Genomic DNA, 121,896 nt, shown 5'->3' with positions numbered 1-121,896 from the left:
TATTCAGCAATAATGAGCAAGAAACTAAGAGGAGATCAGGTGCTGAGCATAATCATATAACAGCTTATAGAACATGCGAATGCCTATCTCAGGAGGGACCAGCAAATCAGACCCTTCAGTTGAGCCTTCTCATTTTACAGAGAAGAAAACTCTGGAAAAATTAAATGACAGGCCACCTAGCTGGGTGTGGCAGAGCTCGCATTAAAATCTGCTTTTTTGTTTATTTGTGGTTTGTGCAGGAAGTCCTGCCAATATTCTCCTTCAACAGCACTGGTCTGTTTACTTTCTTTTTAGATCATTGTTTTCATTGTTCTTTTCCCTCACCTTCCAGTTTCTGTCCTCAAGGTTCCAACATCCCTTTGGGCTTGGCTACACAAAAAGCTGTCTAAAAGAATGCGGTCACCCCTGTCAAGGATGTCAGAGCCCAACTCAGAACACAAAACCGAAAACAGCACAGCAACACATGAACTTTTGCCACTTTTGTATTTTATTGTGGAACTGAGTTTTTTTTTTCTTTTTTTTTCCTTTACATCAAATATCCTCAATGGAAGAGGGGATATTGCACACAAATATCATAAAAGCACTACATATTACTTTCACTGGAAACTAATTTTCTACATTAGATATGACTGGATAGGATAGAAGTGATGCAGGATTATAAGACATAATACCATACACAGCTGCAGACTGACACAAACACCATTCAGAACAAGAGAGAGGAGTGTGAAGTGCTTCTCAGCCCAGCTCAGGACCACTCCTTTCCGGGGCTGGAAAGTGAAGGGCTGCGTGCAGCGTGGAAAGCGTGACTCCCAATGGCTGGCTGCAGGGTGTTCTCCGAAGGGCAGCCCGGTCAGCCCGGTCCGAGCCTCTTCTCCACGTCTCCCGCCTTGGGGAGCTCCAAACAAGTGCAGAGAAGCTGTTTATTGTTTTTTCCCTTCCTTTTCAGGTTTTGATGCTGCCTTTTAAATTAACTTCATAAAGTCACAGATTTTTTTAAAATAGTAGTTTTAATACCAGGTGAATAACCTAATTGCTTTCAAAGAAATGCTCATCTCTAGGCTGCTTTTGGTGTGTTGTTCAGTTGGTTAAAAGATAAAAGCTTACAGTTCCTTTCAAATGGAAACAGGATCTTTTCTCCTACATCTGAAGCACAAAAAAAATAAAAGTTATCCTAACGCACAATATCGTTACTGAGCAGGAACCTCCTGTGACAGGTGACTAAAGAGAGGCAAGAAAAGCAATTCCAGAATTGTAGAGCAGCTCCTCAGAGCTGAAATTTGGTAACAGAGGGAAAATGGCAGGTGGAAAAATTTTCATTAGCAAATGATTAAGTCTTAATAAATGAATATTGAAAAGCTCCTAAACTTCATAAGCTATTGGAGACACTTAAAACATTCATATACACTGGGGAAACCATTCACTATGATATGTAACGTTAAGAAAAAAATTTTTTTCCTTTTGAACTCCATGGAAAAATTGTGTTTAAAGAGGGAGGGGTCAGTCGTATCCAGTCCCACCACAAGACTGAGAAAGCATGCACAGGGGTTGGGGTTTTGAGAAAGGGGATAGAATTGGTTAAAATTGAAAATGGAGGATCGTCTCTAACATTTAGTCTCTGTAGAATTTTGCTTAAGAATACTACCAAAAAGGTCATGATCATGAGTGCTATCACAATAGAATCCATCATTTAAACAGAATGGAAATTCCTTCCACTCAAATATTCAATCTATACAAACGGATTAAGTAATCGGTATGAACAAAGCTCCTAGAAGTCTGTGTCGATTTTTAGGTCTCACCATGAAGGTACATGGGACTTTTTGATGGCTGTTACTAAACTAATTGTGTATTTATGGAACTAGCAAAATTAGGTTAGTCACACAGGTAGGAAAGATGTCTAGAAAGACAGGAGCAACCTGTAATGCAAATATTGGTTTTCCTGGTATACTCAGGCTCTGTGGCCATCATAGAGAACAATGAATGGAGGATGGTACTGATAGATTTCATAGGAAAAAGAGCCAGCTGACCAACGACAGTTTTTTGTATTTTTCTCATTAAATTCCATAGCAGGGGTGGGGGTAAAGAGTGGGTAGAGAGGTTATAACTGAAAACTGGCTATAATTCTCCTAAAGCATTTGCAGTTTTTGAAGCAAAGTAATATACATGTTAAACAACTTTAATTTGGGAAACTGGAAAGCAACTCCATCTTCTATCAAAGAAAAATCAACCAGAGGTCTGGATTTGGCAAGAAGATTAGAAAATGTTTCTCTTCCCAGGCATTATGTGAACCAACTCAATAACTAACCATTACAGAATTAACTTGAGTAATTTTATGAGCTTCTCATAAAAGAAGTTTTAGGAAGATGAGTTTATACCCAAAGAAACCCATTTTTGTCATATTGACTCTTCCATCTTTGTACCCTTAGCGTGTTATTTTTAAAGACATAAAAGAAATGGGGTAATAAATAAAAACTGTATTCCTAGAGAAGCCTAACAAAAATAGAATATTAATTTTCTTAAAAAAATTAAACATTTGGAAAATGTAATTCACAGCATTAAGTAGACTGCACAGGTCCTCAGTGAAGGGACCCTGAAGAAGCATTGTTTAAACCCTCATAGTAGTTAGCAGTGCAAAACATACACTTAACAGACAAAAAATAAACTAAAATGTTAATTTTGAAATAAATAACTAACACAGAAAATAAAATGAGGTCATTGTTCACTACTCTGTAGATCTTAAGAGTCTGCAGGAAACGTGACATGACAGAGCACAGCACAGTTGTCACTGAGAAGTTTGCCACATCTGAACACTGGGTGCATGGAGCTGCAACTTGAAACTCGACGTCAGTTTTAATCATGATCTGGCTTCCCAGGTTCATGGTTCAACGATGACAGCGATGGACAGTATGTCTGAACTCTACATGATGAACGCAGGAGTTGGGAATTCATTTGTTGTCAATCTATTACTTATTTTTTTTTTTCCAAAAAAAGAAAATCCCACGTGCTAGGGTTCTTTTGAACTTGGCTCTTTTACCTCATGGTTGAAGATCTTGAAAGAAGTATGTAGGGTACCACTGGAGATGTACTAGTAAAGGCCCTGAAATTAGCCTACCATGCTGTTCTCTCCCACTCTCCAAGAGCCCATGTTCATATTTTTATGTATGGGAATCAGAGGGTGGGAGGTATCATTCTTCCTGGTAGTTATGGGTTTTTAATAAATATTATTACTGCAATATCAGACTTCAATCTTGCCAGAACTTCAAAAAATTATTCAATTTTTTGTCTTATGAAACACTTAAAAAAAAAGACTATCACTTGAAATTTTTCTTTGTGTTTTCCTGTAAATTAAAACATTAGTTAAAAAGTTCATCTATGAAAAGTTCTCACATAGCTAAAAAAAAATTCTGTACACTTGTTCCCATAATTATGTTGAAATTAATGGAAAATTTAAAAAGCCAATGTAAGACAAAGGAAGGTAAATACTGTACACTTGCTGAGAACCTCTTCCACCATAAGATTCACTGTTTTCCCAGTTCTGATCATAGAAGCCTTTTCAGTCTTAAACTTGCAGTAGTAAAGAAGCTAAGAAAGGTGCAACTTGTTTGGCTGAGGGGTCACAGGTGCACTGGTGTGGTGTTCAGCACACACGGCTCAGCATCAAACTGTTGGACCAATCAGATCAGCCTCTAGTACCCCCCACGTGCACACACACGTGCTCCTTCAACTGGAGTATCTATAATCCTACACGGATGTTTTATAAACTTGCTGTCTCACATTAAAAAATAAGTGCATCAAGTATCTTTGTACATTCAAGTCACTTCCTAAGGCAAAATGTCTACCATATGTACTCCCAACTGCTTTGGTATTTGCTTCAGTTAATTGGGGTGGACTTGGGTGTTGACGCATGCAGGTTAATTGACGCAGTGTGGACTAAGTGGGTGGACAAATGCTGGGAGCATGCCTTAGATCAATCTACTCATGTGTTTAAAGAGTCTGAGAGTTCTGAATGGGGCTCAAACCACTTGTGTGTGCAGTCTACACTCACTACAGCATGTCAGTGTGCAGCCTTCAAACTGAAGGAGCTTAATTAAGGCGTGAAAAACCTCACATGCCCTCCTTACAAGTTTTGTTCTTTTTGTATTCCTCTAGCCAGCTTGCTTTAGAAAACCGATGACCCAGACTGACAAAAATGGAAAACTTTGCCCAGTGTAGACTACAGAATACCTACTGCCTGAGGAAATGCAGACCTAATTGTTGGTTTTCTTCTCTTTAGCCCACCCTGCTCTCTCTTTTCCTCTCTGGGTATCTCACCAGAAACTCTCCACTACATTCCCTTTTCTTGCATTCTTTTTCTTTCTCATTCTTCCTCTCTCTCTCTCTCTTTCTCTCCTGCATTCTCTTTGTGCGCTCACTCCCTCACTCCCTCTCTCCCTCCCTCCCTCCCTCCCTCTCTCTCTCTCTAAGACAAATGCCTCTACCTAGCAGAAGTCAGTTGGGTTCGCTAGTGCATGGTTTCCAAATGTTCAGCAGAGATGAACTGGGGTAGGTAATTTTGTAGTAACTTGAACCCTATTGTGGGAATACTGTTACTTCCCTTAGCAATCAGCAAAAACTGAGAGATATTAGTGACTTGCGTCACCATGACACAGGATAGCATTTGGCAGGTAATTGTTCGGCGACTTAATTAGATGAATTGATGTTTTAGAAAAGGTAGTTTCAAATTGAAGAATTTCTGGAAACAAAGTTCAGATCCTGTGGTGTGGCTGGCCTTGGTTTTTACAGTTCTATCTTGCATGCAGGGAAAGATTCATCTTGCATAACCACCGTGCTGCTGCTTGCTAAAACCATGATGTTGAGGTCTTGCTGCTTCTCATGGGTCTCCTGGTACCATTCCCTCATCACTTCCGAGTCATGCGTTGGGATCAGAGTTACCTGCCATAAGAGAGAAAATAGCTGTTTAAGGACAGAGACAGAAACCAGATGGAAAAATAGAACAAAATCAAGGTAGTAGACCACCAGAAAAGGGGGAATGAAAGAAAAGTTTTCTATTTTCCTCAAGAAATGCAAAGTATTTTTCAACTTACATTTTCTAGGAACCATAATAAAGCTGCGAAAAAAAAAAAAGCTATTTTTTTCTGAGGGGGTGTGGTAGACTGGAACAAAATGCAACTAGTGCTTATCAATTAGTTCATCTAAATTCACTGTTGGTTTTTCAATCCTTTAGTGTTAAGTGCTTTGGTTAAGGCTGTTTCTTGTATTTGCTTTAACAATACCAGTAAATTTTGTATAAGACATGGTGCATAGTTAGTCAAAGAAGTTTTAGTTATTATTGTAGCTCAAAGTCCTCAGAAACCCACCCATTGTGGGTAACTAACATTTTTCTGAGAACAAAGATTTGTATCTTTGCCTGTGTGATTGGGGATAAGGGAGCAAGGTGGGTAGTAAATGACCTAATTTAAAATTTAATATTTCAATATAAAAAAGTTTTAAAAATTTTAATATTCCTTAGGAGACCACTGGGTGCTTCACGTTCGCTTTCTTTTTCCTTTATTTATTTATTTTTTTGTGGTAGTGGGGACTGAACCCAAGTGTACTCTACCATTGAGCTAAATTCCAGTCCTTTTTTTTTTTTTTTCCTCCTGAGACAGGGTCTGACTAAGTTGCTGGTCTCAAACTTGTGATCCTCCTGCCTTGTCCTCCTTAGTTGCTGAGATTATAGGCATATGAAATCTAATGTGCCTGGTTACATTAGATTTCATATGATTAAATAAGTAATTCTACTTAATAAAATGAAAAACACAGTTTCTAAGTGATTCTGTGGAAAACCACAAGTAAAACTTAGATAAACAAAGCTCACAATTATATTGACAGGGTGTTTCATGGCCAGACAGTGGGTCTTAGAGTTGGGCATATTCTTTAGTGGGCAATACTCCAACTATGGAATTTCACCTGGACAGTTGATTTTCTAAAATTTAACTTTGGTCCATCCATAAAAAATAAAGGATTGAATACAATTCTTCAGCAGCTCTCCCACGGAAATATGACCACTTTGATTCACATACACAATACTCATATATTGGAGGGAGGGCAACTAACCTTTAATACATTTTGTAGATAAATACATTATGCCTTAGGTAATGTGGCTTTCCTCCAAGGCAATGGTTGTTAGTGGCATCAAGAATACTACTTTAGGGGCTGAAGCTGAAGCTCAGTGCTAGAGCACCTGCCTAGCAAGTGCGAGGCACTGGGTTGGATCCTCAGCACCACATAAAAATAAATAAAGGTATTGTGTCCATCTACAGCTAAAATATATATGTCTAAAAAAGGAATACTACTTTAGACAGAACACAGGGATGTCCCCGCTCACCACTTCTATCCAACATAGTCCTTGAATCTCTAGCCACAGCAATTAGGCAAAAGAATGAAATAAAAGGGATACAAATGGGAAAAGAAGAGTTGAAACTAGCTTTGCTTGCCAATGACATAATTGCATATTTAGAAGACCCAAAAAAACTCCACCAAAAAACTTCTAGAACTCATAAATGAATTCAGCAAAGTAACAGGATACCAAATTTACACTCATAAATCAACTACATTTCTGTACACCAACAATAAATCAGCTAAAAGAGAAATTAGGAAAACCATTCCATTCACAATAGCCTCAAAAAAAAAAAAAAAAAAAAGAAAGAAAAAAATAAGAAAACTTGGAAAAGACCTCTACAATAAAAAGTACAGAACAATAAAGAAAGAAATTGAAGAAGACCTTAGAAGATGGAAAGATCTCCCATGTTCCTGGATAAGCAAAATTAATACTGTCAAAATGGCCATGCTACCAAAAGCACAATGCAGATTCAATGCAATTCCCATCAAAATTCCAATGACATTTTTCATGGAAATAGAAAAAGTGATTATAAAATTCATTTGGAAAAATAAGAGGACCAGAAGAGCCAAAGCAATGCACAGCAAGAAGAGTGAATCAGGAGGTATCAAAATACCTAAAATTATATTATAGAGCTCTTGTAACAAAAGTACAGAAAGAAGATACAGAGACAAAACCACAAAAATATAGTTACCTCATATTAGACAAAGGCACCAGTAACATACATTGTAGAAAAAATAGCCTCTTCAACAAATGGTGCTGGGAAAACTTGAAATCCATATGTAGCAGAATGAAATTTAATCCCTATCTCTTTCTCTGCACAAAACTCAGCTCAAAGTGGATCAAGGACTTGGATTTGGGGCCAGAAATCTTGCACATACTAGAAGAAAAGGTAGCCCTAACCCTCCAACGTATCAGCTCAGGAACTAACTTCCTTAATAAGACACCTTGAGAGCAAGAAGTAAAATCAATAATCAATAAATGGTCTGGACGTGGTGGAACACGATTGTAATTCCAGCGGCTGGGAAGGCTGAGGCAGGACAATCACAAGTTCAAAGCCAGCCTCAGCAAAATCAAGGCACTAAGCAACTCAGTGAGACCCCGTCTGTAAAATAAAATACAGGGCTGGGGATAGAGCTCAATGGTAGAGTGCTAAAGCCTTAAGGCCCTGGGCTCAATCCCCAGCACCAAAAAATAAAAAAATAAAAATAAAAAAATAATAATAATAATTAATAATTAATTAATTAAATACAAAATAGGCCTGGGGATGTGACTCAGTGGCCGAGTGCCCCTGACTTCAATCCCTGGTACCCAAAAACATAAATCATCATCATCATCATCATCATTAATAAATGAGATGGCATCAAACTAAAAAGCTTCTTCACATTAAGGAAAACAAGGGCATGAAGAGAGAGCCTACAGAATGGGAGAAAAATCTTTGCCACCTGCACCTCAGATACAGCATTAACCTCCAGGATATATAGAGAACTCAAAAAACTTAACACCAAAATAAAAATAACAACAATAATAACCCAATCAATAAATGGGCAAAGGAACTGAAAAGACACTTCACAGAAGAAACATAAAGGGTCGACAAATATATGAAAAAAGGTTCAGCATCTCTAGCAAGTAGAGAAAAACAAATTAAAACTATACTGAGATTCCATCTCACTCCAGTCAGAAAGGCAACTATCAAGAATACAAACAACAATAAATGTTGGCAAGGATGTGGGGAAAAAGGTACACTCATGCATTACTGGTGGAACTGAAAATCGGTGCAACTGCTCTGGAAAGCAGTGTGGAGATTCCTCAGACAACTTGGAATGGAACAACCATTTGACCCAGTTATACCACTCCTCAGTTTATACCCAAAGGACTAAAAATCAGCATACTACAGTGACATAGCCACATCAATGTTTACAGCAGCTCAATTCACAACAGCTAACCCAATGGAATCAACCCAGCTGCTCTTCAATAGATGAATGAATAAAGAAAATGTGGTATATATACACAATGGAGTATACTTAAACCATAAAGAAGAATGACTTTATGAAATTTGCCTGCAAATGGATGGATCTGGAAACTATTATGCTAAATGAAGTAAGCCAGTCCAAAAATCCAAAGGTCCAGTGTTTTCTCTGATATGTGAAAGCTAACCCACAATGGGGCGGGGCAGTGAGGACAAGAATAGAAGTGCAGTAGATTAGACAACAGGAATGAATGGAAGGGGGGATGGGCAAAGAAGAGACAGTGGAATGAATCTGATATGATTTTCCCACCTATACACATATGAAAACAACACAGTGAATCCCACCAGCATGTACATCCAGGAGAATGGGATTCTAACTAGAATAAGACATATACCATGCTTATATAATTATGTCAAAATGGATTCTGCTGTCATGTATAACTAAAAAGAACCAATTAAAAAAATGAGTACTACTTTAGACCATCTTATGTGAATTAAACTGACTTTGTCCTCAGGATATTTCATGGGTGACAGTTTCAGGAGGCACCTCGTACAGATCCGCAACCACAAAGGTGCCTTCTTAAACATGGCTCCCTCCCTCTGCCTCTGGATCTGGCTCAAATGCAGTGCAGACACGGTCCTGGGGCCCTTACCTGCATGTTGCTGCCCCACTGAGCCTTCCCTTCCAACAAGGCATCCAGGACAGCCCGGCTGGGCTCCTCAGCAGCAGGGTCATTCCCACTCACCACATAGTAGGATGACCTCACTCTCTTGAAAAATTCAACATCAACATTCTTACTGTTGCTGTGGTTGGGAATATAGCACAGGTCCAAGTACACCGGGAGGCCTGGAGGCACAGCTGAGGACTTGGCTGTCTTGGTGGCTCCTGGTCCTTTGGTAAACAAAGACAAAGCAAGGGTCACAGTAACATAAAGAGACCTGTCTGTCCAATATACCTTCCCCATTCATCCCTAAGCAGGCCCTCTGGGACAGGCAGAGAGGCGAAAGCATTCCCACCTCCCCAGTAATGGGTACAGGACATCTAACACTAGCAATCTGAGAAAATACTCCATGGTCATTTATCACCTCAATAGGAGAAATGAAGAATGGGATGTTTGCCGTTTGTGGATAACCATTAGAAGTAAGAAGTTTCAAGGCCTTTGCAAAAAATAGAACTAGATAGCAACACCCTCCTAAAGGAGCTACTAATATCATCTAAATCTGAGAAGTGATCTAAGAAGCACTTTAAAAGTCAAAAAGAAGCATCTGCATTTGGCAAACCATAGTTAAGTGATTGATCAATTGGGGTGGTACTAAGGATTGAATCCAGGGGCACTCTACCAATGAGCTACATCCCCAGCCCTTCTTATTTTGAGACTAGATCTCACTAAGTAGCTGAAGCTGCCCTTATGCTTGAGATGCTCCTGCCCAGCCTTCTGAGATGCTGGGATTACAGAAGTGTGCCATTGCACCCAGCCACAGTTAACTGATCTTAGCAATTCACTTTAGGGTATCATTTGATAGCAGTTGTGCCCATAGCCAAATAGTATGCCCTAACATTTGTCCTAGTAAGTAGTTAGATCTTAACCCCATATGCTATCCAGAGCCCTCCTCACCATTCATAACCCAGGGAAACATTGTATCCTCTTCTTACCTCAGTGCTGGACACCAACCTTTGGCAAAGGAAGGTCCAGAAAGACTAGGCTTTTGCTAACCAATCAGGACAAACCAGACTGGGAAAAGGGACATCCTGTAGCCAAAATTTCCAGCCTAACCCAGAAAGGCCTGGGTAAAGTAATAGTTCATATTAACCCCAAATTTTCCTCTTTAGTCATCAGGCTTGCTAACTTGTTCCAGTTTGAAGGTTTAAAGTTTTTGAACTAGTAAAACTAACACTCTAAGGAAATGGTTCATCACCCTCACCGCATAATTTGAGTCACCTTGGATGCTTACTGATGTCAAGGCCTTATCCTCCAGTCTGACTTAACTAGGCTCAGGCTGGGGTCTGGGCTCCACGATCTTTTAAAAGCACCCCAGGGCTCTCTAACATGAAGGCTGAGACCACTGTCTAAACCTGCTTTCCTTTCTTCATGGCATGTGTAAGCACTTTCATCTCAGAGTTTGAAAAGTTCCAATGAATTCCATCAACTGCCCAGTTTTACTTTTAATGGGGCAATGGAGTAGCAAGAATAAGCCAAATTAGTGTTTGGGGTAAACAAGCTCGTTTTATAAATACATTCACAGGTCATTTTAGTGAATCCGAGTCAAAAGCTTATCCATTTGGGGACCTCCTAAAGCATCCTGACTTGTAATAGAAGTTTATGAGTTTTTATTCTAATAATTAAATATGTTTGCGATTTTACCTTTAACACTAAACTGCTACCATCGAAACCAAGTTAATATTGCTTATAGAAGCACAAACTGGAAATCACCAAAAGTCCACCCAAATTTGTTTTTAAAATCAGTTAAATGGGCAACTTTGCCTTTTTAGCAATCTAAAAGCATCTTCAAAGTAAATGAAAATTAACTCCTCTTTATTACTTTGGCTTTAAATCATCTCTATAAATGTTCAAGAAAGTTTTTTTTTTGTTTTGTTTTGTTTTGTTTTTTTTCTTAAATCAATTCTGTAGGCTAGGGTATACATGTTTGGGCAATCTGGTATCAAATTTCAGCTGGTTTTTATTAACCTGAAGGGATTTCATGCTTTCTGCTTAGTGCAGGTCATCAGCTCTTTCAGACCAAAGGGTTAATTATCTGGTGGCTGTACACTTATACTAAGCATGAACAAATTCAGCTTATTTTTTCTGTGTACATGAAAAGACCAAATCTCACGAGAAGTGAGTTTTAAAATTGATGCTTCACAAAAAGTAAAATCTACAGCTGTAACTAAGATATCATAAAATGCATGGAATTTAAGAGTCCTAAAGGGTCATTTCCCTGATATTCCCTAATAAATCAAGGAAATGTTATTCAAATTATTTTCTGCTTCATGGTTTTGGGTCAATTTATATTCCTTTGTGAATGGTGATATAAAATTCCCAGATAATTATGTAAAAGCTAAAAAAAAGAAAAAAAAAAAAAAAAAAAGCATTAGTGCAAATCCCTGTAAATGCTTTGAAGCAACAAGATGAAGTAGTGCTGCCAGAGTCCAGTTTCATCAAAATCCCAAATCACTGATATGAAATGGATAAATCTGGGAATCAGAGGCAAATCAGGAAAGATCAGAATTCAGGGATATCAACTGGAATCATTACACCGTGTGTTAGCTGATAATAAGAAAACAGAACATTTCATTCAATGGGAATGTATCTCTAATAGGGATGTATCGTATCTCCAGACTGGTGATTTTTTTTTTTTAATTAAAAAAAAAATGACAATTTTAAGTTTTTATGATTTTATTTTTAAAACCCTTATTTAAAAAATAGGGGGCTGGGGTTGTAGCTCAGTGGTGGAGCACTTGCCTAACATATGTGAGGCACTGGGATTGATTCTCAGCACCACATATTAAAAAATAAAATAAAGCTCCATCAACAACTAAAAAAATTTTTTTAAATAAATAAAAATAAAAATAAAAAATAGGACTCTAAAATCCTGGGCCTTGACATGTCATTTGGGTTTGGCATGGAACCTCTGGTTCTCTCTAGGCCTTTGAGAGCTTCTGGCCTATGTCACCTTGGCAGGCACATCCGAAGCCAGTCTTCCAGAGCAGTTTGGAGGTTGAGAACAGGAATGCAGTTGCTGTATTCCAGAATGGTGCAAAGCCAGGAATCCCACTGTGCACATCAGAGCTACTCTGAGCCATAGGCAGAGCTACCCCCAAGCCTAAGGCCACACTGGGCTCAGACATAGACCTTTAGCAGGAGAGGGTAGTAGAGGGAAGTAAAACTTCCATTTGTGCTCCCCTGTCCTCTCAGCACAAAGTCAAAGAGGGAACTATGAAGGCTCAACATAAAAGAAAAGCATGGCCTCTCCACGGATGCCTGGTGCCATGGACCTACCTGCAGTGGCGGTCTTTGCCGATTTGGATGCAGAAGCGTTGGCGGCATTCTTGGTCTCCTTGTCCTTCTCTTCCCCACGCACAGCTTTGACCTCAGGAGTGCTCGTGGTTTTTGTTGCTTTTTCCACAGATTCTTTCTTCTTAGGAGAAGCCACTCTGGACACCTTATCTGAGGTATCTTTCAAGGCCCCTGGTTTTGGTGAAGCTGCTGAGGGCTTGGACTTCCCGTCCCCCTTTTTGACAGGTGAAGAAGACTTGGTCTTTGTCCCTGGCTTCTTGGTCTTGGTCTTCTCTTTCAGGTCCTTCTTCAGAGCTTTGCCCAGGTTCTGCTCAATGGCCAAGGCCTCTGGGTCGACCATGGACACATCAGGGTGGCGTGGAGAAGGGCTTCGGTCCTGCATGGGGGCCGGAGGTGGGTCCATGTGTTTGTATGTGACAGTTTTGTCTGTGGGGATGGTTTCTGATTCATCTTCAGAGTCGATGTTTGCATCGGCTGTGATGGAGGGGCACTCTTCCGTTTCTGGGGGCACATCAGAGTCGGTCTGGGATGGGGCTGACTCACTGACTGAGGTAGGCGGGGTCTCATCACACTGTCGCCCCTGCTGCTTTCCTCCTGGTGGTGGTGGGGCTCCCCCTGACTGAGTGAGGGGTTTCTCAGATTCTTCGGTGGGCTCTTCGCTGGCAAACCACTCCAGAGGGTTGGGATTAATGAAGGAGGGTGAAAGCTCTGTCTTGGGATGCTTGTACTCACAGGAGGACACGAGGCATAAATCAACATCCTGGCGGGCCTCCGAGGGGGACTTCTTCTCTTCAGAGTAGCATTGGTCTGAAGTCTCATAGGAATAGGTAGATGTCTGGGGGGTTTTAGTAATTTTCTCCATTGTCTCATAACAGTATGTGGAAGTATCAGGGCTCCTTGTTGTTTTTGTAGACGTCTCGTAGGAGTAACTTTCAGATTCAGGGAAGCTGGTAATCTTCTCAGTGGTCTCATAAGAGTAGCTGGCATCCCCAAGTGTGTGGCCACCATCCTCAGAGTCGTCATAGCCATTGCTGATGTCATCCAGGAGCCTTCGAGCCCTCTCGGTCTTTTCATAGCTGTAACCACTCACTTCAGGGGTCCTCGTGGTCTTCTCACTTATCTCGTAAGAGTACCCACCCTCTTCAGGGGTCCGTGTGGTCTTCTCAGTAATTTCACAGGCGTAGCCACCATCTTCAGGGGTCTTGGTGGTCTTCTCAATGGTCTCATAGGAGTAGCCACCATCACATGGGGATTTTATGGTTCTCTCCGTCTTCTCATAGTAATAGCTGCCCACATCTGGGGTCCTGCTGGTTTTCTCACAAGATTCATAGTCATAATCTTCTTCATCTGGGGACCTGGTGGTTTTCTCAGACTTTTGATAGACATAGCTAAAGTCACCAGGTGTCTTTCCTCCATTGTCCTTCTCCATGCCAGATGTGGTCAAATCTCTATTCAAGGCTAGATGATGTTGCATCGTATCGAATAACATTGAGGCACGGAAGCCATAGGGCTCTGCAGATGCTGCATCTATTGGTGGAGATGAGGAGGAATGGCAAGCTGCTGCGTTCTCTTTGACTGCAGAGGTAGAATCTGAAAAACCAGGTGAATACAAAGGAGAGGACTCTCGTGGGGTGAGTGGAGAGATATCAGATTTTGGAGAGAGTTTCTCTCCTTCCAGACTTTGTTCTTTCTCAGAGGTGAGTGAGGCATATAAGGACATCTCCCTGGGAGGAGCAACATCGGATAGAGTTTCTTCTTGAAGAGGAGAAGCTATCTGAGATGGGGTATGAGCAGAAGAGGTGGATGGGGAGGCCTCCACCTGAGACACAGAGATGAGCTCGGAGAGATCATTATCTTGGGTGTAGGATGGCTCCTCCGTTGGTGGTATCTTATGTGATAAACTGGAGTCCTGCAAGTCGGAAGGACTATAGTCCACTTCAGTTGGCCCATTTTCAGTGATGTGGAGCATACTTGCACCCACAGCAGGGTGATCTGGAGACTGTCGACTAAAGTCCATAGCAAGGGAGTGCTCAGGAGATTCTTGGCCAAATTCAATAGACATTGAGGATTGTTCAGATCGGTGATCTTGAACTGGTGTCCTGGATTTGGCCGTCTTAGGGGAGAAATCTGGAGGAGAAATTGACATTGGTCTTGGGCATTCTTCTTTAGATGGAGACATTTCTGTCTCCTGGAAAGTGGTAGGCGTTTGCACAACAGACACTGAAAGGGAGTCATCTACTTCTGTGGAATGCGGGGAGCCAACTTCGGCATGCAGAGAAGGAGACACATCATCTGTTGTTGGTTCCGGAAATGAACTCGTAGCCACAGAGGCAGTGGAGACTGAGGCCACACCTTCCATGTGAGAGTATGTGTCTTCTGCTACACCCTCATCAACAGGAGTGGCTGACTTGTCTGAGACTGTGCCTTCAGAAATTGACATCTTGGTATCTTCTTTAAAGGATCCAAACTGACTGACATCTATTTGTGTTGGAGAGACATCTCCTCCCAATTTCCTTTCATCCAAAGCCAGTGCTGGTTGAGAACTCATGGCTTCGACATCATCAGTTTTCTTTTCTGGAACAAAGTCTTCCTTGATCGGTGTAAAGTCTGTACTTTTTACTTCCTGTTTGTCTTGGTAAAGACCAGTGGAAGTCATTTCAGAAACTGGACTTATTTGGTTTGCCAAGTCTTGTTTTCCATTCTTTCCTTCAAAGGGGCTTTCGGTGCATCTGCCAGGAGCCTTGACGTCAGCACTTAGAAAACTTTCATATGCAGACTCGGATCCAATCAGGGGAGGGCTGCGTAAAGGAGACAGAACTTTTTCCATAGGAGACTCTGAGTCAGGCACGGGTTCATCCATGGGGCTTATGGAAGCCCTCTCACTCTCATCTTTGGCATCACTGAATTCAAAACTCACTGGAACTGCTGCTGGTTTTTCAGTGACCTCTGTCGGGAGGTGACTAGCTTTCTCTTCAGTGGGAGATTGGTAGTAAGGTGTGTGGCCAGCACTGCCAGTCACAGACTGAGATGGAGACACCACTTCCAGAGTCTTCTCCTCAGGACTAGCACAATGTTCTTCAACTACTTCTTGGGTCACCTCAGGAGACACTGGGACCACTTCTGCTTCTGTGGAGACTTTAATCTCATTGGGCGTCAGAGAGAAGTTCACACTCCGTTCACCCAGGGGTGTCTTCTCTATGGGTGATGGCGGAGATGGACTCAAGGATGGGCTCTTGGCTGGGCTAAGCTTCTCATATGAAACAGTGGAGGTGGTATCTCTGATCTCCAGCATGGCACTGCCTTTCACTTCTTTCTCTTCTGAGTAGTAAGCATCACGTAGAGCAGATTTGCTGAATTTGTCTTCCTCCATGGATGAGGGTGGGGATATGGTGGAGGCTGAAGCATTATAATCCTTGCCCTCAGTGGCATCGGTTTTTGACCCATCAGATAATCCATTGAATGGTGTAACAGTAGTTTTGGAGTATTCTTGAGAATACAGTGAAGACTCGTATTTGGTGATGTTTATGAATTCCTGAGATGGGGACTCTGTCTCTTCATTGTTGGTCTCGTCACTCATCACATCGCGAGGAGTAGACATCTCATCCATTGGGGTGGGCTCACTAGATATCTCAATGGTAGACTGAGTGTAGCCAGAGGTGGCAGTGAACTCCTCAGGCTGGTCTTCTCGATTCTCCTCATCAGAGGCAGTGGCCTCACTCTCTGAGCCTCCAGGTAGAGTCTCGTCATGAATTGAAGATGCAGGTTCTCGGCCAGGAGACTGGGCTCCCGGTTGCTTGGTTGATGTGGTAAGGAATCCGTACTGATCCTCAGCACCACCGGCCTCCGCAGCCTTGTCGACCACGGCCATCACATAATCCTCAGCTTCAATTTTTTCAGGCTCATATTCTTCTCTGGCATCCTCTGCTTTGTCCTCCTCTTCAGCCTCCTCCTCCTCAGATTGCTCCACTTCTCCTTTCTCAACTGCCTCGTCCATGTCTTCTTCTGCCCGGTCATCCCCACTGGCCACAGACTCCCTCTTCTCCTTGATGTGCACGTCTGCCTCTGCCTTTGCACTTTCCTCATCCTCAATGGGGCTGTGCTTGGAGGTGCTCATGCACACATTTTCTTCACCGTCTTCTTCTGGCTCCTCAGCCTCCTCAGTTTCTGCCTTCTCTTCATAGTCTCCAGTCTCTGAGGACTCCTCGAAACCAGCTCCTTCATCTTCAAATTTCTCAATGTCATCCACCCCCTGTTTCTCGACGGGCTCCAGCTCTTCAGGAGTTTGCTCACATTCACCCTCCCCTTCAGTGGTGGTGATCCCCTCATCAGGAGACTCCGCAGAACCTTTGATGACTTCTGTCTCTTTCTGGATGACGTAGGCTTCAACTGGCTCAGTTTCCTTCAGTTTCTCTTCGTCTTCGATTAGTTCCAGCTGAGGCTTGATGTCCTTTGCTACATCAATCTCCTCAGCCTTCAGCTCTTCAAAGTCCTTGGTCAGATCCTCAGGGGAGGACATAAGAGACCTCTCAGCCTCGAGTTCTTTGGCAGGGCCAGTGGCTGCAATTCCAGCCGCTGCCACTGCGGCTGCCGTGGTGGCCACGGTGCTGACAGCTGCAGCCGCAGCCTCTGCAGTCTTGCCTTCCTTCTTAACGACTTTAATTTTCCCCTTCTCCTTTGGCTTCCCTGCAACAACAGCCTCCTTCTTAACCGACTCTTCCTTCTTGGGTACTTTTGGTTTTAAAGTAGCTGGTTTTTTCACATCCGATAGAGGAGTAGATGGTTTCTTTGAGTCCTTAGGGAGCTTCTTAATTTCTTTTTTGGGTTCCTTTTCCTCCTTTTTAATTTCCTTCTTTTCGTCCTTCTTCACTTCCTTCTTGGCTTCCTTGAGTGGTGTTTCTTTCTTAACCTCTTTCTTGGGTTCTTTTTTCTCTTCTTTCTTGACTTCTTTTTTGACTTCCTTTTTTACCTCTTCTTTTTTGGGTTTTTCCTCCTTCTTGATAGGTGTTTTCTCCTCCTTTTTAGCCACTTCCTTCTTGGGCTTTTCCTTCTCCTCCTTCTTCTCTTCAGGTTTTGCCTTGATTTCTTTTTTCACTGTCTTCTCTTTGGCAGTCTTGGGCTTGACGTCTGTGGCTTGCTTCTCAGTCACCTCGGCTTTGGCTGGAGGCTGCTCCTCTTTGCTGGGTGCCTCCTTTTCTGTCACGGGAGGTTTGGTCTCTGTTTTCACTGGCTTGTCTTTTTTCACTATTACCTTTTCTTTGCTTTCAACTTTGGGTGGCTTTTCCACCTGATTAGTTTTTGTGACCTCAGGAGTTTCTTCTTTTGACTCCTTTCGCACTGATTTGGTGGCCAGTGGTTTGGCAGCTGGCTTCAGACTCTCTCGGCTATCAGCCCTCTGTTTCAGTTTTACTTGTTTCACGGTAGGGGTGGGCACCTGGCCAGTGAGATCCTTTTGGGTGGCCAGTGGCTGCTTCAGGAAATCTAAATGTTTGAGCTTTTCTAGCCCTTCCAGAATGTTGTACTGGGTGCTGTTTCCAGGAAACAGAACTCGAATGATTTTTTCAGCAGGGTTTGCTGGATGCCACACGATCAAAGATGAGACTGAAGTCAAGTAGGAAATTGGAATATCTACTTCTTGACCATTGGGCAGGATTAGTTCAGCTTTGTCTTTGTTGGTGCCAGTCCATTGCTGCATAAAATACTGCATTTCCTTGCTGCTCTTGACTGGGTTAAGCACATACATCTCAAGTTTCCCTACTCCCATTTTTTGGAAAAGAATGACAGGATCAATGGTATTGCCTACACTTCTAAAGAGAGGCTCTGGTTTCATGGACAATTTGTTTAAGTACTGGAGAGTGAAGCAAGCTTCTTCTATGCTTCTCTTCATCTTGATGTTAGGCTCTGGGTTTTTCAGATTTTCAGGGACGTTGAGAAATACAACCCCTAAGTCAGGGGAGATGAGGTTTTTCATCCAGTCACTGTTGGTGGTGGAGCCCTGGGACTGCTCTTCCTCCAGCTCTGCGATCTTCCGCTGCAGCATGCTGTTGATTCCAGGCAAATTGTCGTCCCCAATGTGGGTGAGCAGGATGGAGTCCACTCGGTCCAAGTGTCGGATGAGCTTCCAGAAGCAGGATTTTCTTTCGGATCCTCCATTGATGAGCATATTGAATCCGTTCACTGCAAACAGGGCAGAATCACCCCTCCCTCCCGGAAAAATGTAACAGCAGGGCTTGGAGAGCTTTAGAAATCCACCCGACGTGGGAGGTTCCAGAATGTCAAAGGGAGACGGGACTTCCACGGATTCTGAGAGGTACTCGGTAAACTCAGAAAGTCCTTCCATTTCTGGCAATATAGAAGCTGAGTTGAGTTTGATATTGATGAAGTCTTGAAGATTGTGTCTGTCAAGATTGGAGTTCTTCCAGTCCCCCTCTTCGGGACAGAACAGGGTCAAGCTGGCTTTGTTGGCAGGATGGGTGGTGCTCAGTAACTCCCCAATCTGGGTTTAAAAAAGGAGGGAAAAATGAAAGAAAAGGTGTAAGTGGCTGTCATTGCCAACCCGTCACTTCCATCTATTGCTAGGAATCATAGGATCATTGACTGCACGTAGGACCTGCTTCAGAGACGCACTCGGGTAGCAATGCTACTTAAATGCGGACACATTTACATCTGGGAGGTGAACAGCCTGTCTGGAGCCCCCCACTCCTTCTTTTTGCCATCATCAGCACCCCGCCTCCGACACCTCCCCACCAATCCTCCCACGTGTCTTTGTGCAGTAGGAGAACTTCAGAACTCTGTTTCAGTTTCAAAGCCAGTGACCATCTGGGTGATCAGTGCTTCCGCCACAGCAATTACAGAATACTTTGACTATTTCCCCTGGGTATCGCCATACAAAGATGCCCTTTAAAAAAACATGAAACTGTCATGGGTGTGTGTGGGGACAATGTAAGTCATTTCACCACTGACCTAAGACCTTTTCTTTTAATCTGCTGGGCAAAAAAAAAGCCCTGATGGACACATCAAAAGGAATTCAAGTAACAGTACACTTCTTATCATCTCATTTTAGAATTTGGTAGGCATAAAAGAAAAAAAATTGGTGGGTTTTTCCCTCTGGGACACAAGAAGTTGCAGACTGCTCATTACTACAAAAAACTTCCTGGTTTCTGGCTTCAGTGCACACTACTTAAAACATGAGTGGTACACCCAGCAGATCCTCTGTAAATACAAATGCTTTTATTGAAGCCATAATGATTAAATCGGTTGGATAATTATGCAAGTCAGTGGCCGAATTCATTCTCCATGAGCTTAAGTTTAAACCCAAGGTGAGGCCCGGTATCTCTCCCTGCTTCCACTCTTTTTCAGGGCAAACTGGCATTGAGTGGCTAAGATCACATTTGACTCAAAGGCTTTTCAACACACTGTTTAGTACTTCCCAAGGATGGGAATGTGGAAAAACAAATCAGGATCAAAATGGTAACTGTGGTTTAATGAAAGCACTATTTTCCTTCTCACTCCATATTAAGGCCATATGTTTCATGGTCTTAGCTTAGCAAATAACAAGGGGGGATCATGCCATAAATTCCAGACTTCTTTCCATTTCAGCAAACCTCATAAATCAGCTCAGAGTTTCAACTGACAAGTGCTCTGTGGCTTGGGTAGCAAACAATTAAGGGGCAAAGCAAAGGTTTTATTTCATGCAGGCATCCCAGGCCAGTGGGTCTGAACTCTTACCGCCTAGCTTTCGTTTCCTCTGGTTCATAACCTTCTGCGTATTAACATTCTGAGACTACCAGAGTGTGTGTGGTATGAGCATGTGTAAGGGTAATTTAGAGTCTGAATTCTCCTATATTCAATTGTAAAAAATAGTCATTTTTGTCTTGTTAGCCTATTAATCTTAAGCATCTTAGTGAAGAATCACAAAATAGCCAAATAACAAAACTGCTATTTTCCTCTAACCTAATTTCACAATCCTCTACAAAAGGAGAATTGACTCCTATTTTGGAAGCTAAGAAAACTGAAAAAGCATATGACAATTGTCTTTGGGGAAAAATCTTTGCTCAAATTATTTGCTGACCAAAGCAAACACAAGTACCAGTTATGGTTTCTTGTCCAATAATTAGCATAGATTCTCATCATCATCACTATAGTACCAGGTAGATTCTCTCAGTTCTAACATTCACACAGAGCACACTCAAGCTATTCATGTTTTATAGTACATTTTAGGAGACAAATTCGGGATAACTCAAACTGCTGAATCTTTAATCATGAACTTTTGAAATTTCACCCAAGCTAAGAAGTATGGCAGCTGAGGACATATGTGTAGGGGTTGTTCAATCACTAGTTATTTTTATGTGAAATGTGTAATCACCAACTTCAAAGAGAAAGAAAAAAGACTTGAGGAATACCTCCCTACTTTCCATCTTTTTGCCTCTATCCAGAGAGGTGAATGAAGTGCAGGAAATGACCCAAAACAAAAACAAGATTGCACAGAATTCTGAGGAGGTCAGAGGGCAGGAAGACAGCCCAGAGGGATGGACGAAGAGAAAACCAGGAAGTACAAGGCCAAGCTGGATTTAGTCAGCTCTGCTGGACAAGTTCCTTTCTTTCAGACAAGTTTTTAGTCCCACTAGAAAAACAGCATGAGGGAATGACAGGCAAGAACGCAGAGACAAGGACTGGACAAAGTCAGTCACGGACGGGTGGTATGGGACAGGCAAGAAGAGGAGGAGCCACTTCATCCTTGAACTGTTCCACAGAAATGAGGCTCCTGTTTTCTCCCTCCGCCCGAATCCAGACCTATGGGCCCACAGGCACCCTAGAGAGCTCAGGCCCCTGGCAGGCTCCGCCCATGCTTACTCAACAGTGAGTAAGATGAGATCCCTAAGGAGAAGCCAACAATGGTGTTCCGGCTCTGACTGGTTCTTAGACTTGGAAATGGAGGCTTCTTCTAAACAAATTGGAAAACGCATCTGTGGTTGTCATCGTCTTCTTCTTGTTCTTGTTCTCTCTCTCTCTCTTTTTGGTTTGGTGCTGGGAATTGAACACAGAGCCTCACTCATGCTAAAAATGTGCTCACCCACTGGGCTGTGCCCCAGCCCATCCTTGGTGTCTTTGTCTCTCAGTTATAAGTTAACTAATATCTTAATTATCCTTGAATCCCTAGTACGTGGCCAGACTCAGTAGATTCCATTGAATTGCACTGAAAATAGCCAATTCCACGCCTGCCATTTTCCTGGAGTGGGCCCTGGGAAGAGACACGAGCCTGCTGATACTTGTCAAACACACTAACTACTCCTCTGGTCCTTAGAAAGATGGATGGCAGACATGACTGGGAGAAACATTTCTTTGGAGCAAACATAATCTTTTCTGTTAATTATTTTTCCTGATCAAATGCAGGCATACTGGTGGAGGAAGGAAGATAAAGGAAATAAATGGCTTTACTGAAGATGATATTAATGAAACAAGATTTTAATTTTTAAACCGTGGCCTTCTAACTACAGCTCCTTTTTTGATTAGGTTACTCAGCTGAGGAGGAAATACCACAGACAGCGAATCTCTGGGCTTTAGCAAAATGTTTAACAGGATCTCTGAAGTTGTGATGGCAGAATTAGGTGGATTTACAGCAGCCATAGAAATAGTGCTACTTAGTGTCAACCTGGAGGACTGTGATCGGCTGCCTCAAGACTCATTTCTGTCCTGCTGCGGATTCACTTGGGAAAGAATAGGAAGACATGCTTAGGGAATTTGTGGAGGGCATGAAAATGAGAGGCATAGCACAAATGCGGGGTGACAGAATTAAAGTACTTAAGGAAGCTCTTGATGATGATGGCTAAGTCAACTCTAACAGGGTGGCATTCTAAAGGGATAAACGTAAGGTTCAATAGACCAGCAGGGCAAGGTACAGGGATTGGGAGATGTGGCTTAGCAACAATATCCATGGGGGAAAACTCAGGGATTTTAGTGACAGTCATGGATTTATCATGAAGCTAAAGAAGCTTAAATGTCAAGGCCCCTCACTGGCGTGGTCCCTACTAAATTTTTGCACTTAATTGTGGATTAATAATTGTGTTTTCTTTCTCTTTCTTTTGGGTGGCACGAAGTGGCTCCGGCTGGCTCCAAAGTCCCGGGCTCAAGGGTCCCTCCTGCCTCAGCCTCCCAGCAGCTAGAACTTCAGGCATGGGCCACTATGCCTGGCTGTTTTCTTCTTCTTAACAGGAGCCCCCAAATCATACGAACTGCAGAACTCCTCAAAGTCTGCACCCTTTCCAGGGGACCTTCAATCACATGTGGTGACCGTCTAAAGTCATTTTTGGACTTGCTTAATAGAAGATTGTATTGGAAACAATAAAAGTCAGTGACTTTTATAGTTCTAATCTGGTCAAATGACTCCTGGGAAATGGTGTCCAGTTTAAGTCATGACATTTTTCAGAAACTAGACCAGAAATAACATAAGACAAGTCTTCCTTGCTGGCTTCATCTCCTTGGCCTCAACCTCTACATGCTAGACCTGGGTCCCTTTCTCTTGATACATGTCCCTCTCTAGATCATGGCATCTATCTTCTGGGTATTGAATACCTCTGGGCTTTAGATGCACCAGCAGATTACAAATCAATATCTCCAGCCCCATTCCAGTTCCCCAGCTCTGGACTCACATCCAACATTCTGACGAACTTCAAGATATTAAAACACAACCAGGACTGAACTCTTGAACTTCCTCCATAGCACCCTATCTGCCTTTCCTGACAGAGGAACAGGTTTGAAGGACAGTGACCAGGGAACACAAGGAACTTCTAATATTTTACAAAGATGATTAATCTTTGGGGGAAAGGGTAAATTGAGTGTTGTTTAGGGGTATCTAAAACACTGTGTGGTAAAAGGATTGCATTCCTTTCTCAAAGACATAAAAAGACAAAATAAGGAAACACTTTCAACAGAGAGGCAAGAAAATGCCCCCAGGAGACAATGACTCGCTACCCTGGATTTCAAGGAGGGGTGAGTTAGCCAGATGGCTGCTTTGTATAAGAGCTGGTTTTGTACTTGACCTCTAGTGATTAAGACTCCCAAAACTCAGAGCTCAAAGTACATAATTCTACTTCTTAGTCCCTTTATATATAGCTATTTTTGTTTGAAGGAAAAAAAGTATCATTTTTGATTTTCTAAAATTGTGTTTCTGGTTTCTCTGGAATTGACTAGCACTTTTCAAGGATTGGATTAAAGGAACAGAGTTGGACACGGTGTGACCTTTGGTGCTTTTGTTACTGAGTCATTCTGTACTAAACCCTTTTCCTAAGGCAACAAAAGGCAATCATGGCTCAGAAGACTGACCTGTACCCAGGGGCATTCTAACACTGAGCTACATCAATTTTATTTTGAGACAAAGTCTCACTAAGTTGCTGAGACCGGCCTTGAACTTGTGATCCTCCTGCTCAGCCTACCAAGTAGCTGGGTTTACAGGCGTGCGTCCCACCCCAGTGTCATAGTGAATTTCAACTTAATTTGGCTGTGGTGTTCTTTCTTCAATGCTCATGGTGTAAAAGGGATCAAGGTTGAGAGGCGGGGGTTGGGGCAGGAGGGAGGAAGTGAATTCTACACAATCATCTTCCTTTTTCCCAACTTTCCCTGCCACCCAACACCACTGACTAGTCTGTTGGAGAAAAATCTAGAGAACCTTTGCCATTTGGGTTGACCATTACTTTCTCCAAAGTATCAGGGAGGGATTGTGAGGGTAACAGGCGGGAACATGACATGGTGTCTGGCCTTAATGACACCTGCCTGGGTATAAGAAGATATGTGCCCTTCAGAACAATCCTTAGGATTATAAGCCTTGGGAAGCTGCCCTTCCACAGAACTCTCGTTCTTCAGGTAAGGTTGTTCCTTTTTCTTCTGTAATCATTGGTAAAAATCTGACACATGCCTAACCCAAAGCGCTAAAGCTCCACTTCCACGGTCTATAAAGATGACTTAAATGGAAAGATTCTTAACAGTATTTTTTATTTTAAAAGGCAGGTATTATTTGGGGTCCAGGTGGATGAAACATGATATCTCCTTATGTAAAATTCTGGTAATGATCAACCCTTTTCCTTTGTTTGGTTTTATGTCAAAAAAAAGCAAACCAATGAGTAGAAACCAACCACAGAAATGCACAGGAAGGCAGCAAGGTGCGCGTGTGCAGAGGAAGGAGCCAAGGGTTCCGCAGGGCTAGCTGCCACCACTGGACCACCTCCAGGCCTCTTCAGCTCTCCGGCCTCCCGGGGACAAGACCCTGATAATGTGTATGGCCTCTGAGCTATCAGTCATGTGCCCAGCTGCCCCCGGTACAACATGAACTTGAGGATACAATCTTGCAAAAGAGTCTGCCCTTAAGGGTGATCACACATCAACTTCAGAGCAATAGATAGAGAGAGACTTGTAGCTGTAGATCTGGAATGTCAATGCCGTTCAGTGACGATTTACTGGGCCTTTACTATGTGTGGGAGCGATGGAGACCAGAACGGACGAGGCATGGGGCCTGACTCCATGACAGCCTTGGAGGAAGACAGATCACAAGCTCTGGAGAAAGAGCCAAAGCACTGGGCAGGGTGCTATGTGCCTGTAATCCCAGTGATACAGGAGGCTGCGGCAGGAGGGTTGCAAGTTCGAGACCAGTCTCAGCAACTTAGCGAGACCCTGTCTCAAAATAAAAAAATAAAAGGACTAGTGGAATAGCTAAGTGGTAAAGTGCCCCCTGGGTTCAATCCCCAGAATCCAAAAATAAAAGGAAAGAATGAAATAAAGAGCCCATTTTCTATTTTGAAGTGGCAAAGAGAGACCAGCTGCAAGAGCCCTGAAGGCTTTGAGGAAGGAGCCATTTGTGGGCTGGGGGGCCGTTTCTCGCTTTGGGGAGCCAGTGCCCTGTGCTTCCCACAGGGCACACCTGTGCAGATGCAGATGGCACCACACCTTCAGAGAGCTGGGGCTTCGAGCCGTTCAGGGCACTGTTCATTTTTCCATTCGTCTCTTGGCCCCGGTGGGTGGAGAGTGAAACTCATTTTGTCATCTGACTGGTGTTTTCACAGAGGTAAACTAAATGCAGCTGGGCAGTTTGCTTCCAGCTCTTGTGGGTAAGGAAAAGTACACACAGACCTTTCTGAGAAGCATCAGGCAAAGGAAGAGTAAATGCAGAAAGACACCTGGCCCTTCACGGCACACGTGAGATGGAGAAGCTGCCACCTCAGGAAGACAGCTTTAAATGGTCCTGGCACCTCCGCTGTCAGCACATCCCCAACCTGTCCCTTTAGAAATCTGCTATCAGATCTGCCCCAGTGATGGCCCTGAATTGTATCTGGAACCAGTATGAACAAATATGCTAAGTGAAAAAGGTCTATTATTTTGGAAAATTTCCTAGCCGGGACAAATTCTCAAGTAGAAATATAAACAAATTCAAATCTTTCATCTGATTTCACTCAATACTATAACTTCCTATAGTTTTCAAGATAGACTTGAGTAAGATTGACTTGTGAGAAATATTAATGATCCAGCTCCAGTTTAGCTACTACAACCATCTTTTGGGGTTGGGGGTGTCACAGACCTGCCTCATTTTTCTACATACCTTCTCTTTGGGAGCCCTCTCTCTTGTGTGGACTATTTATACAGCCCAAGTTCAAACACTGGGACCAGGCATTAATAGGAAGAGAAATCAAAAATAATTAGGCCAGGAAAAACAGGCACGAGTATTGAAAGAGATCAAAGCAGCGACATTCTACCAAATGCTAAAGAGATCTTTGAAGTATTCTTTCAGAAAACAGGAAACCTGAATTTTCTCTTGGGCTCGGTCATTTTAAGTGTCTCCATCACTTCTACCATCTGTAAACTGTGTCCCCCTGTCCCCAACTCCATCCCCACAGCTACCTGGGTCTCCAGTACATCAAGAGTGATTCCAAATAATGACAGATGAGGGCTCTAGATTCTTTTCATAAAAAAAACATAAGAATAAAGCATTTGGGACCACACAGTTTTGCTTATTTCAAAGTAGCTGTAAGATTTCTTCTTCCTTTCTGTTATCTCCCCAGTGCTTTCAAAGAAGAGCCTGCCGCTAAATGACTATCAAACAATCAGACGTTTAGACGTCCCTGAAAAGGAAACTACCTCTTGATCGGTGAAAATCTCTATGAAGTTCTGGAAGGAGAAAGAGCCAGACTGGAGAATGAGCTCTCCGGTATTCTCGAAGCACTGCCCCGTCAGCACGAGCAGCTTGTGTCGGGCGGCGTCCGTGATCATCAGGCGCACCTGCAATAGAACACAGGGAGCCAGCCATGAGCCGTGGGCAGCACTGCCCTCCGCCTCCAGGACAGGGCCTCTGGGGCACATGAAATTCCTTACCAACAAAAGGTGTTCAGTCCCTGAGAGTCTACCTTCTTCCCCGGGGGCTGGGGCAGGCAGGGCTGAACACAGCCCTGGCTGTAGGAACATTGGGAACTAAATGAACGCAGCCATTATCAGCCTGCCCATAAACGCCATTTTCAAAGTTTTGCCACAATCAGGACAGTAGTGGTGGCTGACTTTCTCCCCTCATTTCCTCCTCGTTTTCAAGGCAGTCTTCACAGCTGGCGAGCATTTGTTCCACAGCTGTTGGCGAGTGTCTGCTAGCAGCAGGCGGTCTGTGAGACCAGGAGAGTCTTGCCAATAGCCCACAGGCTGAGTCACCACGTACAGCCCAGGTCCCTCAACTGCCCCCTCAGGACCGCCAGGCTTCCAGCCAGGGTCCCCAGCCAGCCCCGCCCACTGAGGATTCCTTCCCTCTCCTTCCTAGAGCAAGCACGCAGCTCCAAATGCAGTCCCTGGTGGGATCAGCAAGGTGCAGGGCACTGAGCATAAAAGAAAGGCTGCCCCCTCAACAGCAACCTTTGAAATTGAATTGCAAATGGTTTGCACTAAGGAACTCGCTGTGAACTTATGTGGCAGGACGCCAGCTGCCCTTCAGCAAAAGCACCAGTCTCAGCACCAAGATATTCATTCTGGGTCCAATTCGTGAATGTTTGACACATACTACGTGCCAGGCGTCATGCAAGGCACTGAGGTCAGGAGGCAAAAGTAAACAGACCACGACCCCTGGCCCAAGAACCCCACATCTCATCATGGAAAAACACATGTACGCAAGCAATCGTCTCAGTCCCATTTGCTCTGCGGGCAAGCCTGGATTCCTTTTTAAAAAATCCTTATTTTTCCTTTTCCATTCTTCACAGCTATTCTAGGCAGTCTTCCTGAACACAGATTGATCCTCCAGTTTTTTCAAGTTGTAATTACTCTCCGATTCAATTAGTCACGTAGAGGTTGCTATTCCCCTCACTTTCTTCAACCTTGTGCCTTAATGGATTGTCAGAGGTTTTGTTAAACTGAAACAGGGAGAAGAGAGTCAGAATAGGCTGTACCATCAGGGTGAAAATGTGGAAGCAACTCAAATATGTAGCAATTGAAGAATGGATAAACAAGTATGCTATATCCACACAGTGGAACATTATATAGCCATCAAAAGGACAACATGGCTGAACCTTGAAACAAACATGCTAAGTAAAATAAGCCAGATAAAAAGGGCACAGGTTATATGAAATATCCGAAACAAGCAAATCTGTAGACATAAAATAGGTTAGGCATTGCCAGAGCAAAGGGGAATAGAGAGTGACTGCCAATGGGCCTGGGTTTGGGGAATGGTGGGCTTGATCTGGAATGAGTGGTGATGATTGTACAACTTTGCAAATATGCCAAAAATCACTGGATTTCACACTTTAAAAAGATAGCATATGAATTCTTTCTCAATGAAAACAATGCAATAAAATCAGAGATGCTCAAAGCATGGGCAGAAGATACTGCAAATAATGGATGCTTTAAAGTCTTTGACTGCTTTAAAATTCAGGAAACAACTCAGTTTCCAAAGTGAAAACTCTAATAAAGGAAGTAGGAGATGGAGTTACCTCAGATCCTGAGCCTGGGTGACTGGGATTGGTGGCTCCAGCCTAGTTCTCTGTCACAGCAGGCTCTGAAATCCCACTACCCTAACGGTACTTTCATATGTTGGTAAAAGTAAGAGCCAACATGTTTCAGTCATCACAAGCCATACTCTGTTCTAAGTACTCTGAAGTACAACATTTTGAATGCTCCAAGTAGGGATCGTTAAGATCTCCTTTTCCCTGTTCAGGGGACAAACTGAGACAAAGATAGTAAGTAAGCCACCCAAGGCCACCACCAGCTAGTAGGTGGCAGAGCTGGGAGTGTGAACCTAGGTGGTCTCCATGTTCCTGACCACGGCGCTGGCCTGCCTTTCGGCAGCCAAAGGGCTGTCGGGAGCTTGCAGCAGGCTTGCATCTGAGATGTTGTTCGCCAAGTCAGGTTCCCGGAAGCCTTGGCCTGAGGACTTGAAGTCTATTTCCTCTGCTATATCCCCTCCAGACTCCACCCCCCAGCACACACCCTGCACGGGCCCCACATCCCACACTCACTCCCTGGCCTGGACCAGGTGAGACAGCTCCAGCTAGCACCTCCCACTGTGTCCTTACTGGGAGGCACAGTCTGAGGTGGTCCTGATACAGAGACCCAGCCACAGACTGTGGGTTAAGGAAACCCCTGGACCCAGGATTCTCCTCCTCTCATGACCCTGTCTGGCCCCCTCCTGTCCAGCCCCTGTACTCGGCTGGTGTCTTTCCAGTGCGCGACCCCGCCCGAGCCCCCGCGGAGCTGAATGCCTACCTCAGTGCTGACCGCTTCATCGGAAGGGTTGATCAGGACCACTGTTTCTAAAACGTCACTTCGGTGATGAAGTATCTTTTGTCCTGCAGGCACAAAAACACACAAAGAGCAGATCTTTAGCTTCCGCCTGCCCGCCTCAGGGAAGAACTTCTACCTCCGAGTGGCACAGGGCACCCAGTTTCTCTGCACTATCTGGGGAAACACAATCAGGGTTCCCGATGAAGAGGGTGCCCACAGCAGGCTCCGCCCCGAGCGGGGTCCCCGGGCCGGCAGTTCCGCGACCCCTCGCTCTCCCCAGTTTTCATGGTAGATCGCCAGGCAGCCCCGGCGCTCTAATGGCGGTTTTCATCTGAGACAAGGCGGGGATGCCAGCAAAACTCAACGGGGCTCTTGACATCTCTTTTCTCATGGTAATTGGGGATGTTTCTCCCTATCAGCCTTTCTTCTGGTGAGAACTGTGCTGAGATTAATTAGGAGCCTCATTGTGAAATGAATGACATCCAGAAACCCGGACTAACAATTAGCCCCACCACCAGAATGGCCGTCTGAGGCAGGCTTGCCGTCTGCTGGGGTATTCGTTAATTAATTCGCTTGGTCATAGAAGGGTGCAGAGACTGGGCAAACGAAAAGGGGAGAGCAACCTTCCCTGCTGGACAGGGTGTTCAAATGGCCCCATCAAGACAAGCGAGGCTGATGAAGAATCAAGGTGTGGTCTAGGGAGGACTGAAGCCCTGCAGGGCCCAGCGCTGCACGCCTGCCTGCCCACGGCTCACAGGGTCATCTCATGGCCGAACAGCCCTCCAGTCGGAGCGGACTGTGGGCTTCCACGGCCTGAGACCCATAGCCACTCCTTGGCAACCAGATGAAAGCTGTCAGGCAGTGTGCAGCCAGAGCTGGTCATGTGTGCTCTGCCAGCTGAGAGGTGACAGAGGAGAGGGGTGTCCCTCAGAAAGTGGGAGGGAGACACGTGGTTGCAGGATAGACAAGAACACATCAGCTGCTTGGAAGCACAAGGAAGCCTGGGCAAGGAGGAAATGGAATGGACTGAGGGAGATGACACCAACAGAGAGAGACACAGAGGGGAAAAGGACCAAAAGCAACTGTTTTCCAGACAAACGGCTTAGCTGTTCTTCAAAGAGCTAAAATGGAATTATCTACAACCCAGTCATTCCATTGCTAGTGGAATAGAGCAGGGACTGAAATGGGTACTTAGGTGCCAATGTTAATTACAGCATTATTCACAACAGCCAAAAGGTGAAAGACCCAGATGCCCGCCTCTAGCTGACTGGGTAATGCGGCACGCATACACAACAGAATACCCGCTCCTCAGACGAAAGGGTGAAGTGCTGATAAGTCCACGACATGGACGCACCTAGAAAACATGATGCTAAAAGAAATAAGCCAGACCCAACAGGACACAGACGTGATTCTGCTCATACGAAATATCTAGAAGTGGCAAATTCACAGAGTAGATGAGAGGTTACCAGGGGCCAGGGGAGGGAGCAAGAGGGATTATGGGTACACTTTCTGCTTGGGGTAATGGAAATGTTTTGAAAATAGAGGTGATAGTTGTTAGTTGTTCAACCTTGTGAATGTAATTAACACCACTGGACTGTACATTTAAAAATAGTTAAAATGGCAAATTTTGTTTTATTTCTATCTTATTGCAACTTTAAAAACAATTAAATATCAAAAACCATGGAGTAGTATACTTGACATGGGTGAAGGGTATGTTATGCAAATCACATCTCAGTGAAGTGGTCAGAAGAGAAAGCCAGCAGCCAAGGTACATGGCTATGGTTTTCCCCTTTGTATCTTCGAGGACCAAGAGTCCTACAGATTCTGTACATGTTGACATTCTCAGCATTGCATTATCAAGCTCTTCCTCCTCCAACATCACACTTTCCTTAACAGCTAGTATTTACCAGTAAGCCCCACACTGAACAGCCCAAAACTAAGCCACCATGGTGTCCAGCACTGTTCTAAGACTTCATAGATACAACCTCACTTATGGCTTAGGTACCATGGTAACCCCTGTTACTGAAGGCAACAAGTCTGCAGAAGAAAATTAGGTAGCCCAACCTCACCCGAAGAGTGAGTGAGCAGTCAAGCCGCAAAGGCCCCCAGGTTTCCTAGGGCTCTTCCACGTCACTGCTCTGTGGGGCTAGTTAATGGGACTAGATTTGGAAAAACAGAAAAGACACAGACATCAAATGCCAAAGAAGAGCTAGGGAAAAGGCCAAAAGAATAAAAGGAATAAAATCAGAGATGTACTTAAAGAAGAAAAAAAAGCCTGAAAATTTTAGGAGAAGAATACTGGTCAACAAACTCAACAAAACGAACAAGCAAAAAACTACCTACATAAACGTAAGTAGTATACGGTAAAAGGATGCAATGCCTTACTCCAAACACCTAAAAACGAAAAAAACTTCAAATTGGGACAGTGATATACAGTTTGAGTAGGCGCAGAACTGAGGCTTACAAAAAACAAAACAAAACAAAAACCTAAAACATGGAAAAGCAAGTCCCTTTATTTGTGAGTGTTGAATTCTGTAATTCATTGGAAATAGCTTTTAGCTTTTGGGTTGTTTATGTTTTTGACAAATATGTGCATTTAAAGCTTAAGCCAAAGAAAAGCAAACTAAATAATAAGGAAATGATAAAAAGAAAATCAGCACAACACACAGATCCATCCTCTATCAAGCGGCCTCTGAGTCCTTCCTTGACACAAAGATTTCAGGATTTTTAAAACCTGGAAGTTGGGCCAAAATTAAGCTAGAGCATGAGACCAAAGAGAAGCAAACAGTCACCTCCTTTTTTGTACTTTTGACATGAGCATCTGAAGCATCCGGCAGCACGATGCTGGGGTCTAGCCATTGTCCCTGACTACATTCTGTAGGAATTCACAAAAGTGAATGAGCGAGGTTCACAGAAGGAGCTCCCTTCCCAAGAGACAGTAATGGAATCAGAGCACCTTTCTTTCCTAATGATCCTACACACGGCCGCCAGCCCAGCTCACCGCAGCTGGTACAGCCACGCTCCTGCCCACACTGCACATCCCACCCAGGTCCAGGGGCGACCTGCTGCCATGTGTCCCTGGCAGGGGCTTCTTACCATCCTCCTTCAGGTCCCCTCCTCCTTGGCTTCATCAATTGCAAACAAACAAATGCCATGTGACAGCGGCCATTCACCTCCACTCCTCCCAAGCCAGACCAGTTCCCCCAGGAATTCAGCTAAGCATGTTCTTCTCCTCCATCTTTGGAAATACTGGGAGGAATGACCAGCGAGGCACAAGCACCAAGACGCAATGGCTGCTCCTTCGACAAAAGCCTTTTTATAGGATTGATTAGAATGAAGGAGGGAACTTAAAAAAGGGAGAGAGAAGTTGTACGCTCTTGTCACGGCTGGACTGCTGGCCAGATTCTCCTCCAGGACAATGTAAACAGGGGCCGAGCCTCCGGGGCATCTGACAAAGCCACAGCCGGGTAGAGGGTCCTGCGGGCGCCCCCACCCCCGCATCCCCTGGGTACCAGCTCTCCCACAGCAGGCGGCTGTCAGGCGGCTGGGACGCTCACAAAGTTGCATATTTGGGGAATGTTTCACACTGGGAAGTGGGCCAGGCATTCTGTAGGAGAGGCCACTACCCTTGCCTGTAAATGTCTCATTCAGTTGCTTCAGAAAAGTAGTTGCCAGGAAAGAAAGATGACACGGTTCTAGCCTCTCTCCCCACCATTCCAGTCTGCCCTCCCAGTGACAGCTCACAGGGCAACCGTTAGGCAGCCCTGAGTCGGTGGGAGGGGAGCGAGGGAATGTCACTCACTGCTCGCATCAGAAAAAGTGTCCTCTGGGGGCTTCCCCACAAAACTCTGTGTGATTATGAGGTCTGACCTGGTGGCATGGGGGCAGCCGAGGTGGCGTTGTGTGACAAAAAGGGTCTGCTCCACCTCTGAATAGAGAGGATGGTCTGAGGACCCCTTGATGCAGCAGGGGACTTGCAGACGATGAGACTTTTGTCAGCTCTTCCAAGAACTGTGTTTGGAACTCGAAAAGAAGCCTGTATTTTTCAGTTATTGCTGGAATTTCTCCCCTTCGTTTGGAAAATCTGATCAGTTGAACCTATGTGTCTTCTTAAAGTTAGACCGCTTTGTCATTTCTGTTTTACTATATGGTGGTGATTTTGAAATCTCTTAAAGCAAAATGTTATTTTCTATGTATACAAGTTTCTAGGATGCTTACAGGGTCTCTTCTCCCTAGAGCTGGAGATCCATCTAAACTTGTGCTCATGAGCACACACAAAACATAAGCTCTCTCCTCAGTTTCAGAAGCTGACTGGCTGAATTCAGAGACGCCCACTGCTGGGAACAGCCACACACTACCTCCACCACTGAAAGTTCAGATCCTTCTCTCACATGGCTGATGCTTTTCTCCCGCACTGGCCCCAGAACATAGCTGGGAGGTTGTAGCATTTCTGCTGGAATCAGAGCAACCCCTAGCACTCAGGCCTGGCAGGCAGCTGCTAATGCAGTAACCTGGCTCTTCTGCAGGAGAGCAGGGTGACCAGGGCAGCCAGGCAGCTCCCAGCTACCCCCAGGGCAAACACTGGAGGGAAACCATAACCAGTGTCGATAAAACCTTTCAAATGGTCTCCAAGAGGGTGATAAACTATACTTGAGAATGAATATTTAAGATCTTTTCCATTAGGAAGGAAGGACTGTATAGAGGGAAAAGAGGGGTGGGAGGGGTGGAGGGAAGGGAAAAAAAATAACAGAATGAATCAAACAACATTACCCTATGTAAATTTATGATTACACAAATGGTATGCCTTGACTCCATGTACAAATACAGAAACAACATGTATCCCATTTGTTTACAATAAAAAAAAATGCAGACCATAATATGTTGTGCTATAAAGTGAGAAGTAAAATTAACTCAGTTTTCTTAAAAACAAACAAACAAAAAAAGATCTTTTCCATTAATGACCACAAGCTCAAATTTTATTTCAGGAAACTTTGTTTCCCTGAACAATTAACACTCTGCAAGCATAATCTAGAAAAGGTAATTGAAGAATAAAGAAAATGTTCAATTTCCATTCTGCATGGAATGGAGAAGACAAGGAGGGTCCTGGATCACGGATAACCGGGACCGAGGGTGAGAGTGGGTGAGGGACTCCGGCAGGGAGGAAAGCCCTCTCTCCCCATCTCTGCTCCTGGCTTCCTTGGCTCCTTGCCAGGTGAACCAGAGTGGGTTCTTTTAAGAAAAGGCATTTGACATTGTGATTCGACACCCGAAGAACACCCTCCCACCACCACCACCAATGTGAAGACACAGACATCTTAGAGAAGGTTCAAGAAGAGTCTAGGGCTAGAAAGGAAAATGTGAGGGATGAGGGAGGCCTGGGATGACTGGGCTAAAGGAAAGGCCTAGCAGATGAAGAAAGGTCACAGGCAGACAATGTCTTGATGTTAAATCAAGGAGAACGGAGGGCGAGGACCCAGGATTTGGAGAGAAATCCCTCACCTCAAACCGTGCGCACAAAACACTCCCCAGGTAAAATTTAGCTAAATGGATATAAGCAAGAAAGAAAAGGTGCTCTGTGGAGGAACCAAAATCACCCACAGGTAATCTCCACAGCAGCTTTTGATTTGAATCATATCCAGGTCTCTTCTGCAGGAACTCGCAAAACATGTAAAGCAAATGTGTGGTCAGGATGAAGGGAAAGGAAGCCAGTGTGGAAGAATTTAACACGGTGCAGAGCAGTCCCAGCACAGCAGGAAGTGTCTAGCTCCCTTCTCAGAGGGAGGGGAGGGACAGCATGTGAAGTGGCACAGGCAGCACAAAGCCCTGCTCAAGAGCCTGTGGTGGTTCTCCTGAGCAACTCCATCCTACCTTGGCATTTCTGAGCAAAAAAGACAGGGAGAGAGAGAGAGAGAGAGAGAGAGAGAGAGAGAGAGAGAGAGAGAGAGAGAGAGAGAGAGAGAGAGATGTGAACACAAGTTACCTGGTAACCGAGTTTATGAGAAGCCACAATTAGCAGATCTCTTTCCCGGGTGCCCCAGGTTGGGCTCAGGGGAAGAATCCAGGAGAGGGGCTGAGGCAACCTGGCTTAACAGAAGCCTCCTTCTTGTTCCTGAACTGAGAAATCACCTCAGTCCTGGGGGACAAAATGACTGTGAGGAAGGAAAGACAACTAAGTCCCTTCACCCCTGCCGTGGAGGCACTTGGGTAAAAAACAAAGGTGCTGAGAGGCTTAGTATCTCCTGATTACCCAGATCCCCAAAACCTGGTGTCAGCAAGAAAAACAAGAAGCCAACTGATTCCAGGAAGTTACACAGAATCCCTCTCTGGGGAAGAAACATTAACCCTGGAGGGGGTCTGATAGCTCAGGACCCTCAACATGTCAAATCAACTTGTTAGTCTTTTCCCATTTTTCTGCCCTTCAGCTTAGCCTGAAGCTTGGAGAAGAACGGTTTCTAGACTGGTATCTCAGAGGCCACAGGGACCTGGAGCAAAAGCCGGCACAAGTATCACCTGTCGAGCATACTGGTTTTACGGTCATGTACACAGAGGAGCACCTTCAAGGTGCCAGGTGCCACCCTGTTGTGTTTACAGACTAAACACAACTAAACATGAACCTGATACACAGATGCAATTAGTGACAACATCTAACCCTTTGATCATCAGAGAGCCCATCTGAAGAACACAACAACAAAACTTCACACATAAACAGTGCTTTAGGGTTCCTAAGCACTATTCCTTTACATTGGGCTTTGTTTATAACTTATAACATCCCCATGAAGTGTTGGGTGCAAATATTACTCTCCCCTCCTTATGGATTGCAGACCTGAGGTCTAATGACTTGCTCAGTGTGAAAGAGCAAGGCTGGGACTCATGTCACATTCCACTCACAGCTGCTCATGGCCCTGACACTATCCCTTTTTCCTTCTTTTACTGACCCACTCCTGTGCAAAGTAATGCTTTTCAAGTTATGATGCCAAGATTGCCCTTTGTAAGAGGTTAACCTTCAGGCTGGGTCAGTTATGGTCAGGAGTGTCGCTCTACTGCTGGGAGAACACCCCACCCACTCCCTCACGGGTACCCTGGCCTCCCACGCAACCCCTAAGGCCAATTCCTCCTTTGTTTCTGCTGAACAATCAGCCAAGTTCTCTCCCACCTCCCCTGATACTCCTGGAAATGGCATTTCTTTTCTGTTGAAAATGAAATTTTTGTTTCTGTATGTGTTTCATCTCTGATGTGTGTTCCCGAATGTCACATCACTCTTCAAATTTTGCACATTTGCTTTATTAAAAAGAGAGTTAAAAAAATCAAATCTCACTGTAAACAAGTTCAAGATACTTTGTAAATAATCTTTTTCAATATAAATAAGTTGATCATTGCTTGGGAGCAAGAAAACTTGTTTCTCTCACCTTTAACATCTTTCGTGTTATAGAGAATTTTAGTGATTATTTGATTTGAATCTATCCCTAATTTTCTCTATATTTCCTGGACCTTGTTCCGTTAACTATTTGCTTTTTTGTTGCCATTGGCTGGGGGGGTCTGCCAGTACTTCCACCCCACCTTCGCTTGGGTCTGCTTTGTCATCTCGCTTGGTCTCCCCAGCCTTTGTCTGCCTGAATAAACAAATCACCAGAGCCCTGGGACTTCCTTGGTTCTTCCTGGTTCCACATTTTTCACAGTAGGCGGAAGCCATCCCAGCCTTCCGGTTCCAGGTAGGCAGGTGTTGCTAGGACTTGTGGAGAGAGCTTGGTTGGCAGTTGGCAACCTCTCATGTACTAACTGCACACACCAGGAGCAGAACTTGTGAGGACAATGTGTCCCCGATTCTTTTTGCACTTCACCCACTTTCTAAATTCTCTGCTTCAGTGGTTTTCTCCTACCTCGTCTCATTCCCCTAGGTTTTCCTTTTGCTTTTTTCTTCTTCCTTTGTTTTTTTTTAAGACTCAAGGCAAAGGGATGAGAATATAGACTATCAAGTGAAAAGAGAGTAGAAAGAAAGAAGTAGAAATAAATAACCTAGGTGATGTTGATGGAAGTCGGCCTCCCTGGAGGACACCTAAGAGGAACCAGCAATGTCCACTGTGGGCAGGAACTGAGGTCAACAAGTCAGCCTGAAGGTTATGTCTTCAACAATGTACAGATGCCACAGATTAAAAGAAACCTAGTGCAGAGTGCACCAGGGGAACCAAGGCCAGGTTGTAAAACCGACAGACCAGCTTGTATCTCGTACCTCACCACTTACTCTGTGCTCTCCCTCTGTGTCTGCCCAGAGACATGGATCCTTCCAAGTCTCTGAACTGATTTCCTGGGGCTGAGATGAGATGGATCTGCTCTGTTCTCTAAAGAAAACCACTTCAGACAAAGGAAAATACTCACACTCCTCATGCACAAGAAATTATTCCCTTTTTCTGCCTTTAAGACGCAGAGTCCAGCAGCCAGGAAGGAAGCGTCCTCCCCATGAGCCTCATGAGAACCTATTGCTCTTATGGTGTAAAGAATCAGAGACTCCTCACCTCTCAGCATGGGACGACCTGAAGGAGCCCTGGGGACAATGTCCTCCTCTCACTCTCCCTCTCATTTTACAGAAGAGGAAGCTTCAGACACAGCAGTGTCCAGTCATGGGTGGTAGACTTGTATTTGTACAACTGCCAAAGGCATTTCCTATGTATATTGTAGACAGTTCTATTTGGAAGTGGGTGGCAAAATACTAATGCAACCTTTCATCTGTGATGCATTTTATGGTTTGTAAAATTATTTATTTGCACATTACTTCATTTGGGCATTACAAAGGTCAATGATTAGAATTCTTTCCTTATACAGATGGGGAATCAAAGCCAACAGGGAAGGCTGTTGAAGAAGAGTTAGCTGTCTTTTTTGTGGGGGAGAAGTACGAGGGATTGAACTCGGGCACTCGACCACTGTGCCACATCCCTAGCCCTGTTTTGTATTTTATCTTAGAGACAGGGTCTCACTGAATTGCTTAGCACCTCACTTTTGCTGAGGCCAGCTTTGAACCTGTGATCCTCCTGCCTCAGCCTCCTGAGCCACTGAGATTACAGGTGTGCTCCACCACTGTGTCCCACGAGCTAGCTGTCTTTATCAGAGACAGAATGAGCTGTTGAACTAGGTTAAAGTCCAGCTGATCTGACTCCTGATCCCTACTTCTTTCTTTGCCTCTCACTGTTTCTCAGAATATTTCAGGAATTTAATGATTCTAAACCTTGCTTTTTAAAAAAGATTTATCTGAGATGCATTTCCCTTGGAATATTATAGAATAATCCCAGTATTTGGAATATAGATTTGGGAATAAATTTTATTTTGAGGGACACCTGCCACATCCCAGGTGCTTTGCCAAGTAATAGATTATCAATATCAGTTACTTTTTAACTTGAATACAGCACTTTCACATGGTTGACAATTAGACCTGACTTTCTTGTGAATAGGTTTCAGAGAATGTTTTCAAAATCTTTTTAAAAACTTGTGTTTTCTAAAATCCCTGTGTTACTGGGGATTGAACCTAGGGCTTTGTGCATGCTAGGCAAGCGCTCTATCATTGAGCTACATCCCCAGCGCTTTTTAATTTTTATTTTCAGACAGTATCTTCCTGTTTTGCCCAGGTTACCCTGGAATGTGATCCTCCTGCCTCTGTCTCCCAGGTAGCTGGGATCATAAGTGTGCACCACCATGCTCTCATGATATTCTCAAAATCTTAATGGTCTTCTCCAGTCTTTATAAGGCATGTTGTATTTTCTTTCTGTTAATTTGTTAGTTACTTATAAGGGACAAAGTTTTCTGGAGTTTAATTCAGGCAAATCAGTGCCACTTTCATAAACTGAACACTGAGATTAACAAATAAAAGGGATATGTCCCTATCCTGAAGGAGTACAGTTTGATGGGGAGACTCAGTGTTTTGACAGTTTCTAATTCAGGAAAACGTTAAGTCTGAAATAGTGTCTGAGACACAGAAGTAGTTCAATCAATATTTGATAAAGGAATGAATAATAAAAATGGCTATGATATATCGAATACCTGCCCTAGGTCAAGCACTAAGTTCTTTATGTCTGTTATTTATTTCATTTAATCTGGACAATAACCCTAGGAGGATGACACTCCTGTTTCACAGACAGGAAAACGAGGTAGAGTTATACAGCCACAACAGCCTAAGGGTCTGCATAGTAAGTCATGAGACCAGGATGGGATCTGGGTAGTTTGGTGTAGGACATGCTGCATTTGAGGTCCCTGTGGGATAGCCAGGTGGCTCTGTCCAGTAAGCTGGCAGAAATGTGGATCTGATGCTTAGGCAAGGGACACAGTAAGTATACTTTTAGTGGACACTCTTGGTAAACACTGTAAGAGCCTCCTGCTGCAGTCCTCGGAAATGTCTGTATTCAAAGGATGGGCAAAGGCAGGTTGAAAGTGATGGAGAAAAATTATGGACGATGTAATGGTCCCTGCCTTCTACTCACCTTCACTCCCACCCCAGGTGACCTACAAGCATAGTGCTATTCTGACCCTTGAACTAAATCACCTGCTATGGTTTGGACCCAAAAGCTCAGGTGTTGAAAGCATGGCCCCCAGTGCAGGGAGGTTCAGAGGTCAGGCTCTTAGGCAATGATTGAATCACCAAGGTTCTGACCACCTCAATGGATTAATCCACTTTTGGATTAAGCTGAATGGACACAGGGAGGTGGCACCTAGTTGGAGGAAGTGTCCTGGAAGGGTTTGTCTTTCCCCTGGTACCTCCCTCCTTCTCTCTGCCTCTGAGTTGCCACAAGCTGAGCAGATTTCTCCCACCATGCCTTTCTGCCACGATGTTCTGCCTCACTCAGGCTCAGAGGTATGGAGCTGGCTGACCATGAACTCAAACCTCTGAAACCATGAGCCAAAAAAAACTTTCCTCTTCAAAGGTTTTTTTTCTTTTGCTCTTAATTTTTATTTTGAAAGACCAGAGGACTTATATATATTAACATATATAGCCAGTACTCTATATTTTTGCTCCTCAAAAACAGAAATACTCTGGTGCCTCCAATAATTTTGTCAGGTATTTTGGTCAAAGCAATGAAAAACTTACTAATATATCACCTCTGCATAGAGGAGAATTGAGGCAGAATATCTCGAAGACATTAAATAATTCAATCAGAACTTATTCCTGGTTTTCAAAGTCAATCCCAAACACTTTTGGTTTGACCTCTGTATATACAGCTGTGATGCATTACATAGACTCTGGACATGACTTTATTTTCTGTCAGATACATTGGACACTGTCTGGTGGAGGAGCAAGACTATAGCCTGGTGGGTTTCAGAATCAAATATTTCACACAGTCATCTAAGAAGCTCCATAGAAATGCAGATTCTCATGCCCACCTCAGACTTTCTGATTCAGGGGTGAAGCCTGGGACTCTGCATTTCTGCAATCTCCCAGTGATTCTGTTTCCCTTCTTTGAGCAAAAAAGACAATATGATGATGAATACGCTATTGATTGATTATATAAAAAGTGACCTCATTTAAAATCATCCTCATGTTGTTTTATGTATTACTACCCTAATGTCCAAATGGACTGTGAGAATTATTTCCCTTGGGAGCAAATGTGATCATTAAAGACTCAACCAACTCTTCTAGTAAGTATTGATTCCTAGGTTCATTTGACAGGTTTATCTGACATTTAATTTGCCATCAAACTCCTGCCGTTGATCAAACCCAGGCAAAGAGTTGACCTTTTGCCCTCATCTGTTCTTATCAAAACCAAATCATCGTGCTATTATTCACCCTCAAAGCCAGTTACCTTTAAAACGAAAACTGAATTAATCTTCTTTTTTTGGTATTTGACCATCAAAAAGGAAAAAATTTAAAAACCACAAGTGGCTGACATAACATATTAAATCTAGAATCTGACAATTACCTATCCCTAGGCAGCCTTTAGCCCTATGTCAGGGAAAGTGGTATGCGATGATTTTCTTTTCCTAGTAAAGTCTGGAGGGGACAAAGCTCCTGGCGGTGGGAGCACCAGGCTGGACACAGCAACCAGCTCGTGATCTACCAGGAAGGGACTTCTTAGGGTCAGCATCCTGATCTAGAAGGATGAGGCTCAAGAGGCCTGAGACCTCGTCCTGGCTGACATGGTGCCTCGGCTGCCATCATCTGTAACAAGTAACGCACAGGTAAATCCTCAGGTCCTAAGCTCTGGTCAGAATGAATAAATCTGGTTATCTCTCCAAAATATTTCACATAAAACCTCAGCCCAACCCAAGGGGCCTGTGATTCTTGTAGTTGTTTAAACTGAGTTTATTTATACAATGCATCATTCAAACGGTGAGGTGCAGGTGGCTAACTTGCCCGTGGGGGCTGACTCTGCACCTGGATGTTTCCACCTGTGCGATGCCCGTGTTGTTTGGTCATGGCTGGATGCTTGGTTGCCCAGAAAAGGACACCTGGTTCTTGCTGACCTTGGGCCTTCCCTCTCCCGGCCTGAAGTGTGGTTCTCAGCACACCAGAGGCAGAGTCCCCATTCCTTTCAACTCTTACTCTTCGCGTGCCCTAGCTGGGAACCACAATGAGCCTCCGTGGAGCCTGCTTCTCAACTTCCCTCTGCTGAGTTTGAGCGAATCCCAGGTGACCTCCTTCCATTTTTAAATGCCTTTTCTTTAAACCCAAAGCCCAAGGTCTTTAAAGGTCTCTATGTGTAGGCTCCATCTTTACTGTGCTGATCTCACAAATACACTCAGAAAAACCACCATATTTGCTCATGTGTTTTCCTCCTTACTCTCTTCTTTTTTCTTATTCTAAGCAGAGAAGAACATACATGCTCTGTATGTTATCCTGGGCAGCGGCAGAAGGGTGGCATTTTTGAAGTCTTGATGTGAAGACATGAACAGAAAGACGTGGGTGGATATTCTAGCCCAATTGACTAAATGTTATTATTATTATTATTATTATTATTTGCAACGTTCTATATTTATTTATTTTATTATTACATATTTACTTCATGTTAAAGAAGACAATGCCACGAAGACTTGACAAGTTAAATTGCTCCCACCACATCTTCAGAGGCTGCCACTGAGGATATTGAGCCCCCGCAAATTGGGCAGTTCCAGCTCCTCTCAGAGGGCACAAAGGCAGGGAAATTTTAATAGAACTTTCTCCAACTAAACCCTTTAGCTCAAATCAACTTAATCCAACCCTACATTTCAGCAGTGAAATATTTATTAAAAGGGTAAAGAGGAGGACTGCATGAACTAATGAAGTATTCTCTTAGGAACATTGTAAACAGATTGACCTTCTGGCTGCCCTTCACACCATTGTTTTTGGAGGGGATAAGAAGATAAAGAATCCAACTTGCTGCTGACCCAGGCCTGTGAGGAGTCATCATACTTTGATGGGTAGGATGTAGGCCTTTGGATTTCAAATCAGTTACTAAGTTTTTTCCTTTTACCTAATAGTATTTCATTTCAGTAAGCCATATTAATAAAAGCTTACATGAAATAAACCAGTAATTTAAAAAGCTTGATATATTAATCAGTTCATGCCAATTGATCATGGCAAACCTTTTTTTCCCCCCCAGCAGGATAGTTTGTTTGAAGATTATTTTAATTAAAGGGTGTTGTTTGATGAAACCATTCACTCCACTATAAAACAAGGCATCATACCTACTTCAATCTCATCCTTTCCTTAAGAGTTCAGCTCACATTTGATTTCTTCTGGGGCTCTCTCCCTGTGCACTTCAATTCGCAGAGTTTTCTCTTTCTCCAAAACTCTGACAGTAATTAACTCTCTATCACATAACTCAATAAGAGGAAGTGCCTAAAGACTTATATGAGTTATTGCTTTCAAAGAAATTACAAGACATTAGTGAACAAAATGCTTTCACATCGTTTCATGTACAAGATCTCACTTGAGCTTCCTGTGAAGTTAGCAGTTTCTACGAAAATCTCAGAGTCTAGATCAGAGCCTTCCGTGCACAGGTGTTCAGGTGATGATAGTGTTTTGCAAAACAGGACAGCTCGAAGAGTGGATAGCCACGTTCCACACAAGCATCCAGTTCCTTTTTTAAAAATAATTTCTTTAGCTGTAGATGGACACAATACCTTCACTTTATTATTTATTTACTTTTATGTGGTGCTGAGGATCAAACCCAGTGCCTCACACGTGCTAGCCAAGCGCTCTACCACTAAGCTACAACCCCAGTCTCCATCCATTCTGTTTCGGTGCGGGATTTACCATAGTAATGGAGACTGAAATGCAGCCTTAAGAAGTGAGCTGATCAGGCGGTCTAACTGCAGGATGTGAAAAATATACTCTCGTCATCCTCAGCAGAAAGCTCACTGTTCTACTTACAGAATTAAAAAGGAAATGCTGCCCAGCACTTTAAATGTGATTAAGGCTCCCAAATGTCCAAAAGTATCAGCAGTTGTTTGTGTTTGTCTGGTTTCCTCACAAGCACATTACATTTTGCATCTCATTATTCAGTCATTCCCTAAAATCCCTTAAGCAATTTCAATTAGGCATCATAAGGAAGATAATTTTTTTCCCCTGTGGTACTGGGGATTGAACCCAGGTTTTGATGCATGCTAGACAAGTGTTCTACCACTGAGTTTCATCCCCAGCCTTTAAATTTTTATTTTTTTATTTTTTATTGAGACAGTCTTACTAAGTTCCTCAGGCTCTCCTTGAACTTTCCATCCTCCTGCCTCAGCCTCCCAGGTAGCTGGGATTACAGGTGTGCACCATTGCCATCATACCCAGCTCCATTCTTACTTTATATTAAACTATAAGATCTTCACAGGGTCACTGTCAGTGGGGTGCCACAGCATGTCCTCAAACCACAAGTTCTGCTGAAGGTTCAATTCTTACTTATTTTTTTACTTACGTTAAAGTTTCATGCCATTGCCCCTTTCTGGGAGACTACAGCTGAATGAATCCATCTGCAGATTTAGGAAAACGATGTAGGAAACAAAAGGAGGAAGTTTGGGTCATATAGTTAATGACTGCCTGCTTAACAAGAAGAGATTTGTTTAGGATGCAATTCAATCAAACCTTGGCCAAGGGGCATTTTCAAGGCATTGATGTATTTTTTTCCCCCTTTGGTTCCAGGGATTGAACCCAGGGGCCTTCAACCACTGAGCCACAACCCCAGCCCCTTTTATTTTCTATTTTGAAACAGGGTCTTGCTAAGTTGCTTAAGGCCTCACTAAGTTGCTAAGGACGGCCTCAAACCTGTGATCCTCCTGCCTCAGCTTCCTGATTTGCTGGTGTTACAGGCATGCACCACCACGCCAGACAAAGGTATTCTTAATCAACAAGGTGACACTCACGAGAAACAAACTCAAAACCCTTGAGGCAAAAGTCATTTAGACAGGGAGTCAAGTAAGTTCTATTTTCTTCTATCTTTTATTAAGAAAGATGAAATTGAACTTCAGAATGGATTCAGATAGGGAGGAAAATAAACTGGGGACTTTGCATAAAACTGCTTTCTACACTCCTTTCTCACATACCTGCTATTGGTTAGTTTTGTGTATTCATATGCTTGGAATATATGCAGTTATCCATATTATGCTAATCAAAATTCTCCTAATGCAGTGTTTTTTATACTTTCATAAATAAAATAGCACAAAGTGGGAGTTCATTTTGTCCCTGTATAAATGCTGACAGGTAGAATGGCTCTGGAGAACAGACTTCACATGTCCTCTGCCAGAGCTCCAGGTATAAAGGACAGAAAGATCATCCAACTCCTATCCACCTTCCTGTTTGTTCTAGAGAAGCTGAAAATTCATTCCAAAGAAACCAGATGGTAAGACTGAGCACCCAGAGGCTGTAGAGGGCGCTACTTCTGAGTGTAAACTCAGATGTCTGGAAGAGGCAGATTCAAAACCAAAGGTTGGAAAGGCAGTTTTCAAGCAAGCTTGAGGCCCTCCCTAGCTTGGGGACTTGGCAAAGCTGCAGGAGTGGGATGGAGACAGGGGCCAAATGCAGACACATGGCCTGGTCTGTTTGCTGAGATTCCACAGTCCAGCCTGAAGAGAACCTGACCTTGTCCTGACTCCAGCTCCATAAAGGACAAAAGGACCCAAAACCATGGAAATTGCAACCTGTGTCCTGGGCTGAGTTTGAGGTCAGGAATCTTTCCTAAAAAGGATCGAGTACACTCTGCTTTGTTCCTAACTATAAGACTGGTATGCAAAGGCCAGAGGCTGCAGCACAATGGTCATGATGCAGGGGCTACCCTAGTGCACTAGAATGTTCCTGGCACTCTTCCTAATACTGTTTTGGGAGTCTTCTCCCCAAGGCTATCCTACGTGGAGAGTCAGAAAACAGTGGGCTTACCACAGTTCAGATAGTTATTCTGCAAACTGCATTACTAAAAAAAGGGATTATTCTTCATCCTGCCTCCATGAAACCCGGTGGGATCTGCCCGTTAAGGAATGAGTGGTTTTGGATGAACAGGTTCCAGGACCTGCATGATACTGTCCCTCTTTGGAAGCACTACTCAGGATCAGGCTCTGGAAGCACGTTCCTAATGGAAATGGGAGCACAATAGCAGCCCCAGCTGTTCTTTCTCTCAAAGCTTCTCAAGGTATCAGGGTGTGGCTCCCTGGTGGAGGAGCAGCACACCTAGTTTGCAGGAAGCCCTGGGTTTGATCCCTAGCAGGAGAAAAGGAGGTTAAGGATCTGCTATCAGATGACCAGGACTTGGGACAAATTAATCAGAAGAGGCTTTTATTATATAAAACAAGAGTTCCCCAACATTGACACTTGGTTATGTATTTAGTGTCTTCTGTGTTCTAAAGGTTTAGCCACAGAAAAGTTTCGTAGGAATTTTTAAGTATCTTAGAAAAAGCTTACATTCATGCTACTTTTTTTTCCTTACAATTCTTTTTTTTTTTTTGGGGGGGGGGTGCTGGGGATGGAACCCAGGGTCTTATGCTTACAAGGCAAGCACTCTACTGGGTGAGCTATCTCCCCAGCCCTCTTACAATTCTTAAAGGACATAAGCTGATGCTTTAATGTGTGATCTATATTGTTTGGGGAAACATCTGCATCGTCTTTCTGTCACATTCAATTGAAGTCATTTTTTTTCAACTTCATATGTATAAAATTATTTGACAGGATAAATTACATTATTCTTCTTAAATTGAAAGAAAAATTCATGGACTATTGGGGGAAGATACAAAATCAACAAGGATTTGAAATACTTCAACTCAAGATTTTTATGCCAATGATAAAGTGTATTTCTCTTCTCTGAGTCACTTTTTTTTTTCAGTGTAAAATGTCTATGTATTTTAGCTTTATTAACAAATCATTCATTTAATATCTTGCTTTGTTTTTATTTGATTTAAAGAATGACAGTGTCCAAAGATATCTAAGGGAACCCTAGAGGTACATGGTTTGACACACCAAAAAATATCCTGAGTCTTCCCTATGAATGGATAATTATTTATTTATTTTTGGTACCAAGGATTGAACTCAGGGGTGCTTAACCAGTGAGCCACATCACCAGCCCTTTTTTATATTTTGTTTAGAGACAGGGTCTCACTAAGTTGCTTAGGATCTTGTTAAGTTGCTGAAATTGGCTTTGAACTCAAGATCCTCCTGCCTCAGCCTCCCAAGCTGCTAGGATTACAGGTGTGCACCACCACGCCTGGCTAGATAATTATTTTAAATGGTTCATCTGTTTACCCTCCCCAGTGTGTAGCTGAGTCCTGCAGGCAACTGAGAAGGGTCCTGTGCAGAAATGTAGTAGAGAAGCAGCTCACACTTTTCTTATTAATATTTGCTAAAAGCTATGATAACTACTTTGGAATCTCAACCTGCTAACTGTAATCTTTTGGTGGGTAGACTTTTTTTGCCTCTACTTTTTAAAAAATCCAATGAACAAATCTCAAACAATGGGACAGATGCTGTGAAAAGCAGCATCACACATGGAAAATCATCCCCTTCTGCTCACTTATTTTCCATAAGACTTCCACGGAACAGAGAGGTGCTGAAATAGCAGAATGCTCAGCCATTTTGTAAATCTAAATCTGGATCTCCTGTTTCCCTTTGTTCCTTCTCTCTTTTTTGTAATGTCTACATTTTGGCATTTCTGCATTGCCTGTTTGGTTTTAGAACTTTCAACTGAGCATTTCCTGGGGACAATAACCACCACCAAAAATAAATAAGTAAATACATAAATAAATAAAGAAGAAAGGAAAAGGAAACATAGCAATTAGCATATATTATGCGGCTGCACCAAATTCGTATACTCACAAACACGTCTGCATGCCAGACCAGTCAGCCCTGTTTTGTCTTCTTTTCTGGACTACCCCGCCCTGCTCCCAGCCTGCCATTTGCCAACTGGAGATGCCCGCCCCTTCTCTTCCTCTGCTTTCAGTTTTCCCAGCCACTGCAGGGCCCACTCAGCTTTACTTGCTCAAGTACTTAATGAGTTTTTAATTCAGTTTTGACTCTGGAACCTGGCCAGCTGCTGCTGCCTGGGGCTTGCATTTCCCTTTAGACATGTCAGAGAGTAGTCATAAAGACAAGTTGTGTCACTCTGGCCTTTCTAGGGGAGGATCCCCGTTATCACAAAGCTTTGCTGGCTGCAGACAATAAGAGTGCTGGAGAGGGAAAACAGGGAGACACCTTTGTAGTGCCCAGAGGCAAGTGCTTTGAACTTTCTAGGGAGTGAACACAGCTCTGGATACCAGGAGGCCTTCTGTCCACCAGGGAATGGGAGAATTACAGTACACGGAATATTCTTTCAGCACTTTACAGATTGTCTTCACATAGCAGCAACCTGGAACACCCCTCTCCACCATGATCCCTGTGGCCAGTTCTCTGCTCCCAGATGTTGAAAAAGGATCTGCATGCTGCAGTTATCTCCCTGAACTGGTGTAGATCATGAAACACTCAGTGATCCTTGGGGAAGCTCGGTATAAGCCACAAAAACTATTGCTCTGGAAGAAAATGTTGAGAAAGCTCTCTGAGGCTTAATGTGCTGGTATATACCTCGTAAATGATGCAGTTTTTCCTGCGTTTGCCAAGCCATAGCTAAGATATTACCTTCTAGAATTTCAGAGGCTGGGACTGCAGCCAGAAGACCTGGGTCTTCTTGCTAGCTTTGTGACTTGGGGCAAATGAGTCTGAGCCCTGTCTATGAAATAGTGGTAACAACAATGCCTGCCTCTGACAGTGGTTGGGAGAGTAGAAGGTGCCGGGATAGCAGAGCTGTTGACATGTTTGCTATTACATGATTTCTCTCTCCTAGACTATCTCCTAGTCCTACAATTAGACTTTGCAATCACCACTGTCATAGGACTTTGGCAATCACCATCACCACATCTCCCAATGTGGGCATTTTCTACTGGACTGGAGCCATACATTAGCTGAGTTTTAAAAAATTTAACAGCAATGCATACTTTGATATATAATGCATATGTTTATGGGTTACCTGGCATTGATTTTCCATCAAGGGTAGTAATATTATCCTGTTCCATGAATGGTTCAGTGAACTGATAATCATTACATCCAATTCTTTTGTTGAGTGGAAGAGAAAATTGAGCCCCAGAAATCATGTGACTTGCTCCAGACCTGTCCTGGCCTTGCCCAGCAACCGAACTGTTCTTCTACTGGACCACACACAGTCACCGCATCTTATGCCATAAGCAATATCTCTATTCTATCAGTATTTTTAACCATGATGCATGATTTTTCTTTTTAGTTGTAGATGAACACACGATATCTTTATTTATTTATTTGTTTTTATGTGGTGCTGAGGATTGAACCCAGTGCTTCACATGTGCTAAGCAAGTACTCTAGCACTGAGCTACAGCTCTAGCCATAATGCATGACTTTTTAAACCCCAATTTATTTCATATGCTGGATCTATGGACTTGAGCTAATTTGCATGACTTAATATTCTTTCATTCATTCATTCATTCGACAAACATATATTAATGACTTCCCATATGCCAGGTCCAAGGGATACAGTGGACTTAATTTATAGTTGGGGCAGAAAAACAAAAACCAATAAGAAAAATGTCATTTGGTGATTGGCAGAGAAGACAGATTGGTGACTATTTTTTGACAAAGGGGCCAAGGAAGATTACAAAGCTCTCTGTTATCAATTACCTAACAAAATTACATTTTATTTCAAAGAGTAGGCTTTGGTAGATCCTGTATTTTGGTGTAAGCCTATCAAAGTTCTCAGTGTTCAAAAACCAGTAAGGTAGTGTATGGTCTATGATATAATGTCCAATTGCTAAAATATGAACCCAGTTGGAAAAAACAAACAAACAAACAAAAAAAAACCTTTCCTAACAAAGAGATAAAGGAAGAAAGGAAGGAAGGAAAGATTTCCAGGAAAATATTAATAAGTGAATATTGCCCAAATGGCAAAAGTCCTAACAAATAAACAAATCATTTGGCTGAAATATCCCTACCAGCAAAAACACTCGGGGAAGCAATGAGTGACAGCACCACTGTCTAAGAGCATGCACCTACCCTGGATCAGTGGAACAACAGAGCCCTGAGGAGGCATAGAGAGCTACAGATGAGGTCTCACCCACCTCAGAATGGAAGTCTCTATTTAATTACTACAGGCAACTGTGCTGGCTCCCTGGCTACTCCGCATGTGGCTCCACAACCCTTTGCTGCAGTCTTGTCAGGGATGGGTTCTAGGACTCAGGCAAGAAAGATGGCACCAGCAAAGAGATGAGGTGATAGCACCGCCAAATGGTTTCCATCCTGGCCATCATCAGCCATGAGAGACTCAGAGAACATTAGTATCATCCAACAAAAACAAAACAACACTGCTCTCAACTCAAGACACCCAGAAGATTCTAACCTGTGAAAAAGTGAATTCCAAACCACAGAAATGACACCCTTGTCTTAGCCTAGATTATCATCTCCCCTTACCTGAATCGTGATAGCCTCCTACCTGCTCCTTGTCTCCAGGTTATGTACCTGTCCAATTCATTCTACAAACCACAGCCAGAAATTGCTTTTTTTTTTTTTAATGTATGAATTTACTTATATAAGAGTTCTGAAACCAGACTTCATGGGTTCAAACTCCCGCGTCACCATTTACTGGCTAAATTATCTCAAGGCAAGCTACTTCTCCATCACTCTATCTCCTTGTTATGGTTTATATATGTGATGTCCCCCAAAAGTGCGTGTGTGAAATGATGCAAGAAAAATTTAGAGGTGAAATGACTAGGTTATGAAACCCTTAGCCTAATCAGTGCAGGAATCTACCTGAATGGATGAACTGGTAACTGTAAGCAGGTAGGGTATAGCTGGAGGACGTAGGTCACTGAGACCCTGCCTATGGGGTATATATTTTGTCCCAATGAGCAGTGCTCTCTCTCTTTCTTGGTGCCATGTCCTGAGCTATTTCCCTTTGCCACACCCTTCTGCCACGATGTTCTGCCTCACCTTGGCCCAGAGCAAGGGAGCTAGCCATCTACAGAAACAGTGAGTTCCAAAATAAACATTTCCTCCTCTAAAATTGTTCTGATCAGGTCTTTTGGTCACAGCAGCAAAAAGCTGACTAAAACACTCCTTGGCTGTATAGCAGGACACCTCACAGCGTAATGTGCAAGTATCAGAACAGTAGTAAATGAGGGTCAGAGGTATGGTAAGTGCCAGGTATGTTAACGACCAGGCTCCATCATGGTCCTCCACATCGACCTGCCACTCTCCTCCTTACAAGCACTTCAGCTGCCCCCAGTGTCTTCAAGATAAATCTAAGCTCCTTAACACATCTGGAGGCTACTCGCAATCTGGCCCACACTTCCGACTTCAGACTTCATATACTTCCTGAAGTTGCTCTGTCCCACGTGGTCTTTCTGGATCTTTGCACATGCTAATCTCTGTCTAGAACACTCATCTCCTATTTACTTGCCTGCTTCCTACTATCCTCTAGTTTTTGTAGAGAGATGGGCCCTTCTGGAGTCTCCCCTGAAGTCCTGTGCCCTGGAGCACTTGGTGCCCACTCCCACACTCACAAACACCACACCGTGTTTCTCTGCGTGGTCGGGGCTGAGGTCTGCTCTGATGTTGGAAATTGGGGGTCAAGATGGCATCTGTCCATTCTTACAGAGAAATGCTTGGCATTTATTTATTATTCATCAGTGGGGATAACTGTGAGGGAAAGCCTTCTTGAAAATGCAGTTTGATGTTTCAAAAAGAGTACAATAACAGTAATTAAATAAATGGACGTGGAATAGTTGAAAAGAGGCTTTATCAATGAGGCAGATAGGTACAGAGATTGAATTAGACTACAAGTTATATTTGGCTTTTTAAAATAGCCCATCCCTCATGGGCTATGATTCTGCCTATTCACAAATACCTGAGGACAAGTTATTAAAGATAGGTAACTAGTCATCAATAAATTACTATATTTTACTTCAAATGTGGATATTTAAGTCCGTTGACAATGTGTCTTATAGTCCAGGCACACTGCCATAATGAATGGGACCGGACTTCTGATAAGCAAGCAAAGACCCCCTGTGGAAGACAGATATAAAACCAGGAGCTGCTGGTGGGTCCACCAGCAGCTTCAGAATGGCGGTCCTGGTCCTGGCTACTACTGGAAGCACAAGGGTGCTTGTTACAATACCACACAGTACTGGGCCTGATCTCAAACTGCTGATTGAGAACCTCTCAGGGCAGAGCAGAAGCCGGAGGTACGAAGCCCAGCGTGATGACTATGGTCACTAAGCAAGTTGGGAGCCTCTATTCTAGAGAGCACTCTTGCAGAGTAGATGGCTGACCTCCCTAAAAGCTTCTCCTGGGCCTCTCTCAATTTTGAGTTTCAAATATTTCCCTAATCAAATTAAGGGTGAGTTACCAGTGACCATAGTAACTATACATACAAATAACTACACAGAAGCGACACACTCTGGGAGACACGTCTTCTGGGATGGAGAGATGTGGTCCAATTAGCTATCCTGCAGCCTGTAATGAGGGGCTATGGAAATATGAATTTGGATGAATTTATTACTAACTTCTCATTTATAAAGATATTAGGGATCAGAAGGCTAAGCAACTTGTCCAAAGTCATACAACAAAAAAATGGCAGAGAGAGGGGACCTGAGAGCTCTGTGATGGGGACACTTCCTCCCACACCTGCCCTCTATCACATGGCAAATGGAAGCTCTCCATCAAGTGGTATTATCCCAACGGGCATAAAAGGCTCTTTGAGTCTTACCTAGAAACAGCTCAGATTCCTAATTGGAAGCCACGGATGGACTTCAAGAGAAGCACAACTCTTGGATTACAGATCTGTGTCAATGATGGCAAAGACATGGAATCTCATCTCATCCATGTGGCTAAAACTGTTGGGCTAGAGTGGGTTGCACAGCCTTCTTCTTTTGAAAAAGGAATAGACTAGAAAATACAACTGCCTTATTTACAAAACTACTTTAAGTGGCAGCAGGGAATTCTCAATATGGAAAAGCAAGTCCTTTTTTTGCTCTCTGTTTTGCTTCCACAGTCTTCAGAGATTCCTTGTAGCAGATGCTAAATGATGGATGAAATGAAGACCCTCACACACTGTGTAGGAAGGTTTCAAGCCAGGTGGAGGTCACTCCTAAGCAACCGTCACTGTGAGGTAATGAATATTCAATTCATGTGCATTATTAAAACTTAAAGGGCTCGAGATGGAAGGGAAACACTTTTTAATAATGCTGGCTTTATATTTACTAAGTCCCCACGGTGCTGGGTCCCCTCACAGTGCACATCAACGGCAAACATCCTGGGATCTGCTGAGGTGAGAGAATCTAAGCAAGGAAGAAAAACTTATGTGAACATCCTTCTATTTCTTTAGAAATATTTCATAAGCATGAACATAAAGTGATACACGTAACTATAGGAAATAGATAGGAAGCTGTTTGTAAGAAGCTGTTTCCTTTTGGCTTTGGGTTAACTTGTTTAGCATGTTTTTCTTTTTCTTTATTTTATGGTACCAGGGATTGAACCAGAGATTCTTAAACACTGAGCCACATTTCCAGCCCTTTTTATTTTTAATTTTGAGACACGGTCTTGCTAAGTTACTTAGGGCCTCACTAAGTTGCTGAGGCTGGCTTTAAACTTGTGATCCTCCTGGTTCATTCTCCTGAGCTGCTGGGATTACAGGCATGTGCCACCATACCCAGCTGTCTTTCTTTTTCTTAAAACCATTTTATTTTCTTCTCTCCTTGAAGGAGTTTGAGCAAAAGGGAGAAAAAGAAGATGCCTTTGCAATCCTTTCATGGCCCTTGTACCAAAGATTTTTCAAGTTCTTGAAAATAGCCCAGAGGGATGAAAAGGTCAGTACATTGTCTTATTAACAAAGACTGTTACAGGGAAAAAAGACTTGTGCCACAATTTTGTTTCTTCCCTTTCTGCTCTGCTCAGATCCTCATCTTGTCAATCACACCAGCTTTTCTAAGGGGCATGCCTTATCCTTGATCACACAATGCTAGTTCTCGGGCATCACTGCAGTGGTACCTGGCATCCCGTGATGTACCACGGTGCAGTCTCAGTCACAAAGGCCTTTTTTCACATTCTGGCAATGACAACTTAGTACCAGTTCATCATAAAGCCCTTGAATTGGCTGTCAGTTCTGTTTTTTTCCCAATACCTATCTTTCAGCAACACATCCACAGAGCCTAAGCGTGTAAAAATCCCTTAGGATAGAAAAGAAGGGCAGAGGAAGTTGTGAACATCACCACGATTCTTCACTAACTGGGACTTTTTCTGTCCATGTGTCTGCAGGAATCCTGGCTGGAGGGGGTAAGACATCTTTTTAGTACAAAATAATCTCAGAGAGAGAGAAGTGTTTTTAGATGTTCATTCCTTCATGGCAACTCTGGTTCTAGACCCAGTAAGCATTCATAAGAGCCATAACAGCTGCCATTTATGAACAGTTTATTGTGTGTTCTTTGTGTATGACATCATTAACTCTGATTTTCAACAAGAGCTGTATGATGAACTTCATTGTATTCATGGAGAAACTGGGGTGCGGAGAAATGACGTGATGGATCCAAAGTCATATGGCGGTGGGTCCACAGCTGGATTCCAACCCAGGCACATCTAACATGGTCTCTTCTTGGTCTCTAGCACCACTGGGTCAAACTTAGTGAGTAACTCAGGACTGCACTCTTCTCAGTCCCCTGGCTTGGGGTTTTTGAAGGTGTATGTCCCAGAACCTTAGGGAGAAGTGACAGGGTCTCCCCAGGACAATTGTGTTGCTTAGATCCCGGGGCATACTCAGCAGTTGTGTCATGTAGATAGGTGTGGCCTAGAATTGAGCAACCACATGGTACTGGGGTCTTTCTGACCTGTGAAAATCCCCCAACTTCTCTGAGCCTAAAACTATTTCCAACCATCCATCCAGGTAACACTTTGAGGCCCAGGAGCAAAAAGCAGTCCCTTCTGCCCATGGCTAGTCTTCCTTCTAGAAGATCTTCAGATAAAAAAGTTCCATGAGAGTCTTTTTCAAATCACTCTAAGGGTTTCTGACCCCTAGTGAAGGGGTGGGAATCCTACTGTTTGCCCTACTCTCAACTTTGTGAGGATTAAGGGATTTCCTCAAGTCTTTTAGTGTTATCTACATACACTTCTCAAGGGACAGAACCAGCCCTGTTACTAGACATCAAACTCAAATGGTACAGAATAAAATGATTACATCTTGAAGCTACTAAATTGATATCAAAAGAAGGCATGATGGAAAAATCACCAGAACATTTATGAGACCTTCCTATCTAAAGGGAATGCAGAAAATACGGCCTATTTCTCAACAGTGTAATCAGCAAGGCTATTCCCAGCCTACTCTCATTTCCGAGACAATAGTCATGGTTGTTTAAATAACTTCAGCTATTTCTAGCTGGCAAAATAAGTATAGGCTCACAGAAAAATATAACTTGTAGTAAAAGACTTAATACTATTATTGCTCTTGATTAAAGATGTTATTCACTTTTAGGAGTCCTTTCAAATAGCTGGGAAATAGCTGGAGGAAGATTTTTGGTTTGGGGAGGATTTCTTTAGCTTCCAACATAGCACAGAAAACCACCCTTTGTTCTCTGTCCCTAATCCACAATAACATCTTCCCTCCTGCTTCCCGATTCTCATTTGTGCTTGAAGTGAAAATGGAAATACAAATGGGGGAAGAAGATTAATAGCTGAAACTTCATTCCTTGCTCAGTTCAAAAACACATTTTTAGTTTCCTCTGTAAAAACGAAAACAGTCATTAGCACTCTGGCTGCAGAGGACCCTGGAGAAAGACAAGGAGCTAGTCGGGCGTAACTATGATGGAGCCCCATCTTCTACCAGGTGAAAAACACTATTTCCTGTGGATAGAGGCTGCATATGACACCCCCAGTCCACACATTCCCATTTCAGGTTAAAATGACAATGACTAAGACCTGAATCTCTCATGTGCTCAATCATGGAAAACTGTTCCCCTTAAAATATGACTCAGACTCTAATGTAAATTTAATATGAAACTCTAGTTCTTAGGGACTCCTGAAATCCCTGTTGAATCTTCACGTATGTTCCTTTATTTCTATCATTCGATGCCTTGAAGGCTTTCTGTAAGATCCATCAATGCTAACTTTTCAGGACCATAAAGAGAATAGAAGGCACTTCTTTCTCTAGGGTATAAGTTAAATCACTGGTATAATGGTGTTTATCAACAATACAACACCAGATGGTCAACTTACACAGATCATTGTATATACACAGCCAAGCGAAAAGATGGCCCAGAGTTAATTACGTGCCAGTGTCCAGAAGGAAGCCCCAAGTGATACTCTTCATTGCACTAACAAGCCCACTCTGCCTTCTCAGAAGCTTCCAGACACTGGAAATTTTATCCAAAAAGATTTCAAAGAATCTACAAAAAACTCCTAAGGTATAAACCCAGATGTAGGCATAACTGAGTAATAATGTTTTTACTAATTCCTAAACCTTCTTCAAAGAAAGATCACCTCTCTATAATCTTCCATTAAGAACTCACTTGTTTTCCAGTAGTGAAAGGATGTTTTTGTTTTGTTTTATTTTGTTTTTGTAACAGGGATTAAACCCAGGGGTACTCTACCACTGAGCCACATCCCCAACCTTTCTTATTTTGAGGCAAAGTCTCACCAAATTACTGGGGCTGCCTTTGAAGTTATGATCCTTCTGCCTCCACCTCCTGAGCTGCTGGAATCACAGATGTGCACCACCACACCCAGTATGAAAGAGGCTTTGGAGAAGGCAAGACTGGGTTCAAATCCCAGAGTTGCAACTTGCTGGCTATGACCTTGCATTTAATCTTTCCAGCCCACAGCTCCCTCAGTGGGAATAACATCACCATACTTCACAGGGCTTTGGTGAGAATCAAGTGAGTCTCCAAGTCCAGCACATGGATGCTCAACAAAGGACTGTGGCTGCAATCACTATGGTAACTGGAACTGGTCATATTGCCCAGACCTTAACTTGCTGCTTCAATAAACCCTTTCGAAACCAAATTATATATAAGTACATAGAAACCTCTTTGGACCCATATTCCCTCTCCCACTCCCAGAGGTGTATGGTTGTCTCTAGCATGTCCATTCAAATATTTTCCAACACTTATACTCCAAAACTGCTTCACCAGGCAGCCCTAGAACAAACGGGCACGTTTTTTATCACCTCAGTCTTACCTGTAGCCTTCCTTATTCATTTCCACTGAAGACGAGTTTTGGGTCTCATGAGGAAATCACAAGTCCAAGCCATCACCACTTGGCCCATGGACACACTGGTCGTCCTCTCTGAGTTATTCGTCTGAAAATCATGTAACTCAAATGTCACCCCAAAACTCCCTCATCCAGCCAATTTGAAGCTCCCTGTGTATTACTTGCTGCTATCTTTAAAGGGATCCAGTCCCTTTGCTTTCTTTTCCCCAGCTGTTTTAACCATCTAAATAGTTGTGTGAATCCAGGACAAGATTTAAGCCTCATTTAGTTTTACATCTTTTAGTCTCCCAGTACCCCTTACTAGTTCATCTGATTACAAGGACCATCATAAAATTCAGAGGAGAAAGAGTAATAAAAGCTAGCAGTCAGTAACTGCTTTCAATGCCCAAAGCATCATTAAAAGTGCTTTGTATATGGTATTTCCTTTACCACCGTCATTTCCCATAGTCCGGAAGCAATTACTGGAAGGTTTGGGACTTGGCTTTCATAGCAAGGATCTATTAGGGGATGGCCAGAAATCTTATCAGGCAAGTATGGGCTAGTCATTTTTCTCCACTTTCAGGGTCTTAGATCAATAATTCCTTTTATGTTCTGCCCACTTGCCCCTGTCCCCTGTTATCATGTGGAAGCCCTTGGCTGGCTGTCCCTGGCAACCCCCCTCCCATCTTGTCCTAGGCTCCACTGAGTGCACCCACAGCTGCAGCTGTTGACCTGTGTTTTGCTGCTATTTGCATCTCAAATAAGTTAATAAAAGCAACAGGACTAAATAATAAATTAGGATTTATGTTTAAAACAGCAATGACAAAGGCCTTTGATTAACACACTGTACAACAAAAAAGCAACTCAGTAATACCACTGCTGGCACTCCATGCACATACGGGCCTCTAAGTTGACTGTCTTGCAATTTTTACAAACGTTACCTTCTCTGTGGAAATGAAGTGAAAAACAACACCTTTGGGTAGGAAAAGTAGTTTTAAGACAGAGATAAAGGAAATGTGCTGATTTGCATATAGTTACAAGTAAATTCAGTCAATCATTCATCCACCTGTTTAACACACAGTTATTAAGTACTGACTAACTGCTGGACACTAAGTCACTAGCCAATTGGGCTGATGTGGAGGCTGACTCATAATCCATTGCCCTCAACAAATAAATCTACAATGACTGGGTAGGGAAAGCCTAAAGTCTGGTCCATGATCTGCTTCCTCTCAGTTTTGATTTATGACTCACAAGGTCTCCCTGGGTCTCAGCATTCTTATCTGTAAAATGGGTACAGCATATGGGGTGGGAGTTTGGACTGACTGCTTTTAAGAGTCCCTTTCTGGTAACTCTGGGGTGCTGTGGTATTGCTCTGTGTTCCCATGTATGTCAGAGAAAATGCTGCACCCACATTGTATACAGAAATGCAAGGCAATGTATGCCAAAACCAGAAGAAACATGTTGGAGTTCCTAAATCTTACCAGATCCTGGACTCCTGGTAGGCAAATGGGAATAACGATTTTTACCTACAGCATTGCTCTGGAGATTTAAATGAGGTGACATATGTGAACTGCATTGGAAAGCTCTGTATGAATGTGAGTTATCACTAACATCCCTGAAATTTAACAGTCATTTCAAGGATCAGATGTTGATAGTTCATCCTTCTACTGTCCCCTAGTATCTCTATCATAGTTCATGCTTTCATTGCTCAGTTATACACAATAGCTCTTATTACGTGGCCATGCAATTTCATTTCTGGGTCACCTTGCTTTAAGAGAAAATGATTTTGAAATGTCCTGCCTTCATCTATTGCCTTCTGGAAGCAAATGCTTCATTTAGTCATATAAAATTCTGTTTTCATCCTAAACTGAATATTTGGTACATCAGGATGTGATGCTTGAGAGTAGGGAGTAGTTGGTATGGAAATCCAGGGCTGCCCCTGCCAGGCTGGGGCTCCCCCAAGGGGTGGCCAGTGGGATGGCAGATGCAGGAAGATACACCAGGGTTGGAGAAGCAGGGGAGGGAAAAGCAGGGGACGCAGGGCTGGAGGGCAAGCCCAAGTGCCTGATGCGTGTTCAAAATGAAAACCTTTCACCTGCCTCTTGACCTCTTTCCATCACATTTTCTACCAAAAGACTATTCAAAAGCAGGGGGAACTACCAACAAATGAAGTGACTTACATTGCCAGTTTACTGAGAGATTTTCATTTAATCCATCACATATTTTTGTTGTTAGTATAACCACCAGAAACTTTCAAGGACAGGAACACACAAAGCCACAGCCTCTGTTTTTATGCCAACACACTCTCACCAAATCTCATTCTCAACCACAGCTCAAGAGCCACCAAAGGCTCCCCAGTTCCCCCAGGAATAAATCCAAGCTCTTCAGCCCAGAACTTAAGCCCTTTCACCAGCCAGTTCTTGGCTCCTAGGAGGAGCAAATTGGAAAAACATGGGACTACAATTTTTGAAGATATTAACAACTTAGTCTGTGAGGCCAGATTTTGTATATAATATATTTAGAAAATAATGTATGCGACTATTTGAATGCTAAGCCTGTGAAGGGACACACTACGTAAGGACATTGAAAGGATGCACCTTCAATTCACTAGAATGTTCAGCCTTCCTTCAGCAGGTAATACTCTGCTCATAAAAATATCTAATCCCTGGTCAACCTGGAGTCTAAGATAATCTAGGCTTTGAGCACCCTGATGACCTTCAAAAATTTGCAGTGCTTGTGTATGATGGTTAATTTTAAGTGTCAATTTGACTGGATTAAGGACCACCTAGCCATCTGGATGTGTCTGTGAGGGTGTTTCCTGAGGAGACTGGTGTGTGAGCCGGTGAACTAAGTGGGGAAGATTGGCTCCCAGTGAGAGTGGGTACCATTCAATTAGTTGGGGGCGGGGGGCTTAGGACAAAAAGACAAAGCAAAGGCAAATTTGTTCTTCCTCTCTTGGAGCTGGGACACTGTCCTCCTCCTGCCCAACGGACATCAGAACTCTAGGCTCTCTAATTTTTGAACTCTAGGACCTGTATGGGTGGCGCCTCAGGGTCTCAGAACTGAGAGTCACAAAACTGGTTTCCCTGGTTCTAAGCCTTTGGACTTGGACTGAGCCACACCACCAGCAGTCCAGGGCCTCCACTTTGTGGACAGCCTTTGACTGGACTTGCCGGCCTCCATGATGGTGTGAGACAATCCACCTATTAAACCCCCTCACAAACCACTGGCGTATATATGACCATTCCTGTTGGTTCTGTCTTCCAGGGGAACCCTTGCTAACACAATCTGGATTTCTCAGGGCAAATGCTCCCCAGATGAAGGATCCCTAGTTGAGAAGACACTCTCAAGAAACAGCAATTAGCAGGAATCGTCAGGATGCCGTTCACAGTGTGAAGAACTCATAAAAGGAATAAGTGAGAAAGCTCAGTCTTGACTGGAATCCCCAGAAGTAGTGGATCCAGAGAAAGAGGCCCCAGGGAGTGAGAGGCAGCTTCTAAACCTGGTCTCAGAATGGCACGATTGCCAGGCCTGGAGACCTTGATCTACCACACCTCACCATCTGGTCGGGGGCCGTGTTTGTTTACCCAGGAAAGCCCTGGTTGGGGAAGTTCACCAGCTCAGCGGGGGAGCGTGCTGGGCACGGGTGAAGGATAAACCTCAGTCCTCCAACATATCTCTCTGACTCTCGCCTGCCTGTGGCCATCTGTATTGACCAAATTAACTAAAAGTTGTCAAACCTTCCTTTGTGTTGTGTAGACATTACCTCTGTGTCTGTTTACAAATAGATGAAGTTGTTAACAGCACACTGGAAAGGGACCAAAGACACTCAACTGGTCCAAAAATATGTCAGCCTTACACTTGGAGAGAAGTCCCTCAGCCTGGGTGGCATTACACATGGGCACTGGTGGGTCCATCCAATTCCTACCCTAAATCCTCTGGTCTTGAACACAGTTTGCATAGTATTTCTAGAAATCTGATCCTGTCGACTGCATCTTCATGTGACAGAAACATGACAGTGTGCTGGGAATAGAAGAAAGTGATAAAGTAATTAATCTCCCCGTGAAATTATGAGCAAAATAACAGAAGTAATAGTAATTCTATAATTCTAAAATTATTTTGTTTTGTTTTGGCTTTTGTTCAATATATGAGAGATTCACAGGTAATGTTAATCAACTACAAGGGCCAACCTGTGGATTTTAGTCAGAAAAGGTGTTTCTTCTTTTTAAGCTTTTTAAAAAAAAAATTATTTATTTTTTTAATTGAGAAATTAGGTTTTGAAGGTCATCTTGTCAATCCAAGGAGTTTTTTTTTTTTTTTTTTTTTTTTACTTTAAATGGACATGGTAAAATCAACAGCACAGGGCTTTGGAAGGGAGTCTGAGCAGCTCACAGCCCAAAGATCCCAAGCTGTCATTTCCATTCTCATTTGTTATTCAAAGCCCAGTGGTCTCTAAATAAAGAAAAAGGGATCCCCTCTTTCTCCTTGACTGAAGTCCAATAGAAGGGAACTCAGAGAATAAAAAGAGAGAAAGAGACAACCCGACTCATGCAAGGTTTATATTCTAAGCACCCACCTCTCACTCACCCACCACCAGCAGCTGCACCCCACTGGACTGTGTGTGGTCCCACCAGGCCTCCACTCCTCCCAAGGCCACTATAAATAACCACCACACCAACTCGGCGCCAGTTCCACAGGCCTCCGATTTGCTTTTGAGTGAGATTATCATGGAAGATGGGTGCTCACAGAAATGGCAAACACCACTGCCTCCAACAAACAGTTCCAGAACCTGGCCTATTAACGACCTCATACCTTTTGGTGATTAACTTCAGCAAGCGATTCTTGTCAAGGCAAACGTGGTCCCTGCGTATCTGTGGAACAGTTTCCAGCAAGGCAGACGACATAGGCTTGGCACGGCCACACTCCCTCCAGGCGACTCTCGTGTGAGAACTCTGGCCACAGCCAGCAACCCAGCCTGTTGCCCGGTAACAGAGCCCAGCTAGCATGTTGCCTCATGTTTGTAAATGGAAGGAAAGAAAGACAAATCTGTGCAAAGGAGATTCAGCAACACAGACCTGAGCAAACACGAGGTAGCTCAGCAAAGGCTTGGCTATCGTTGGCCAGAATTCACAGAACCAGACGCCAAATACATCCACAGTACAATTTCCGTACTGCATTTTGTTTTCTTACAGTCACTCCCGGGACGCTAGACAAGCTTTCTATCCAGACTTCGGTGGCCTTGGTTTCCTTGCAGTTCCCCTGGTGGGGCCATGTTATTGCTTCCTGCTCCAGCAGATCAGCAAGGGAGGGAGGCCCAGGATCCATGCCGTGGCCATGCTACCTTCAAAAGCTTAGCCGGTGATGATCTCCTTACTCCAAACAGCATTTCCAAACCAGTTTTTTAAAAACTGTTTGATGTATAATAAATGCTATAAAGATAGCATGAGACTTAATTTTACAATTACTCCTTTGCAGACCTGCTGTTGGTCAACATAATGCTCAGGGTGGGAAGGAAGCAACAGGCCAAGGGCCCGGGGATTTGTAGAACAAGGAATCCTACTTCAAGAGGGAAGAGGCCAACTCCTTCACTGTGTCTCTCTCTTCACTCCAGGAGGAAAAACATCTAGTTTTTATATACAAAATAGATCCACAGATAGGATAATTAGCATATGTACACTGACCTGCTTTGTAACTTTAAAATAAACCACCATCTAAATGCTATGTGGGATCCTGCAAAGTAAGGAGAAATTTGAATGAAATCTGAACTTCTGTTAACAGCATTCTACTAATGTTAATTTCTTGGTTTTTGATAAAGAGTAACATAGTTGGGTCAATTGTTAACAATGAGGGAAGGAGGGTGAAAGGCACACAAGAACTCTCTGTACTGTCTTTGCAACTGTTAAATAAATTCAAATTTATTTTTTAAAATGTGTTGTTGTTTTTAAAGAATCACCCTGGCCGGGCCTGTAATCCCAGCAGTTTGGGAGGCAGAGGCAGGAGGATCGCAAGTTCAAGGTCAGTCTCAGCAACTTAGTGAAGCCCTAAGCAACTTAGCAAGACCCTGTTTCAAAATAAAACATAAAAAGGGCTGGGGATGTGGCTCAGTGGTTAAACACCCCTGGGTTCAATTTGGAGAACAACGACAACAAAAAAATCCCACTAAGGATTTTCCTCCCTATGGTGAATTCAAGTACTTACATCAATATTTAGGAAGCAAATCTAAACTTACACAGAGGAGTTAGCTTTGAGGAATTGACTTAAGTTCCTGTTTGAGGTGCACTGTCCCCCTTCCTCCCTTTTTGATACAGGATACATCTGGAGGCAAAAAAAAAAAAAAAGAAAAAGAAAAAGAAAAGCCAGCCAGCCTTCCCTTTCACTCTGTCCCCTGCCTCCAGTCCACTGCATCTTCTGTTCCAAACTATCATCCCAGTGTCACCATGGTTCTGAATAAAGGTAAGAGGAGGCCAGAGGCATCCCCACTGAGCAAACGGATTCTGTCCAGGGGGCTTCCTGTAGACCATTTGGAAGATCAAGTGCTCTAATGTTAGGAGGCTGGACCAGAGTCTCACTTAAGAGCTAACAATCCTCTCCATCAAACCAACAAATCACCAAACACTTCCTGTAAAATGCAGGGCTCATCAGCCAGAAGCTGAAAATACACTGCCAAAACAAATGTCTATTTTGAAAAGGGGGAATCAGACTTTGCTTACCACCCGCTTCAAGATTCCAATGGGCTAAAATAGTATATTTTCCCAAGGGTGTATAAATTATTTGGTTAGAAACAGGATATTTCATTGCAAGTTAGCTGAAAGGAGCAGTGATGCTTAAGATCTCAGAAGGGGTTGACTACATTCTCAACCCTGTAGCTTTCCGAAGACTAGAAAGAGCAGGAATCTGCATTGGAATTCCCATGAGAATATTCCATCAAATCAAAACAAAAACAAAATTCTTTAATGACCATTGACTTTGAGTCTGGCACTGGGATGGACGCTGGTGGATACAGTGGCGAATGAGACACAGACTTGACCTCCATGGGGGCGAGGTGTTAAGCAAATAATCACATAGATAGTAGCAAGAGGGTGTGTGAGAATGCATAACAGGAGCCTCATGTCAAGACAGGGTCCTGGGGGAAAGCAGCAATTCTACACTAAATCTAAACAGGGGAAGGACCTCAGAAGTTCAAGGAGAAAGGCCGGCCTGGACAGTTCTAGATGCTCCAGCTGGGAGATAACAGAGGCTGCCACCTCCTGGCTCCCGAGCCCTGGGCAGCTGCTCCTCTGAAGCACCTTTGTGCACAGTCCAGCTCGTGACCTGGGCTATTCTGAAGAAGATTATGGAGCAAGGAGGCTTCTCCTCAATCACGACAAACATCACTCTACTACTGAGGGAAAAGACATAGGACACGCAGAGAGGAGACATGGAGGACAAAACATGCGTGGCCCTGATTCGAAGTCCACATTCATATGGATTAAAAGGCCAGATTTAAAAGTCACCTTTACATATTTTGATCACAAACAGCACTATTAAATCCATTGTTAGATTTTATCCACAGACACACCAATGTACTGTTTAAATTCACCAAAAAAAAAAAAAAAAAAAAAAAAAAAAAAAAAAATCAAAAACAAAGAAGAAAAAAAAATCAGTTCCCTCCATCCTGGTAATGGTTAACCTGTCTGGTAAAGGTCAACATGCTGGTAAATGACTCCCATTCTGGTAATGGTCAACATGTTCAGTTACTAACTAAAAACACCCTGTTAGATAATGTCCCTCTACTATTGACCTTGCATGTATAAACATGCTCAGGTAAGGTGTCACGAAGGCATTCCTCTCTAAAGCTGGCACTCCACTCCGCCTCTCAAAGTATATACTTCTTTCTTTCTCTCAATAAAATCAATCTGGTCTCACTGTAATCCGTCCTTAGATTCCTTTCTGTGACGATGTCAAGGACCCTCACAGCCCCAATGGAGGTCCACCTCCCTTTTGCGGGACCCCCTCAGGACCCTCCTCCCAGTGACACCACACCACACTATACTATATGATTCCTTGCCTCTCCTGTTTCCCTTCCCCACCTCAACATCGGATGAGAGTAAGACTCATCTCATAAACTTGTTCCAAATGCAGATCTCCAGATCCTGCCCAGAAATACGGAGACTCAGGTATCTTTATATTCATAACAGGCATCCCTGTCTTTGCCAACTGATGCTGACAAATGGGTTAGTTGGTCTTTCTGCAACTAATTTAAAAAGAAGAATATTCAAAAGTGCCAAGATAACACTGAGGACAGGTGACTTTTCCTTCAAGTGCTTAAAGCAAAGACTTCCCTGTGTGTGTGCCTCTTTTTTAGGTCTCCACTGGTCTCCATTAACAGAAGGACTAAGGGTCTGTCTCCTGAGTCCTCAGAAGACAGGAAGGAGAGAGAACTCTCAGGAGCCCTATGTAGCCTCAGAGTACAATGGAAAATTCCAAGGAATAAAGTTTTATAAGAGACTTAACTACGGGGGATGTTTTTTGGTTCCATAAGAGCATTGCAAAAGAAATGTTTTATGAAATTAATATTTTATGAAATAATTTCTATTTTAAAAATCTTCAGAGTCCTCATAACAACCATAATGTATATTTAATTAATATGGATCCTTTGTTACACACTGGGTAACACCTTTATAACCAACTGGTTTTATATTTAGGGAAACTTACCATTCCCTTAATTTGGGTGATTTTCCTTTCTCTGTAACCAAAAGAAGTTTTGGAAATCACTGTCCTGAACTCTGCAGAGACTCCTTTGAATTCTCACGTTAATTTTTCATTTGAGTCTGGTAAAAGGCTTTGTTTTCCAGTCTATAAATCTGTCAGGGAAGACAGTAAACTGGATCCTCCACTGGGGCATTTTGTAGTCAGCAGATTTCCCAGGCAACAGCCACCAACTCCAGTCCATCGAATAGTCACCAATTTTCTCCCTTGACATATCTTCCAAGTCCTCCCCTCCCAGCTGGCCATCGGACCACACCACTGCTTTTCTGTCTGCAGCAGGAGGAGAGGATGGGCAGTCCCTGGGAGGACCCCTGACTACTGGCCAATCAATCACCCAGTGGGGTGTGCGCAGTCAGGAATGTCCTCTAAAGGCTTTGCTCTGGGCTTTCTGGCACCAGGCAGCTCTACCAGTGGCCTGCCTTTCTTTCCCAATCACTACCCTCTTTCATTTTATGATTACAGTAAAGGACTCATTCAGTAACTCATATTACCTGGAACATAGACCGCTCCAGAGCAGGCAATGAAACCCAGATATTCTTCCATATGTTGGCCCTATGACAAAGCCAGACCTTCCTAATGTATCTTGATCAAGAATAATGCCAGCAATTTGGTTCTGGGCTTTCCTTTTAGTTTTAAAGAAGATTTTTTTTAAAAAATGTATTCTTCCATCAGCCACTGAGGAGAGTGTGCTCTAGAACATCCCACTGACAACCAGTTTCTGCTTTTGAAAAAGATTTTAGCTGCCCTAGAAAGGGGCCATTACTGCATGTCAAAACCAAGTACCTCCTGTGCTTGGCATCCATTCAGACCTACAAGGTCCTCAGTAGTTCTGCCTTAGAATATAGAAGTTAAAGAACTTCCCAGGAATACCTGAGCATCTTTAGAATGGAGCAAAAGACTCTGGAGTGAGACGGCCACAGGGTCTGAACCCCATCTCCACCACTCAGTGTTGGACTCTCATATTCTGTATCTCATACTCTGGGCCTCAGGATCCTCATGGTAAGTAGGGAAATCCTCTTGGCAGCTTGGTGAGGATTACATTAGTTCCATGTAAGGTGTTTAGAATGGCACCTGGCACATGGTGAGCACTCAGTAACTGTTAGCTATGCTCCTTATGAGCCTTCATCAAGAATAAAGATCAAGCAGATTGGCTGCACAGAGGAAAGGGGAATGAACCCAGACTGAAAAGCCACCAAGTCCATCAAAAATTATAAGACAAGTCCTCTTCCCTAGAACATGATTCCCTCACAGAAATCCCTGGAAAGGTGGCCTGCCTGAAATTATTTTTAGATTTAATGAAGAAAGCTATTAGTCCAAATTAGATGAGCTGGGTGACTGTGAGATCCAGCCCTGGGGCATTGTTCACATTCTCGATTCCCGTCTCATGCTGGGCTGAAATAAATTGATTTAAATCAGTTAATGAAAAATTCAGTCTCCCTCCTTGCAAATGGCATCACCAAGCTTCCTAAATAGCTCAACTGAATGGACTACTTTCTTGTAAAAGAGGAAGAAGAGTATGAATTTAACTTATGTAGCTTTCACCAAATCACTCCCAATGAGTTCACTGCTCCACCCATCTTGATCCAACTTCAGTGTTCTGTAAAGATTCCCCTCACTGTCCACATCTCGGGTCTTCCATGACTCCTGAATGAAACTTAATGGATTTGACTGGTGGTTCATTGCTGGACCCATGTGGAATAACATATTATGCTTCATGCATAATAAATAAATGACATTTTTAAACAAATAGGGATGAGTATAAACTAAAGAGCAAGACCCTCTACAGGACCACTAGGCATCTCATAATTAGCGAGTGATTTAGGACAACTCAATTTCCTACCATCATTGCTATGGGCCTTTAGGAAATGCACCAGCACTTCACTCCTTCTTGGAGGAAATGCTTGGAGTCTGAATGGAATATTGTCAGGTGAAATGAGGCCACTTCTGAGTTGTGCAACATTTCTCTTCAAAATCTTGCTGATCATGCAAACACTGAATAATTATACTGATTTGTGCATTATACTCCATCAGAATGACAAAGCATTAGCACTGGCACTCTGCTAATGAAAAACAGCAAGCTTTTAAGACCACCATCCATCAAGAGAGAAAAAGAACTCATTCAGAGTCATGACAGGTGCATGACAATGGAAACAGGGTATTTTTTTTTTTAAGTATGTGAGCTGCTGCCAAAGATTAAAATCCTTCTGTGTTTAATATCATTCTCTTTCTTTGTGTTCCTCTGAGGTTTGGTCTTTTCTTTTGACAGAGAAATACAAAAGTTGATGCAAGAGATCCCAGATCCCCAAGAAGACCTTTCTATAATTTCATACGGGGTTAGTGAACATTCCCCACTGGGGTTTCTGTCACTTTCTTTAGAGACCAATGTCTTCCCCTGTTGTCCAGGGGGCAAATCTGTACAAATGTAGTTCTCAAAAACACTAACAAACTGAACTGAGAAGGGAGTTTGTGCCAGACGGTGCCCCCAACAGCTGTACAGAGAGTGATTTTCACCAAAACAGAGTGTGATTCACAGGCAGCACCAGAGCTGGCCAGGCACGGGCCCTCCTGAAGCTCACACAAGCAGCAACAGTCTCCAGCAGCTCAGATGGCCAAGAGAAAAGGGATCTGTGTCTTGGGGGTAAGAAGGAATGCATTCTAGCACTTCTAGCTGTGACCCAGACCACTTCTCAGAAGCATTACTGGGCTCATTTTTCCCCTTAGCACCCTACAATTCTCCATCTGAAAGACCCAAGCATAACACTTGGTATGTCACAAGTTCTTTATCCAGTAGACTCAACTGCAAGAAATTCAGCTTAGAATCTGGTAAAATAAAACAAAACAAAAGAGTGGGAGAGGGGAGAGAAACCTTGGAATAAGCAAATTAGATACCACGAAGTCAAAGCACTTAAAGCTCTGGGACGTGAGGCCAGTGGGACCCCTTTCAGGTCTTATCGCCAAGAATCAAGTCTCTCTTCTCTTTCCTTCTTCTTTAGTTGGTGAGCTCAAGTACTGAGTTTGGTGATCTGTAGCAGACCCAAGAGAAGAGAAGAGAGGAGTACTGAATTGAATAGCATTCCCCCAAATTCATATCCATCTGTACCCTCAGAATGGGAACTCATTTGGAAATGGGGTCTTTATAGCTGTCATTAGTTAAAATGAGGTCACATAGGATTAGGATGAGCCCTTATAAGGTGCATCCTCATAAGAAAACACAGGTAGAACATGCCATGTGACCTCAGAGGCAGATGTGGAGTGATACTTCTACAATCTAAGGGATGCTGAGGGTAGCCTGCAGTCACCAGAGTCTGGGAGAGAGGCATGGAACAGCTTCTCCCCTCCACCACCCACGAGTCACCAGCCTTGCCAACATCTTGCTCTCGGACTTCTGGCCTCCAGAACTGTGACAGAAGAAACTTCTGTCACTGTCACCTACCCAGTTTGTTCCAATTTATTTTGGCAGCTTGGGGAAATTTAGAAACAAGTACATTGATAGTAACTTAGAAGAAACTCCGGACAACATGATAGCAAGTGGGGAGACCAGGAGGGATGTTTTTCTAAGAGACAAACGAATTTTTAAAAACCAGTTTGGATGACTCTGTGGCAAACCAGTAACCTCTCTGAGAAGACACGGAGGCACAGTGACACAACCCAGTTGTGGACCATTTCATAATGGTGACCTTGAGTTGGTTACTAAAAGGCTGGATTCTGTTCAGGCTGTTCAAACAAGGCCTCGCTGTACTGCCTTGCCCCACAGCCCTAAAAAGGAAATGTATTTGTTTGCTGCTTGGATTGCACTAAACATTCTCTTTTATATTTGGCATCTCAACATGGTGGTGTATTCTTTGGTTACTAAATTCTTAGGACTAAAATCTCACATTTTCTTTTCTGGGAATCCCAATCAAACCAGACCACTTATTTATGGTATGTGTAAAGGTTTTTCTACACTTACCCAATATTTCTGTCTTTCTATTATAACTGCATACAAACACACACACACACACACCCCTAAAGAACATAACACAAAGAAGAATAATTTACTAGAACTCCAACACACTGACAGCTAAACAATCAAACTTTTCACTATGGATTTCAAACAAGAACCCGAATATCTTATTTATGGCAGATGAACTATGAAGTTGGGCTTAGAATAAATACATCTTGTCCCCAAATCACTCACAAACTCTATGCCTCAAGTCCCTGTCTCATCTATTAAGAAACAAAAGAAAAACGACAGATGAAAATGCTTAACTATGAACTTCAGCCCATATAAAAATGATCCGTGGGAGTTCTACTTTATTCTTTGATTCTTCTGTATCATGTGCTAAGGTCAGTTTACCTTTTTTTTCTTCGTTTGATTTTAATTGAAACTTATGCTAGGGAATTTCTCTTGTTCCAATAGGGAGCTTTTTTCCCCTACAGTCAGCACAGAACTGCATTCCATGGGGGGCCTAAGATCACTTCCCATGACTTGTCTTATAAGGATCACCCTCTGGCCAGGAGTGATGGCTCACATCTGTAATCCCAGTCTCAGGAGGCTGAGGCAGGAGGATGGTGAGTTCAACTCAGTAAGACCCTGTCTCTAAATAAAATACAAAACAGGGTTGGGGAGGTGGCTCAGCGGTTAAGTGCCCCTGGGTTCAATCCCCAGTACCAAAAGACCAAAATCACCCTCTGCCCAGCAGATGAGGTGGGAGAGTGGGGTTGCAGGGTGGGCACAGGAAGGGTGGGCCAGTTCTTGAGCACACACCCACTGCTGCCACTGGCTCCTCCAGGCAGTCAAGCTGGGCACTGTGCCAAGGTGGGGAGGGCCACCAGACTGACGCTGGGTCAGACTCCACAGGTCTCTTTTGCTTTGCCCTGTCAGCATTTTAGGATTTAGGGCTGGGGGCTGAGTTCCAGAAATAATAAAAACCACTCATTTGCAGAAACACGTGACAGAGCTTTCCAGCTTCACAGCCTCTCTGCAGAGCTGCTGGGCAGTCTGTCAGCCAGGGGCGCTTGGTCCAAAGGCGCAAGATGCAGGGCCAGGTCAGCCAGAAGCGCTGGGACAGTGGATTTGCTGTTGCCCCCACCTTAATCCAGATTTAGGGTGGAAATGATTCAAAGGAGCATTTTCTTTTTAACCAAGCCTCTTGGTAACATGATATCATTGCCTTCGGCTTTTCTTCCTTTTCTCCCTTTCTTTCTTTTTTTAAACCATGATCCTCTTACAAACCAAACATAAAATCGGCTCAGAACCTCTCCATATATAGCATTTCCACACAGAATGACTCTAAGTGCTGTTTCTTGGGCTAATGGAGAAAATCCTTCTAGGGCACTGTCAAGTTTTCTTAGTTGCGCAACGTGGGGACCCAAGCGGGTAGTTCCCACTGTACAGGCCTCAACCTTTCAGAGTCCCTGGCCAGCCAAGAGCAGGAAGGGTCCCCCTCTGCCTCCTGGGCAATGTGTTCATGATTTCAGGAGACCCACTGGGCCCTAAAACTGGGCAGGTCTGCTGGTAAAATGCCTGGGACAAAGGCTCTGAATTCAGGTCTTTTCATCTTTCATCTGATTCTCACTGGGCACAAGTCCATTGAGGATTAGATGAGAAAACCTGCCGAAGTTCTGGTCAAGTACCTCCAACCCCTTACATCCGGGAGCACTGGTGACCGCTGCCTGGCCCTACGGGCTCTGCTCAGGGGGATACCGCTCTGCCGCGGTGACTCTGAGTAAGGACAGAAGATAGGGGGAAAATAGGAGGAAAGAGGAAAGAAGTGGCAGAGCGGAAGAGTGAAGTGTGAGAAGGGACTGTGGTGAGGTGACTTGGTCCAGGGAGGGAGTGAAGCAATATGTGGGTGCAGGATGCTGCAGAAAAAAACAGTCGGGGATATGGGAGGATGGTGGGCACCTGCAGGCACTGAGGAGTCCAGATGCAACACATGAAGTGGACACCGCACCCCCGCCCACCCAGGAGCGCTGCCTTGAGCAGTTGTACTGTCTGGTCATCCTTTCATTCAAATCGACTCATACACTGAGACTGGGACCGGCATGAAAAAGGAAATACCTAGATGGACCCCAGAAACAAAACCAAGCCCCCTTAGATCTTGGTTCTTTTATTTGTTTTCCATGTTGTCTAAAGTCGATGGTAATTTCATTCGCCTGCATCTGTAATGTGATTGCTTCCATAAGCACAGCTTCAGAGACTTTATTCTTTGAAAATATCAGATATAGATACATCTTGCTCTCCATCTTTTTTTCTTTTGCAGTCCTGGGGACTGAACTGAGGGACTCACGCATGCCAGGCAAGATCTCTGTCATGGAGGCACACTTTCACCTCTCACATCTCCTCTTTTAAAATGTTTTTCTTATGTTCTGTTTGTCTTTGTTTCTTTTGCAATGAGCATAACAGAGAAAGCTGTTTCTGTTTCTCAGTGAAGAAATCTGTAAGTGATATTTAGTAGTTCCCAAGATAGACAATAGCTTTTCTCTCCATTTGAGGTACCTCTTCCAAAGCTCTAAGTCACTATTTTTTATTAAAATGAGAGTTGCAATTTTTAGCGTGGCACGAAATCAAATTGGTCAGTCCAAATCAGTATATTTTCATAAAAATGGACTACATAAATGTCATCATCTGTTGCAGATAGGAAGCATAGATATTGTTTTCTTAATATTTTATTCCCATTTTATGTAAGCATGGCTTACCATACATTTTCTATAACTGAGGTCAAGGTAAAAAATTTACAAAACATACAGTACATGCAATGTATCTCTAAATATAAGTTTGTCTCTAAGGTTAAAAAATAAAATCCCCTGAACTGAGACCCTCTTATGGACCTGGTATAAAGGACAAAGATCTGCTGCCTCTAAAGTCTAAATTTTAAAACCACCTCTACCATTAACGGGATGAAAATTAGCCTGATGATAATTACAAACTTTAATTTTACATAAGAAAAAAATATTGTTAACATCTACCTCAGGTTTGTTCAAATTCTTGACATATTTCTGCTTTCATTTTGTGATCCCCAAGATAGAACTAAACTGCCTTTCTCACCCTCCACTGCAGTCCTTTCCAAGGTAATTTATTATCCAAAAATGACAGGGACCAGATGACTTCAGACACATTGGAGCCAAGGGTGTGAGCCAGAAGGAGCCTCCATCTGCCTCGACATTGGCCAGACACCCCCAGACTCACACCTCACCTTACGGGGCTAGAAAGTGTATCACAGTGCCAAACTCCAAAAAAGAATAAACATCCAGCACTGGAAGAAAACCCAGAATTCTGAGAGTTTGGTGACTTGCCCAAGGTCAGGTACAAAATGTAACAGGAGAGCAGCCAGAACAAGAACCCAGGTTTCACGACACAGGCCCAACAGGATGTACTTTGACACAGGTTCAATATGGAGGCATCCACTGACCCCAAGGCTACCAGTGCTGGGACACTTGGATGAGTACATGTTTTTCTCTTAGGGCTGTTTCATGTATCTACTCCAAACTCCTTAACTCAGACTGACATCCGTGGCTTCTCGTGCCATGTCATTACTGAGCTACATACCAGTTTGAGGTTTCTGAGGTTAGTATTCATAAGAGCTTTCCAACCTGTGACTCAAATGAGCTCTATGTTCTCCAGATATAGAATTTACTATTCAATCTCATTTCAATGAGAAATACAAAAGTGATAGTGATTCATGTCTCAAATGCTAGATTTATCATTTTTAAAAATGCTTAAACTTCTCCATGGCTGTAAAATAATATGTTCCCACAACACAAAAAGAAAAAGCACAGAGAATGATAAAGATAAAAATCAGTGTAATAACCCATATTAAAATTTGGGTGTATTTTGTCTATGAAAATGCAAAAAATTCTTTAGGCATTAAATTGTGATCACACTGAAAAATGCCTTCGTGTACTACCCCCTTGCAGTTTTTACTCAACATTATACATCAGTGAAGATTCCACTAATATATGATTTATAACGTGGTCTGAATATTGCAGCCTAATGATTGTCATTAATTACCCCATTCACTATTATTGAGAACTTCAGGGTTTATTTGCTAGTTTCTCACATAAATAATTAATGTGGCTGGAAGTATCTTTTTACATAAGTTTTTGTGCATATCTCTGCTTGTTTGCACAAAATAAATTCTTGGTAAGGAATGACTGAGTCAAAATGTATAAGTGTTTTTAAGGTTCTTGATAGATATAGAAAAGTTCCATTTCAGAAAGAGTGTTCTTATCCAAATAGAAAAACAGGAAGGTGACTATCTTGACCTCTTTGCCAATGATGAGTAGTACCATTTTTTAAAGTCTCACAATTTATAGGTAAAAATTTACATCTTCTTGTATTCACTCATATTCTCTAATCACAGAGTCTGCACATTTTTCACACACTTATTAGCTATTTTGCATGTGGTGTGTCTACCATTCTCCTTTGTATGTGTAAAACAAATGTTCCTATACCCTCCCTTTTTCTACTAAAAAGTTAAGATTTTACTTATTTATTTGTAAAAACTCTTTACATAATGAGGGTCTAAAACTTTGAATGTTACATTTGGGACAAATGTTTTGGGAATCGCTTAACTGTACAACAATTTAAATTCATAAGATATATTGGTTTTTACATTGCCACCAATATAGCAATAAGTCATGCCACCTGCTGGTAAAAAACAGAACAGTTGGCCATTCTTCATGTTTCCAACATAAGACTACATACTGATACTTTTTCCATGTTGATTATTTTTAAATGTTAGAAACAAAGGATAAACAGTTTGACTGGAGTTATTTGTGACATTTCATACACATGGATTAGGAAATTTTGATCACATTTAAATATTTTTAAGGTTACTTTACCACCTAATTGGAAAAAGAAAGAAAGCTTTGACTCATATTAGACATTATTAAGGAAAAGCAAAGTTCAGTTCTGAATCATATCAAACCACTTTGGTGCCAATTTTGGACATAGATACATATAACTTGTTTTAAGGACTTACAATAATTGAAAATTCAAATTTAAGCTGGGAGTGGTTCACATGTCTATAATCCCAGTTATGCTGGAGGCTAAAGCAAGAGGATCACAGGTTTGAGGCCAGGCTGGGCACTTACCAGTGTCTCAAAATAGCATTTATAAAAAGGGTTGGGAATGTAGCTCAGAGGTAGAGAGAACATGGCCCTGGATTTAATTCTTAGCACTAGGAAGAAGGAGGAGAAAAGAGAAAGAAAGAAAGAGAGAGAGAGAGAGAGAGAGAGAGAGAGAGAGAGAGAGAGAGAGAGAGAGAGAGAGAGAGAGAGAGAAAGAAGAGAGAGATATGCAAGGAAGGAAGGAAGAAATCCAAATGTAATAATCAGATAAATGCAGAGATGTGCCCTTATAACTTAACTTTACAAAAGGTATTTTCAGACAGATCTCCAAACCAGAGCTTTTCCTAAACAGACCACTTAAAATCAACACTTGCTTGATTTGGTCAGGCAAGTTAGGGAAAGTTGCTGCCACTTAATTCTGGATGAAGATAAGTCTTACCAGTTTAAGATCTTATGATTTTCATTAAATTCCACTGCAAAATATGATTTAATTTGTGATCCACATAAAGCAATAGATATGGAGCATGTTTTTTGCTTATATACCACACCCTTGGAAGCTTATCTAGAAAAAAACAATACACTCAAAGTTTCTTCAGAAACTGAGGCTCTCAAGATGATCAACTAACTATAGCACATAGCCAATGGGTCATTGATTTTATTCATATACTTAGAGGTCAACAATCAACTACCAGATCTACTATCACACAGTCTGACATCCCTAGGAAGATAAAAATGGAATAGTTGCTTTAATGATAAGAAGCCATCCTTATGAATGCACTGAACTGATTTTTTGGTACTATGAATTATTACTCAGCTCCTGAGAGTGTTGATAGACAAAAATGCAAACCACGTCAACAACCCAGCCAACTTGGAGCCGTAAGCATAGCCCTCAGGAGCAGTGACGGGCACATGAGCCTTTGGGTGAAAGAAGATGCAGAAATCTGAATCTATTTGAAATGACCAGAGGTAAAACACTTAAAATCAAGCTTTTGTGTGTGTGCGTGGTGCTGGGAATGGAATGCAAGGCCATGTGCAGGCTGGGTAAGCTCTCTGTCCCTAAATCAAGTGCATAAATTTTAATAATAAAATAAAATTTTGGAATTATTTTTTTGAAAAAAAATTTTCATTATTATTTCAACACTCATTTTAGCAATCTCTAGATAAGATTTGCCCTACAGGTTGTCTTGACTCAATAGACAAAATATGTAAGTTTGCAGGTGATAATCAGAGGAGAACGCAAAACAACTGGAAGACATACCCTAATTGGAGGGGAAGGAACCAGCTGTCCAATAATTGAGTAAAGGGATCAAACACTGGGATTTACAGCAGGATCTGACAGAGAGAAGGAGTAAAATGATTAAGAAAAGCAACTGAGAATGTCTTCCTTCTCCTGCCATCTAGGCTGGGAGGTCTTGGGGGAAGGCAAGGCAGATTTTAAATTATCCCAGAAAACCAAACCTACAGGTGAGTATAGGCTGTGGCTGACAGCACTGTGTGGAGAACCTGGAAGGGACATAACTGAGGCACTGGGAAGGTGACCTAACTAACTGCCCCTTAAGTCACCAGGAAGAGAGCTTCTGGCAACTTCCAGACAGCAATTTCAGCTTCCAAAAGCAACTGCCGACTTCCTGTTGGCAACGACCTTCCTGAGTGCTACATGTGCCTTGTGGTAACTTGTGCTAAGAAAGCGTTCCTGTATTTCAAATAATCTAAGCAGGACCAGGGTTGGAGGTGGAGGAAACAATGGCAATATTTCATAAATTCAAAAGAAAGACTCAGGAGACACTCAGGTGAGAGTGTTACAGATGACAGGTGCAGTACCTGGCTTTTCACTTAGTAGGTAGGGCCTTGGCACATTCCACTCATGGGCAAAGGACAGGTGATTCAGATGGTCTAGTCCTTTCCAGAACCCTCAAACAGACCTCGGCACATTCCAGTGTCCTTCCAACCAAACAACCAAACTGACCTTGCAGTTGTGCTATACCTCAGTGTGATTCAGAATCTTATTCCCAAAAGATCATTCTCTCGACAACATCAACTAGGTAACCAATCCTGAAAAGTCAAGTGAGGAAAGAGAAATGACGTAGCGCTTCCTTTCGAGGCAAAACAAGAATGAAAGTGGAAAGGTCCCAGGCAATCTGAATGCAAAATCACCACCTGGCAGAAGGGCCTGATTTTGACTGGATTCATTCTCACAGGGCAGTTCAGGTCAAAAGAAACTAAGAAAATTCTGGTATCCACGTAGACAGAACTGAGAAACATTGTAAGAGTTTGTAAGATCTCTCAAGAAAAATCTGTGGGGATTTTTTTCTTTTCCAAAGCTTTGGGAAAATTAAAGAAGGTTAAAATTCCAAAGCCTCTCTAATCCAGGTGGCCTTCAACCTCATGGTTCCTAGGTCATGCCACAGGGAGGGTATCCAGCGTGGCCAGAGTTGTTCTCTTTTGACTCTGCACACCACCAACAAAAGGAGAGGGAAAGAAGTTTCCATTTTTTACAGTAATAGGCTCATGTCAGAACACCAGCCTGTTTTCTGAGAGGAAATGAATTTTTTTAAAAAAAATTTTTGTTGTTAGTTGTAGATGGACACAATACCTTTATTTTATTTATGTGGTGCTGAGGATCCAATGCAGTGAGTGACTCAGGCATGCAAGGCAAGTGCTCTACCACTGAGCTACAACCCCAGCCAGGAAATTTTGAAGGTGAAAAACAACTGCTGATAGGTACCAGACACAACCCAAAGAGGTGTGGGTATATTGCTGGTTAACTCCCCTGAACAGATGTGCAAACCGAGGCTCAGAACAACCCAGTAAACTGCCCAAGGTCACACAGCTAAGTAAAAGCCAGAGCCGGTATTTGAACCCAACTTTCCCGACTCATCATTGTGAGATTGCTTTCCCAAGCCTGACAATGATTTCCTTCCCATGTTTACTTTTGTTGGAGGAGTTGGAGATGACTGATAAACTCAGCTCAGGGCTCAAAGCATCTGTGCCATCGGGCTTCCACCTCAGTCCCGATTTATTTCTTTTCACATGGGAAGGGAACTAAGCTTTACCCTGAGAAGTAACAAATGACACTGGATGACACACTCCATCAATGCCATCCTGAGAAAGTGGAACATTTCAGAGGCCTGATGGGACCAGTCGCCCGAGATCCCTTTCTACCCAGCAGTGGCCCAGTCTCTGCCTTCATTTTTTAGGGACATTTTCTGCAGCAGAGCTCGGGTCATTGTGAGCTTTGCGAAGAATGATATTCTGCCTTTGTAAGAAAAGGAGGCACTTTCCCAGGCATGCTTTGTGTCCCAGACGCTTTCACTAATTGACAGAGTGGCGCTACAGAGCACATCTCCATTCACGCAGCAGGCAAAGTCTGCTTCTACATTTTCAAGTTTTATTTGCTTTTTTTTTTCTTTTTAAAATTTTCTTCTATGAAGTAAGACAAGAGTTCCTGTTAACAAAAATGAAGTACAACCAAGTTCTTCTTCATGAAAATGAAAATGTCAGTGGGACCTCTTTCCTCATGCTAATCCCCTGTTTGACATGCAATGACATCATTCCGCGGGGGAGGGGGGAGTTGATCGGAATGTCTGCTGTAATTATAGGCCTTGATATTCAGGGAGGGGAGATGGCTGTGCAGTGCAGGCAAGCTCTTCCCACTGGGCCTTCCTTGGCAATACAATGGGACCCACTAATGTGGTGCTGGAGTCTTGCTGTGACAATACTAAAAGGAGCAGAAATCAAAGGACTGCATTGGGGAGAGATTCCTGCTTGATTTTTGGAGGCAAACTTGTCTCCCCAAGTGACCATTTACATAAAACTGCATTTTTTTCATTCAACTAAATCAAACTGTGTTGTCAGAAAAGACAACACGTGCGCACACACACACACACACACACACACACACACACAAAGATCTTGCTCGTAAAAACTAAAGTTAAAAAAAAAAGAAAGCTGTAATTCAGCATGTTTTCCTACAGCAGCCAACATGAGAGTGAATGCAGAGCTTCTTTCTTGGGAGCTGGAGATTGCAGGAAGGGAATTTCTACAAGACCGGAAAGGATGATTTAAATATGTTTTTTAAGTGTGAAAGGTCCTACTCAGATAAAGAGAAATGAACATATTTGGCTCAATCTTTCGAGTATAGAAATCTGATAATGCCTTAAAAGAAACCACAAGCCCAAATTATCGTTGAATATACTGTAGATTTTATGGAGTGGCAATGATACAGTTGATTCGAATATTCATGAGTCAAGATGAATCAGCTTTCCTGGCTCTGCTAACATTTCTTATTCATTTCCTTGAATGAATTGTTAAAAGCATTAATCATTTATGAAGACATTCTTTTTTTAATTAATTTTTTATTCTAATTAGCTGCACATGACAGTAGAATGCACATTTTTAAAAATAATTTTCCTCTGAAAATCTAAAAAGCATATTTAATAAACTATTGGCTTATAATATAAAAATATCTGCACATTACTTAGAATAAGGGTACTGGGCTATGTGCCACAGAACCAATGAATCTTACAAGAGAATTGATTTTGTTTTCGCATAAATGATATGTGTAATATCCTCTTTTTGCGGGGGAGAATGGGGTACCAGGGATTGAACTCAGGGGCACTTGGCCACTGAGTCACATCCCCAGCCCTATTTTGTATTTTTTTTAGAGACAGGGTCTCACTGAGTTGCTTAGGGTCTCGCTTTTGCTGAGGCTGGCTTTGAACTTGTGATCCTCCTGCAGAGGAAGAACTGTACCAAGCTATCGAAACACACATATTTAAATGCATGCTTCACCTCAGGAAAAAGTAAATATATTAATAATAGGTAATATGTATACAGCACCTAATATGTTCCACTCGCCGTTTCTATACTTCATGTGTTCTGAATGTTCACCAATCCTCTATAAGACAGGAAATGGGGACGGAGAACTCAAGCATGAGGTGGAGCTTGTATTTGAACCTGAGCCCTCTAGCTCCTGAGCTCCCACCCTGAACCATCTCACTGGATTTAGAGAAGGTTGGAAAGGTTGGCTTCACTCCCTAACATCTACCCCTGGTTCTACGATGCAAGACAGGAAAAGGGGGAGCACTTCAGGGGAAGTGGAGGTCTCCTCCCCGCTGCTCTCTGCCCCTCCTCGCTCTTGACCTTCAGAACCCAATGGAGCCGGGGTGGAGGAAAATGCTGTCCTGTATGACAACCTGAGCTGCATGGCTCTCCAGAAAAGCACCTGTAAGCAGAAGCAGCATTCAGAGGAGCCTGCAGAGGGCTACATCCTGGCAAGCTCATCACGTTTGATTTACATTTGTCTAAGGAAGAACTGCAGGTTCCGTCTAATTGTCCATCCAGGGCAGCAGCTCGGACGGTGCAGAGGGACCATGCATTCCCAGGCCAGCATCCCACTCCAGATGAATGCCTGCCAGTCCATGGAAACAGGGCTGCAGACCTGGATCTGATGTCTAGTTTCTAGTTATAAGAAGGTGAAGATGCTGGCACCCAAGTGGGACAGTGGGACTCACTAACTCCCTACAGCCCTGTCTGTCCACAAATGCTGGACCTGGACAGAAATCTCACTATAAGAGAAGAAAATAAACAGAACTTAAAATGCACCTTTTGAAAAGATTCTGCAGCACAAGAATAAATGGAGCACTGGCTTGAGAGTTGGTAGAAAAACATATCTCAAAAACTGACTTTCTAAAGGGAATAAGACAAAATTTTAGAAAATGATACTCGTGTCCACAACAGTTGGCAGACATTTTCTCTATAAAACTGCAGAGGACGATGAAAACAGAGTGGGTTAAAATACAGGCAGAGATGAAAATGGAAGCTACCAGGGGAATGGACAAAAGAATTCAAGGAAAGACAATGCATATCCAAGAGCAGAATTTAAATCTGCATCAGAGACAGTACTGGACAGAATAAATCCTGCAGAATACTGGCTCAGTGATGCACACAGCAAATTGGAAATATTCTCCAAGAACACAGAAGAAGACTGGAAGAAAGAATGAGACCCAGAAGGACAGAGAAGAACAGTTCTATTTTTAGAATTAATAATGAGAACTAGAGGAAGAGTAACAATGAAAAAAAGAAACTTTGCTATCTGAAAAAAGTCTGCAGACTGAGTAGAGCAGTCAGTGGTTCCTGAAGAACCACGACCTTATGTCTGTGGTTCTTCCTGTGTATAGGGAGTAGTCTGTGCAGGGTCAGCATCTGCCAACAGACAGGGTTGGAGGGACTCCTTAGCAAGTCTCACTGTCCCTCCCAGGGGGCCGGAATTTTCACTTTCATAACTAGAACCTGGACATCAGACCAGGTGCATGTACCTCTCTCGCTCCTCACATCCATGGTCCTCCAGGAGTTCATCTGGGGTGGGTGCTGGCCTGGGAAGACATGGTCTGTTTTCACTATCAGAGCATTTCAGAAAAAAAAAAAAAAAAGAAAAGAAAAGAAAAATGCCTGTAGCTTGACATTTCTTTGCAACATAGTTTAATTTCAGATAGAGTCAGATTAGCAAGATTTGAGCAAAGCCTCCTGAAAAATGTTACTCTGCACCTGAGTTATTAACATCTTCAACTAAAAAGCTACATTTATGGAACAAGAAATCTGTTCTTCATTAGATTTCATGGCAAAGTTGGGTTTTATTTTTTCCTAGAAGGAGCACTGGTTCCAAACAAGATGCAAGCTATCCGTTTCAGTCATATTCTCCAGTTTACAAAATACGTATTTCTACATGCAAAAGCTGGAATTTTAGATATTTCATCAATTATGGCCAAAAGATGGGAAAAAGAAAAGGACATGTCAGAATGTAAATGGCAAATGAAAACTGATCAGAGTGTAATGTACAGAACTGAAAGCAGGAGACATAAGGCATGTTGCAACCCAACCTGTGATTTCTGATCTCCAGAAATTTTGGCCACTTCCCTTCTCTATCATCAGAATTTTTGCACCCCAGCACTTGTAATACCCCACCCCCCCCCCCCCCCTTTTTTGGTAGTACTGGGAATTTAACTCACACATGCTAGGAGTAAAGCTAGAGCAAGCCCTCTACACTGAACTATATCCCCACCCCAAATCCCATGTTTGTAAAAAACCAATGATTACTTTGAGACTTCCATTTTATTTCAATCACCAGTGCTGGTGATTGAACACAGCACCTTGCTCATGCCAGGCAAGCACTCTAACACTGAGCAACATCCGCCAATTTTACTTTCTTGAGCCACAGAGGAGTTGTGGAATTCTTATAAGAATGTTGATATTTATATAGAAATATTTTAAAATAATTCCTATTTCATTGTTCATATTTCCCAAGAAATGTGCTATTTTAACTCACATTGATCCATGTGAAGCTCAGTAATAAAAGCTTTACCCCAGAAGCTCTAAAACTAGGCCAAACTGCTAACATTATATTTAAAAAGAAACATAAATACAGTACCCAATGTCTTAAATATAACATAAAAATAAATTTGTGTTACAGATTTTATTGCAAAAGCTCTCTCTTTCCCCTTCACCAGATCCATTTCCTCTTAGCACCCTATTCCCTTTCCTCCCACTTTGCTGTTTGTGATACATATTTGTGTGACTGTGGGATTAATGTCTGTCTTCTCACCTTGATTCAGAGCTCCACAGGAGACTGGGTAGAGCCTGTGTCTGATTTATTTATTTTACTTATTGTTATTAACCTCAGCATTTGCCACTGTACCAGATCCCATGAGACAAATAATATATAGTGCTGGAATGAACAGATCAAGTATACATGTTTCCAAACTCAATTCAGCCAAGCAAGTTACTGTGTCCTAAAAATGCCAAAGGACTTTAAACAACACATATTAGCTTTGCATATTAACTATGTTTATCAATTTTGCATGTAAAATATTTTTTAAAATATTTGAATGACTTCCAAATGGGTTAATATTATTACATCAGAGAATATTAAATATAAAAGGAACCTTAGAAATAATCAAGTTCCGAAGTGCTGAAGTTCATAAATGCTAAGTAATTTGCCCACAATAGCTCAAATCTACTTAGCAGCAGAACTGGGATTAGAGCTCAAATTTTCTGCCCCTCCAACCTCACCTCCTAAGGGCTCTGTCCATTGCTCTCAAGAGACTGGCTCTTTACCAGAGCTCCTTGCCAAGTCTCTGAAAGTAATTGATAGTTTGAAAATACACACTTTCCTACACCTTAATGTTTAAAGGAAATCTATAACAAAGAAATTGCTTGCAATATAAATAATGACTGCAAATTGTCAGATTTCTTACTCAGTTTATTTTTCAAGCCTAAGAGCTAATTATAGTTTCTCAAGCCCGTGACACCTCATCATTCACTGTCATTCCCTACTAAGCCTGTGTTTCAGGCATTAACCTAAGACTCTTTATCAAGGGACGTTACCCAGAGGCCTCCTTATTTCCCTGGTTAGAAGATAACTGCATTCCTGCTTTCTTATGAGTCAGTTACAACTGGGGAAAAGTCATTTCTGAAAGATAGAATCCAGAAAGAGTTTTAAAACTACCCATATGATTATTTTTCTCATTCAAAGTATATTTCTGTTTATTTGGGTTTTCTTTTCTTCTATTTTAATTGGAAGTGAGATTTCTCCTCCTTCCTTTGTTCCCTTCCTCCCTCTCTCCTTCTTTTGTTCCTTCATTTCTTTCTTTCTTTCTTTCTTCCTCTTTCTTTGTAAGTACCTTCACTCTTACCAAGCATAGGAAGTCCATTGCTGGCTAAAGGATTCCAGCAATAGAAATTTCTATCTGATGATGGAATCATATTTCTAGATGACCCCTAGAGTGAGTTAATTTGCCAAATTATTTCGTTTATATTTAAATGGTGGATGTTATTCCGAAGGCTCCAAATTATTCCAAATAATCTGTTCTATGTATAAAATGATAAAAACAAAAATAAGCTGGAGTATAATAATAACTAATACATAGTGTAATGCTTCTTTTAAAAGCAAATACTGATCAGCTGACACGTTGGCTGTCCTTAAAATAACCACAAATCAACATTATTTGTAGAAAAGGTGGCTGTGATTGGAGAGTGGGGAGGACACACAGGGAAAATCCAGGAGGGAAACAGATGGCCTTGGAACGGGGAAAGTGCATGAGTGACATGGGTGAGAATACGCTGGACGTCTGAGGCTGCTGACGCCATACTGTGGTGCAGGAAACACATAAAGTAAAAGGACTGTGCTCCACAGCAAGGATAAAAAGATTAGTAAATCTATAACTCTGCACCACAGGTGTTTATTATCAAGAACGATGTGCTTTACAAAAGTGGATGCAGTGTTTCTATGTGACTGGCAGCACAAGAGGCTTCTCTAGACCAGCATGACCAACGTTGTCAGTCATGCGTTGTGCTATAACACTGGGATACACATGATGCCACCAGCCTATAGGAATTTTTCACCTCCCTAATAATGATCTGGAACCCCTGTGGTGTCACTGAAATATTATGTGGCACATAACTGTAATACAAAACACAAGCACAATTAAACATAAGCACGTACCCACAATTAAGTTTGGATGTAAATGACTACATAATTTACCTCTATAACTTTGTCTATTCCTGGGATCTAAAGATATTTTGGACAATCTTTAAGCATAGGTAATAAACCTTTAAAAATAACTTCACTTATTTCTTTACCACTTTGTTGGTTCCACCTCCCTTTCGGGTATTAACTTTACCACTGGGCTACATCCCCAGTCCTTTATATTTTTTATTTTGTGACAGGGTCTTGCTAAATTGCTGAGGGTCTCACTAAGTTGCTGAGACTGGCCTCAAACTTGTGATCCTGCCTCTGTCTCCCAAGTTGCCAGGATTACAGGAATATACCACTGTGCCATGTTTTCCTTGGGTTTTGTTTATTAGCTTATTAGGATGGAGAAGACAATTACCGAGTTAAAACATGTTTTCATAGGCAAGGGATATAGGAAATAGGAAAGAAAACTGATTGGGCCTTAGTAATGGACGCACCTATTTTATGAATATAAGTTCAATGTAAATAAATGTAGTCAACCTCATACTTATTTTGCAAACTTGGAGATTTTTTTTTCAAGTTATTTAAAAGATTGCTGTGGTCTCTTTCTCTATACTCCCCTTTTCTCTACAGCAGTTTTGAGTTAATTTGCAATATCTAGAACTAGTGGCTTTTTTAGCACTAGAACATTCAGGGATAGTGGTTGTTCTATATCAAAATACCGAATCTAGGGGGCCATCTGTTGGCTACCTCAACATGAAAGGTTTGCTCACAAATGATTCAGGAATAGGAACTTGCAACTCATCAGCACAGCCTCAGGCTGACAGTGTGATAACCATTAGGGTTCATGAGGACCCTGAGGAACAGGGAAAAGACCTTCCTCCGGAACCATACATGGATAAATGCACTATTCTGAGCATGGGTTCCAAGTAGGTAGCAAATGTTCTCTCTCTTCTTGAATGAGAACACCTCTCTTGGTCTATGCTTCAAATAAATTCCACATTTCCTTAAAGAGTATATTATCTCTTTTTAAAAAAATATTCTTTGAAAATATCACTGTATTGGGAAGGAGAAGGAACAATGGATTTCTAAATTCATATTTTCCATAAATCATTGGAGTATATCTTGGCTTAATGCAGAAATCGAGTTTAGGAATTCTAAGTTAATTCTAAATAAATGTGAAGTCTTAATATAAAAGAAATGACTATACCACTGGAACCTAGAATTTGGAGAAATAATAATCCCATAAGGAATTATTGACAACTCTCTATTAACTAGAATCTTTGATTCACTAGTCACCCCACTTTCCATCTACAGAATATTATCATTAATGGTATTACTGATACATTAATGGTAATACATTAATGGTAATACATTAATGGTATTAGAATACTCTGAGTTTTTCTGTAAATACATAATGTCACATCCAGGTTTTAATGAGTAAATTAAACATGTTTTACAAAACATGATCAAATTAGAGATTGAAGTCATTACCTTAAAGATATTAGATACCAATAGCAAATCATAAGATGCATTACCATGAAAGTCACTTTTCCTTCTGGATCATCATGGCTTTCTGATAATGATTACCTGCATGCAAGTTGTACACCATCAGTAATAATTTGATTTGAGCATGGCTTCCCAAGGGCATTCATATCTGCGTGTACTGACTTGTTAAATTACCTTGTGCTAATTGATGGTTCACATGACAAGATATGCATAGTTGATCATGCTTATTAAAATGCAGGCTAGTCTCAATTATCTATAACAAACAATGTTCCTGAGACTTTTAACACATTCAACCTACAGATAATCCCCAAGCCTCTTGAGATTCAAACCTTCAGTCTCCTTCCAAAGACCTGTGAGTAATCAGGGCTCAAAACAGCACCAAACAGTAATATGCAAGTTCTCATTTTAATGGGAAAGAAAAATGAAGCTATTTCCTCTTTGGCATTGTATAGATAAAACACCCATGAATTTGACTTTTGAAATTCTTTCCATGCAGGTGTTTGGCATAGTCCTAACAGGATTAAGTTTTGTCTTGTTTGGGTTGCCTACAAGGTAAAGACAGATGGAAAAAGTCAAGGGCCAAGACTTCCAAAACTGGGAAATCATAAGGCTGTGCATCTTCCCCTAAAATTGGCAATCCTAGTAGATGGGACAGGCAGGTTTTCTAAACAAAATTCTTTCATTAGTATTTTAAAAACTGGATCTAAAAATCATCTTAAGCTAAGTAGAGTAGGACAAGCTTCTTTCTACATTTCGGTGATGAGGCAATTTGGTAAAAATTCACAGAATCCTGGAACAAAACCTGGAAGGGACTCTGCGAGTTCATGCACATACACTTCATGCCTCTACAAAAATGAGATGGAATATGCCAAGGCTCCAAACTTATTTCACCCTGGAGTTCTTTTCCACTGGCCATTTTAATGTTTTGCAGAACTGATGGCTGGGAGAACAAATTTTAAGGTGCTTTGATCTAGTCTAATCCCTTTATTTTTCAGAAAAGGAAAGGGCTGATAGCAACTTTTCAGGGAGCCACATGAGTGACTCGAGTGTGGCCAAGAGATGCTGCACAGGTCAGACTTCCAGGACTGTGCAAGAGAGAGGGTCCTGGGAAGTGCTTACATCTGTCTCCACAGCCCCCTTCCCCTGACACAGGCACAGCTAAACTGGATGCTCTCCACAGTGTCCATTCTAGCCGTGGAACAGTGAACCGATGATTTCATGTTTATTTCCACAAAACCTTGAACGTTCACAATCTCTTTGGAGCCTGCCAACAGACAAGAGTCCAGTACTGAGAGATGAAGGCAATCTTGAAATTAAGCATACACATCCAGTTTAGTGGTTTTGTTCTCACTTGCTTTCAAAGGAGGTGAATCCTTAAAATATCAATTCAACCTTTTCATCATTGAATTAAAATGTAGCTTCACACTAGGGAATGCTTTAATTCAGTTTGGATTAAAAATTTCCCTAGTCACAAAGAGAATTCAATACATTAGAATCTGTTGTATTGATGCCACAATTTGAATAGATAATATATTTCAGTGCATGTGTTTATGCATTTTTTTTTTAAATATCTTCAACACAGAGAACTTAGAAGGATACCCTTGCAAAACTCTCATTTGGCACATGTCACATAGTGACTTTGTTGTCTTATTTACACACTCAATTGTGAGCAACTCTCAGTCCAGGATTTACTTATAAGTCTCCTTATGGCCTGCAGATCTAGGACTAAAACTGTGCCTTGAGGGATAACATAAATATTTAATGACAGATTGGTTGATAATAGGGCACATTTTAAAAAGATAGAGCATATAATGTGAAAATATTATTTCCTTTCCAATGAATTAGGATATGATAAGGTATTCTGTCTCTCATGTATGCGTGTACACACACACACTACACTGAACTACAAGGCACTTGAGCACCTTGCGAGCCCCTGGGACTTCACACTGGCACTTCTTCTTTTCTCTCCCTCTCTCTCTCTCTCTTTTTTTTTTTTTTTTTTTTTTTTGGTGCTAGGGATTGAACCCAGAGGTGCTTTACCACTAAGCTACCTCCCTAGCACCTGCACCATTTTTTTTTTTTTTTAAATTTTGAGACGGGGCCTTGCTAAGTTGCTTAGGGCTGCTGGCTTTGAACTCACGATCCTCTTGCCTTAGCCTCCCGAGCTGCTGGGACTGCAGGTATGTGCCACTGTGCCCAGCAGATCACTTTTTTATTGAAATATACCACCCCAAACTCTTAGTATTTGAGTTGAGAAATTGTTTGAAATTCTAGATGAAAGAGCAGCCCACATCATCTCTAACTGTCATCTAGTGCAACTCAAAGGGGAAGAATCCGATGAAGTAGTTTTCATGCGTCTCTCAAATGTTGAAACTTCCAGGTGACAATTTTAAAAGACAGAGGAACAACTGCTCAAAATGGCTAAGGGGCTCTGCACCAAGAACATTCACCTGGGCTGCAGAATGTACTCCATCTTTGATTTTATTGTTCTCCAGATATGACATTTCTGCTGACTGACATTTCAGGAGCCAAAAGGCAGCATCCACCTGGAGCAGTGTCCTTGGGGCAGGGGATCCACAGAAATGAATTTCTTACTCGGGGAACTGCTGTTCCTCCCTCACACCAGTGATGTGTGTTGCTGAAAGGAATCTGTGAATTTTGACCAAATGCTCAATGGTGGCTTATTTACTCGCAGCTGAAAACTGGTTTTATTAAGAAACAAAGGGCCAGCGTGATCAGCTTAACAGTAAAGTGCTGGTGTAAGGAACTTCCCTCTATGACAACAAAGGTAGTCCTTAGGATGTATTTGATCTTAGCCCCTCAGGAACACAGGCAGCAACTACCAGGCTTGACTGGATCTAAAATGGGGTGTGGTACAACATAGTTGTTGAGTGCTCACTTTTAATGACATACTTTTATTCTCGGATCACTAAGACTCCCTTGCTGCATTTTCTATGAACATTCACTTCGCCAGTCCTAACTACAGGCATCCTTTAACGGAGGTTGGAGGAGTTGATTTGAATAAGGTTGTTTTTGTCTTGTACTTCTGCTAATTTCCCCAGCCCCTGTGGTCCGTTTTCAAGCACGTTTCCTCAGGACCACTTCTTACTTTCTCACATGCCTCTAGGATCAAGGACATCTGACTTCACATGCAACAGGACTTACTGCAGCCACAGAAACAAAAGAGGTAAGCCCTGAAGTATGATGTTTGGGGACACTGGATGGTTGCCTCGGTAGCGCGTTTAATTAGTCCTGGGTAGCGGGGGCGGGGGGCGCTGGTACCTGGGTAACCTTTGTCACTGTGGCTACATCCCCAGTTGAACAATCAAAATGCAACGCTCATTATGATTTCCATTCTCACTCTTTGTCTTCTTTAGGAATTTGAGTAGGTCTCTGTCTCTCTCTTTCTCTTACACACACATACAAAGTTTGTAAATTAAGGAGCTACTGTCTTTGTTAAACAGCATAGTGTTTTTTAAAGCTGTGAGTGACTTTTCCCAACTAAAGTATGAACAGTGGGGATACTGGCCTTATTTTTCCATCTGTCCCTTTATAATTTCTTGCCTATCAATGAATGCCCAACAGTATTATGTAGTCTATCAGTTTTTGCTCTGTTCCTCATCTTCCACTATAATTTACAGCATGTTACCACAAATGCTGAAAATGCCTCAGAAAGAAGATGCAAACAGAAGCAGCAAAACATAAAGGGCCTGTGGTCGCCCAATAGCTTGCTTTAAAAACCCGCTAATGAAAACCATGGCGCTTTGGTCTCTGGAAAGGAAGACAAAAGCGCTGACATTCCACGTGGGACACCGTCCTTGCTCAGCAGTGTCAGCAGCTGCTCTGGAAGGCACTTAGCTGGTTTTAATGGAGGGGTTATTGACATTCCCTAAAATGGCTTCTGAGCCCAGGCAGCCAATTTCCTGCTCCCTTCCTGCCCATGCCTGCCTGTGTCTAGTGGTTCCACAGTGCCCATTAGGAACCGCTTGAGAGCCATTACAGTCAGCAGACTAAAACATCCTTTATATTCTGGAAAAAAAAAAAAAAAAAAAGTGAGATGAATGGGTATTTCTAGGGTGGTCTGAATGAGCCATCATTAACTACCCTGAGGAATGTAGGTGCCTGAACATAGCAATGAAGCAGTTTTATTCCTTTTTGGTGGCCACACCTGGAAAAAAAGCATCACACGTGTGATGATGTGGATATAAAGAAATCCCTCAAATTTGAAAGCTGAGCAAGGTGTAAACCTCACAGGAATCATGCCTTGTGCTGTGGACACTACAAAACCCTGGCTCTGCTCCTTGGAAGGTCTGGTTCTTTGACAATTTCAAAGGGAGCAAGCAGTTGCCTGCAAAGTCTGAATGGGAGCACTGGGGCGAGAGCAGGGAGTGGAGGGGCTGCGATCACTCTGCCCGCCCTGCAGTGGGGCCAGGAAGGCTTAGGGCAGGGGGCAATTTGGAGAAAGACTAGGGATTTGCATTTAATGAATCTCCTTCCTAGGCAGGCGGTATTGACCTAAATGGATATTAAATAGAGGTCTGGTTACTTCAACAAAATCAAGGCTTTCTATTTGTTCCTTTCTTCTAATTCCATAATTCCTCCTATCATTTCATATGATAATGCAATAAGAAAAAATGAGCCAGCCGTGTGGACTTGGGGGCAGGTACCTAGCCCTAAGTTGTGCACCTGTGACAGAGAAAACATGAGGATAAAGGATCTGCTTTTCCTTCAAAATTGCAGGTTCCCTTTGTGTTAAGTCGGCCAACGAAATGCAACTGGAACATATATCCGTGTGCTTTATTGCTTAAAGGTTGGAAGCAGGGCTGAAAATGCATCTATCACTCCCTGTCACAGAGCAGCCCATGTATCCTAGGCACATACAATTGAGACATAATTCTACACAATGACAGACTAACTACACAAGTCCAGATAGAGAAAGATGACTAAAAATATTCTAAGACCCTTTTCTAAGAGCAGTTTAGTATTTTCTTATTGCTCTACTGGCAAATACTAGCTGTAAAACATTTCCTCGTTAATGTCAAAGGGAGGAGAGGATCCGCATAACTGAAATTCAAAGGGTTGATTTTAATTCTCCATCAAAAACCAATCTCCAGGCAGGTTATTTTTAGCAGTCACTCAGCACAAATCTAAAGATGCTCAGCTGCGGTTTGTTTATCTTCCATGGAAAAGGCATGAGTTCTTAAACAAAACCACCCCTATCCACATTACAAAATCAGTCACATCATAGGAAGGATTTTGTGAATGTGATCTAGGAGTCATAAAAGTAGTGGAAATATGCCAAATTCTTACTATTTATTCAGCTAAGAAAGTACACGACAAGAAACCTCAGTTTCTTCTAACTGGCTAAATCTATGGTTACTTGTTGATTGGAAAGAGTGGAAGAGAAAACTAAGTGGTCCAAGGAAGTGGAAGAAGTTACCCTGGATGGACCACCTCGGTGAGGAAGCAGGCTGGGACTCCCCTAGCATCTCAGCATCCTTACCTGTGCACCGACAGGACCATTTGGCGAATGTTCTACAGCCCTGCTGTGCTCCTGCTGAACCAGAGCTCCAAAGTGATGCCTCCTTTTTAACTCCTATGCCCAAAGGACCTTACTAAACTCAGTCACAAAATGCCACCGCAATCTTCACAGACCAGCCGCTTCACACCCTCTGATAATTCTGAAGGTAACTGTTTCTCTGAGAAACATCTTTAATACAAATTAAAAATTATTACCATTATTATCAGCCAAATATCTAAATACAGTATTTCCCATAGACACTAATATCATCATCTTTATACAAATTAAGCATTATTATCATTATTACCAGCCAAATATTTAAAATCCATATTTCCCATAGACAATAATAATCACCATCTTTAATACAAATTAACATTATTACCTGCTAAATAACTAAATCCAGTATTTCCCAAAGACAATAATAATCACATCTCCGAGTCAAATAGATTTTTAACAAGGGAGAGAATATGAATACTAGTGAATGTCTGTCATGTGACAAGCCTGTTGTAAGATTTATACACACATGTATTTGATCCTCATGAAAACTCTACGCTGTAGGAGTGATGATTTCCATTTACAGATAAGAAAATCAAGGCACAGGATGTTAAGTCACTGTTCAAGACTATCCAGCGACTTAAATGGCAGAGCTGGGATCCAACATGGAGTTTGGCTCTAGAATCTGGATTCTTAATTGTTACATTATGTTGCAGGTGAGCAACTGTGTTATAAAAATTTCAAAACTATTTTAATAAGCAGACACAGTGGCAAAATGAGGGAAAAAAGAAAAATGAAACATTTTAAGTCTGGTGTCCCTTGTCCTGGGAATGTTTTTCACTTGTTCTGAAATGGTGCCATCTACCACAGATAGTCACGGGGCACTTCCTATAGCCCCAGGAGAGATCCTCTCCTAATACTGTATGAAGCTATGTCTAATATTAAATTTGGAAAGAAGCAAGAGGAATGGAAAATGAATGAAATTCTATACTGCCAGGTAAACCTATGCTTCCCATGGTCTTACTTTTTTTGGTGAGACTTAAAATAAATGATTTAGATCCAGCATGATTAAGGTACAAAATTTCTAGACTATAATACCTTAATAAAAACTTTGTGATAGTATTTGAATTCACAAGAATAAGGAAATATAAGATTTTGCTCTATTTTGAAAAACCTAAACTGCCAACCTATCTCTTGAGCGAAAGACTGGAGAACTCTTGAAAGAATTTCATCTTTTCTCTCAAGGTGACTATGCTTGCCTACACCAGCTCCCTCCCATGTTGTGTGGCCAGGAAGGCTTGCAACAGGTACCTTAGCAGGAAGTGCCCGGGGCACGTGGCAGGTGTGGCTGAGTGATCTTTCGCGAGTTAATGCTGCAGCACACTCAGGACAGTAAAATGGACCTAATGACTAACCACTCCAAGAACTGCAGTCACCAGAGTTGGACAGGGCTGAATGATCCTAGTACTAAGGTTCTGGGGAATGGGGACACTCCACTCCCCATTTGTACAATGCCATCCCCATCTCATATGGAGAAAGCACTTATATTCCAGGTTCCTGCCCAAAGGGTATTTATCCAAGATGATTAAACCAATTAGAGTGGTCTTGAATGAGATGGTAAATCCTAAAGAAAGAACCTTAATGAAGCTCAAAACCACAGAACAAAGGATAAACTAGTACAAAGGAATGAACCTAACTGTGCCATTTGCAGGGTCTCTTCGCTGCAATTTGAGGTGTAACAACAACCTGATCCCTAATCAACTATGCCAGGGAAGGCAATGAACATTTTACTGTAACTCTGCTAATTGGGGAGGGGGGGCGGGAATCTCTCAAAGCCAGTGAAGGAGGGAAAGAAGAAGAAAGGAAAAAACAAAAAAACAAAACAACCCTGTGAAGCCCAAACTGGATGGCACAAGGTGCTAGATTTGATGCTGAGCTGCCTGTGGTTGTTAATACCTCCTTCTCATGACATCAACGTCATCAAGGTAATGAATGTGTTTGCTTTGCCTGTCACTGCTCCTCACCCACCTCACTCTCCATAGTGCCTGACACCATGTAGGTACCATTTCATTATTTTTAAACCAATTGAATGAGTGACCTGTTATTTTTTAATCATTTGTTTTGTTCCTTGCCTCAAAGTCAACTTAGAGTCTTAAAACTCTAAATGCAAAATTCATCTAACTCCACTTTCGGGAACCTGCGGTACATGAGTTTACTTTTACAGAATTTCAAGTGAAAAGGGAAGAGAACACTAGACTTGGAGTCACTAAGAAATACACCTCAAATTTCTCCAGTTTGTTCAGGAAAAGCTATAGGTTTCCTTGGCCCAATCCAAGGAGCATCCTGTAATCTCTATTTACCTCAATTTTGTGTTCTTGTCTTCTGGTATCTCCTTATTCTAAAACACACCTGAAACTGAATCTGACATGTAAGTATCATGTACAGGTTGTACATCCAAGGATTTGGGAGCATTTTGGATTAGGAATGTGCAACTGGTAAAAATCTGTGCAAATGTTTCCAAAATCCCCAAGTTCCAAAATCTAAGACCTTCAATCTCAAGCATTTTGAATAAGGAATAGTCAACATGTGGAACAGTCTTAATAAGAAATCTTCATGTTTCTCACATATGAGCATCACTACAATAGCTCCATTATAGAGATTTAAGTTCCAAGAGAAGGCTGAGGCCCGCCTAGGCTTGAGATGGAAAATTGTTACACCAATCCTTTCTGCAGTTGGCAAAAATGGTAAGGATGCTGTGTATGTAAAGGCCAGTTTCTAAACACGGCATCAAGCACAGCACTTAACAGAAGTAGGTAGGTAACTAGTTCTTACTACAAGTTATAAAAGGAGAGGAGAAAAGAAAAGGGTAGGCTGAAGTAATGGTTTGAAGGGACTTGATCTCTTTGGTCCACAGGAGTAATATTACCTAGATCTTTGGTCTAAAAATGGTTACATTTTCAGTAATCTTACAAATTTTCATTTTGCAATACATAGTTGTCTTTCTTATAAGGTCCATCCAAATATGAATGAACACAATGAGATGTTTACAAAACATGATATGTTTACAAAAAGGAAAAAAGTCCCATAGTCATAGCAAGAAAACAGAACAACCTACAGAAAAGGATAAAGACTTGACTTTTACGTGTTGAAATAATATACTTGTTAGTAAAGGGCACTTATCTTAATTTTGTGAGATGGTTTGAAAAGTTATGGAGATTTTGCAAGACAAAAATAACAAGAGAAACAATCTTATACTGTACCTTTTCTACAGCAAATCATATCCTACCTGATAAATCTCTAGATCATTCCTTCCCTCAATCCTGATGCAAAGTTACTTAAGAACTGATTTTTCACAGAGCTTTGAAGCAAGTTTAACTTTCACTGAAAAAAATTTCCCCGTTTTTCTTAATAGATTCATTCAATTCCATGCTTGAATGCTACAAGTATGATTCGTGAAGGCACTGACATTTCATAAAAGTTGTTTCAAATCTCAAATGCACATTACAATAGAATATAATTTAATCACCCACAAAAGACTGAACCTCATTCCTGATGTTACAGCAATACCAATAAAATTAGTAATCGTAGAGCAAAAACATGTAGTCAGAAAAGTGTTTTCTTTACTCTTATCTTACATAAGATTCAAATGACTGTCAAAAAAAAAAAAAAAAAACCAAGCACAATATAGTTTCAATAGCATAGCTTTTGGGAAACACATCCTGGGCTTGAAGTTCTTATGGGCCAGAAATTGTTTCATAATCCCCAATTATGGTCACAACTCACAAGAGGAAGAAGAGATGAGAATTCAGCATGAATCTATCACCAGCCCCAGAGAGGCAGGAACCTTCACGGATGACACATGTTTGTGTCCTTACCTTCAATTATTCTGTAGTATTCTTTTTTCATCTCTAAAAGAAAGGCTATTTTAACAGCAGTTTGGAATATGAAACTCTTCTACCCACAATAAGAAAAGTAGATGATAATGCAAAGGGGATAGTACAGAGAAAGATGAAATGATGGATGATGTATATTTCACTTTGAAATGCAGTAGATGTCTCCTTTTCCTTTCAAGAGGAGGAAGTTGTGGGATTCTTGGAGCATACAATTTGAATTCATAATTTCATTTGAGTAAAATTAACATTTAAGTAGTTTGCAATCACTTGTGCTTAGAGTATAAAGATAGTTTTAAAAAATTATCCTAGAACTTAAATATCTAAGAATTGATGAATAATCCACACAGTTATAACTTAGAGTTGACTTTCTTAAACTGTGGCTGCTGGCTAACTTAGTTGATAATAACAAATACAAAGAATCACGTAGCAGTAAAACAATACCTTTTCCCTTGATATCAATCCAGAGCCCCACACAAAGCTTTCCAGCCAGTGGCCTGTTTCCTTGTCCTTTCAAATTCTAGGCTAACACCAAACAGAAGCCTCACCTGGGACTTCAGGAGAGAATCTTGCAGAGTGTCGAGATACAAAAAGTTTGAGTTCTTGGTCCAAGTTGCATTCAATCAGGTTTGTGTCCCATGATCGGATCCCTAAGGAGGAAAAGGAAGAGTTGACAGACTTCCAGTTAGTCATTTCACAGTGGTTTGGAAAACATCACTGCAACATTTCTCAGGCTTTATGGGAGAATGTAGAGCCCTTTTCTGAAGAGCTTGGTGACTAGCAGTGGATGGCCACAAAGTGGGAAAGCCAGGGAGGTCTCTCCACCAGGCCACAAGGGAGGGATAACCAGCAGTGGGGACTGAACTTCTGCCCCTCATAAAACATAAATGCAGCTTTGCTGGAAGAGTCAAAGAAAACAGCTATTAGGGAAATGACAGGCTCTCCTCCAGGGAGGGAAGAGAAAGGGCAGGAAGAGAGCTAGTTTGTTGGTAGCTAAGAGGCCCCTGGACTGTCTCTAGCTTTCTCATGGTTTACCTTTTTTTTTTTTTTTTTTTTGCGGTGCTGGGGATTGAACTCAGGGCCTTGTGCTTGAGAGGCAAGCACTCTACTGACTGAGCTATCTCCCCAGCCCTCTCATGGTTTACTTTTAAGTACAAGAAAATATAGAAAGTGGGAGGGGAAGGCATGAGGGGGCTGCCTGAGGAAGCCTAGGCCTTTGTCTTTGAAATGATGTTCTTTGTTAGTATGCATGTATGATTTTTTTTTTTTTTTTTTTTGTTACCAGGGATTGAACCCAGGGGTGCTTAACCACTAAGCCACATCCCTGGTCCTTTTTATATTTTGTTGAGAGACAGAGTCTCACCAAGTTGCTGAGACTGGCTTTGAACTTGACATCCTCCTGCTTTAGCTTCCCTAGCCACTGGGGGGGTTGCAGGTGCGCACCACCACACCCAGCTGATTTCTTTCTTGTACCCATCTCATGTTTTACCTAGATTTCTCAACCCCTAGATACCAATCCAAAATTTGCATGATCTTTGATAAGCAGGCTGGATCTCAAAACTTGGCCCATGTGTCCTCTCAGGCATTACCTGCCCAGCTAGGCAAGCGGCACATTCATTCACAATTGTTAGTTGTATTAAAGTGTTTTATCCAGAATCAAAGGAATATGGCAGCATTTTATACTTTATAAAGTGTCGATGGAGTTGGGGGCCATGAATTTCCTTTCAGTTGAGACCTCCTTTCACTAGAATGAAAGGATCTGGAGTGAGAACCCAAGATCAAGACTCGGAACAATGGTGGTTTGCTGTGCTCATGCCCCACCTCCCCAGATTCTTCCTTTCTTCTCCCTCCAGCTCCTCATCCCAAAGGAGATGGCTCAGAGGGAAACCCAGAGAGCACTGGACGAGAGAGAACTGGAGAGCAAGCCAAGGAAAAATGAGGAGCCCCAGGACCCTGGAGTGTGTGTGTGTTTAGGCGCTTGCGTGCATGCGTTGTTAACATTTTTCCAAACAGATTGCTCAGGGTGGAGCCAGTATGTAGTATCCATGATTGTACCCTTGTTTAGAGCATCCTCAATTACCAGGAACAAATCTGTGCACCAAACACATTGCCTAGCTCCTAAGGGCAGGAGCTTGAACCTCTGGGTACAACACTGCAGGTAAAAGATCTCTAAATAAACAGCCAGTTATTCAATCATTTTCGTTGGTCATTTATTGGGCACACACACATAAGGGTTTAAATGGCAGTGTGCTAAACACATCTCCAAATCCCAAATGCCTAACTGTATTTACCTCCATTTATGATTTATTCAGTTTTCTTATCTTACAAGGAATTTTATCTTACCTTGATATAGGTATATGTACACACACATACATATATACACATGTATATTATGTACATACATACATATGTGTGTATGTGTGTGTGTATGTGCTTATTTTTTTCTGGAAACCCATCCAAAATATTTTCAGATTACACACTAAATACCTTTTCAACCATGAGGAATATTTTCAAGTAGATGTATGTCCACTAAATAAAGGCAGAAATTCCTCACATGATCCATGGGAAGAATTCAGAAATGGAAGAGTTAACAGTCCTAAAGAGAGGCTAAATTATAGGAGAATTTTATGGGTCTCCCTGGAAACATTAATGGCCTCAGTTTGCATTTGTGCTAATGGAGTATTTAAATTTTAACAAGAAAGGCATGTTGAGATTTTGCGGATCTTTTTAGTACAGAAATGATAAATGGGTTCTTTTTGTTTCCTGCAGAGCTTGACAGGTTGAGAGGTCTGAATTCATTAGAATATTTTACTTCAACATATACACTATATAGTAGCCCAGTGTGAAAAATCATTGCGTTCCTGTCTGCATCTGACTTAATTGGTATTGTTGACTGAATTCTCCGAGCTGCAGGTTGAAGCTCCACTTTGTCTTCTGGCTTGTCAAGCTGGGTCAATAAGTTAATAATGAGACATATGTATTTAAATTAAATTCATACAATTTTTTCTGTCTTTGTTCTAAATTGCTACATTATTTGAATGACTCCATCTGGGGTTATGCCTAGGCACACTCTCACATTATTGTTTGTCGTTTTTCCCTTTGCTTCAATTAATTTGTCTGACACAAGCACTTAAATGTTTGTTTTACATTTATTTATGTTTTATATGAATAATTTAATGATGAAAATGTGCTAAATATTAAAATATCCATTTAGTAATTTTAAATTACAGTAGCAACAGCTGATAAAAAATAATGTCTCTCTCTCTCTCTTTTTTTTTTTTTTTTTTTTTTTTTCCAGTGCAGGGATCAAACCCAGGGCCCTGCAGAGGCCAGTCAGCACTCTACCCTGAGCATCCCCAGACCCAGACCTTATTTCTCATGTTTACACTTCCAATTAAACTAAAAATTTAGGGTTCTCTTTCTAAGCCAAATTATTTCTTAACAATGCACAATTACTACTACCGCTTATAAAATAAAGATTACAATGGAATTACTAGTCATTTTTGTTGGAAAGAAAATTTTTGGAACCACACCACTTTCTATACCAATTTTAGAAATGAAAGTACGTTTTGCTGGATAATATTAGTGAAGGGAGAATATTATTCACTGAAGGTTCATTTGCATTTAGTAGGTTTCTGTATCTCCCCTTTGTGCCTAACATGGAGCCAACAGTGGGACCTCTAAAGTTTATAGGATAGAAAATATTCTTATTGGCCCTTCCCACTTTCTCCCTTCTCAGAATCCATGGCTGGATGGGGTCCTCGGTATTGGTAAAGAGGTTCTGAGTAGGTTTTTGGAAGCAGGTCATCCTGGTCAGTGATGGGAGGAAAGAAGCCAAGAGAAACTTCTGGCCCTGTTTCTGATTATCCTCCCAAAAGTCCCCAAGTGGAGCTCTTCCCTGAGGCTTTCTTTCTCCAGCAATCTACAACTGCTGTGCCCTTACTGGCTTACCCAGGTGGGTAACAACTACTAACTCCAGCGGTTTTTAAACATCTGGGTCCAAAGGCTATCTGCTACCCCGAGAACATTCCTGGCTGCTATACGGTATGGCCCAGCCCTGGGAAGTGGGCACTATCATGGTCTATCCTTGGTGACAAGGGAGCAACAAAGGGTCTTTCCTTCTCAGTTCTGTGACCCCACGTGGTAGAGATGCACAAAGAGGAGGCAAATGTGCCTTGTGACACTTAGAGAGATGGAAAAACGGGGACATGTGGAAGGGGAGGACATCACAGAACAAGTCAGGGTGAAAAAGAAGGAAGAGTCAAGTATCCTTGAAGACTACAGGCTGGATTTCTCCAAGCTTACCCTGACCATGCATGCATGCATTTTGCAGAAATGTTTAATGAAACCAACATTTTTTTAAAAAGCACCTCTTTTTAAAAGCTAAACACAAAAAACCAAAAACCTAGATCCCTAAATGCAACAGCAGATCAGCAGATTGAAGAAAGCAGAATAAAATGACCATACTTTGCATGTTGATGGCTCATGGCTTCTATTTGACAGTGGTTCGGACCATTCATGAGTTGATCTGCCTCTATGGGCTTTAATTATTCTTTCTGAGAAATAGGCTTTTGAATATATTTTTGCAAATACCTAAATATGACTAACCTATAATCATTAGATTCTATTGGTAAAACCATGCCAAAAAGTGAACTGAAACCATTATAGAAGCATAAGCTAAGGAAACAATTAAAAAGGAAATGCTAATTTAAGAAAGGCTTTACTTTTCAGAGAAAAGATTTCCTAATTTTTTCCTTGACCTAACTTTCAGTTTGATTTTTTCCTTTTTTATAAGCTAGCACCTTGATATTCACTACATATATATGTAATGCAGACAATATCTTACATACATAGTTCACAGTTTCAAAGTATCGATAACAAATAATTCAGATCTTATATAACATCTCACAATAGAAGCAAACGAGAAGTGATTTATAATCATTTGTTTATTTGACCTAAAAGTTAGAAGTTATTTTTTAAAGTAAGGCCTTAGAGTAGGTTAACAATGAATCATATATTTAATGATCTTAAGTTTTGGGACTGGCTTGTGTTTCAGCACCAATCACAGGACCCTTAGTAGATAATATCAACTAAGCAGTGCAAGCAGAAATCCATCTGCATTTTGACTTGGAAAAATGAGTATAATAAATTTAATACTTTCTAAAATTTCTTTTAACTACCACCACATATAATTTGGGGGTTTTCTCCCTTATTATATTAGAAGGAAATTGAATTTTTATCTATTTATTTGTACTGGGGATTGAACCCAGGGCCTCAGACATGCTAGGCAAGTGCTCTACCACTGACCTTCATCTCCAGACCCGATGATGAAATTAAACCCAAATATTTCCTGGGTTCTTACTTCTCTTATCATGTTAGACTAAACACATTCAATAAAGTGACATCAGAATGTTACAATATAAATTTACAACTCAAAATCCAGGGCAGTAGATGTTACACACATCAATCTTCTCATGAACAAATCTTGTTGATCCTCAATATTAACCAAAGGAAAAGTTACACTTTAACAGTAGTTGAAAACATCAAACTGACACTTAGTATTCCTTACGGGTTTTAGTTTCTTGAAAAGAGTAATATGAAACACTGAAAACTCATTTCCCAAGGCTCTACAATTCAGTTTTCAAGACACCCATGTATGTAGTCTAGATATTAAAAACAAAAACAAAAAACTTGAGAAGCAGGTGCTCTGCTAAAACCAAGGATGACTAGCTAAATCCATGTTGGTGGTGAATTGGCAGAGGGTGGCGGAGGAATTGCCAAGGAATAGTATTTGGTGATAGCCACATAGCCATATGATGTCCTGCGTAACTGAATCAGTAAAGCTAGAGGAGGGTGGAAACAATGGTTCCAAATTCAAGAAATGACCAAAGCTGACATTATGCTTTGTAAATACACTGGAGAAAACAAGAGTAGCCATCTCTCTTGGTTTTAAGAAGCATTTATTAAGCATCCATATTAGGATGTTTCAGGCCTATTGGTTTAGCATGTTACCACCATCCCTCTACAGATTTATAGATTATCTTCTAGGCTTCCCAGAGGGTCCTCAGTAACCAGATGGCAAGTCACCAGGGTGTCCAACCCCACAGAACCTCAGTGAAGACAGGAAGTGAATAAGAAAGAGTAAACCAATGAGGAAAATGGTTTCCCAGACTCCATGCAGCAGTGCACAGTTAAAAAGCTGAGTCCCCTGGAGCAGCTCCATCTCGCTTCAAACACATGGTCCAAAGGCTTCAGCAACACAACAGCAGTGGCAATCAGAGTGACCTCTGGAGGAGGCCCAGCTGATACCTACCCACGGAAGCTGCAGCATGTCATGCACAGGGAAAGAAAGCCTGCTCACCCTGTTGCTAAGTCATCTCAGGCTGTCTGAATGAAAAGCTGGGGAGTGGTATTTTCATGTAGCACTGGAAGCCCTGCAGTCTGAGCTGCACTGGAGACCCCAGGACCCAGGAGAGCAATCTCCAGAGAAAAAACAGCATCTGTTACTGCGCACAAGGAAATGGCTCTGCTCACTCACTTGGCTGATTCTTAATGGAATCAATACAGCCATTTTGGAATTCCATGCAAAAATTGGACCAAATTAAGGAATTAAAAATCAGGAAGGCAAGGTGATCATAGCAAAGGAGGCGGGGGTGGGGTTCTGGAATTGCAGTAATATCTGTTTCTTATCTGGATAACACAGGTGTGTTCGTTTTGTGAAAAATCCATTGAGCTATTCATCTATGATTTGTGTCCTTTCCTCTCTATCTAATACTTAAAACAGGATTTTAAAAATTTAAACATCAGAAAGACAAATTTGAATTTTTGTTACTAAGTGCTAGTAGTATGAAAAGGAGGACAGAGGGAGCAATAGTTGGCTGCGTATGTTTTGTCCTCAAACAGAAGCAACTTGAATAAACCCCCTGAGGAATGGGACACTGAAAGGATGATCAGCTGAGTAACAAAGCGAGAAGGTAATTATGGTCAGAAGGTAAGGGCTGAACCATCTCCCTGCATGGGGCGCTGCCCACAAGTGGATGACTGTACAAAGGCAAGCTCTGAAAACGGCTGAATTGAAATCCCCCTCAGATGTTAACCTGCCCTGCGCCAATATCATGACAGGGTCAGAAAAGAAGTGACGCTGCAGTACTGGCACTCCTGTCACTGATAAGCCCTGTGACCTTGAGCTGGTCCCCTTCCTGCCTCCGGGCCCCCATCTGGAAAATAAGGGTGATAATCCCCTTCCTGCACCACATTGGGTGGTTAGGAAAATTTCATGGATAGAAAACACCTCCAGATATGTTATTATTCCTAGGCAATGCTGCTGACAAATGATTTAAAAAAAAAAAAATTCAAAGTCATTGATTCCCACAATAGCCACGCCCAAAATAAGAACGTGCGAAAAATTTCAAGGAGAAAAAAATGTGGAAATAAACAGAATTAGAATAAATTAGATCAAAGGCCTGTAGTTTGAGAACGAAGTGTTATTGAGATACTCAAATAAGCCATTTCATTTTTTAAAATCTCTCATTTAAAATTTTTTTTCGAATGAATTATCATCACTGCTTTCTGTTCGCATTTTTTTTTTTTTTTCTTTTTTAAACTGAAGAGAAAAATCAGTGCTTTAAAGTTAAACAAAAGAACGAGGTCTGCAACTCCAGTCTCCACCCTGCAGCCTTTTGTTCTGGGGACAAGTGACCATTTCCAAATGCAGGAGCAGATGACAAGCATTTATTTTATTCATCTAAAACAAGGCTTTTCTTCCGCCTTTTATTGGGGTGAGGGGGAGCAGGGAAGGAGGGCTACGTGAACGCCCTTTGTCCGCCTCGGGCTGCCGTAGAGACCGCAGTGCGGACTGCACCACGCCCACCAGCCGGTGTCTCCGGGCAGAAACGCTTCAGCACCACCCCGAGAGAATAGAGCCGGGCTGGGGCTGCAAAGAGACCCGGCGACCTCTGTCAGGGGCGCGGGGAGGGCCGGGACGCCGCGGGTAGAGGAAAAGGCAGAGATCAGAGCTGCCACCCCGGAGTCGGAGCGCAACAAAGCCAGGCAGAGGGAGAGGTGGGGGCGAGCAGCCCCCGCCAGCCTGAGGCTCCTGCAGAGCGCCCGCCCCGCCAGCCGTGCCTGGTGGGGGCGCCGCAGTGCGGGGGGCAGGTGCGGCTGGCGGGTGTGGGCACTGCGGCAGCCCGGGTGGGGCTGAAGGGCGGGTCGGTCCGCACGTCCGAGGCTGCGCTGGCCGGGACCCTCCCAGCCCCGCCCAGGGTTCCGGGCGAACCGCTATCCGCCTCTGTGGAGCGCGCTCTTGGTGCACACATCGGGCGAGGGGCTGGCCCTACCCGCCGACGCCCCCTTCCCCATTCAATCTAGCACTCCGAAGGCTGAGACTTTTAAAAGAAGCCCCACCCCACAACTTGGGGTCCCATTGTCTTTTCTCAAAGCTGCAGCCAAGACCCCAGGGGCAGCGGCGAGGCGGGCTTCGTCTGGGAAACCAGCGCAGGCGGTTCTCCATCCCTGAGTCCCGGGGGGTGGGGGGAGCGGGCGTGGCCCTAGGACTCGCCTAGTCATTCCGAGGAAAGAAAGGATCGGGAAGTTTTTAAGCCAGAAAAGGCAGTTCTCAGGGGCTTAGGTGGCCGTGGTGAGGATGGTTCCCACGCGGGCCCTGGCACATGGTGTTTCAACCCCAGGTCTGCGGGTGAGTGGGATCCCAGCCTTTTGCTAAGGCAAAGAAGGGAGCAGAAGGGAGTGGTTGCATCGGGTCTACCACGACCACCACCCGCTTTGCCTCCCGCGGTTGGGGCTTTATCATGGCCTTTGCTCCTCTGACACCTGCATTTCACTTAGCGGGAGAGGCGGTGGCCAACTCGACTGTGGCTGCGGACCAGCCTGGTGACTGATCCCTCAAGGTTATTTGAAACTGACTCTCTGGGTCTCAAATCTAATAATTCGGGTTATTCCCCGAAATTAACAGAAAAGAGTCCAGCTCGAATGCGGGAGGAGACCGGGAGAGGCATGGGTGCGGGGCGCACCAGGGGAGCTGGGTGGCCGTCGCGCCCTGGGTGGGGTCGCGTTTGCGCGTCTCCCAGTGCGCGTCCCTGGGGGTTAGGGGCAGCTTACCGAGCTCGATGTTGCCGATAGCACGCCGCAGGTGCTCTTCGGTCACGGTCTCACCGACCACCACCAGCAAGTAGAACTTGCTGTCGAGGAAGCGGTGCGACAGGCTGGGCGAGGTGGACGCCGCCGGGTTGGCGATGCTGCCGGATGGCTCCGACTCGGTGGCTTCCACCACCACGGTCGCCATCCTGCCGGCCAGATATGCCTTGGCGAAGTGTTCCTCTCCTGCCGCTCCTCTGCTCTGCGGCAGGAGAAAGGATTATCTCCGAAGGTGCTGTCTCTGCTCCGCCCCCTGCGTCCCCCCTCCTCCCGGCGCTGTGCGCCGCCTCCCCCTCCGCCCTCTCCGAGGCGGCGGAGAGTGCGCGGGGAGAGGAGCGGGGAGTGAGAGAGGGCGGGGAGGCGCCGCTTTTATATGGAGACTAGGCAGGGAGCCCGGGAGGAGGAGGAAGAGGAGGAGGAAGGGACCACCCGGCACATCCTCACGCGGTGGCTGCCTCGGCTCTTGCAGCCGTTGGCCCGGGGCTGATGTCATCTGCAGCAAATCATCTCGCCCGCGGCCCGGAAGCTGAAGGGACGAGGTGTGCGGACAATGGTCTGGGCAGGGCCGCGAACCAAGGGGCTGGAAGACCCAAAGGGCTCCTGCTTCAACAGTGAAGTGGGAAGACAATCTACACACGCGCCCCTCCCCACGCACCTACTACCATCTCCAAACCCTCATCCGGCCTATGCAGGAGAATGGGATGAGTTTCCATTTTCAAAGTGGGGTTATTTCCCACGACCTAGGTGCGTAAAGTCAGGCCTTAACCTGTGTCCAGTCCATGATGAAGCAAGGGTCTGAGATGCTGTAATAGCTACAGTGGACATGTGCCGAGGGAACTTGACCAGCAAGACTGGAACCAGTCTTTTCTTTGACCTGTGGTTTTAGGGAGACATGTTTACCGATATTTATCGGTAGCAATATTTACCACCTTCACTTAAAGAATGCATGAAAATTGCAAAAACTAAGCCTATCTTTAATCAGTTTTGAACTCTTCTCTGTAAGGACCAATGGTGAAGAAGCACTGGCTTTGTGGTGCTGATGGGAAATGAGAGGAATACAAGATATATTACCTCAGATGCAGATTTCTTCATAATATTCTCAACAGATATTTTCAGGCATAACAAAGAATAAAGATACTGTCTCTATCCAGCAGGATTACAGCAACTATAATGTACTCAATTCTCTGGGGGGAACACACAGGCAAAATTATTTCATGTGACAATGATGTCTTAAAATACATGTAGCATCGGGAATTTTTATCGCTTTTGTCTATGTTTAGAAAAACTCGTTTAAAAAATTAAAGATAATCCATCTACAACCATTTCCCATAAATACGATAAGTACAGCTTCTTTCCCAGGCAGGAAGGATGAAGAGGGGACACATTGTACAAAACTGATGCCACCATAAAAACTGGGGAATTGGAGTTGGGGACGTCGGAATGGATGGAAATGAGAATAGCCAATACAGCTTTAATAGTGGAATGCATACTAGTAAAAATAATAATAATAATAATAATAATAATTTTAAAAACACCTGGATATTCCGAGTTCCAAAATAACCCAGTATCCTAGGTGTTAACTGCCATGGCTTACTTATGTACTTTTGCCCCTCTTTCATGAAATCCGGAATAGGAGAGGAAGTTGGCAGTGAAAGGCTGTGGGTCCCATCCTACATGCCAGTCTGATCAATGGGGAATAACAGTACCATCTGGTCAATAGCATTTGGGGTCTGCAACAAGCTCACTGGAGAACTCCAGACACTAGTAAACAGAACCTAGGAGTTCCTAAGTGAAATGGCAATGAATCATATGTTGGTCAAGTTGTTTGATCACTATGGAAGCCCATAATGGGAGCTGGAGATGTTGTGAAGGACTTTCCACTCTGGCAGGGCTTAGCCGTTGGGAGTCCAGCTTCATCTAGTGATTTCCCCCATCACCCCTTCTCTGAATCACCATTGCCTCCATATATGTGATAGTTTTCTTTTACTATTCAATGTATTCTTAAATTTATTTTGCTATAAATTTGGAAAACTGCTTTTATATATAAACACTAATATCCTTATAAATAGAAGATGTTTCTGAAATATACATAATAAAAATAAATTGATTATATTCCTGCTACACACTATTGTGATTTGCTCAAGACTGAACCTGAGGCATACCCTATCTTGTATAAAAACCGGTGAGCAAGCATTGGAGAGGTGTAAAAGACACACTAGCCCTGAGTTGTTCACCTATATTAAAGCAGAAGGTTGGATGAAAAATGCAATAAAAGGACCTTCTCACTGTGATATGCAATGAAAGACCATGACCATGAACCACGACTGTCCCTGCCTGGACAGACATAATGGCAGAAGTCAGACTAAGAATGCAGACTGCTATTTCTTAGCTCTGTAACTTTGAGCAAGTGACTTGTTGTTTTTGATAGTCCCCTCGTGTATATGGTGGGAAGAATAAGATCTTTATAAGTCTGAATAACTGTGTAGGAAAGGAGTAAGTGATGCAAATTTATATAAGCACCTAATGCAGCCATTGAAGGTAATCAAGGATGGTTGATTCAATGATTTTTTTTTTTTTTCCAATTTGAGACAATGAAGTAAAAGCAGTTTTCCAAAATTTGCAGGTGATGCCTCCACCAGCATCTCTGAAAAAAGAATAGAACATTAAATCACACTTCAAAACTAGAAATGTAGCCCCATCCAAAGAAAAAGGCCAAAGTTCTGAGGAGGATAAAGGGAGAAAATAACATATAAGAATGCCTGCATACCCAGCTACCCAGTTGACATCACCTGAATGTCCCAAAGGCTCCTGAAACTTGAAATGCTCCAAACCCAAATCATCTTTGTCCTCCAAACCTGATTCTGTCTCACTTTTCCCACTTCAGTTAATAGTAGCACCATCTGTCCTATGGAGTAAGTCAGGAAACTCAAAGACACCTTGAACCTTTCCTTGACCCTTAGCTTCTTGTACAATCCAGCATAGAATTTGGTCATTTTTACCTTCTAAGTATGTCTTCAATTCATCCACTTCTCACCACTATCATCATCCTCGTCCAAGCTATCATCATCATGAGCGGTACTAGTGTATAAAGTAGGAAATGGGTTCTGGAGTTGAAGCTGCCTGATTTTGAATCCTAATGCCATAATTTATTAGCTGTGTAACTTTGGGCTCTGTCCCTTGGTTTCCTCATTTAAATAATGCAGATGAGTGCCAATGTTCTGAATGAGAAATAGTTTAAATGTATAAATTGCCTAAAAGTGTCTTGTACATAATAAATATTCATTAGGGGATAATTGTTTTGTTATTATTTAATCATTTCAGTATAGAAAATTTTCAAACATAAAATATGAGTAGAGAAATAGTATAAATACATAATATCTCCAATCAAGTGAGTTTGGGGGATACCAGGGATTAAATCCAAGGTCATTTAACCACTGAGCCTTAACCTTAGCCATTTTTATTTTTAATTTTGAGACTGGGACTCGCTAAATTGCTTAGGGCCTCGATAAGTTGCTGAGGCTGCCTCAGCCTCCCAGATCACTGGGATTACAATTGTGTGCCACCACACCTGGCTCCAATGGAGCGATTTTTTTAGTTTGCTTGTTTAAATAAAAATCATAATAAGGTATATTTATTTTTATTGATTGATCAGTCTTAAATCTCCTTTAATGTGTGTGTTCCAATTGTTTTCCTTGCAATTTCTTGTTGGAATATTTGTTTCACAAAGTCCTAATTTTGCTGGTTGCATCCCCTTTTGTGTTACTTAACATGTTCTCTATCTCCTGAGTGTTCTGTATGCTGGCAGTTAAAATTCAAAAGCTTGATCAGATGCAGATTTTTTTTTTTCAGATTTGATATTTTTACCAGTATGCTTCATAGGTCATATTGGTTGACTCTTATTCTGTAATTTTAATAGTATCGATGATCATTACCTAGAGTCATTATAAATTACGGATTTGAAAATGGTAATATTCTAATCGTATTATTCTTCATTCATTTGACAACCAGAAGATTCATTAGGAGAAATCTTATTCCATCTGTTGATTAGCCAGAGGTACAGTTTGTACAGGAAACAAAGGATGAAAACATGACTCTATTTACTAATTTTCAAAATGACAAGTTCATTCCATAGTGTATTCCAAAAAGAGATAATATTTTTTATATTATTAATAATAAACTTGCAATTATATTAATGTTGACACTCTACTTTTTCACATTTGGGAAAAAGTGTTCCCTGCTCACCATGTACTTATTTGCCTCGAACTTAAGAATTATCCATTTCTCTAAGGGAACCCAAGTTGCTAGAGTAGGAAATGGTATTTAGAGACCATAATCTGGATATAGGGTTGCCTACTAACCTTGGCTATTATGTCTAGATATTTTCAGTGGACAGAAATAGGAAATACATTTTTTCAAGATGAACTCCATTGTGAGTTCATACTGACACTTCTGGTTCAATATGAAGACCATGGGGATTTTGCTTAAACTTTTATTCTTACATCTGTATTCCTTTGTCCGTTGCCTAGAATTCCAATTCTCAGAGATACCCAAGATGATTAGAAGAACAGATCATTTTTAATTTTGTTCTCACAATATATAAAATCACATTCTCAGTAATTTTAGATAAAAATGTAACACTTTTGCCAACAACATGATTACCAAAAATGGTTTAAAACTTTTTGCAATTATTTTTATTCTTAGAATGTATCACACTAGAACACCAAGAATCCCAGTTGCCAGGCACTAAAATGATCACTCCTTTTTCAAATTCTACAATACATCCACAGTAGTCACAGGATAACAACAAAACTCTGCTAATATCAATAAGATTATTGCAAGTAGTTTGGATTTTTTTTTTTTTTTTGGCAATTTCCATCATCAGATAAAAAACAAACAGTATGCAGTTTTATGGTCCACTTGATTCCTTTTTTAGCTTTGTTTGTTTCTTTTTGTTTTCACTAATTTTGAATTGATGTTTAAAATTTAATTTGCTTATAATTATGTAAGATATTTACATGGCTTCAAGGTCAAATCTACACAAAAAGCTTTGTATTAAGAAATTCAGCCTCTATCCCTGTCCCCTCCTCTAGCTGTGTCTTTCCTTTTAAGAACCCATTTAATCTTGATTTATCCTTTCATTGTAAAATGCATATATATAGTGCTTGGGTGTAAGCTCAGTGGTAGGGTGCCTGCCTAGCATGTGCTAGGTCCTGGTTTCAACCCCCAGCACCCCTGCCAAAAATGCATACTACCTCCTATCTTTTTTCAGATAAATAGTAATACACACACACACACACACACACATGCTTTTCTCTCTTTTATTTCTTACATCCTGGAAAATAACTATACAATATATATTGTATTCTTCAACCTTTTTTAGTAGTCAATACTAACCAATAATATGTATTGACTATGACTTAGCCCTACCAGTCCATTGTCGTTGGACATCTGAGTACTTTCAGTTTACTTTCTGTTTGTTGAACAGTAATTATTAGCTATTGTTTCCTCCTGTGCAATAACAGTGGTCACCTGACTGGCATCCACATGTCAAGCCCTGACCCTTAGCCAGTCCGTGCTTTCTCACACCACATGGAAAACAATTTTTTCTAATCTGGTCATGTTACACTACCTCTGCTTGAAATCTTTAAATGGGCTCACACTGTCTTTGGGATGAGACTGAACATCTTGGCATGTCCTGCAAGACACTACAAAGCCCTTATCGCCCCTCTCTGATCCATAGCCCCCCCCCCACCTCTACTCACCTTGAATTTCCAGCTTCATGTACACTGACCTTGTGTCAGGCCATCGTTCCTCCCAAGGCAGGGCCTTTGCCTTGCTCTTTCCCCGACCAAGAGTGCTGACTGGTTAATTTCTAGTCAGTGTCCGCTCATCCTGCAGATGGCATCTCAGCTATGTTTCCTTAGGGAAGGCCTCTCGACACTTTTCCCTAGGCCAGTTCCCTTTTCATATGTGTTTTTAGCTCCAGGCCCCATTATTTGTAGTACTTGACATTATTGCAACTTTACATTTAAATATGTAATTTTTGAAATTTCTATCTTCATTATTGGACTCTGTTCTCTAGGACAAGGACCACATCTACCATCCTCTGTACACACACACACCAGCTTGCTTTCATATTCCTAGAATCCAGCATGGGGCATGCACTCAACAAAAGCATACTTGGTAGCTAAATGAGTAGTTTCTATGATCCATGTTACTGGGCCAAGCGCTTTAAGTGCATTACTTGAGTTAATTCCTATAAACTTCTTAAGTGCTGGATAGTATTATTTCTAATTTTGATGGTTTAAGATCTGTACTGATATCTTTTTCATTTCATTTCTGATCTCGGTAATTTTTGTTCTATGTCTTTTTCTTGATTGGTCTTACAAAGGGTTTTTCAATTTCATTAATCTTAACAAACGACCACATTTGGCATTATTGATAGTTTTCTTTTGTATATAAATATGTATATGTTTTCATCGAATATATTTGTATCTATTCTATTTTCCCTCCTAATTTCTTCCAATTTTATTTTATTTCCTATTTTCATTCCTTACAAAGCTTTAGGATCTGGGGTTGTTGCTCAGTGGCAGAGCGCTTACCTAGCATGTGTGAGGCACTGGGTTTGATCCTTAGCATGGTATAAAAATAAATAAATAAAATTAAAATAATTAAAATAAATGCTTTAAAAAAAACTCAGATAAATTGACTTTTACTTTTGCTTCTTGTCTATCATATACATTTAAAGCTCTGCTTTTCTAGGTCCTGCTTGAGCTGCACCCTCTACGTTTCAATATGTTGTGTTTTCATTATCATTCACTTCATAATGTTTTAAAATTTCATTGTGATTTCTCTTTTTTCCATGTGTAATTATTTTGCTAATTGACTGATGAAAAACTGACATACAGAAAAGCTAGATAATTCAAAGTCACAGAAATAGTAAGTTGAAAACCCATGACAAGAACTCGGATATATCAGACTTCAAAGCCCAAGATTTCCCCTATTTTGTAATTTAGTCTGTTTTCATTACTATAGTGAAATACCTGAGGTAGAATTTTTTTTTTTTTTTTTTTTTTTTTTTTAAGAAAAGAGCTTTATTTTGCTCACAGTTTGGGGATTGCAGGCCGGAACAGCATGGTGCTAATTCTGACAAAGGCCCCCATGACAGATGATGGTGTGTTCAGAGGAGCACCACATCTCAGAACAGGAAGCCATAGAGAAACAGTGGGATCCCCATCCCTGCTGATGGTGTACATGTTCTCAATTCACCTAGGACCTCCTGCTAGGCCCCACCTCCTAAATGTTCCATACCATGTCCCACTGCCACATGGAGGACCCAGTTTCCAACACATGAAGCCTGGAGGACAAACCACATCTGAACCATAGCGACACCCTTCCTTTATGCTTATAAGAATTGAGGAAAAGTAAAGGAAGCAAAGCAAGCAAAACTTGGTTGGAAGAATACAAGAGAAAGACCTTTAGGATCAGAGTAAATGTCACATCAATGAAGCTCCAATATTATGTTGTTTTTTAAAAGTAAAGTAATTCTAGAATGTAATTAGGTAATGTATTATTTAAGGATCAAGATATAGTCTGTTTACTCAGCATTGATGATTCTTTCCAAATTCTAAGTTAGCTATAGAAAAATTAACAGGGAATCTGGGAGGAAACAAGAAAAATGAGGATGATGACTTGTAAGGTGTGAGCTATTAGAGAAGAGTAGAAGGATGAGCTGTGGCCTGCATCACTGATGAGGGCAGCTATTCTCCAGTGGCTGTTTAGGTTAGTTGTAAGAGGGACATTTCTGAAAATTCAGTGGTGATCTCCATCGCTAGTGGAAAATGTCTCACACTTATATCTGTTTAATCATTCTTGACTTAAAGTGCCTCTTCTTTTCTTTTGATAGAACACTGGAAAAAATATCACGCTGGGAGGCCAATTGACTGAGATCAAATCCCTTTTCCTAGCTGTATGAACTGGGTTCTTCCAATCACTGCCATTCAGTAGCAAGCAAAACAAAACCCTATAAAATCATAGAGCACAAAAATAAAAGTTCCATCTTTTGTATTCCTAATACTACAAGAAAACACCATTATTCAGCCAAGCTCATATATGTATGTACACACATATAAATATAAACATGTCTTTACATATCATATATATATATTCTGTGTGTACCCATATGTATAAATATACCTATACATACACATGCATGCACACACGACTTTCTTCCATAAGTGGAATGCTATTTTGCATACTAGTCTTCAAATGACATTTTCCCTTTGAAGCTCTTTTCAAATACATAAAGACCGACGTTATTTTCTAAATTGCTGCACAGTAGCACAGAGCCTAAATTTACCATAATCCATCCACTCTTTCACCTACTGGTAATCCTTTAGGAGATCTTTTCTTTTTTTCTATTGTGATAATGTTGCGGTGGCCATGCTTACAAGTGCTGCTGTGTGCATCTGTGTATCTCTGAGCACAGATGTCTAGAAGTAGAATAGATGGGTTGAAGGTGATGCATAATTTTAGCTTTGGCTAACTTCTGCCAAATTACTGCCCCAAGAGAATTTAACTATTTATACTTCCTCATATCATTGTCTCTTTACTCATATAATTGTATAAATCTTTTTAGTTATTGTTCTTCAAGGGAAGAAATGTATTATTGTTTTAAATTTTGAGCCTATCTTAAATAACATTTCTTCTATTTATTTAAGTAACTGCATTTTTCTTAAAATTTGTCCTTTTCTCTATTGGACTGTTGATTTTTATCTTTATTGGTTTATCTTTATTTTATCTTAATACGACCTGAATAATAAACCTTTGTCATCAACAAATGCCATGAATGTTTTCCTCCTAGTGTGTTAGTTTTGTCTTTTGGTCCATCTATGATTCTTTGATCATATAGAATATTAAATTACTTGTAAGCTGTTCTTCCTTTATGAATTATTGGGGGAATTGCCTTGGGAAGGATTTCAAACCCCTCACCTGATAATTTTACAGCTTTGTTCAATTGAGAGAGGATCTAATTCAAGATATTGATAAAGATTTATAGATGATGAAATATTTGAAATCATCTTGGAGGAGTAATGTTTCCACCAGGCAGAAATAGAGCTAGGACAATCTGCACGAAAGGACAGCATAAGCAAAACAACCAGCAGGAAGATACTGGGCTTCTCTTTGAAAATAACTGGTCATTTACTTCTCTTGTTTTATACACAAACAGTAGCACACTGAACAAATCATCCTGCATCTTGCTGTTATCTCTCAACAACACATCTTTAAACTATTTGCATGATCATCATAAACAGTATCCCCATTGCTTGAGACCAATGTGCAGAATTCCACTGTGTGTGATAATCATACTTTATTACTCCTCTTGTGATAATTACTTCTGATATATATATATATATATATATATTTTTTTTTTTTTTTTTTTTTTTTTGGCAGTGCTGGGGATCGAACCCAGGGCTTTGTGCTTGCAAAGCAAGCACTCTACTGACTGAGCTATCTCCCCAGCCCTGATCTTTTGATAATATAAACAGTGCTACCGTAAAAGAAGGTTCTATATATGTCATTTCTTATAGGTTAGAGACTCTCTATAAGATGAATTCCTAGCAAATTGCTGAGTCAAACGATGTACATTTACAATTTTGATAAATGTTGAGAATTTGCCTCCTATATGTTTTGTGCCAATATGTACTTCTACCAGTTACACATGAGTGGGCTGCAGATTCCTCACAAGTATTTTCACACTTTTTAACTTTTGCCAATATAATAGGCAAAAATATATATCTCGGTATGATTTTAGTTGCCTTCTCTTACAAGTGAGGCTAAACATCTTTTCATATTTTTAAAAGCCATCTGCATTTCTATTTCAATGAACTGTCTACTTCCATCCTTTGCCCATTTTTCTATTAAATGGTTAGTGTTTTTATTATTGATTTGTATGTATTCCTTATACATTAGGGAAATTAGCCTTTCTCTGTAGTATGATTCATGAATTTTTCTCAGGTTGTAATTTATTGTTGTTTTGTTTTTCCTTATATACAAAGATCCTTGGCATGGGGAACATTTTTATGTAATTAAGTCTATAGTTTTTTATATTCTTTCTGGGTCCTGCTTTATATTCAGGTCTCAGAATGGCCTAAGACCATTCTAAGACTATATAAGAAAAATTTTCACAGGCTTTCATCTAGTATTTTTAAAACTTCATTTTTAGTATTTTGGATTTATCCACATGCAGACTGTGGAGCTATAGATCCACTATAGATCCACTTATTTTTTCCCCCAGCTCCTCAGCTCTCACTGATACAAGATTTTTACAACATTTGTAATTACTTGATGACTAATGTTTCTCCCCAATTGATTTTAAAATCTGTGAGAGCAGAAGCTTTGATTTCATGCTTCCATTCTCTCACTACCCTGCCCTTTAATCCACTTCAACCCCAATCCCAAGCTTCTCCTCATGCCTGGCAATGAGACAGTTCTTGCTTCTGCATTTCTTGATGGCTGGGGTGGTAAGATTCCACCTGAGTTGGGATGAGGCCTGTTCAGGAGTGACTGAGAACAAGACGGGCAAGTTCTTGGCCAGGGCCTTTTCATTAAATCCTGGCTCTTCGTAAGTGCAAGTGCCAAGTGAGTCATTCTGACACATGTAGGGGATGGCATCCTGAGGGGGAGAGAATTATGGTGGAAATATACAAGCCTGCCTGGAGCTGGGCTTCTCAGCTGGCACTGCAGATAGGCAGCCACTGTGACAGCACAGAGCACAGCAATAGCTCACCAGCTTGCAGGAGGTGGGAAGCAGCAGATACAAATGCAGGCTCCCTCCACAGGCTACCAGCAGCCCCTGGGGACAGGTAAGTTAAATGGACAGGCAACTGTGGAGTCCTCCCAGCTCAGCCAAGGAGGCTATCCCTAGCAGAGGGGCCCCAGGGTAGGGGTGAGCAGGTACTGTTGAGAGACTCCGGGGAAACAACTGGACAGCACCAGGCCCAGAGAGAAGTGGATCACCTGGGGAGCACTAAGAGTAACAACAACACCTGCAATCTGCCCCACACTGTTCTAGGTCTCAGGAGGACACAGAGTTGCTTCCTGATTCAGAAAGGAAAGTAATATAAGCACACTTGAGTATGGTGGAAGGGAGCAGAAAAGACTGCCCTGAACAGGTTCAGGTTGCTCTCAGGAGTAGGGAGGAAGAAGCAATTGCATCTCACTCACAACCAAGAAAACTGAGGAAGAATTGGCACAGAAGCCTCCAGCAGCTTGTGAGGGAATCTGCCTTGGAGAGTGGAAACCTGAAGCCCTCCTTCAAAAGCGATTAAGAAGAAAGCACATGGGGTGGTGAAATAGGCAGAATAATATCCTCTCCCCTCAGATATTCCTATCCTAATCCCTGGAATCTGTGAATATGTTGATTTACAGGGTCAAAGGGGCCTTGCATATATGCGATTAAGAATTTTAAGATGGGGAGACAATTCAAATCATCACTGGGTGAAATAATCACAAAGGTACTTTGTGAAGCAAGAGCTTCAGTCAGAGAAGATGTGATGAAAGAAGCAGAGGAGAGGGAGAGGAGAAGAAAGGGAAGGAGGGAAAGGGGAGCAGGGAGAAGGGGAAGGGGAAGGAAGATGAGAGAGATTGAGATTTGAAAATGGAAGGAGGTGGCCATGAGCCAAGGGTTGTGGGTGGCCTCTGGAAGCTGTAAAAGGAAATGGATTCTCTCCCAGAGACTCCAGAAGGAACAAAACCTTGCAGACACCTCAATAGTAGAACTTCTGATCTCAAAACTATACAATAATAAATCTGTGTTGTTTTAAGTCACTGAGTTTGTGGTAATTTGCTGCAACAGCAATAGAAACTAATGCCATGGGTTAGATACTTGGATAGATATCACTCTGCCTGCAATTCCTTCCAGAAGCTCCCACATAGCCTGGGATTCTGGACAGCTGTGCCCTAGTCCTGTCCCACATGACACTCTGGGTCATGGCTAGAATGGGGCTGAAGCAGGCAGAAGGATGAGGAGGCCATGACGCTGCCTGCCTTGGTAATGCTCACCTCTGCGCTTCTCATAGGGAGCGCAGGGAGGACGCACAGCACCTGAAACCGCTGGGTTTTTAAATAGAGATAAAATCAAAGTTGTCCTTTAGAAAACTGTGGGCAATCTCTCTCAAAGTCCAGGGTCAGCAAATATCTGATTTCCCATTAGATGGTATTTTGCCATTTCTGCGAGGATTTTGGTTCTGCTTAGAATTCTACAATTGCTTATATTAGTTACTTCAGAAGTGGTATCTGTGCATGTGAACTTTTAAAAATTTTTATTTATTTATGTATTATTTTTCAACACTGAGGATTGAACCCAGAGGCACTCTACCACTGAGCTACATCTCCAACCCTTTTTGTTTTATTTTGAGACAGGGTCTCACTAAGTTGCCCAGGCTATCCTCAAATTCGTGATCTTCCTGCCTTAGACTCTCAAATTGCTGGGATAGTGTGTGAATTTTTTTTAAGTGATAGGAAAATGCAAAGTCATTAACAGATGACAAGGTAGAAGATTTCCAAGTTGCAGTATCAGGGTACAAAGAGGTAGCCATTTATTTGGCCATCTATACATTCCTTCAGTCAACACATCTTTTTAATAAGCATCTACCATGAGCCAGATACTGTCTGAGTTCCTGAAGCTATAATGATGATTAAAAACAGACTTGGCCCCTATCCTCATGAAGCCTCTGCCCCGAGAGAGAAGCGACGGTATAGGAAGGCAGATTCCATGTGTAGCAAGATGGTGTCCTGAATGCCCTTGACCACCGTTCCTCCCTCCACACTAGGGAGTGAGAATTGGACCAATCCAGTGGACATGATGAAGGAAAGAGTCTGCTAGGATCTGCCTGTGGAGTGATGACCGGCTTCCTAGGATCCCCACGCACAGGGCATCCCTATGACCTTTACAGCCGCTGAACTCCTGTGCTTCCTTTCTTCAGCATACAAATCAGGCACAGGAGGGTAACTGTGACTGTCAACAGCAGATAGCATGACAAGCTTGAGGAAATAGGATGAAACTTTCATTTCTCAACCTTTAAACCATGTGCCCTCCTGTGGTAAGTATAAAAAATTGACTCTCTTTTAAGTGTTTGAAATTTCAAAATATGTTAGCATCACTGAAAACAAACCACAGCAAAACAAAAAGCAATTATACAAGAAGGAAAGGTATTTCAGGTTATCTGTGATGGCAGTTGTGAAGTCGTGGAACAAAGGGTGGAAGAGGGTGCAGTTCTGCCATCTGAACTCGGGGCCGTTCAGCCGCATGGGCTCTGCTGTGACTTTGCCCATCCTTCCACTGACACCACAGAGCTTATCCCAGTCAGTGATTGCTGACAGTGAAACGTAGACCGATATTTGTGCATGTGACTTCTTACCATGCTAAAAATAATCATCAAATATTCTATCAGTTGATAAACAAATTTCATATGATCTAAATACAATCTTCAAAAACATCACATATTACATTAAGGTGCAGAGATAAAGCAAGTGAGCTTATAGTCAGTTTCCCTGATTTCAAAGCCTAGTCCTATCCCTTATTAACTACTGGACAAACTACTCCACCTTATTATGTCTTAATTTCCTAATTTGAAAAATGTGAAAATGATAGTTATTATTTCTATAAATTTCATTTATAAATTTCAGTTATCAATTCATTTACTCATTCAATAGTTATTGTATACCCACCAAGCATCAGACACAGTGCATGGGGATATAGCATATTTTAATAACTAGTATATTCTAAAATCTTCTGAAAGATGTAAGTGGTGTCCACAGTTACAGAGTGGATCTTAGTTTTAAATTAGTTTTACTTGCTTTGAAATATTTTTGTTGCCTAATCTTTGTTTTTCCTGTTGCCTTACTATAAAGCATAATAAACTGTAAAAAAAAAAAAAAACATGATTAATCATCCCTTATTTTATTCTTCACAGTTCTCAGGAGTCACAAAATGTATAGATAAGTCAACCAACCAGCAGATGATAGAAGCATACAATAGCAAAGCAACATGTATGCAGGCTTATAAAAATAAGTTAACAGATAATGATCCATGGCAAGATATTCTCTGAAGTATCTTAAAAATGACATCTATAAATGAAATATAGCCCTTCAGAAAGGATTGCAAAATGTAGCAATATGGCCTGAGCCACTGTGTTTCCCTGACTGCATTTTCTTGGTTCTATAACACTTTAACAGAGGTTGTAGCAATATGATTACAGATCACTTCTTTTCAAGAATGCCAATTGTATGAGACTTAAACTCTGAACCAGAAATACTTATTTTTGCTTCTTCTGAACTCTCACCAAAAGACAAAAGTCACCCTCAGAAGCTGTGTGTCAGCTGCCAGGCATGGTGGCACATGTCTGTAAGCCCAGCAGCTCAGGAGGCTGAGGCAGGAGGATTGCCAAGTTCAAAGCTAGCCTCAGCAACTTAGCTAGGCTCTAAGTAACTTAGTAAGATCCTGGAAGAAGCAGTTGTGCATCAGCTTAGGAATACCCATGGAATAAAGCAAGGGATTGGGTATGGACATGCCCCTTAACAGAGCTGGTTTCCTTGTCTCAGCTTCAGACATGCCTTCCTTAGAATCAGCCAACACAGTGCTGCTCTTGGTGGAGGTTCCAGGAGTATTTGATTTAAAGATTTTCCTTAATGCTGTTGGAAGAAGACACTGTTAAAACAGAAAAGAAATGGAAAAACCAGGAAACTGGCCACATAGCAAACATGACAGAGTGACCAACAAAACATAAAGTTCATCCCAGCATCTATGGCAGTTTTTTGGAGGGGAAAAAACACCATTGGACATGACCCGAATTTTTGAGATAACTACCATTATTTTGGAAGAAAATAGCATAGTTGTAAATAATATAAGGCTCTATATTCATGATTGTATCGTTTCCAGTGAAAATCAGACTTAAACGTCTCATTAGATATCCTTTAAATCTGAAAAAAAATCTTTTAACTATAAAGTTTGGCTTAATTTAGAGATATCTTGGAATATAGATTGCACCTTCTAATTACATATTTGTAACAACTTATTAAGGTGTCTATTTTAAACTATCTATAAATAGGTACAACACACCAGAAAACATTTCCAGCTCATTTTCCTCCCCTTATTAGTATTATGTATACTTGAGATCAGAGTTGATTTTTAACCCTCTACCTCACATGTGTGCTTATTTTACTGAAATGATTACATAATCAGCACAACCTAATTTATCACAAACTAATCTCTAGCGAATAATGAATTTTCATGACAGAGACTCACTCTCCTCTGGACCCTTGCAGAAGCTCTTCCATCTTCCACAAGCCATGCCTCTTAGCATGCTAGCTTCTCATCTGCTGTAGACTCAGCTTAGAGATAACCTCTCCAGAGAGCCTTCCCTGACCCTCCAAGATTGGGTCAGATGCACCTCCTGCTGCCTCCCATACTGCCTTGGGCTTCTTCCTGTCTCAGCCCTATTGTAGTCCCTTAAACTGACTTAATATAGTTTACTTATGTCTTCGTAGACCAATGGCCCTCGAATTTTGTGTTCTCAGGACTTTCTGGATTCTTAAAAATTACTGAGGACCCCAAAGAACTTTGGCTTATGTGGATTATGATATTAGAAAGTAGAATTAAGAAATTCTTAACATTTTTGTTTATTGATTCATATAAATGTAACAGTAAGAAACCTATGAGATGTTGACATCTAAGAACATATTTTTATGGAAATAAGTAGAGTATTTTTCAAGGATAAATTTCAGAAAGAAAATTGGCAGCACTTCACATTTTTGCAGTCAGCTTCCCATATCTGCTTCTGCTTTCAATATGCTGCAATGAATTTTTTGAGGTTGAAATATATGAAGACTATCCAGTCATTCTTATATTCTCATGCTGTTGGAAAAGACTCTATTAAATAAATAAATAAATATAGCTTATTTAAATAAATACATAGCTTATTTAATAGTGAATATGAATATATGTGATTATATATATATATATATATACAGACACATACATACTTACAGAGTTGGATGAGAGAAGTATATCCAATAATCTTCTCAGGTAATTGTGTATATTCTTCTTTGATACTATACGAAAATTGGACAAGTGGTAGATTCTTAAGTTTAATTTAAATGTATTATCTAAAAGCAAATCAATAAATTATATATTCTGTTACATTAAATCTATTGTTCTGTTTTTCACTTTGGATGAAACATCTTTCCATGTATGATTTTTGTAAATTCATGCATTTTTGCTCACTTGGAAAAGACTGGTTCACTGGGTTATGCGTTTTGTTTTTAATTTGACAATTTCATCATATCATATTAAGTAATCGATTTGTTAATATCACCGTCATCAGAAAGTCTCCAATTACTGGAAAGCTGCAAGCTTATGTTTTCAAAGACTCTGATTTTTACTTGAAATTTCAGATTTTATTATTGTCAACAAATATTCTCTTTTTCATGATGTGATAGGCTCAACTTTTTTCATTTTTGAGAAAACACCTTCCAAATACCTAAGTTTGAACAAGGAACTTGTCCATCATTCTTTCAAGTAAAAATTACATCCCATGTAAAAAGTGACTAGTTCACTTGCAACTCAGTCAGCCACACCAGTGGTTTCCTCACACAGTGCTCTGCAGTAACATGCTTCATAGGGACCTCCTATTTCATTTTAGGGAAGATTAAAAACAGGTATACATCAGGTTGAAATGTAATAAAAGTTATAATTTCTCTTGCTTGGTCAAGGACATTTTTCAGTGAAACTGTCTTTGCATGAGCATGTGTTGTGGTGGGGAACAATACAACTACCAACATATTTGGTGCTACTTCCTTGACTCATGTTAAGGAACCAGTAGTTTTACCCACCATTATTTGGTAGCATGAATGCAAATGCCATCTTAGTATCATTAGGAAAATAGCTTTGAACTTGAAGACCCTCTGGATCTTGTGAACCCCAGGATTTTGGACGACAATTTGAAACCTCCGATTTGAACATAAATTTCTGGAGAGCAGGACCTGCTGTCTCAGTGTGTGTCCCTAAGGCCTGCCTAGCACAGACCTTGGCACAAAGAAATGCTCAATAGAGACTTGCTGAATGAATAAATAACTCAGAGGAGCTCAGTTTTCATTTTGAAAAGTTCTACTTTTCTGGCCCATTCTTGGGTGATTTTAATATTTGCAAAATGTTATCTAAAATATTCTAAGCATTCTCTCTTCTCTTACAGAGTGTTCTGAACCTAAGTTATCTAGTGACTTGGGGTCATCATTGTAAGCATCAGTTGGAATACAGTGGTAGTATGTTGGATAGTGTCTCTGCAATAAATCATTTCAACTTCATACAGGGGATTTTACTTGTTTCTTGGTTTTTCTTTTGTTTACCTCCTTTATTACTGACCAGCTCTCAGCTATCACAGATGATGTTAATGTTAAGACCCTAAATAAATACTTCTAATCTCCTCCTTTTCGTATAGTTTTATAACCCACAGCTTAGAACAGGAAGTCAAACAGGCCTGAATTGGCTCTTGAATCAAATGCATGAGGTTTTAGTGCAGGGATTTCCCATGATTTATTTAGTTAATCAGCGGCCTCTATTTTGTTTCTGGTCCTGAGCCATCTCCTGTCAACCTGCAATTTCAGAATAGGTGAGTTTTGAATAGATGAAGTTTTGCTGAGTGATTAAAAACAAGTCTCCAAATATACCAACTTCTTATTCAAGTTAAATGCACCCATATGTCTGTTGTTACAGAGATGAAGGTAGATTTTATTTTGAAAACTCTTCCAATTGCATAATTA

The 121,896-nt window shown here is 41.9% G+C and overlaps 1 protein-coding gene across 6 annotated transcripts; it reads right to left on the bottom strand.

Moving 5' to 3' along the window:
• Positions 1–478: 478 nt before the first annotated feature.
• MAP1B (microtubule associated protein 1B) lies at positions 479–104,321 on the bottom strand. Of its 6 annotated transcripts, XM_079144824.1 has the most exons (7): positions 104,041–104,321; positions 95,475–95,576; positions 29,075–29,157; positions 26,480–26,620; positions 12,344–18,854; positions 8,999–9,237; positions 479–4,929 (listed from the first exon to the last, which is right to left on the bottom strand). In XM_079144824.1, exons 1-7 carry the CDS (start codon positions 104,222–104,224, stop codon positions 4,774–4,776), a joined length of 7,416 nt encoding a protein of 2,471 aa, XP_079000950.1. In that variant the 5' UTR covers positions 104,225–104,321; the 3' UTR covers positions 479–4,773. The 6 variants fall into 6 exon arrangements, with proteins under 6 accessions (XP_079000950.1, XP_079000954.1, XP_079000952.1 ...); XM_079144828.1 differs by lacking the exons at positions 95,475–95,576; positions 104,041–104,321 and adding an exon at positions 65,436–66,090; XM_079144826.1 differs by lacking the exons at positions 95,475–95,576; positions 104,041–104,321 and adding an exon at positions 61,554–62,386.
• Positions 104,322–121,896: the final 17,575 nt, after the last annotated feature.

This window comes from Sciurus vulgaris (genome assembly GCF_902686455.1).
Source record: "Sciurus vulgaris genome assembly, chromosome: 6".
In the NCBI taxonomy this organism is placed as follows: Eukaryota; Metazoa; Chordata; class Mammalia; order Rodentia; family Sciuridae; genus Sciurus; species Sciurus vulgaris.
Note: the sequence above shows the minus strand (reverse complement) of the source record. Positions and strands in the feature narration are given on the sequence as shown.

What these genes read in the sequence shown, in the direction of transcription:
- MAP1B (XM_079144824.1), bottom strand. Translation starts at nt 104,224, where the DNA reads ATGGCGACCGTGGTGGTGGAAGCCACCGAGTCGGAGCCATCCGGCAGC. An exon ending in AGATTTTCACCGATCAAGAG is followed by an intron (nt 18,855 to 26,479) that starts GTAGTTTCCTTT and finishes TTTTAAACCCAG; the next exon opens with ATTGGGGAGTTACTGAGCAC. An exon ending in GGCAAAGACCGCCACTGCAG is followed by an intron (nt 9,238 to 12,343) that starts GTAGGTCCATGG and finishes TGTTTACCAAAG; the next exon opens with GACCAGGAGCCACCAAGACA.